At 41.0% G+C, this 144,179-nt stretch overlaps 1 protein-coding gene across 4 annotated transcripts; it reads right to left on the bottom strand.

Moving 5' to 3' along the window:
- Positions 1–31,677: 31,677 nt before the first annotated feature.
- Positions 31,678–143,513, bottom strand: ZSWIM6 (zinc finger SWIM-type containing 6). Of its 4 annotated transcripts, none has more exons than XM_075021411.1 (14): positions 142,999–143,513; positions 80,459–80,815; positions 70,832–70,980; positions 70,152–70,302; positions 55,720–55,899; positions 53,958–54,134; positions 53,527–53,673; positions 50,354–50,500; positions 48,381–48,641; positions 45,018–45,153; positions 41,894–42,051; positions 41,175–41,338; positions 36,631–36,712; positions 31,678–34,281 (listed from the first exon to the last, which is right to left on the bottom strand). In XM_075021411.1, exons 1-14 carry the CDS (start codon positions 143,510–143,512, stop codon positions 33,419–33,421), a joined length of 3,486 nt encoding a protein of 1,161 aa, XP_074877512.1. In that variant the 5' UTR covers position 143,513; the 3' UTR covers positions 31,678–33,418. The 4 variants fall into 4 exon arrangements, with proteins under 4 accessions (XP_074877512.1, XP_074877515.1, XP_074877514.1 ...); XM_075021414.1 differs by lacking the exon at positions 142,999–143,513 and adding an exon at positions 108,254–108,436; XM_075021413.1 differs by lacking the exon at positions 142,999–143,513 and adding an exon at positions 106,974–107,046.
- Between the last annotated feature and the right edge of the window lie 666 nt (positions 143,514–144,179).

The raw sequence follows: 144,179 nt of genomic DNA, 5'->3' as shown, positions 1-144,179 counted from the left end.
AGATCCTCCCATCCCCTTCAGTGCCAGCAATGCTTCCTACACCTCCAGCAGCCACCACCCAGCCCATTGTAATTTCTCATTCCTCATTTGGACAAAGAATGTCTTCACAAAAATAGCAAGAGGAAGCCTAGAAGGCTGACTGCATTTTTACACTGCTTTTCATTCCTGTTTTCAGCCTTTCCACCAGCACACAGCTCCCCTATCTCCTCTGCTGCATTAACATGCATTCCATTCCTCCCCACGTCCCCCACCCAAGCAGACCTTTGTTACCAAACTGATGACTATTACCACAGCTTGGAATTTATATTTTTACTGTGTAATCAAAGTCCATAAGCAACCTCATAGAAACCATTTAGCATATACTAGATCTAGGGAAAAGAGGTCTTTTTCCTATGCAGCAGAAAGAAAAATGCCAAAAATCTATACCTAGCCTCTCTGCCTCCTCAGATCTATATTTCAAATATGTATTTAAAAAAACCCAAACATCTGAAGAATGTCTGCCACTGAAGACATTAAGCCACATTCAGCTGGGAAGTTAAGTTCCCAAAAAGTTATGAGCCCAATAGGAGTGAACTAGCCCTAGAAAAGGTGAGGTTAGGATCTGACCCAGGCCGGCATTTCTCACCCATCCTGGGTCAGTGGATATAATCCTGCCTGCTCAGAGCAGAGCGGGAAGAGGGAGGGATGGTGGTCTTCACAATGGTAAAGCAAAGCTAAAGGCAAGGAATACTGACATCTGGAAACTTTTACAGATACTATAAAAATGAACCCAGGATCAACCCACTGAGGGCCACCTTCTGCACATACCTTTTTCTTGACAGTATCATTGAATCCTTCGAACAGCAGCCCATGAGGAGCAAGGCAGAGCCCTGCAGCACTGGGAGGACAAGGCACTGTCAGCAAGGAAACACAGGAAAGTCCCCTCTGCACCAGCTGCACCATCTTTCATCAGCCCTACGTGGAGCACCCAGGCTGTCGCTACCTGCCAGCAAACCCCAGGGTGTCTCTTGTTGCGTGCACCCTCCGGCGAGAAGCTACGTCGCGGTTTGCCATCAGCCACATCCCTAGCAGTGGCTGTACCCGAGGCAGAGTACTCGAGCTGTTGGCATCTACCCTTTCTGCGCTTGCAGGAAAGGGTGTCATGTCAGCATCACACCACGACACCTGCCACAGGGGCTTTGGGCAACGTGGGCGTGCGGGAATCAAATCAAACACAGAGGCTAGAGAGGCTTACATTTGTTGGTCAACGAGGCCTTTGCAGAGATGGACTGATGTTCAGCCTGAGTGCCCCAGAGGCACAGACATTCCCTGATGCCCGTTGGGAGCCATAGCCGGTCCTTCAGTGACAATGCACACACACCTTCACCATGTGTGAAAGCCAGGCTGGAAAGAGCTGGAGCTCTTTTGGCACCCGTGTCCACCCAGACAAGCGCAGCCATACTGAGCTGAGTCAGGGCTTCCCTCCAGCATCAGTTTCTCCCCCCGAGATGATGGTGGGTGCGTGCTAGTTGCCTCTTTGCTGAACAAGCCAGCAAAGCGGGCTCCTGGCAAGAAGCCCATCTCCCCGGTGACCCACCTTCTGCATGCTTGCTGTCATGGGGTAGCTAGACACCCAAGCTGTGGGCTTCGTGCCATTAGACATAGCTGTACGACTGTACGCAGCAGCGTGCCTCCTGCCATGTACCCTGAGGTGCCAAGTGGGGCCCTCATTAGTTTACAAGGGATTGCTGTTGCAAAACATGTCAGCATCAGCGCTCTCCCCAGCACAGTTTTCATTGCTTCTTTCTTGCTTTGATGTGTCTCGAAGCCTAACATGAAAAAAATCAAAGAACAAATTGTCACTCACTGTAAGAGCAGGAGGGCTTTTGGGCTGTCTAGTCTCCTCTGAATAGCATAGACTGCTATGTTTCCTCCAGATTTGTTTCAAGTCTGGACCGATACACCCAAGCTGACGGCGCCTGGTACCTAGAATGGGAGGTTTGCAGTGTCCACTGTGCCCTACGGCTGGGGACTGATCAGCTGAGCCGCTCCCTGCAGGAAGGCCACGCTCTCCAGCTGCTACCGCCGATCGAGTCATTCCTCTGCACCTGAATCGCAGCTCTTGTGACCAGCGTGAACCTGAGCTTGCAAGACAAACTGATCTTCCCAGGCACTGGACGAGCTGCTCCAAGTCCCACGGCAGCACCAGCCATTCCTGAGCCTTACATCTGTCATCCTGGAGCAAGTCTTTGTGTATGTGGCAAACGGTCACGATGCTGTAATTTCCTTTCTGGGCCCTTGTAGTTATTGTTGTACATGTCCTGTTTTTCATAATTATGTGATAGCTGGGTCAGTTGGAACCCCAGTAATCAACAGCAGAGCGGAATATAGCAGGTCTGACACAGAAGGAATCCAGTAATGAGATTTGTGCATTCAGGGTTTAATTGTTTAGCATTCTTTGTCCAGTGCTCATATGATTTTCTTCCGTTATACAATGGTTATCTTCATAGAATAGATTAGATTTCTATCAGACAAAAATGACTTAGTCTATAATTAACCACTAAAATGTATATATTATCTCCATATCCACATGTATACAGACACAACAAACGGCTTGACAAAAAGGATGCAAAGTGCACTGTGTTTTCCATTACATATGCCACTGAAAATACTACAGGAAAATGTATTCCCATGGTACTGTGAGTGAAATGAAAGACAATGGCACAGAAAAGAATAATGAACAAAAAACGCCTGCTGAGGTATGCTAAAACACAAAATGTAAGAGACTGATACCAGCCAAAACAAAATTCTGAAAGTAAAAACTTACAGAAAAATTTGGACAAAAACTTTACCCCACATATATATTTTTAGCATGAAAACCTGAAAAAAATGCACCATAAAAAAAAAGCCTGTTGTATACAAGGCCAACTAGAGCCCCCGTTGCTGTCATAATCGCAGAGCAGAGCAGTTGTGTACAAAAAAATATAGAGAGGACACCCCTGCATCCCATAGGGTCCAATGTCCAAATATCTGCCTGCTTATAATTACAGTGCTTGGGAAAAAAAATATGTTGCAGAATGAAAGAGGGGAAAAAAAAAATTTCACTGGATATTTTTCTCCTATTGTGTGTGGCTCATTTGAATGATAGTGTACTGTGGTTTGTAGCAGAAGAATTTGTGCCTGGAATAATGAATTGTCTCCTAGCATAAAATACCTATGCTCACCTTCAGCATCCATTGCGAAAAAGATGCTAAATATTGTAGTGATATACTGCAGCAGCAGAAAATTTCATATTAATTGTATCATGTAATACAAAAGGCCCTGTTGGCATTGTCTGTGACACTGCTGTAGAGCTACTGAGTTTTTCATTGTCAGTGTTGGTAACTTTTACTGAATTCAAATGTAAATACTATAAATAAATTCCAAATTAAAATATGCCAGGAAATCCTCTCTCCTTTAGAAAAAGAAAGCTGATATTTAAGTCTGAAACCAGCTGTTTTCTTCCTAAGATCTTCTCATAGGGTATACAAACAGCTTACCACAGACTAAGTTGAGATGTGAACAAACAGGTTACTGTTGACTGCTCTGGGTAGCCACCCATGGGGATGGTCTTACTCCAGGACAGATGTACACCACTGCCTCTCTCCCCCCTCAGGGAAAGAGTTGCTCCACATGCACCATGGGCGAGAGCATACTCACAGTCTGTAATCAAGAAACAGCTGACGTGGTCTATCTGCATGCCCAGAATTACTTCACAAGAACTTTGTGCTGGAACCGTATTCCAGGCAGAGATTTACCCTGGCGCCACAGGGGATTTAATTTCTCCTTTTGTTCCCTGTCTATTGCCCCTTCCCCCTGCCCTCCCCCTCATCAGTGTGCTGGTGATTCCCGTATGAGACTGTATCTTCTTTCTAATTCCCCAGTTTCAGACACACACAGAAGGTGAGCACAGTACTGGTGACATGAGGACCATGCTGTTGCAGGGGAGGAAGAGGTGGGAAGGAAAGGTGCTAACACTTCTTCCTGGATGAAGATGCGTGCCACCAGCCTTTCCCCTCACATGATCTATCATGCAAGGGCACCCCTAGTATATCGTTCAAAACAAAGTGTGCTTGCATCAACACACGTGCCTTCACAATCTACACAGAGTTAAGTTAAACCCAGTGTGACAATAGGTATCTAATATACTCAATATAGATTTTAAAAAGCAGAGGTGAAGATAAATCACTTAAAGCAGTCACATCCCTCCCTGACATTGTAGGGCTGTTCCTTACAGTTTAGAGCTGAAAAGCACCAAATTATGGGCTTCACACACATTCTTGGCATATTGTTATACTTTCACAGGCAGGAAATATTTTTCTAATCTTCATCTAAATTTACTCAAGCTGCTGTTCCCACACTGGTGATAACAAATCTTTGGAAACTAGTACTCTGCAATAACTGCTTTGCAGATTTCCCCCTCCAAACTGCAGGCCTGGATTGCGGTGACGGAAAGATCCCTCTTTAGAAGTGTGCCAGCACTGCAGGGACATTACTGTTGCAATCAGTGCCGAGACCGGCTGCTTGTGCAGACATACGTGGGCAAGGCAGTCAGACAGTAGTTTGACTTGGGTGTAGCCAGCAGGATGTTACAGCAACATGAAGCTCAACACAGGCAGAAAGCCTGACTGAGAGCATGGGTTAACGGTGAGGCTCACAGCTAACCTGGTTAGCATTCCTGGTTTTTGCAGTCACTCTGCTTGTTTCATCCAATCTGATCTGAATTGGTCAAAGATGGCACAGATATATTCAAAACTAGAATGTATTGAAGGAATGCCCTTAGGAAGGAGGAGAGCCTCTTCCAAATCTGACACTGATATTTTTCTGGTGAGAGAAAGGACAGTGATGAGAAAAATAGAGGAAAAAAAAGTTTTTATTGCTTCAGTTAAAAAAAACACCACAATGAAACATTGCAATTTTTCGGTGTTTCACTCTTGTTTTCCCTTCTTTCCAATATATCATAGCTATTTTGAACTAGAAGATAGAATACAGTTACAAATAAGAGAAAAATTTTCTTTGCAACTTTTGCCTTTTAGAAAACAGGTATTTCTCTGTTCTTTATATGCCTTGTTTTAATGTCTATTTGATTTTTAAAAAGCTTTTGAAAAGGGAAGTAGGCTTTTGGAGGGTTGATATTAAGGATTCCCTTTCTAGTCTCACACTTTCATGGTTGTTAACCCTGAGAGAATGACCTTCCAAGTTTCATTAATGGCTGTCCTTCAACAGGCTAAAGTGCGGGTAAAATTCTACTTAGCCTTAAACTCTGCCAGTCTCTCTCCATGTTAAAGGTACAAAGAAAGGATAGACCATGCCTTCATAATTTTCTCTAAATAAACTGGAATAACTTCAAAGTTTTGTTTGGGTTTTTTTCCCCTCAAGCTTAAAATTATTGATGTCCTCCAAAGAGGAACCTAATGTGGAGATGTTGCAAAAGAACACTTTTGTTTAGGAAACAAACTCTGGGCGTAGAGAGATGAGATATTTTTCTGCACTTTTCTAGAGGACTCATGGATCCTTTCTGGTTTTCTGTGGCTTTCTTGAAGATTGCTGTCGTAGTCTGTTCAGTCCCAGGCTGAGCTGCTCCAAGCAAGGACAATTGCCAGAGCTCCTCAGGATACCACATTTTCCAAGAGGACCTGCTGTCCTCAGTTTTAGTGACAAAGCAGCTGAGAATTGGCTCTCCAGAATTGGCCATGGGAGTTCTTGCTCAAATTCCTGGGACACCAATGCCCTAAGAGCCCTATGATTAAAGGCAGAAGTATAGGTTTATTCCAAAACACCAGGCTGCTCCCCTCAGACCCCTTTCTCCCTCCGTAATAATCCAAACTCCCTTCCCACAGCTGTAGCTCCTCAAACAAAATAGTACTGGCCAGAACTGTTTCACTAACGAACCCCAAAGATGAAGGTCACACCTACTGTATAATGCCAAATCAGAATACAATTTACAGACACAAAATCTTCATTAAGCCACTTGGCAGCCAGTTCTTCATTTTGACATGCCTTTTACAGGCATGGACGTAAAAGATGACATGATGACTGTAGAACTGCAGCCGGTGACAACACATGTTCAGATAACAGCCATGTTCTCTTGCAGCAGTAAAAAGTCAGAGGGTTGGGGGGGGGGGGGGGGGGCAGAAATCATCCAGCCTTTCCCATCCAGATTTGTGGTTCTAGTAAAAGCACAACCTGATCCAGATTTCTGAAGTGTTTTGAGTAAAACTTAACAGCTATACAGCCACAGTACTTTGGAACTCTGTAAGGACTAAAGTTAAAGAAAGTGTCATTCATGTTCCAACCCAACATCCCAAAAGTTTGATGGTTTGCACAAAGAGAACCTGGATGCTCCAAAACACTTATGATTTCAGATCATCAAAACCTCAGAAAAACAAAACATCATCAACCTGCCTCTTGTATTTTTCCAATAAAAATAAAAGTGTGTATCAATGCTGAATACCAGCAGATTGTGCAGACTGAAAAGGAAAACCATTAGGACAGACCTGGACTTCAGAGCTGTTTGGAAATAGTAACTCAGCAGGGTAGACAACAAGGGTTATAAATCCATTTACTACATCTTTTAGATCAATTTCTTTCTGACTTCTTGTACAACATTTCAAACCTGATGAAGCCGCAAGGCATTCTTCTCCTATGGTGCCTTTAGAATAAACCACTCAATCGTCAGAAAACATTGCGTATTTTCTTTCACAGACACAACTTGTGACTGATGTTTTAAGCACTATTAAAGCTAAGGAGCTGAATGCTGGAAATAAAACAGTAAGATCTTTCACAAGTTCCTTCCTTTCTCTTCATACTGTTGTTTTTGGCTTACTTTCAAATGAATGACTGATTCAATTTCTTGTTACTGTTCTTTCTCCCACTGTCAAATCTTAATTGCAAGCCAGCAACACATTGGCTGCATGGACAAAATTAAAATTGCAGTCAAAAATCAATAAAAGCATGTACAACATTTTACTACAATTTACTTACCTGTGTTTGGCTTTATGACAAGTTACGGTTTGGCAAATCATCTTACCATGGTCTAGTTTTTCTTCCTTAAATATAAATTCACTGTTATTCCCCACTGCCCTTCAGTAACATTCCTAAGGTTTTGCCTTGCATCAAGCAGGGACATTTTAAAAACAACAGGGAAATTTGCTACTACAGCTATGAGGTTTAGTCCCTCTCCTCTAGATCATAACGTGGGAAATAAAATTCCAAGAAGGTGTTATTTTTATCTCAGCAGTTCAGGGTTTTTTACCCATATGATTACTTCGATGGGTACCTTAAGGGAAGAAAGAGTTATCGTTCTGCTCTATTTAAATATGTGCTACAGCTCAGAATAAAACCACCAAATGTGTGTAAAGCTGTAACATCCCCAAGTTGATATAAATGAGTACCTATCTTGCCTGCAAGAATTGATTCAGCTTATAACCTATGTGTTGCCATTAATTCAAGGCTAATCTACAGACAAAGGTCTCAACACAAAAGTAATGTGAGGTGGGGATATAGGCTAGAGTCTGTGTACCCACAGCTCATCAGCCGTGGCTGGGGTCACCATGTGCTGCAGGCCCCAGACAGGTGCCATGCTGTTGGTGCCCAGCACCACAGCTGATTCTCAGCCAACCGAGGTCAGCTCCAGAGGCGTCAACATGGAAAATGAAAGTTACTCAGAAGGTGACTTTGCAGTGAAAGGGTAGCCTCCGGGTGAAGCTTACGTAGTCTGGCAACTTTTTCGTCACTTTGAATGATGCCTACCATCCACCACAGATTGCTGGACTTGGATTACTGTTGCTAGCACACAGTAAATTCATGTTACATAGACCCACAGGTTTTCTGAACAGCTGCTGCTGTTCTTCACTAGAGCTGGGTCAGCTTCTATTGAACAATGCATTTAATTTGGTCCCTCTTATTACATCTACACACAGATTTCAGTGTTTTCATTATTTAGAATTATTCACTGAATAATGCATGGTAACATCTTGCAGACTGTGTACGTACTTGTTAATGCTGTGCCACGGTTATTGCTTGCTCACTAGTTGGACCGTGTGATTGGTCACTGAAGCCAAACAGTATTTTTTCTCCCCAGACCAAGAAGCATTTTCTAGTTGCATGTTTTAAAAATGAGAACAATCAGTCAAATGCACTTTTTCACCAATACCTATAGCATTTCCAATTCCTTTGTACATTCCCAAGAGAATAAATTTTGTGTGTTCATGTGTGCAGTCAATAAAACGTGAAACAAAACTGCAAATGTAAATGAATAAGTAAAGTCAGCTCTTAGCCCAGCGGGCAGAATACTTAGCTAGGAAATGGGAAATCTGTATTCAGCTTCGTTCTCAGCCTGAAGGCATGCAGTCAGATACCCTCAGCTCCTGCAGGGCCATCCTTCCTCAGTTGAGTCCTCCAGGTAGGGACACACCTCACCCTTCATTTTGAAAGTTTCCCTTTCACCAGTCAAAATGTTGAATTTCCTGAAGCCAGAACACAGGGGAGAAAAGAAAAAGGAAAAAAAAACCCCACCAAAACACAAAACAAAAAACCCAAACAAACCTCAAGAAAATCTGATTTTGCAACCTTGTAGCCTGGCTGTTGGGAGAAGGTAGCCCTGACCCAAGGCCCTTTTCTGGAGAAACCCTCTAAAATGCAGCAAGGGCAATGACAGAAGGTAGCACTGGCACGGTGAAAAACATCTTCCAAGCAGCAAGGCCTGCTCACCCAGCACCAGGGTGGTCACTGTCCTCTGGGTCCTGAGGGGATGGGGAGCACCCCGGGGTACAGCTCTGATGCAGGCACCGGTGAGGAGCAGGAATGGAGAAGGACACCCAGCTTCGTGTCCCCTGCCGGTTGGCTCTGGGTTTCTGCCTAGCTGGTATTGGAAATTTGGGGGTTACCCTCTGGAGCTGTGTTACCCTTCCCATCGATTGCACAGGTCCTGTTTTGACCTCTGAACCACCCTGCTCGTGTTGGGCACCTGGAATTTTAGACAGTGCAAGGTCTACAAGGGAAGTCCGAAGCAGATGCTCTGAATCCGGCCCCTTGTTCCTAATTTCAACTATTTGTGTCCCACTAATCCTGGAAGTTATTCTGCTGTGTCACTCCTCACCACCAGAGAGGAGGTGCAGTACATTGCAGGGCCTCTGGAAGAGCTGACAAACTTCGCTTCCCTCCAGCTCTCTGTGTGCCGTGGCCCTGAGTGAATTGAAGGCACAGGGACAGGGCAGGAGACAGGGGAGGACCTCCGAGGCCAGGCCCAAGGAAAGGCATGAGATGGTCCTTCACATTTCCAATGAAAAAGGAAGGTTAACTTTTTAACAGATACTTTTTCAAAAGGAGGGGGAAGGTCTTCCAGAGCTGCCGTAGAAACAGAAGTGCCAGAGGTGAGGAAAGGCCAGGGAGAAGCTGTGAAGGTAGAAGGATTATAGGGAGGAGGGAGTATGAACAATATTTGATGGGTACATTTTTAATATAAAAGCAACCAGTGAAATGGGTCAAAAAACAAGCCCTGTGCAAGACCCTGTGTTTCTAATAAACGTTATTGATTTTGTAGGTGCCAGGTTTTTAGCCTCAAAAAATGGCAGTGGTTTCTGCACTATATCCTGTGCTTTGTTACCCAAAACATCCGATTGTAAGAGACAGTAACAGAGAGAGGGAAAGAGATTGAAAAACATGTTTGCATTTTTTCACCTAGTGTGCTTGACTCCTTTGAACTATAAGGTACAACATGGTGTAAGATTTTTGTGTCTTCAGTAACTGAACTCACACACATTTGCCATTGCCTGCCTTCACCTGGGGTGTCCATTGAACAAGAAATACTGAATGTGAGGACAACAATGTGCAGCAGAAGATGCTGTCAGAGGAGTGGAACTACACAGTGAATGGCCCTTGCAGCGAATCCACATCCCCAGAGATATCTCTGTATCTGCCTCTGTCATTTTGTGGGTTTGTTTTCACAGTGCCATCTTTGATTTGTGGCAGTTAGTCTTTCTTTCTGCCAGTCTGTCTTTCTCCATCCTTTTTTCCTGCTTCCTCTTGGTTTACGTCCTTCCTTCTGCACTTTGGGTTTCTGTTCTCCTATTGTCTTTCAGAAGAAAGGGAAGTCTTGTGTAGGGAAAGGCTTGATTTGTCTTATTTCCTCCTCCAAGATGATGGAATGAGTCAACCCTTGAGCATGCTGCCCCCCAGCCCTTGATCCTCCCTTACATCACAAGAGCCAGGAGAATAAGTTGGGTTTCCTTAGTTAAATACACACTCAACAACATAATTCAGATTCTACAATAACTGATATTTGTACAGAACCTAAGAGCTCAGTGTAACATAAGCATGGTAATAACTGATCCCCTTCTCCAGGGGTGTGTGATGGGTTGACCCCGGCTGGATGCCAGGTGCCCACCAAAGCCGTTCTATCACTCCCCCTCCTCGGCTGGACAGGGGAGAGAAAATATAACAAAGAGCTTGTGGGTCGAGATAAGGACAGGAGAGATCACTCACCCGTTACCCTCACGGGCAAAACAGACTCAGCTTGGGGAAAATTAACTCAATTTATTACAAATCAACCAGAGTAGGGTAATGAGAAATAAAACCAAATCTCAGAACACCTTCCTTCTGCACCTCCCTTCTTCCCGGGCACAACTTCACTCCCGGATTCTCTACCAAGCCCCCCTCAGCGGCACAGGGGGATGGGGGAATGGGGTTTATGGTCATTTCATCACAATGTTATTTTCCGCTGCTTCATCCTCCTCAGGGGGAGGACTCATCACACTCTTCCCCTGCTCCAGCGTGGGGTCCCACCCACGGGAGACAGTCCTCCACGAACTTCTCCAACGTGGGTCCTTCCCATGGGCTGCAGTTCTTCACGAACTGCTCCAGCATGGGTCCTTTCCATGGTGCGCAGTCCTTCAGGAGCACACTGCTCCAGCGTGGGTCCCCCACAGGGTCACAAGTCCTGCCAGAAAACCTGCTCCATGGGCTCCTCTCTCCACAGATCTGCAGGTCCTGCCAGGAGCCTGCCCCATCGTGGGGTTCCCACGGGGTGGCAGCCTCCTTCAGGAAACCACCTGCTCCGGCGTGGGGTCCCCCACGGGCTGCAGGTGGAGATCTGCTCCACCGTGGACCTCCCTGGGCTGCAGGAGGACAGCCTGCCTCACCAGGGTCTTCACCACGGGCTGCAGGGGAATGTCTGCTCCAGCGCCTGGAGCATCTCCTCCCCTTCCTTCTTCACTGACCTTGGTGTCTGCAGGATTGTTTCTCTTACATGGTCTCACTCCTCTCTCCGGCGGCTGTTTCCATCCATCCCAACTTTTTTCCTTCTTAAAAATGTTATCACAGAGGCATTACCACTATCGCTGATTGGCTCGGCCTTGGCTGGCGGCGGGTCCGTCTCAGAGCTGGCTGGTATAGGTACTCTCTCAAACACAGGGGAAGCTTCCAGCAGCTTCTTACAGAAGCCACCCCTGTAATCCCCCCCGCTACCAAAACCTTGTCACACAAAGCCAATACAGGGTGCCACTGAGCCAGGAGCCAGGGAAGGCAGTAGTCACCTCAGAGTGGCCAAAGTAGCCAAGGACCCAGCCCAGGCAAGCACCCCAGTAAAACCAGGGACCGAAGGGCAAAAGAAGCATTCCCGAATGTTCCTCATACTGCCATGGGGACAGGGGAAGAAATATCTTCTCTGGGGACTGGGAACAGTAGGACAGTCACAACTTCTGATGAGGCTACAGTGACCTTACAATGCATTTCAAGCTCTTTTTGACAACAGGCAGCCCGTATCCACCTTTAGCTGGAGGAATCCCACCCAGCTACCTCCCACCCTCCTAGGATGCTCAAATGCATTAGCTTGAATGTGTTCCTCCTGCTCTGCTGGCAGTGAAACATCTCATGCGTCAGCATGAAGGTGTGAGTGCCCATCAAGGCAATTAGATGGCCTAGATGCTCTCCTGCTCAGTGGGGGACGTCAGCATGGAGGAGCTGCTTGACCAGTGCAGCTTCCTGCCACATCTACTTTGTTTCATATCACTTAGGAAAGCCCTTGAACGTAGCCCCTGTAAACAGAGGTGCAGACGCACTTAAATTGCCACCTGCATGAGGTGGCACAACACAAGTGCACGCTAACATTCTTAAGTTCAGGTCCCTCAAGGCTTGCATTTGAAGACAGCTCCTTGTTTGTGCCTATTTTCCATCTGTAGCACAAAAACCACCAGCTATTGAGAAGCACAGCCAACAGCAATAGACACTGAAATTAATATAACTTGGAAAGTAAAGCAGCAGGCTCCAGCCTAATAACAATGCAACACTCTGCTGAAGGGCAGGCTTGGTTCACATGAGCCACCTTGGGTCATTTGCTCTGAGAATTAGTGCGGCCAGCAGCATTGCCGAGGTAATGAACATCACCTCTGAGAAAGAGCACCACACTCAGACCTTATGGGTAGCGGTGTAAAAAGGAACTCCGGTATTGTCATCCATACCAGGTCTGTGCTTAAGGCCACCTTGTCACACTTTGTGTCCCTACCACGTGTGGGTGGGCATTTGAGGACATCACCGCTCTGTAGATGACTCAAGCATTCTCCCTTTCTGAGGACTGGCAAAGTCAAATGCAACATCAAGTTAATTTTCCAGCCCTTGACTCAAAGCAGGCCTTTCCCTCAAGCTGTGTGAATAGTGGATTCATTGGGTTTGTTGGTGACACCAAGAACATATTTTTTGCTATGAGTCAACCTAAAGCAGTTTATTTGCTTTTTGGCAAGGGAGAATTCACAGTGGATTAAAATGCTTAATTTGACTCCAAAACACGATATTTAATTTCATTCTTTGGATGGAGAAGGACAACTGTGTCCTTTCTCAAAATTAGGAAAAAAGGCAGAGGAGGAGTTGAGAAAGATTCGGGTGGATGTCCTAACATAAAACAAAGTTGCTTTACGAATCATTTTGTTTCCCAATTTTAATTCAGTTCCCTATTCAGCATGAGAAGAAAATTACTCTTTCTGTGATTCATTCTCATATGAAATTCAAAGGGTTATAAAAAGTGCCTGATTTTGGAAGGTTTCCTATGATGCTAAATAGCTTTATAGCTCAGGTAAGTTGTTCAGTAAGAAAGCCCAGCTCCAGCAAAGACTTCTGACCATGGGCAAGGAGAGAAATCCTGGGGTGCAGGGTGGCCCAGCACAGCACGGTTTGCAACCTCAGAATAGTGTGTGCAATGCTGGTTGGGGGTGAGGAGGTGGAAAGAGAAGGAAAGAGTATGGACAAGTCTGAAGAAAAACAGGATGTGCAAGAAGCACCAGCAGAGTGAATCAGTGTGATTTCTGGTAACCATGAAGTTACAAGAGAGGCCAAGGGGCAACACCCAGACGCAAACTTCAAATTCCTAAAACCTTCAGGCAGGAGAGGGGTGGTGGGACTTGGGCAACAGATTTGGGGTTGAGTTGTTACCTCTAAACAGCATGGCCATTTGAAGAACCCATGAACCCTTTTCCTGCCTTGCTGTCTTGAGCGTCTGTATTTTCTCCCCCTTTAAGGAGAGACACTCAACCATATGAGTTTCTACATCTAATAAAAAGATGTGATTAGGCTAAAAAAGAAATAAATCTAAACCTGTTATAGCAAATGATTAACAATAATAAACACACTACTTTACTGCATTCCTTTTAACGGCATACACACAAGCAAGGAATGAGTACAGGATGCACCCCTGCTTGCCTCACTCCTGGATATGAGCTAAGAGCAGGAGCAGGGTTCACAGGTTTAGTGAAAACAACCAAGGTGCCTGAGACAGGCCTGAGGCTGGCTGGTCACTGAGGAACGTGCACCATGGCTGTCTAGACCGTAAATGGCATTGTAAACACTAGAATTACATCACTGGGGTGTTGGAAATGTGAGCACTTGGACAAAATTTCAGCTGGAAGCTGAATAGCTGCATCCATCTAGAGGAAGAGTGTTTCTATCTTCCAGTTCGTCAAAAGCTGCTTTAGCAACACAACACAGTGGGAAAAGGCCACTTGCTGACTAGGAAAGAAGTACCCTCTGAGCCTGCGGTAAGGATCTGGCCTTGTGTAGGACCTCAAGCAAATTACAGGGCAGAAACAGAGGATGGAGTCGAAGCTGGGGCTACAGAAGAATAGCAACACAGTAATGCCAAACAGTGCTGCTAGTCAGCCTGGGCAATTGCAATTCAGGCTGGGGGAGACTCCTTCCCTGCTAGCATGAACCAGAAGGAGTACAGCAGGTAGGTGGCTGAAACATGTTCACTCCTGTCCCTGGGCCTGCAGCGATATGAGCTGTTCCTCCAGAACATATTCCTAAATTCTGTCCTACCTCCTTGACTAAAGTCAAAGCCAGTTTCCCAAAGTTCTGTTTGCATCACCCTTGTTAAGAGATTCTGTGCATGTCATCATGATATAGATCTATGGCCTTAAGTGAAGAACAGCTGCAGAATATTTGATGTTGCAGTGTAAGTATAAGTTTTAGGTAATAAGAAATATTTCTTTTTCCTAGATGTTGACAATATTTCAGTAGAGTAAATAAGAAAATAGCCTGCAAACTAAAGATTAGAACAAAACGTGCCAAAAGCAGGTTCTCAAAAAATTGCCATGTTAGTAAATTATCCTTATTTCAAAGCAGTAAGGAGGAAACCACATCATCCCTCTGCCATTGGGTACAAAGAGTCCCTGTTTGGGATCAATGAATAGGCATGTGCAGCCAACCTTCTTGCAATTGCCTGCAGGTTATGAATTTGAAAGTTGGTGGAAAATTTCAGATTGAGCCTGGACATTCACTCGCATCTGGACTTTAATGTAACAGCCTAAAGGGAGTGTTGCTCTAAATTTTAAATCACACCGAACTTGATGAAGGGCTTGACATGATCTACAGGAAAAGGTCAGAAAAGCTGTAAATGTTTATTTCCATGAGATTAAACCAGTGCTTTCAATCCTGCTTTTACACTTCCATCTATGTATTCACTTACAGTCTCTGCAGAACCCTCCTAGTGCTTTTCTGTCCTAGGAAATCTTTGGCATACATGCACTGAAAGGTAATGTACGTGGCATACAGCTCTGCAAGGGATCAGGGTAGTGGAATCTGTGGGCAACTGCATCGCAATTGCTAACTCTGTTAGCTCGTCGGTAGAAAAACCAGCTGGGCCAGAAAGAGGAAGCTTGGGCTGATTCAGGAAGGCTAAGGGCTAGCCTGCTGACAGCAACATGTAATGAAAGGTACCTTCACTACTGAGACACTATGAAGAGTATAATGGACAACATAGCTTCATGTGGATCATGTAAGAGACTGTCCAAAGGGGACATGCAGCTGGGAAGTCATCACACTGCACTACAAATACCTATCATCTGAGGAGGAAAAAAAAAAAATCAAAGAAGAAAATGAGAATAGGCAAGACAGGCCAAATCATTATACCCTTCTCAAAGGAAAGAAACATCAGTAGGTGCTGAGGTACTTGTGAAGGGTGCCAGAGACTTCGGTGGCAATGGACAAAAGAGGAACATTTTTTCAACTGCTTGGGCTAGTTGGCTGCACGCATTGCAAAACACAGATGTGTCTGCCCTGCAGCACACTTCGGAAAAAATCACTAGGCATTCCTGATCTTCAGCTGTGTCTACTCCAGGCTATAAGCAGCATTGCCAAGCTGTGTTTGAACTCTGCTTAAATGGCTGACAATTTCTATGGCCAAACTGCCAGAGAACTCAGTGCTGTGTCCTGTGTGGGAATTTAGAACCTCTGGTCTAAAGCCAGCTGAAGTGTGCATCTTCATTCTTGAAGCTAGCTGCTAAAATTATCTGGTATAGGGGAAAAAAATAATGACAGGCGTGTGATGGTAAGGTCTAATATTATTAATGATATGTTTTTGCACATATGAAAATGAGACATCTAAAAAATAAATGAACTTTGTGTTTAAACGTCAGGAGGATACCACTTCAACTCACAAATGATGAGGTTAACCCTGGTCTGTTTGACACAACCATTTTATAACTGCATGGAGCTACTTGACACTGACATGTGGTTCTTGTTCTCCTGCCTTAGGATATCACTTACAGCACTATTCTATATTATTTGCTGTGTGCATTTTCTTGATGTTCAAATCACTGAACTGACTTGCACTGGTAACTTACCAGCTTTAGATTTTTCCCGTGCACAAAGTCTGATCTGCTTCCTTTTGTGTGTGTTTTGCTGATAAATTCACTTTTGTGGTAATTTAGAGGAAAAGCACTGTCCAAGGACAAAACACAAGAATTTAGATGAATTTCAGAGTTGTTACATAACATACAGCCACAAACTACCTCTTCAGCACCACTTATATTTGTCTGAGCCCAACTATATACAGTGGCTTGAGTGCTATTTAAAAGACCATAGCAAGCATACTTTGAGAGCATGTGCTTTCTAGTGTTTAGACCCATGACAGGTGAATTCTTGGTTTAGTTTTCTCTATACTCTCTTCCTCTTTTTTCCGTCCGTGCTCTAATGTATGGAATTCCCAGTCTACAAAGCAAAGCAAGTAACCTGCAATGCAGCAGGAGGAAGAACACAGTGAGTGTTCATGCCACAAATGTCAGGTTGTGTAGGATCGAGTCCAGGCATGAATGGCTGCATACATATCATTCATTAAAGCAATGCTGCCTCTCAGGAGTATTTGCTGATTTCCAGTTTAGGTAGTTACACTGCTGCTCATTTAGGCTTGCATGCAGAAATGAAGTTTATAGGTAATATTTGGAAAACAGTTACTCAAATTGGCTCACTACCTTTCCATAATGACTACTGCATATATTTAGTAACTACTATTTTAAGCTATCAAGTATTTTGTTCTATCTGGCCACTTTCTATGAAATGGTTCTGTTTGTACTGGCTACTGAAAGTGAATGATGGCAATATTGTCCCGGGTCAAAAGCAAACCTCATACAATGCCCATTGTGATCACTGTGAATTAATAGGGCTCTTCTGCTGTGACAACAAGTCCACAAAGATGAGGTGCGGTAGCTAATGCTATTCATCATTCGCGGCACCTCCAGTAAAAAGAGGTTGGGTGTAGGGTGTAAGAGAGTTTGAATGAGTTTTAAATAAAGGTAGAAGTTTTTAGTGTTATGATGCTGGACAAGACTAAAATCTCTTGACTTCAAAGAATGAATAGTTTCATAGCTCGAGCATTTCATGCCAAATGTTTGCCAGGATTTTTATCTCAGTCCAACTATTTACAGTGGTTCTAATGCTATGTAAAAGACTGTAGCAAGACATCCCCAGGGGTTTATATTACTATTTGGAATTATATTTCTTTCACTACTTCCAATAAATCATGAACTTCTTCAGATGTGTCAGAGGGCATTCCATTTCCTCAACTGCAAATGACAAATGATGAATAATACACATTACTGACTTTTTTCCCAGCCCAAATTCCTATCTAGCTCTCAAGTGACTCCAACTGTTGCATTTGATCTGTTTTGTGGATGTGTCCTGCACAATGACTATGAATCTCTCAGATTTCATGTATGAAGATCATTCTTTTTCAGTGCTACACATATGTACGCATTGTATTCAGCTCATTTACTGTAAGTGTGAATTTAGCAGTTCTTCCTTCCCACTTGAACATAGACAAATATGTAGAAATAAAGGAAATAAAGTATGGAAATAATTATTCATTGTTCTGATGAACTTAGGCACTGAAGTAATCACATGAGTAAGCATGTAGCATGTCTACTTTGTGCAGTCTGTGCTGGAGAGCATGACTTCACTCTTGCTATCCAAGCTAAACAAAGCTAGTGCAAATATGCCTTTAAAAGCTGCAATCACACATTCCAAAAAGTTAAAACCTATGTTTGTGGTAGCTATAAATGAAATATTTTTGCTCACTCTCCATATGAAAAGAACATCAATGGAGGAGGCGCTTGCTTTTTGGGAATGACTGGCTGGAATAACAGGAGACATACGTCAACAGAGTCAAAGAGAAGAGTTATTCATTCTCTTGCACTCAACAGTGACTATGATGCAAAAATGAGTTATGAAGCCAGTTAGACTACCCCAGTCCTAATACAAGTTTCAGCAGCCTGTGTTGGCTTTGGTCTTTCTGGGCACAGTTTACATCAGTTGTGAAATAGTGTAAGAAAGCACACCTACATGTTCTTCTAGCCACACAGCCCTGGGTGCCTCAGGAGCTGGCTTTGTCGACTTCCCGCTGTGGGAGAAATCTCTTGGGTGAAATCAACCTCCTTTTCCTGCAAGATCCTTGGCTGTTCTATCATGTATGGAGCGGGCATAACACCTGTGAGTGACAGAGACACCCCTTTGTGCCATCCTGGAAACTCTTATGAGCTGAATGTCATGCTGATGGTTCTCTATTTTAAAATAGGTACTCCTAAAATAACACCTAAGAACTGAACATGCTTCCGCAAAAAAGACATGAAATAACCCGCAGACATCCTCCAATCCATCATTACCTGGTTCAGTAGGTATCACTAAAGCCAACCTCTGCTTGCTGAGCACTTGTAGCACTACCCTTGCAGTGCTCTTTGGGGAAGAATAGAGGTACCTGTGAGGATAGCTATTGGGAACAGTCTCTTCTGCACATGACTTTAGCCAGAAAACTTTTGAATCAGGAATGACAATACATGTTTCAGGACAATAGATTTTAAAACATTTTAACCAATGGACAAGCTTCCTCAGATCCCCATAGGTTTCTTGTTTACAGTGTCATATTTAGTACTGAATACAACCAGCTTTATCTGTAAGAAATCTGCCAAAATAGCCTATGGTGAAGGAAAATTTCCTTTCCAGCCAGTCTCTCTAGGAGCCATGTTGAGGTGCTTTTCTCATATGTCACAAACTTTCTGCCACCTGGAAGGCACTTGTCAGCACTCAAGCCTGGGAAATTCCCAGAGCTTAAACCTGAACAAGTCACTGCCCTGGCTGGCTGCCTTCTGCTGTGTCCTGTAGATTACAGAGGGCTACTCTAGAAAAACAAAACAAAGCACTTGATTACTTTTTGCTAATTAAGAAGTCCCTACCAAGCAAACCATAGCATTTGATTTCCATAATTTTCAGAAAAGTCTGCTCGATACTAGCTGATTCCCACAGTCAGTTCTGGTATGAGCCAAGAGGAGCACACAGCCTGCTGTAGTTTAGGAAGAAGAGATTAAACTTCCTGGAAGAGAGATTGCTCTTTCTGGGAAGGTACACAGGAGAGGAAACACTGGTCAAGATCATCTGAAGAAACTACCTCAGCTAAGTAAGCCATATTTGAGGCAATTGACTTTCATATGATCCCATCAGGAACTGTTTAGAAGACCAACTAGTCACTCAGTACAGCTTCATCATTAAGCATCACTTAGTTTTGCCAAGTCCAGACTGTGTTTAAACTGAATTCCCAATCTGCATTTTAACAACAGACCTCAGAGGGGCACAGTCTGGGAACGTGGTTAGAGCACAGGTGGTTCCTATCAATATTACCCAAGTCATGCTGTAAACATGATGGGATACCAATGTTTTGTAACTATATCCATCATTACAGCACTTTCTACAGAGCAGATAAGATCAAAACAAAAGCTCGTTGACCCTCTTGCATTTAAAGATTCCATTATCTTTATTATAGAAATCCCTGAATGCAGCTTACTTCCCATTACATATTTAAGTCCATGTTGTCTCTGACACTCTTTAATTCTCTCAAGATCTGAAAGCACTCTTTCTCTATGTTTATTAATTTTACATGGTACTTTGAGACAAGATAATAATAGGATCCAATCCATCCACTGTCCCGCTGTTGGGGAACCAAAATGCACGGATGAGAAACCTAGTGCTAACAGCAATGGTATTCAAATAAAGCTGTTTTTATCCAGCTGTGTCAGAAAGCTAAACAGCCTGCTGCTCCTGATCCCTCCAATTTTGTTCTGCTCTATGGAAGATGGTAAACAATCCCACAAGTATTACCAACTTATAACTTAATTTTCCTTCCAACTACTGCATAAATCATGTTATTGCAATTTATATTAGATTGATTAGACAGGATATACTGCACAGCAGCAGCCATTCTCCCTTCTTGGAAAGGTACCAGGCTCAGGAAAGAAAGGAACTGCCAGGGAAGTGCCATATAGTTTTGAATGGAAGGATTCTTTCTGTGCTGATGCCCGTGCCTATGCTAGAGGCATAGGTGATGCAAGAAGACATAGGCCCATGCTGGGGTCTTTAGATATTAGCATAATACAAACATTTAACCTTGGCTGACAACTTCAACTCAGGAATTATTAATTATCACAGGAAGCCACAAAGCAGCTCATAATGAGTGATTTATTCAGGTAATACAGCCACTGCTGTATCTGTGATTAGTCTAATACAAACAGTAGGTTTCTCATCACTATTTGCAGTTCTGAAGTTCACTGAAGCAAACTCCCACCATACACAAAAGTACAGCCTTGTTTAAAGACTGAATTTGTTGCACAGGTTTTCCTTTTTGTTGCCACTGGAGTTACATGCTGTGGGTCCCCCTTGGGGGATTTTACTTAAGAATAGGACCCTAACCTGAGAAAGACACCTATCTCCAGGACAGACGCAGAAGAAAGACAGGTTAGAGGGAAAACTGAGTCTTTAGAAAAAAACCCTGACAGATAAGTTCCTGGAGCTTCCGGATACTGGATTAAATGTTCTGGTGTTTTTTTACAGAAGAAACCATGTTAGATCCACATGCACAAACTGCAGACTTCCAGGAAGCTGGTGCCTTTGCGGTGGCTGTGCAGGTTACTTCGCAGACTACGTGCTCTCGCCTAACATTTGCACGAAGGAATTCCTCATGCACATAGATGTGAAATTGTAACTGGAAATACTTCAGCTGAGCCCCTGCCTGGCTTGTTGAAAGGACAGAGCTGCCACCATCATGAGCGGAGGGCACCTGCGTTCATCCCACCCTGCGCTGTACTGCACCACCCTGCAGCTCATGTCTCTGACCTGAGGTTTTGAAGAAGATTACCTTGCTTCCCGCTCTGCCTGTCAACTGACACAGCACCTACCTCTCCCAAGCCTTCTGGCGCACACTGGAAATTAGGAAGCTTCTGGGAGGTTTGCAGGAGGAATTTGCTCAGGATACAAAAAGAATTGTGTGATACTGCACCTCCAGCAGAGGGGAGAGCAGTCAGTCATCTGCTTCTATCAGACTGTTTTCTATTGCCCCAATTGCAGTAACGACTGGTCACACTACCACTCAGAAGACACAAACCGTGCAAGCCACCTCATTTTCTCCACCACAGAGATTTTTCACCATCTTCCCATCAGCATCCAGTTGAGCATTTTACCCCAGAGCAACCTGCCCCCCTTTTTACTTCTCTGTGAAAGCATGGCCCCAGAGTCTGACCGTGCAACACTCCCTGCCTTGTCTTTGAGCCTCCTCAGACATACTACACAATTTTTCACCCTACGGGCAACATAGTTTCATCCCACATGGTTCACTTGGGGCAGGAGGTTGGAGCAGGCTGCTGGCACGCACCAGGAGACCCCATGCCAGGGGACATTTTATTCCATGGGGAACAACAATGAAACACAACAGCAGCAAAAAACAACCATAGAAAAAATGTGCTGTCGCTAGACCTCATGCAAGAGAAAGGAAAGATGGCAGTAGCGAGCCCTAGGAAAGGCTCCAGCAATGTCCAACTCAATAGCAGCGCTCCTGTGTTTAACACCCCCGTTCCCTGCTTGCGCTGCTTTCCAGGGCGAGGATGTTATCCCCAGGACCACAGCTCAAGTCCAAACCGTGTCACTGCACTCAGATCCACTTTGCCATCGTGAGCATGGCAGGCAAGCTTCACACCCCTGAGCAACCGCATGATGCTGCACCGCTGCCCCACTCCGGCCCCAAGCTGGCTGCCTCTTGCTAGCAACAGGGAAGGATCCCCTCCAAAAGCACTCACAAGAGCTTGAGTAAAATGGTTTAGTGACTATGCTAAATGCCGCAGCGTGCTTCTATCTACTATCATCTACAGGAAAGTCAGAAGCCTATTAAAATATGTAAGAAAATTATTAAGAATAACATTAACAACAAGAAGGTAGGTTTCTCCTGGGAGGAATTTTAACAAAAGCAGGAATTTGGTGGTTGCACCCAGTACACAAAAAACTAGAAGAGTTGCTCCATATTGGAATTTATTTCAGGGAATAAAAATTAGGGAAGAAGCTGGAATACCTTTATGCACTGTACCTCACGCACACAGGTAAAATTACATGTTCTGAAAAAAGGCTGTGGTTCCTGTATTGCAATCGGAAAAGCTTTTAGATATCAAACACATTTTTTGCTACATACTGGCACCATCTGAAGTGTTAGATATAATCCAGGGCTTCTTAGATGCCATTGAACATTCAGATGGTTTGAAGAACGGAAATGACAAGCTTCACTTCAGGCAGAACCCAGTATATCTTCTTCCAGAACAACAGATATATCTTTTAAAACCTCTATGGGATTTATTATGGTGCTGCCTATTAACATTAACATATTTAAGGATGTATCAGTGTTTCCATTGTAAACCCCTATTTTAAAGTGTTTTATAACTCAGCTGTAAACATAAGGCACTTGGCAGGGACAGACACAATTCATCTGTTTCTATACCAGGACTTTAAAAAGTGTGCACGCACTCACATACATATATAAAAGCAATTGTGGGGTCTTAGTCTTTAATGCGGTTTTGTAGCCCAAAATGACCTAAAATCAAAAGAATAATTTGTCTTCAGCCTCGGACATAGCTCTTTACTTTCACTGCTCTCCTGTTGTAGCCAGTCATAATTTGTTTTACAAACCTTAAAAGCAACTGCTGCTGTACCATACCCACTTCTCCTGAGGGTTATAACATTACTGCCATGGGAGTTTCACCTAAGGAGGGAGCCTCCTTCATCCTCCCTGTGCACATTTCTGCAGCAGGCCTATAATGAGCTATTTGGTAAACAAGAAGCAGTCTGCAAATGTCCTTTAGCAGGCTCTTACAAAGGCTATCTTTAAATAGGAGACATTTTTTAAACTTTAGGCTGCAAAGAGCTTTGATACATTTGCAAAATATCAGCAAGTGAAACAGAGCTGCCAAGAAGCAATTTGTTTAAAGTTTTATTTTTCACTCCTGTTCCGCTTTTTATTTTAAGCTGTTAAAAAGAAAACAAAGGAAATTAAATGGAAAGCTCCTCCATTTAAGAAAGCCTGGCTGTTCCCTCCTCAGCCTCCCTAGTGTAACTCCTCATGCCCGTTTCTGAATCTCTGAGGAGCACTGTCTCCCCCACGGGTCTCTCCAGGCAGAGCTGGACAGGCTCCTCCTGGGACCCACTGGTGGGTCTTTGCAGCGAGGGGTGGAAGCTGGAGTCACCCCCAGCAGCGCCAAGCAGATGCCCCCAAGGATGATGTACTTTGCGCAGGTGGCCCGGCTCCCACCAGCTGCTGAAGGAGCAGGCTGTGCCCTTCACTGTGCTTCTAAGTCCTCTTTTTACTGAAGTACTTTAAAGAAGCAAGGAGCACCGTCGACCTCACAGGGACTATTCATGCACAGAAACTCAGCCGTCTGCTCCTGTATCTTGCTAATCCAGAGACCTAAATCAGTAAGACTGTTCCAGACTTACATCTGGTCTTCATGTTAGGGATCCCAGAGGTCTGCTGTGGGAACTGCTACTCACCCAGTATATAGCATGAGAATTCGTGGAAAAACACCAAAAGCCAGATGCATTTACTCTTTTGGAATTACAGCTTCCAGAGACCTGTGTCGTGTGCTTTCTGTAGTGTTGAGAGGGCTCTGCAGTTGTGCTGCCAATCAGGAAATAAATGCAGCAAGCCGAAAACCACCACTGTTTGGAAAAGCCAGACATCAAGGACCCACCGAACAAGCCAAGGAATATTCTTTATAGGAGAATTCCAAAACTATATCATTTCTGAATTTAATCACAAATCCACAGTGTGGCAGTTCAATAAGCAGTTTAATTCCTCACAATTCTTACACACAGAAAATCACCAGAATTGCTGGCAAGTTGAAACATCTGCAGAAAGCCAAGAGCTGCACAAAAGAGCGTTCACTTCAAACAAAAGGCACAGAGGCAGCAGTCACTCAGGCTCATGCACAGGATGGGACGGGATGGGATGACCCAGCACAGGGAGGCTCTACGGAAGGTCTGTGATCTCTCTCAATTGCATGCCCTGCACAGGGCTCACCCTGCTGCCTTAAGCCTCACCATTGTTTGTCCAATAGAGAAGCAATTAGTACTGGGGAAAGAGGAAACAAGCAGTTTCTCAGGGCTACCTACACCCATGGTTTATCAAGACATATAGTTGTGGACAGAAACAAACATGATGCTTGGTTTTGTCCCCCTTGCTGTCCTCTGGCCTGGCCATAGCATGCCCTTGTAGAATGTACACACTGCTTGGAAAGACCGAAGCTGTGGATATCAGCCAGTGAGCCAGCCTGTTCATGTATTGGTCCTCAAATGTTTCACCCAGCTGCAAGACCTGAAGAAAAGCTTGGGCCTGGTTAACAGCCATGTTTGGGCTTGGACACCCCCCTTGTCCCCACACCATGAGGTCAGTCTACATATGCCTCCACTGAACATGCTCACCTGTAAGCACACACTTGAATAGCAGCAAAGACAAAACCAGTTGCTAAAGCTCAGGCTTCTGCTTAGAGCTGTCAGTGCAGCTGCACTTCTCGAGCACCAGTCCAAATGCTAGAAATGTCTTTCATTTTATTTCCCATCAGTAGAAAACAGAGACTCAGGATTGCTGCTGGTAACAGATAACCTAGATGTATTGTAAGTAAAACAGGGTGAGCAATGAGATAGCACAGGGAAATTGCCAATATGGCAGGCGTGCCAGAAATACATGTTATTCTCCAGTTCAGCAGGACAAACAGGTGCATAAACTAGCATTTTCACACTGGGCTAAATAGAGTTGGTGTCATTTTAGTGCATCCAATTATATCTCCTCCACACACCCCCAAACTGAACAGACCATCTGGGTACTAAACAACAGGCAACTAAAAGACCAAATCATCCTGTCTAGTTTGTCTGGACTTTTCTAGGAGTAGAGAACTTGTGCCTTGGCAATGTATATGCTTAGTGATGCACCCCAAACTCTTGTCAGTAATTACTGTTTTCCTGATTTGATTCTTTCTGATGAAAAACCAAATGTTGGAAAATCTTTGCCTTTTACAAAAAAAAAATTGCTTCTTGTTACCTTCTGGCTTTTATGGCCTGCATTTCCCATGCAAGGAAGTCAATACGCTCACAAAATGAATCACATCAAACTCTGAATACCATCGTATCACTTCCTCATGAGCTGTGGCCACTTCTTCCTCAAATAAAAACAACACACATGGTCCCTAATTATCTCTGAGAGGCAGGAACTGACCAGTGTAAGGCTCAAGGTTTCCAGACAAAACCAAATCAAACCTGGGCAAACTCTTATTTGCTATATTAAGGTAATGCAGCCCAGCATGAAGAACATAGTACAACACTTGTGAGTGGTGAAATGGAAAAAAGGAATTGCTGAGGTATGGAAAAAGTCCGTGATCATTCCAGATGGAGAATATAGTGACAGTTGGGAAAATGCAGGCTCTGAAACCAAAGCCACTGTGCTAGTGTAACAGTTAATCTTTCTCATATGGAATAGCCTTCCTTTAAAAGACTGAGAGCTTCAGAGAAGCTTGAAAACTCTGTGAGTACAATCTCCCTCTACCATCACCTCTCCATAAGGCAATGCTGAAGCTTCTTTTTCAGTATTTAGGTATCATCTCACAGTAAAACTTCTCAATATGCCTGTTAGGCTCCTTAGTTGCCTATTACATGATTTAGACACAGTATATGAAAGACGTCCTAAATGACTAAGTAGCAGCCAAGCAACACTGCTTACAACAGAGTATCAAAAGTCTTGTAGCACTTGGGTGTTTTTAATTTAGACCCTGGATTCTTGAGAATGGTTGGAGAAGCTCATTTTTCAGAACAAAACTCCTCAGACGTTGCAGAATGACAGTCTCCTCAAGGATGTAAAAATTGCAGTGTGCTGGAGAACAAAGTGTGAGTTGGGTCAGACATCTGTATTGACACAGAGGCATGGTGGAGCAAAGACATCCTGAGTAACTGGGCAGAGTTTTCCCATGGTTACTGCTGCATCCACACCATACCTGGGAATCAGCCATCAGGTGGCTAGAGAAAAAGGGCTTTTAAACTCAGGAAACAAAACACCTTCCAAAAATATCTCCTTAACCCCTCTCCCACCAAAACCAGCCAGAGGGGGGTGATGGTTGTCACAGCGCTGTCAGTAAGAGCTGCCTTTCACAGCTTCGTCTTGATAGTGCGGCAGGCAGAGTATGATCATAAAGAAATTCTTCAAGTACATTTGTTCCTTTCAGCAACAAGTTAGCAGGGCAATCATGTCTTCCACTTTGGTGGTTATTCTGGGCTATTTCTAGTTACCATACTGATCTATGAAACATGTTTAAAGTGTCAATTAGAGCCACAAAAGAAATCATGTTTTCTTCAGAAACCACGATTTCCACTCATTTAAGTGAACAACTGCTGTTAAGCATTATACAAATAGGATCTTGCTGGGAAAGCTTTTAATCTGATTTTCCCTGTTGCAACCTTAGTCTCCTGAATTGGTTTGGTTGTGCTGCTGAGGCTTCCTTAACATGTAGGCAAGATGGCCCAAGCAAGGCCAACCTTTGTCCCAGACCCCTTGTTTTCAGAGGGGACAGAGAGCTTCAGTGATAGCATTTGTAATGCATCTAATAAGAGATGAGTTGCAGTCTGCCTGACTCGTTTCCCTGCACATTGGAAAAAGCTAGGCGATAAAGAAAGCATTACAAATAGTCATTGTGCTGTTTAATGAGATTCAGGTCATCTGGAACTGGAGGCCACAAACCCGAAATGATTTTTCCTGCCCACTGACCGGGCAGAATTTGGCAGTACTTCTCTCACCACTGTTGTGCTTATAACTAACAGGCTTCCCAAAAGTGTCTGCCAAGATTAGCATTGATGTAATTCCAGCAAGTTCACCAGAGGAATATTTAGCTCTGTCCTTAATCACCCTCATCCTTTTTTTGACTTTCCAGAATCCTTCTATGAACAGTGATTTGCCTTTGCTTCCTGGGACACCAAACCAAGACTTCTCTGTGGTTGGACAAGCAATTCCAAGGTCAGAGTAGTGGAAAGGCAGACAGTGCTGGCTCTGCATGCCAGCTGTGGCTGCTGCCTTAGGTCTCAGCTTACCAGCCCCTACAGTAATTGTGACTGAACAGCTCACCCTTCTCATTCACTGCTCCACAGATACTTCCAACACCAAGGACCACGATCACCAAGCAATAGCTCCATTGCTCATTTTACATCACCAGACCACAAACACATCATCTTCCAGGTAGGCATTTTTCCAAATACAATGTTCTTGAAATTACATATACAAAAAAGACAAAGGCTAAAGAGGGAGAAAAGGAAAGTTTTAACAGTGAAATGCAGTTAGTACCAAACTTGTTAAAGACTACTCACTGGCTGGCTCCTGGGGCAGTGCATGATGGTGGTACTTCCTAGTCATAATCGCTCTCTACAACAAAAGCTATAGAAATCTGTGAACGTTGGTTTTAGGAGTAACTTGTGCTTTGTAACCAGAAAGGTTACAAGTTACAGGAGTAACTTGTGCTTTGTTTATAGAAATCTTTGATCCTATGACCTTGCATATGTCTGCAAACATAGCAGCTGATGTAGTTCTCTTTTTAAGGCAGGTTCTTTTTCTTGGAGCATACAATGCTCTACTTTCACTAACTTGAGAGATACTGATACTACCAGTAAGGACAGATCACAAACATTTCAGCTGAGAGCTATGTGCTATTCGGTGCTGAAAGCCCAGGGTGTTAGCCAAAGTAAGACTCTTGTCTTCCCACGTGTGGTAGGGAGTGTACACTTCTACAGGGGAGGAAAATCTAGCAACCTCTTCTCTCAAGTAAAGCTATCCCTGACACTTTGTCTCTCCAATTAAGAATCTTACAAAGCTTTTCATCTCATACTCAGTGTAGTTTGTAACATGGTGTAATAGCCCTAAATCTATACTACTGGTTGCACTGTCACAGGCAAGGGTTGCTTGGGCATAACACTTTGTGGTTTGTGCTCCTTGCTTCCCCACTTACCCTTGCAAAAGGTATACTTTGAAGGGGACAAGCACTTAAAAGGATCGAAAACGTTTGTCTACAAACACTTTATCTCCAGCGAGAACTGCAGAGCAAGAGAATTCCTGAGGGTATCATACTTCCCAATTCTGTAACGGTATCAGATATATTGCTATTTCTCCAAATTATATCCTGCATTAAAAGTGGATGAATTACCAGGACTTTTGCTTTTAAAGCAGAAATGGAAGGCTGGATGATTTTTCAGTTAAAATCCATATTCTAATCAAATTGAAGGCATCTCAGTGAAATAAATTTACTTCTAGGGTAAATCCACTCTGTGGAACTACAAATCTAAACTGGCACAACTCAGAAAGCAAAATTTCCCCTCCATGTAAGCAGCATCCCAGTTTTGATGCATTTATGTTACTTATATGAAAAACTTAATTGCTACTAGACAAACCTGAAAGAAAATTGTAGCTCCAACTAATTAGACAGAACATTAAAGCATTACTGAAAAGTGACTTTCACAGAGACTTTTGAAAGCTTGCAGCAGGCAACAATGGAAATACAGGTTTCCTGTAGAAGATCAATTTAATAATGCAAAGCACTCAGAATATCTTCTATCCTTAATAATACTAGGAAACCAACTTTACTTTTTGATAGATAAAAAAAAAAAAAAAGAGACCTCGAGAATTTCATCTCTACTGCAAGAACTGTTGCTTGGTCATCCAAAACACTGATTGCACCTATTAGGAGATGCACTGTCATGAAAGAGCTTCATCTGTCCTACTAGACAACCACGGTGAAATACAGTCCCAGTCTTCTCATTGCAGCTCTAGCCTCAGTGTATTACCTGCAATTTCTCTCAAACAATCTAACGAATTCCTTCTCATGCACATGCAATCCAGGTTTAGCTCTACTATCATAGCATTAAAAACAAAAGATTTTGAGAATAAGACATGAAGCACTCCAAGCAAAGTGGCCTTGGATTTCAGTTGCACCTTAAAGTCCGAGTCTCCCATGTGCACTTTTTAATCTTTTTCGTGCTGAGTTGTGCAGTTTTCTCTAATGGGAAAACTGGACATGGAAAAGAAGTGTTGAAACACTAAGAAGCTAAGTGAAAGTAATGTAATTTGGGTAACAAAAATATCTCTGGCTTTTGTTCTGGCAGAATCAATACAGGAAATCTGAAAACAAACTTAGGGACAATGTCAGTTTCTTGGGCTGCGCAACAGTCTCATAATACACAAATAATACCACATCTTTCAGGATTTCACTCAACTCACTGAAAGAACAAAGATTCAATGGTAGCCTACAATATGGAAGAATTGTGCTCTGTTCCCTTCACTACTGAAGAGCAATCCTGGATTTAAAAAAATTTCTCATTTAAAGGAGTGTTGAAAAGCACTCAAACACTTGGAGACAATGACAGTGGTGTTCCGTTGTATATCTCAAATATCTGGCTCTGAAGACAAGATAAGGAATTCAACACATTGTATTGTGACTAGGTTTCCTTATGCTTCAGAATTAATTTCAATATGTAGTTTTAGAAATTATAGAAATATTTGATCAGTTTTCACCAAGAGAGCCCTCAGGCTTTTTTATGGAATCCCATTTCTGGGTTCTTTCTACCTCCACAAAACATGATCAGTACATATTTAGACATGTTTGCTAGAGAGATTGGCCAAGCCTGTTCATCCTTAAGGGCTTTTAACATGGTGTGAACTGCAGTGCACAGCACCACTGCAGACACAGAAGAGATTTCACTCAGTCATGAAAACAAGCCAAATAAACTTCCATCAGTTCTGAAAGAAAAATAAGCCATTGTGCTCATCAAAAGCAGGTGGCAACCATCAGGACTGCATGTAATTCTAAAGTCTTGTCTTCAAATAGGCATCAGTTTTGCAATCTACATAATCCACAATATCCTTACTGCTGAATTATTTCTTAAGAGGCAACCCCCCTCCATGCAAAACCTATACAGAATGGAGTATCCCCCTTGTTCCTTACTGCCTATAGGAAAATTCAGTGGGACAATCTAGGACAAAGTAACGAAGCAAAAATGTAATGAGGATTCAATACTTGGAAGGGTTAGAAGTTGCAGAAGCTACAGAAGGTTAGTACTATTAGGTCAGGACAACTTAGCTGTTAGCAAGGCTTGGTAAAGATTTGTATTTTACATGACAAGTTGTACAAACATTCAGACCTTTTCGTCCTTAATCTTCCAGTGATGCAAGCCTGTTAGAACTCATGATTACACTGGCATCTCTGAAAGTTGTTTGCTGCACGTTAATTCTCTTTTCAGCTGAAGATACTAAAAAAAAACAAAGTGAAGGTGCTCAGATCATGTAGTCAAATATGGCATCATTTAACATTCCGAAGATGATAAAGATGCTGGTAAAGCAGAAAGCTGCTCTTCAATTTTCAACCATGCCATATCCCATTCTTCACCGAGGGCTAGAAAACTCACACAACTCTGACAGATCAAGGGCTCCAAAAAAGCAGAAATGTTGGCTGTCAGCTAGTAAGGAAGAACTCCATGCTGGGTGGAATGAGCTGCACGGCTCAACATACACACAATACTTTAGAAAAGCCAATCCAAGAACAGCAAGATCTGTCCTTGTATATATTGGTGTCACAATTTAAGTCCAGCCAGCAACTAAGCACCACACAGCCGCTCGCTCACTCGTCCCTCCTAGTGGGACAGGGAGGGGAACTGGAAAAAAAGTAAAACTCATGAGTTGGAGATAGGAAAGATTTAATAATGAAAGTAAAATTAAGTGTAATACTAACAATAATAATAATAAAATAATAATAGTAATGAAAAGGAATATAATAATAAAAAAACAAAACCCAAGGGAAAAAACCAAGCGATGCACAATGCAATTGCTCATCACCTGCTGACCGATGCCCAAACAGCAATCCATCCCTCCCAGCCAGCTCCCCCCAGTCTATATACCAAGCATGACATCCTATGGTATGGAATATCCCTTTGGCTAGTTCGAGTCAACTGTCCTGGCCATGCTCCCTCCCAGTTTCTTGTGCACCTGCTCAGTCAGCAGAGCATGGGAAGCTGAAAAATCCTTAATCCAGGACAAGCACTACTTAGCAACAACTAAAACATCAGTGCATTATCAACATTATTCTCACACTAAATCCAAAACACAGCGCTGTACCAGCTACTAAGAAAATTATCCCAGCAGAAGTCAGGACAATTGGTAACACATCTCAATTCTCATGGTCACCTAAACAATCCACTGAGTGGGAACATACCACGCCCCCACCCGCTACCATTCTGCCAGGGCAGTATGTCAAGGCTTACTGTTTGTTGTATAGACCACATCTCTTCAGTCACAGGCAGCATTTAGTCCCTCCTCCGATGCAAGGTTGTCTTCCACCAGAAACTGTGAACACTGCCATTCCTCAGCAGATTTTTGAGGAACAAAACATTTCTTCTCTGGGTTTGGTGGTCATATTGCTTACCATCATAACGCACCAAAGTTGCAAGCTGGGCATTTAACATCTATGAATTCTCTGTATGCAATTCAACTCTAGTAACAGACACCATAAAGGAGGCAGAATCAACTTTCAAAAAACTAATTTTAATCAAAACAAAAAAATTGTTGATCATTAACAAGTTTATAAAACAGTGATTTAGTTACATAAATAAATTGATATCAGTGTATCAAATCTTAATTACTTTCAACTTCATGAGCATGTTTACATGGGTGATGAAGTACAACCTTTTTACCTATTATAATAAATAAAATGGAGAGCATGAAATAGTTTTTCTAAACAAAAATACCTACAAACATACCTCTAGCATGTTCTCTAATGAAGGGAACAAGAGACACTGGACAACTTTTGCACCAAAACATAAAAACTGCTTTAAAAAGCACAAGGATACAGAACCATCAGCTAAAGTAAAGACACTATACTGTAACCAAAGTTGGTATTTAATAATATAATGAACAGTTTGGTAGTTAGATCTCCAGTTTGGTTATTTTAAAGCATTAAGACAAGGCAAGATAGAAGGCTGCTTTTGTTTGAGTAAATCTAGAGAAAATAAAATATATTAAAAAAACAAACTGAAAAGTAGAACAGTCATACCTACACAACTTTCTGTCCTGCACAAAGTCAAAATACCTATGCAGAATATATATATATAATATATATATATGTTATTTGTGCACAAAGGTTAGCTTATTATTAGCTCACTGCAAAGGCGTAATGTATCATGTCAATCATTTTGGAAAACATTTTGCGTTTTATGTCAAAAAGGATATTTCTTTAAGTCTTCTAGGCTAGGAGGCACAAACCCCAATTCTGGCATACTGTATTCTTAATGCTAAGGCTTGCTGCTCTGGCTGTGTATTTTTTGTTGTCCCTCTTTACTATAGTGCCTGTTACAAGCATGTGTGTATGTGTGTATACATATATATGTATACACGGGTTGTATAAATATATATATATAAAATTTTCCCCAATAGGTATCAGTCCAACCATGCAATCCAAAAGGTGGCTCTGCATAGATGCCCAGCATATAGTTCACCACCTGAGCCAACCCTGAAGCAAGGCGCACTTTAGTCCTTCTGATAGGTTTTCTTTTTTGTTTAAAACCAAGCTACTGCAGCTTCAAGTATTTTGCATTACATAGATTTTTTTATAAATTAGTTAATGTTATATTTTTCAATATTCAGACATATACTATAATATATATACAGTACAATAAATGCTCTCATTCTTTTTTTAATTTTTTTGATAAATCCCTGAGAATGTATGTTGACAGTCGCTAAGTTTCCACATGCACAAGCATTGTGTGCCATGCTTCTGGATGAACAGCACTGCAAAGCCACGTGGTCAGCCTTTTAACTATTAGTATTTCATTTGTTGGTTTGTTTAAATATGCTGAAATGTAAGGATGAGTTACAAAGGAGTAAAGCTGAATCCATTCGAGGTACTTATCACAGGATGGAGGTGTTTTGTTTGGTTTTTAAAGCCATTGCAATATATGTTTGTTTTTGAGGCTGTGAACGTATACAGAAAGAACAGGAGAGCAATGTGGGCTTTTGCCACTTGACAACATATACTCAGTGTAAACCAAACCTTTTTTAACCTCTCTCTCATACAAAACAGAAAAAAGGAAAAAAAAATTAAACACACAAACTTTCACAACATGACAGTTTAGTTTGCAAACTCAATATAACTATACACATATAATACCGGTGTGGCTCTGTTTCTTTAAGTTAAAAAGGATACAAAGGCAGGCTCAAGTAAAAACAAACCACCCCCCCACCCCCCAACCCACCATTCACACATTTTCATCAACCAAACCGCTCACGAACCAGCATCATCAGTTTCTTTTTGCCTTTGTAGATTTGTTTTAGGTTATCAATAAACTGTGTAAACTGGATGTGACCATCATGAGCCATTAAGAAGGTCTCTCGGGCCTTGCTGAGGAACTCTATAAACTCACTATAGTGTCGCGGGCTGATGTGAGTGAGACGTGAATGAGTTGTGTTAATGTAGGCTCCGATCGTGGCATCTAAGAGTTGCCGTAAAGGGGCTTTGTCCAGTGACATGAGCTTACCAGAGTTCCTCCTTCCATGAAGTCCCACCATGCCAGGAGTGGTCAAAGTACACCTACGCAAAATGTCTGACAGTACTGTTGCACATTTGACACTTTTGACCACCAGAGGTATTATAGCTGCTAGCTCATTTTTCCCAAGGGAGTGGCTGAGCGCACATGCCCACAGAACGTCATTAATGGCAGGGTGTGTGTCCTGATTGTAACTCAGGTTGAGATGCGTCATGGCCAAAGTGGCCAGCTTGTAGGCCCGCATGGGGTAACCACGGTGCTCCATGTATCGTGCTATAGTAAAAAGCTGCGAGTAGCTCATGCCGGTTGTAGCAGCATCTAGAACGATTTGGTAAGCAGTCTCAAAAGCTATGTGATCTTTTTCACATAAGGTCAGTGCAGAGAGGGCACAGTTTTGAGGATCCTTCATGGCACACTGTAGAGCAAGCGTCCTAGCACTGCCGGCCAACTTCTCCTGCTGATGACAGTCCAGATGCAGACGGACAATGGTGCTGTTGGACATCACTGTTGTAGCAACAATACTAGTGGCTTCTGTTGGAGTGAAAAGTGTAAACCAGTTTTGCATGATACTGTCCAGTGCATAAACACCTGGGGAGAAAAAGAAAGGATAAGCCACAACTGATAAAACCTAGCAGATTACAGACCTTCAGCAAGAGTTTACATTTCCAGCAAAGTCTAAGAGGTTGCTAGTACATCCAAGGGGATGCTCTTCAGCAAGAAGGGCTAAACCAGATAGCATGGATGGAAAAGGACATTAAAACAAAGGCTACTGTGCAAACTCTGTAGCAATCATCAAAATGCAGAAAATAATAAAAAAGCCTGCAAGATAAGCTTTAATCTCCTCGTGTGACAACTGAGCTGTTTTACTTGTTATTTAAGACAATCTGGATAACAAGTTCTGACTCATTTGGTCTTGTCACGTCACTCAAAAGCAGCCCTCACACTGAACACTTTTAAAAGGCCATTTTAACTTCTTTTCTCACTGTGCAACTCAAGGCACAGTGCATGCACAAAACAATATCAAGGTATGCTAAATGGCTTTCTTAATAGAACATCATGGCACACCTTAACAGAACACACTAAGCACACCTTAAAAAAAATCCTAACCCCCACCTCCTCCCAACAGGTTTTTCACATACATCTTGTGTCAAATTCATATGCACCTGAACATCAGGGTCCTTATTAGGGAAATACTCTGAGCAATATGAACTACTGACTATTACCTGAAACAAGTATTTTCCTTAGTATCACTTTATTCCTGGTGGGGGAGGTGTGTGTGTGTGTGTGTGCGCGTGCATGTGTGTCAGGGGAAAGAAGGGGGAAACAGTGACTAATGCGTTCCACAAATTGAACCTTAGAGCCAACTAGAGCACCTTATTATTGCTAGAGGCAGTTTACACACATCTGTGAGCCCACCTAAACCACACTCAGAGGTCCTCATTTTCTCTGTAGGACTCTGATGTTTCCTGTGTACCCCTTCACTCATATGCAACAATTCAGCATAGCCAGAGAATACCAGATCTTCATTTAAATAAACAGATTCCTTGCTTTACCATCTTGATTAAGTCTCAAGAGTACTTCACATGACATTATGGGTTCTTTATAGGATACTTCTATTAGTGTATGTAAACTAATTCAAAGTAGTATTAAACCCAGCATTTTTTTTGCCGATATGCAACTGCTCAAAATAATACCGAGGTGCTAATATCTGTAAGATAGCCTCAGCAATAATTATCTTAGCAAAGATAAAAAAGCAATAAAACAAGAGTATTGCACGAAAATTTGCAGACACAAACCACCTTCTGGCTGAGAGCATACAAAGGCAAGCTGTATTTTCCCATGCTACTGACAACATTAATTTCCCAGTTAAGCATAGAGCAAAGAATAAACTAATCCAGAGAATAAGCAGCAGCAATCCTCTGAAGTTCTGAAACTCAAGAAGCATGTATGCAATACAACCCAACTCAGATGTATGAAAAAGGAATAAATACAGCAGGGAAACATACCTTCTAGAAATACCTTTAGTGACAATTAAAACTGTTCCCTTATCAGAAGTACTTATATTGTCCCTATTACCACAGCTGTTGATTTATTTTTTTTTTTTTACAGCTACAGTTTTTAATGCACTCATTTTCACTTTCAGATTCTGTATCCTCATTTTGCAGATGGTAAACCGGAATACAGAAGTTAAGGGACATGTCCATCAAGACACACAGGAAATCTATGGCAAAGCCCAGAAATGAACAGAATGTCCTGCTGAGTGCACTATTCTACCACTGCTGTCCTCCTCAAGTACAAGGCTGGGTCTGCTTCCACCTTACATGGTTAACGATGGGTGCATTGGTATTCGGTTTGCTTTACAGTGCAGATGAGAGGGCTGCACATCATAGCCACACAACAAAGATGCATTACACTCTAAGCTTGGATTTACCCAGGGGCTTAAAAAACAACCCCTAACAATGAGAACCCCTTCATGAGATCCTGTCTGCCACACAGTCGAGGCATCCTCAGCACTTCATTCACCTTTTTTTCTGGTTCCTTTTCACACAGCTGACCAGGGAGCTCTCACCTGCTTTTCAGAGCCTCACCTGGCCTTTCAGAGCAAAGTTGTAGAACAATGCAGCAGCCCATGACCACAAGCCTTTTCTCTACTGCAGCCTGAAACCCAAACCCATCATGGAGGAGACAAGGGGAAATCTGGGGTATTTCCCATAGATTATGCACACCCCCACCTTCCAGGGGAAAGAAGTCACACTGCATTACTGAACTATTGTCTCACTTGGTCTGTGCCTAAAAAACCCTCTCATCATTACCATAATGTCTTCTCACCAAAGGAATTCTGTAGATCAACAAAAGTGAGAGACATTTGCAGAACCTGGGTGTTGACAAGCAAGATCAAGCCCTCTAAGATCAGCTGACAAGCATCTCAGTACATACCTACTTCTGTTGCACATGTTACCAACCACCTCACCATTTCCCGCCGTCGCCAATTCAGTGTTGACAGCGTCATTCGCATTACCTATTAAAACAACACAAACAAAATACAAATTAATCCTATTGCAAACCAAGGCAATATACCAACAACTAGGGATTTTAAAGTTACTCAAATACACTAAGGTTCAAAATGGCAGCCTCTTGCCCTCTCCACTGTTACGTCTTTTTTAGCTGATATGTCGAAAGATTTGAAAAATATGGCTCAGCTATCTTAGAATAGCATGCAGGGAGTAATTCCAACTGCAGATCCTTCAAGGCTAGAGAGAGACTGTTTTGTCTGTGACGAAGAAAAAACCCCACCCCATAAAAAAGCCCCTCCAACAACAAAAAAGCCCAATCAATTACAAATTATTCAAATTAAATTATACCATATCTCATCCCTCTATGCACAGTAGTCTTTAATGTGGAAACATGTCAACTCTTGTTGGGCAAACTAACCCCTTTAATTTTTCCCTCATCTGCATTTCTTTTCATTGACTTCAATAATATAGACAGGAGTTACTGTACTGTAATTCCACTGGCTGCTTATTCTGAAAAGATATATATATACAAATCCAGATATATCCAGGTATTATTAAGAAGTCCACAGTGATGATTTCTCTCTCTGAACAAGGAATCCCTGCAAAGAATTTCCATCATAAAACTATCAGAATCCTAGAAAAAGGACTCTAACCTTTGATTGTAGTGCCTGTATTTTACATCACTTGCAGTTATTGCCTATGTTGTTTCTTAAAACACGGGCAAATACGTTTATTCAGTAAACCAAACACAGCATGGGAATTGCATGTAGAGTTTGCTTCAGCTACCTGGACAGACCCCACAGATCTAAACGAAGCAAGCAAGCAAGCATTTTTCCCCTTAGAGTATCAGTGATCATACTATAATATTACTATTTGTAGCAATTAAATAAAGAGCATAATAGGTTAATCATAGAGCTCTCAGCGATAATCTTCACATATTAAACTCAACAAATGCACTCACAAAACAGCTTGGAGTCAGCAGCATTTGTAAGAGGGTTCTCAAGTCATATCCCCTCCCAATCCTAAGGTGACTTCAAAGTGGCATGCAGCCCTCTGTCACATTTGTTACTCCTGCCACCTCCTTTAGTCCTACACTACAGACAGGATAATTAAGAAGATGGAAAGATTGCCAAGGAGCACAAATGCACAGATGATTTTTAAGAAGTCTTGTTATAAGCAACCATGAGTGGTTCCAAGCTGGCCTCCAAACATTCCCACCTTGAGACCCTGGTGAGTGGTTGTACATCACCCAAAGTAACAGGATAAGGCCAGCTTTGTTGGCTTCTGATATTGTGGTATCATTTTAACTAAACAGTAATCTAAGTGCTAGACTGGAGAACAGCAATTTGAAAGAAAGCAAACTGATCTGTATGGAGCAACCCAAGCAATTTTACAATATGGAAATACAGCTACAGTAAATGATGGAATCAGCCTTTGCTTGAAGTCCTTCTGGAAGAAAAACATGCAGGCCCAAGACAAAATGCTTTGGAGTCCTATTATCTGTCCCATTCTGTCCATCAAAGGGAAGGTGTCTAGGTGACTTCCTGTACTGATGCACACAGAAATTGAAGGCTAACACTCTTCCAATATCCATGACAAATTTTCAGCTTCCCCCAAGCAGAGGTGAATCCAAGAGGAAATACAGGGTTATGGAGTGAATTCTGCTACTGGTGAGGGAGGGGAGGTAAAAAAACCAGCCAGTGTGAATGACGACTTTTTTGAAAGTCTTCCCTGATGACTTCCCTCACCATGGTGGTCTGTAAAAGGATCAGCATTCACAAGAGCCTTCAGCATGTGTAGTGGGCATAATAATAGTCCCAGTGCAGACAGCCCTAACCTGAGAGCAAAAAACAATACCATATCTAGTTTCTTGACATGGAAAAGTTTCTTGACAAACTATTCTGGAATTAGGTTCCTTTCCTTTGATTAAACTGACAAGCTGAGAACGGCAAGAGAGGGGCCCTTTACTGATGATAAAAAACCCAAGGATTTCAAATAAAGCATGTATTGATGTCCTGAACAAGGAGGAGCTGAAGTTAATTCATACTGTAGCACATGTAGCCAAAGAACTATTTCACTTCTGCTCAATACATTCTTCAGCTACTAATTCCTAAAAGGGAGTTCCACATCTGTCCAAGATCTATCCAAAATCTGTGCTATCAATTGAAGAGAGCTTCTCAACAAGTCAGGAAGTCTGAAAATGATGAGACGCCCCTGGGAATTACATAGCTCATCAGAAAGCCAAGCTCTCTTCCACACAAAAAAACCTTGACTTTGTCTTGATGGTTCTTTATGAGATTTTCTTATAGTGGAACAGAAGATCTCACCACCCATAAGAGATACAAGAAATGGCCAACCATTAGCTCCTGCACCAAGGTGAAACCCCTTCATCATGCACATTGGCAGGAGGTTTATTTATGTAACTATTTATTCATTCATTCATAGGTTTTGGGGGAAAGGACACCGCTTGCCAAATACACAGTGATCACCTGCATCAACTTGTTCAGCAGCTCTGCCAGCAGTACCTGTTTACATGTGTGTGGTAATACTTACTTGCACTGATGTAGCATACAACAGGCAAACAGAGGAACAGAAGCCCTTCCTGCACCTGCAGATCTTACAGTGTCTGTGCCAGTAAGGTTCTGAAGGACAGAATACACCTGAGATGCTCCATGCCCATTTGGCCTTGTTGATGACCTCTTTCCACAGACAGTTTAAAAGCCTTCCCTCTGCTGAGTCACGCAACACATGCTGCCATCGGAAATAGGGAGAAAGAACCCAGGGGTCTGTACATTACTCCCAAATCTAGAACAATGTAAGAGGCTTTCTATCAGAAATCCCAGTGACAGAATTGTGAAATTGTTGGTATTGTCTCCTCAGCCCAACCAGGCCAACTTGCCATTGCTGTAGCTGAGGCAGAACAGTGTACCCATGAGGACACTGCTGTTTAGTTTACCACGTGAGGTGAGAAAGAGTTTTCTAGGGCACAAAAATGTCATAAGTAGTCAGATACTAGATAGTGAATACAGACAATCTAATTGCATTAAGTCAGGGGGCAGGGAAGGGGGAAGCATGTGTAGGCCACTAGAGACAGTGCTGACAGGTTTTTGCAGGAAAAGCGTTACTGTAGAAATCTACACAGCTGTGAGTTACTACCAGAAAATTGCTATGCATCTTCCTTCTGGAAACTACCTTTAAGATTTTTAAAACATCCTCATAAGCTTGGGACAGGACAGTGGACAAGTTCTACACCAGTTTGTTCCAAACCCTGGGACTGAGGAGAAAGTATGGGTTCATGGTACTTCTTTCACTAGATCTCACTGAAGACATTCTGATTACACCATCAACCACAAAGTGGTATCCATGAATACAGTGATATCCAAAGTGTGCTGCTACCACTGAATGATACTTGCTGAATGCCTGAGGTGACACACAGGTCAGTCATATGGGTCTTCCTCTCTCAGGTAAACAAACATTTAAGGCAGAAACATACCAAGATGTGAAAAAAGAAGCAGATTTCCACAGCAACCTTGGAAATATGAAAGGCTAACAAAGCATACAGAATCTCAGCGTTCTGATTAAAGACTTCAGCTTCTAAACATCTAGAATAGGCAAATAGTACATTTCTTTGGCATGAGAAGGAACTGGGATAATATCCTTTCCCCAGAAGTCTTTGGAGCTTTGTTTACTGAAGCAAAGTAATAAATGGTTTTCTGATCTTTGCATGGTATTTTTTAAGAACTCCCTGAAGAGGGATGAAGAGATTTATTTTGGTTGAAATGAGCTGTGTAAACTCCAAAATTCATCAGTGTCAGGCAATATTACTCCAGATACCTAAAACTTAGCTGTCTCCTTTTAGCTTGCAAAGTTGCTCCTGAGAGCCTGAAAACTGATCTCAGGTTCTTGTACACTTCAAGCTGAGTCCGATGCATCTGACCGTCCCACTGCTTGTGGAGAATAGTATTTTGATGAAGGAAGTGAGAGGGGTCCTGTTAGCACAGTCTGCCTTAGAAATAGGTTGTTATGGTTAACCTTAGCTTTCTGTAGTAAGTCAACAAGCACTTACCAAATCTCATTTAAGGGAAAGGAAAGGAAGGAATGGTAAGAAACCCCTCAAGAGCATGCAGAAAATACAGTGCATTTCTGGTAAGCAGAATAATTTTGCTTTCAAGCCAGTCCTACATATACTCCTGAACCCATTGCACTGGTCTTCTCTCACCCTTGCACAGAAGAACGCCCTGCAGCCAGCTGCTCCCAGCTCTCTCTTCCACCTGAATGGCACAAAGGGGCTGCACAGACCCTTGGTGTGTGTTTACCAGTCCATTGAACTCTGTGTCAGAAAACAGAATCTAAAAACTCCAGACAGAGCTCAAAAAGGGTATGGTCCTCAGTGCTTAAAAGTTATACCCAGCAACAGTGGGTCAAATTCCCTTCTTCTATTGTAACAATAGTGAACAAGGGAAATACCTGAAGTCCCAACTCCAGAGAAACTTTCAGAAGAGTGATGTCTGGCAAGCTGTCCATGAGTGTTGCTATTTTAAATGCATCCTGGGCAAGTTTGAAGATGTGTGATGAGGAGTGGATATTTTTCTGGATGGATTCTAACACTGTTTCCAGCCTCCGAACATCACCTGCAAGGTGTAAAAAGAAACACCAAAATGGAACAAGCTCCCAAAACATCCAGTTTATTATAATTGAGCCTGAGCCATTGAGGCATTATAATTGAGCCTGCCCTTGCTATGCAATAGTATGATGTTTCAGTTATACACACTTTATTTTCAGAAACCTTCCATAATTAAATCACATCTGAATGAAAGATACGAGACAGCACAACCTCCTTTAGTGCCTGATGGTGTTAGTACAGTACGTGCCCAAAAGTCAGCCTGATGTGTGAATTTTAGAATCGATTTGTCCACTCCTAGGTCTCAGAGTCTACGTTGTGTGTCAGAAGAACAAAGAGCTGTCTCAACAGCCTCAAATCAAGCTCATATGGCTACCATCTAGCTAGCTTAACTACTTTGCTAGAAAATTAAGTGACAGGTTTAAGCCAGTTCAGTTTGTTGTACCCTTTTCAAGTTCCTGACAGACTGCAATGTGGATTCCTAAACACAAGTTTTATAACGTGTTTACTCCATGCAATATTAAAAGCATACATTTAGTTGAGTACATAACTGACAGCAACGTACCTTTGGCTGCTGTTAGCATGGTCGATGCCAGCTCACACTGCTGGGATTCAATGTGACTTAGGGTGAACCAGCGGGGATACCGGTTTGGAACAACTGATGCAATGTGGTGCGGGCGGGATATGTCTCCTGAAGGAGCTGTAGATTCCAATACTAGCAACCTGAAATAAGGAAGAAACCCTCTTTCGTTAAATCATTATTACATTAGGTTACTCATAAGTGAAACTAAAGCTGCAAAAACACTTAACCTTGTTTATGAATTGTGCCTTTTTGGTTACAAAAAAAAGCAAAGACTGGAAAATCACTTCTCTTCTTGGGGAATCTTAAAAGTCCATTTGCCAAACTCCCCTACATCAGTGGGCATCTGCAGGAATTCACAGGACAATGAAGCCACCCATTAGCCAAGGCAGCAGAGAGTTTCTGCACCATGTATAAAGCTGAAGCTTTTCTCCCTGCCTTGTTTCGGTCTTTGAACCACAGCCCTCAAGCAAGGAAAGTGGAGAAGTTCTCCACTGTACTGAGAACGTGTAACTACTTTTCAGTATTTGGAACATACTTTCTTCACTTACAAAAGTTCAAAGTAAGGGATAGGGATATTCAACAAGTCATTCAGATTTTGACCTTGCAATAAATTCAGACATGAATTTTGTCCAAAAAGGACATTTTACTGTTCAAATATGACTACTTTTTAAAGTCGTTAAGCTTTAGCCTACCAACATTTTATAATGTACCATAATCTGATGTTAGGGTCCCAAACAGCAGTGACAGAGGAAGTTTCTTTTAAAGTTACTTTTCAGATTCCATTTTCTAATCCTGAAGCAAAAATTTGAGTATGTCAATCTACAACAGCCTTATTCACCTTAGAAAATTCAAATTAATGTGTTTGTTGTTGACTACAACACAAGTAACTACTACGACAGACTCAACTGATGGCACTTGTATTACAAGTACACTAGATACTACATAAATGCCAATGCAAAAAGTAGGAATGAACAAAAATAGGCATTTTTATTAAATACAATTAAGCATAGTTTCAGGACATGAATGTTTAGTGAGACATCAAATGACAGTAATAAGACTGTCCAGAAGAAAAGCCTTTCAGGTGCTAAGCTTCTTGATCAGGGTTAAGATCTGAGTTCTGTTTCTAGCAGCTTTCATATGCAAGTGAATTTCTAGCAGGAAGTCATCTGGGAGGGCAATGGAAACTGGATCTCTTTTGTCAATAAAACTGCAATTACTGAATATTGAAAATCCAATGTGTTGTGATTTTCTGTGATAAAATATTTCTTATGGAATAAGCTCATTTAAACATAAGTTGCAATTTCTTGCACTTAAATAAATACCTAAGTTCTTTAAGTAACTGGAGTGCATGTCTTGTTTTTGCAGTAACATAATTTTAAGTTCCATCAGTTTTCTGTACCTTCCTGAAACATGTGAGAGTGTCCTTAAGAATTCCCTGAGAAAGGCTAATTTTGAATATATGGGGAGGTATCTAGAAGGCACATACAAATACAACACACCATGTAAATAACTAACAGCAGGTTATATTAACATTTTCAGATACATGTATGTGCGTGCTAATATAAAAAAAAAAGAGACTTCCCCGTTGTTTTGTATCAAGAGTAAAATCTCTTCCCTAGTACCAGTGAGACACCTCTTTATATAGGTTTATATACATAAAAATAAAACAATTATAAATTCTTCAGCTGATTTTTTCCAAGCATAGAGAGAGGGCGGGGGGAGAGATTGATTATCAGATGGTTTCAATAAACCATAAAAATCCCAACTACCTAAAGCAAAAAGGGATTATTAGGTTACGAGTAACAGTAAATTGACAAAGAGCATGGAAGAAAGACACTGTTTTGGGGAAATCTTTTGTTACTTTCAATTTCATTGCCAGCTTCTATGTTCTTTTGCTGTGAAAAGAAATGCTGTTGTGAATTGGTGACTTTCATGCAATTTTGGCAAGTTTAGGGAACATCAGAACAAGCACAAGCAGATTTAGCATTCTTCACTTCCTTGTTGTCGTCCCCCGCCCCCCCAAACATCAATTATTTAGCTAGGTTTTAGCAAAGCTACCTTGTGATTAAACATCACCATTAAAGTCTGGCTCCCAAAGCCTGGGTAAAATTCAGGCTTAACAAGGGATGAGCCAAACATTCAAGTTCAGATTCCAAGTGAGCAGTCAACTAGGTCACTGCAGAGCCACATTCTCCAAGGCTCTGCTGCCTATGTTTCAGTACTGCAAGCAGAAAAGTGTAGACAGAAGTAACCATCAACGATAGCACAACCCTATCCTCACAGACCTGAGGTGTATGCATGAAAGGCTTTATGGTCTCAGCTTCCATCGATTTCATACTGAGTGCTCCATACACTAAAATAACATTCAAGAAATGAAACGGCAACAGATGATTTTGAATACAGAGAGGTAAAATACTCCAGAGCTGCCATCATGGGTCATTGACCCAAGTAGACACTGAACACTCCGAGAAACGTCTTTTTCCTGATTACTGAAGACAAATGGATTGCAAGTAAGACACTTTGTTGTCATATGACATACTCCATTTAAATCCCAACATTCACCCAGATGTGGGCAAGACTGCTTTGTTATGAAGCACAAGAAAAAAGTTCTGGCTCAGACCACACCATGTGGTTTCAAATCTACCATTGAGAGTTAGTTTGTAAAGAAGGCCAGTGGAATAAATAGTCCTACCAAACAGGCTAAGCAGCAGATGATGCTGAGACTGCTGGTGAGATGCCTCTTCCCTCATTTCCTTGACAATACCATCACACACACACACACACAACCACATGGGCGAGAGAACACACGTGCTAAAGCTGTCATTGTTTAACACAAAACCACTTCCCCCAAGAGCGGGATTCTATTAGAATTTGTAATGGAGACTGCTGCTTTACAGTTGTAGATAAACACTAATTGTACATTTATAAATGATTACACTGTAGCTACTACAGACACCAATTGCTTTTACAGATGACAACCAAAATAATCTCTCCTCAAAGGGAAGAATGCTTCTTTTAGAAAAAATACTAGGTCTTGATTACCAAGCTTCCTCCCCTTTCCCCAACTGCTGCCTGTGCTCTTTCTAGACAACTCATGAATACATACCGCATGGCTCTCAGTGCAGTTTTGTATGCCAATTCAGCATCATGAGGTAGGAGAGAGGTGAAGAGATACTTGGCAAATGTGTGCATTGGAACGCTCTCTCGATGGATGACTTCGCCTAAACCACTATATGGTCCAGCTGCAGGAAAGAGAAAGAGAGTGTCAGTCTCTACATACTGCTAAAACCCAACTTCTGGACCTTTAAAAACATCCACTATACCTTCAGTTAGAATTGGTATTCAGAGACAGAGTTTGCTGTACAAAAGGTATTTATATTGCTGTTTTCTGTGAAATATATTACACATGTAATACATTGTATATATGTGATATAAGTATATTAAATACCATATATTCTTCGAGACAACAAGATAGACTGCAAATTTTATAGTACTAAGCACACTACCAGTGCATATACAAACAACAGAATGGCTCCAGTGCTCCATGGGGCTCATTCAGCAAGCCTATGGTATGCAAAAGTAGAAAGTGATAATCCTAGCTTTGCCTCCATGTAGGCACATGAATCCCTATGCACCCTGTTGGTGCATGACTGCTTTATAACAAATCCACCAGAAAACAAAAAACAAAACAAAACAAAAAGAGTGGTTACAGTGGAAAAATGCATATCTTTAATTGAAGTTACATGACCAATCACCACAGCAGCACCTGATCCCTATTAAAGTCTCACCTGACATTAGGCATTTAAATAACCCTTTGGTCTGCACTTGGTCTCCAGAGAAGACTAAGTCAGATCTTGCACCAAAGATGGTTTTATTAGTCCATTATAGCCATGATTTTAAAAATTGTATTTGTGGGAAAACTGTTCCCATTGTTGGGGCAACAGATTTCGCTCACACTCAGTGCAGCCAGCATAGTATTTCAACTTCGTAACTGCAGTGTCAGGATTGACAACAAGAAAAAAGTTAAATGCAACTATTTCCTTGCCAAGTTCTGAATGTTCACAGTGCATATGAATCCCATTTTTACATTTTCCCTGCAACCTTAAGAGTGTTATTGCTGTTAACAGGAAAACGGTGTCAAACAGTTTTTTACTTCAGCGACTACAGGTTCTGGCATTAAATGTTGCAAGATACAGAGTAAGAATCTTACATTAAGTATTATTGGACTATTATTGCACAGATAGCAGCCAGCAGTCCTAGAAGTTACTACTACTTCTTCTACTAGAGACTCCAAACCACCACACTTGGATGGACAGATGAAGCAGCACACTTCTCCACTGCAGAGTCACGTGTCATTTAAACTGTTCCAGCAGCAATTCAAACTAACGTGGCTGACTCTACACTGAAGAAGATGAGGAGAGCAGACAAGGAGAAATAGCCAAGCTGTTTCAGCAATATTTTCCTGACTGGTGCCTTAGCACAACATGCAAAGATAAAAATCACTAGGCATGAAAAAATTCTGAGCTTCATAGGTAGGCATTTCTGAAGACTGCAACTGATTAGAAAGGAAATGTCAACGAAGATTTGGTAGGTGACAGTGTGTCTCAATCATTTAAACTGAAGTCAAAAGCCATTCAAAACTAGCTGGCATTGCTTCAATGAAAGAAGCCATTTCATCTATGTTTGTCAGTTGGTGGTCCAGTCAAACTCAGTTAGGACACAAAGAATACATGACAAAGCATTTATATGAAAATATATTCTGCCATTAACTTAGCAGTCAAGCAAAAAATTAGAACAGTTCTTGCAAAACAGCCTTACATTCTGCTTTCCCACACACTGAAATGGTAGCTACATACAGCACACATTAATCTGCATTAACAGCACAGAAATCAGCTTAATATTGGATTAAGCTTTCTTTATTATATCTACAGGACTTTAACTATAAAAACACAATTGATATGATTAGCATCCTGAATCACTGCAGAGTTTTTCCTCCATGTGAGCTGGCAGTTTCTGCCTATCCTGGAGTAAACTGAAGCAACTGCAGGAAAGCCAGATTTCTCAGCACACAGTAATGCAAGACCATTGTTGCACACTGCTCACCACTGCAATTCTGTAGGTAGTTATATTAGTAGATTTCCTGCTATGATCACTTGTTTACTACACTAGGAAAACATTAAAAGAATTTCAGTGATCAAAGCAGTAAACTAGAATTATCAGAAAACACTTCAGAGAAATCCTGCCTTTTCCTCATTAAGTGTCCTTACCAGTAAATAGATGCAGGAAATTGATTTTATAATCCATAGGATCCCTGTATGGTGGTTAATAGCTGGATCCAGCGAGCAGCTGTTCTTGTCCAAAGGCCATAAAGCAGCAGTGCAGTCACACCATAAAGAAAACTCTCTCCATGCTATGGCTTCTCTGCAGTTTCAAATGGCACCATCAGTAGGTACCATAGTCTTTAATGATATGGGCAAACCCAGTGACTCAAAGCTGAGAGCCCTAAACAACATACTGCACCTCTTCCATTTAAAAAGGAAGTTTTAAAAGACAAATGTCTTAAAGCAAAACCTGACTGCTGTGTAAGAATCTTCACAACCCACTGTGAGCAGTACCACACTCTCCACCGTCCCTTGAGCAAGCACTCAAAACCTGGACCATGCCTTTGCCTAACTGGTTCCTCTAAAGTTTTTTCTTCCATTTAAGAAACCAATAACCAGAAAGACAACCTCAGAACCCATGAGACTACTCTCTGAACATGAGGCTTAAGTGCTACATGTTAAGCCTTTTTAAAAGCTAAGGCAAAAGTATGCACTTTTTTGTACAGATTTTATTGCAACACACTGGCTAATTCCCAAACACAAATTGTTTGTCTTGGTCAAAATTTAGTCACAAGAGCAGGCCTTAGGCTTCAGTATTTGGCCACATACTTCAATTTTCACATAAGATACAAACTTCAAAAGCAAGCCATTTTCCTAATTGCTACAAATAAAATGTTACATTTCTGTCACAGCAGTCCTAAGTGAATTTTCTGAGCTCTTCACTTGGGAACAGAGGTAAAAATCTTCATACATGTACAAAGCTGCCAGTCCCTCTTTCAGGATACAAGGAACACTTACGATTTTGCTACCTGAGAACTGATGATAATTGATGTTTATACTATTCAATGGTAAACCTGGGTTGTATAATCAGAATACCGAGATTATGACAAGCAACAAATCTAAAGAAGAAAATGTAAACAAAATTAAAACAAAAGGTTTATAGGTCAATAGATGCCTTATCTCTATAGTCATGTGATATATGAAATATCTTTGATTTTCACCAACAGATGGGAAACAAAATTTTGCTGGAGTTCTACATCAAAAAACCATCTGAAGTATGTAAGGCAGTTTCCACAGGAATAGAAGTTCTGTGTGCTTGTGTAAGCGAAGACAGTTTAAAGAAGCAGTTAGCATCTGTATTGAGCTACCTTCTAATAGGAAGACTGCTTGTTTTCGAAAAATCTTCACCAGACTATCATCCAATTCAATTTCCTGTAGCTTAGAAATGAGCTGCTCCTCATTTCGACAAACTTTCTCTTGTGCATACAAGCCATCTGGCATTATTCGTTGCTGTCCCAGCCCTATCAATGCTACTTCCACAGCCAGCGTTAAATAAGATTCCCCTTCTTCTAAGAACTTGTGTGCAGGCAGGTGCTGGTACTCCAGAGATTTGCATTGCCCCATGTTCTCTGTAAGGGATGACACAGAAAGAAAAACACATCAGCAAATCATTCTAACTCATAATCTGCCTACAATGTCACAAACAAATGCTTCCTCTCTTAGCATTACTTTTTTTTTTAAGTGTCTAAATTACTAGCACACCCTCGAAATCCAATGATTCAATCTAAAATAGCCCATCCAATTCCACATGGTAGAAATACACAGAATGATTAGGATTTAAATAACCCACTCAAGTAAAAACAAAAGTTTTCATTTTTAAAGTCCATGATCAGAGAAAGACAGTTTCTCCAGCTTTGTGTTAATGAGGCAAAAATTGGAAGATACATTTCAATATTTTTTCCCCCACCCATTTCTGTATCTCCTTAAAGCACTGATGTGTAAGAGGAAGGCAAAGGTGCTTATACACCTGCACAGATTTCAGCTAAAGCTATTAGGATTGTGCAAATACAATAGGCCTGGGAACTCCACAACGTTAAAGCATCCCATCTGGAAGTTTTGAGGCAAAGTCTCAAGAAGATTGCAGATGTGCATATAAAAGAGCTGCAGGTAGAGGGATGAATCCAGTTTCTGTCCACACAGGTGGTGGTAAGAGGCTACCGCAGAGGTGGAAAGAGACTGAGAACAAGGAATTAATCAGTCAAGCTCCTGGGAAGCAAATACTGAAATTAAAATGGGCATACACATCCTATCCTAAATTGTGTATCAATACTGCAACACTACTTTCCAATTCATATCATTTATAGACCACGTATGTGATCAATTTTATGTGTTTTGTCATCCGATTGAAGTATTATGTACACTTGTAGCTAAGTCATCCAATAACATCCTGGGCTGCACTAGGAATGTTGTCAGCAGGTCAAGGGAGGTAATCCTTTCCCTCTGCTCAGCACTGGTGAGGCCACACCTGGAGTGCCATGTCCAGCTGTGGGCTCCCCAGTACAGGGGCATACTGGAGCAGATCCAGTGTGGGTGACAAAGATGATTAAAGGACTGCAGCATCTCTCATGCAATGAGAGTGAGACAGGTGGGATTATTTAGCCTGGAAAGGAAAAGGCTCAGGAGGATCTTACCAAAATGTATAAATATCTGAGGGGAGAATGTAAAGAAGACAGTGCCAGACTCTTCTCAGTGGTATCCTATGACAGGACAAGAGGCAATGGGCACAAACTGAAATACAGGAAATTCCATCTGAGCATAAGAAAATACTTTTTTTTTACTGTGATAGTGGTTGAACACTTCAAGAGGTTGCCCAGAGGGGTTCTACAGTGTTCATTTTTGGAGTTATTCAAAACCCAGCTGGACACAAGTCCTGGACAACCTGCTCTAGGTGACCCTGCTCTGAGCAGAGCAGGTGGACTAGACGATCTCCAGAGGTGCCTTTCAACCTCAGCAATTCTGTGATCCTGTGATGTCCTGCAAATTTTCAGAAAGAAGATAGAGCCATGTATGTGGAGAGGGCTGCTGCTGTAAAGTCTTATTCAGTTTTACTTCAAGTGTGAAATACGGAATTCTATTCAAGAATGAGTAACTAGTAATTTTTGAAGTGCTTTCATATTTTACTTTAAACATTTTCTCTCCCTTGTGTTTTCTTAAGGAATGTAAATGTGACTTCTTATACTGTAAGAACACTGGCTTTGAAGCTGATTAAAAAAGGCAAGATAGAAAAATGCCTCTGGTAAATGAAGATGGATAGAAGATTGCTCCCTTTGCTTGGCCTTACCCGTGAAGTCTGAGAATCCATGGAAGCTCTCATCATCCACCCTGCAGGCTTCCATCAGGCTACTGAAGAGGGTGCCAATGGGGTCCAAAGGGTGTCCCACCCAACCTTCAAGATTCGTTATTGAGGTTACTCCTCTGTGGAGAAGTTCTGTGACAGAAAAGATGAAGGGAGGAGGTTGGGAAAGAGAGCACATGTTAGCCGCTCAAAACAATTACAAAAGTAAAACTGATTAAAATGCTCTCAGTACAGAATTCAAAGTATTTCCAGTAGCTTCCGCTTGGAAGGAAAAAATAGAATCTTTCAGGATGAATTCATTGCCCTTTGTGAATATGTTAGAACAGGAAAAAAATAAAAAGAACAGAGGCCAAACATTTTGAGCACTAGAAAAATGTATTATGGGCCAAAAATTCAACTGCAGTGTCTTCTGAAATTCTCTTATCCAATACCAGTAACTCTTCTGAAAAAGTCTGCTGAAAAATTACAGTAAAGACTTTTTTTGGTAAAATATTCAAAAGTTTCCTTACTCAGAAAGGCGTAGTACCATTTTTACATTTTAAGTAATCTGATGGCACTGAAACAAATGAAAATATTCTAAAATACATTCCAATTTAATAAATAAAATATGAGGTTATCCTGCATCTAAATATTTATTGAAGCAATAAACTCAGGACGACAGCTCCTTTAAAAAAAAAGTTCAAATGAGGTATACAAGAAAAAATTATCCTTTAAGTGGGTCAAATTATCCTTTAAGTGGGTCAAGTGCATTTTTTGTCATTCTAAAACTTCAGCCAACGAACACCTTCATGGATACTTCATTTTGTAGCCCTCACCCCTCATTCGGTTAGAGCATGAAAAAATTGTTTAGCACAGTGAATTGAAGGAAGTGTGATTATGGTAACAGATGTTACAGATTCCCCAAATCCCTTTTTTTACTAAGAGTCTTATGGCAACAGCTCCCCTTTGACTCCAACTCCCAACTTTTCTCCTCCTAGACACATACACACGACTGAACTATGAGAGATCAGACGCATTATGGGTGACCATTTAAAAACTCTATACAAGCTATTATGGATGCTCTGTTTCTCTGCCTGTTACACACTAACTCGTAGCTGCCTCTGCTCTCTGTTGTTCACAAAGTGCCATCTTTCTGAGTAACCTACGTATTATCATAAAGCTTTTAAATCCTGCTTCTTGCCTATTTAAATGTGTGGGGCTACAAAATGAAACACAGCCATACTGTCAGAAGGGGGGGGGGGGTTTAAAGAATCCACTGATATGTAGTATGAAAAACAAACTAGTAAATCACTGTCTTACTAACAAATAGCATGTACTAAAGATGACAGGCAGAAGCAAGTAATATTAACAAAAAGGATTAATCACAGTGACTTCTTACTGACTCACTTATGTTCCCTTTATTCTATTGTGCCTACTTATGAGCTTCCCTCGTGTCATGCCAAACAAAGGCTTCAGTCTTCCAGTCATATAGACATTTAATTTTAAATCACGCAAGTGGTTCCATGGACGTCAGATCAGTCACATGAATAAAAGCTAAGTAGAAGCATGTGGTGTTTGCTGAACTAAAACCTAAAGTGGGCTGTAGCTGCAGAATTCATCTGCTTATAAAGAAGACCAGCAAATTTTGCAGTATTAAGGTGTTTTTAAAAAAATCCACATGTAAGAAGAAAAAATAAAAAAGCAGCGAGCGACAACATAGAAATGACAAACTTTGTTTTAGGGTAGGATGGACTGCATTTCATACAATCCATTTTTTTATTTATAATAGCACAATATTAGTTGACAGCTACAGAAACTGCTCACAGGGCAAGGAACTTAACGGAAGTATTGAATGTCTAATACTGCACTAGCAACTGGGAATGAAAAGGACTAGTACTACAACCAGCACACTTGCAGCAGATCCTTCACACCTGCCAGTTGTAGGTACACACATACACACTGACATAGGCCCCTCACCACTTATCCCCCCAGTCTGAGAAGCTAGAAAAGCTGCAAAACTTTTAAGAGAATACTTGTTAAGAAAAGATACATTACATGATAAAAAAGACACAGCAAATTATCCTATGTAATAATACAAAGTGCTTTTAAGTTTTGTTCAAACCTAGGATCCACAATAGTGCTCAAAACCCCCTTCTTCCTTGGGTACTGTGGGGGAAAAAAAAGAAAAAAAAATAAAGGCACATAGGAACTACCAGCCAATTTTTTTTCAGTCAGGTGTCTACCTTGTTTTCTAAATACTCATTTCTGGGAAAATATCTGCACACTCACTTGAAAAATTTATACATATGACTTCACACTGGTATTTTTGCCTATAATACATGAGGATATATAGTTAAGAGTAGCAACGAAGATCTAAAAATTTGAATTAAGGGATTCTTGTAGTAGCTAAGAAAGTAATTCCAATTTTCCAGCATGCATTCTTTAACCAGAAAGCCATTCCCTTCATCCACTGCCTCTTCAAACTAACGACAAAGTTCAGTGCAGCATTATTTTGGGTAGCAAGGATCACTTGGCATAGAAACTGTATCTGAAGGAGAACATTCTTTCAAAAAAACAGGGGTAGTCCTCATCAGAGGATCGCAGAATATTTTATAAAAAACAGTGTTTCAAAAACAAACAAAAGCAATCCACCTTTATTCAGAAACACAAAAATTTTGAGCACTGTAAGAGACTCTTTTGGAACAAACTGCCAAATTTGATGAATTTTTGTATTGCAGACTTTGCCTCATCATTACCCTCAATGTCAACTTTAGGCTTACACCTGAGAAATATATAGTTCAGCTAAAATATACATCAGAGAAAATAATTATTTTAAACACCTCACATGCCAAATGCAAAGCTTTGTTTAAAAGCCTGTAAATTACACAGGCTGAGTATTTTCACTGTGTAACCAAAAAACCTGATTGGGATAAAGGCCCCATCAGACCATACATATTGCAGAAGACAGAACAGAGCCCTTGCTCTGCACAGCTCACAAGCCAGCTTACAGAAAACCTCTGACATCCACAATGTGACATTAACACTATGATCATTTGGACCAAAGAGCTAAAGTCACCTCTTTCACTTTAGTTTCAAAACTGGTCTTCTCATGAAAAGTTCCAGTCTGGTGTTACTGTCACCTCCAACGTCCTTTGCCCTTCTCTTTTCCCCACATTTACCTTTCTTCTGAGCCCGGAACATTTCCAGCTGTTTCTGCTGCTGCCTTCTTAATGTATTAACAATAGCTATTGCTAGCCTCAGTGCTTCTCGTGGGTATCCATGAGATCGTAATGCATCCACCCTCGCACAGGCTGTAGGAACATGTTCTAAAATGGAAAAAATAATTGAGGAATAGCAGTGCTTCCATGTCTGCAATGGCCTGTTTTGCTAGGCTACTCAAAAGGGCTTTTTTGTTTGTTTTTTTTTGTTTTGTTTTTAAAACTATGCAAGAGAGACTTAAAGGACTACTTCTGAGCCAGCATTTCAAGGAAGCCTCTGTTCTTTTTGCCAGGCTTTTCATTCATCTCCCCCACCACCCCCCCAAAATAATGCCATAGAAAATGAACAAAGCAGCAAGTCATGGAAACGTCTTTCCGGTTTAGCCACTTACCATGCCAGAGGGGCCACCCGTGAGAGTCAAAGAGCAAGTTTTCAGTGTCGTCATGGTAACAGTAGTTGGTGTACAGGTCACTGCTGATAATGTGCTGTAAGTGGCTGTCCTGCCAGTGCAGATCGCACGCCTCAATGGCTCGAGTGAACACCGTCCGATGTGGCCTATTCGATGAATCTGTCATTTTCACAAGTTCAGAAAGCTGCATCAGCTTTTACTCATTCATATGTGAATCAGTCATTCACAGTATTCTTGTCTTCTGCCTATTCACCAACCCCAACCGATGGCAGCCTGCCTTGCCCCCCTCTGCACCAAGCAGCCCGCAGATGACATTTCACATCCTATTATTAACCCAATAGCTCAGATGAAGTGTGTGCCATTCACTTTGCATTCAGACATATCTACAAACCAGCATGGCTGATGCTAACCAGGACTTTGCAGAGGGAACAGCTAGAGGTGAAAGACTTTCAACAGCACGTACAGAACTCCCCTGAAAACAAGCTAGAAAGTATACAGCACACAGCCACTCAAGCATCCTCAGCTTCTCTCCTACTCAGACCCAGAGCTGCCAGGATGAGGGGCAGATAAACATCACATTAAAATTTTTTAGTTATTCTCTTTGAGAAGTAACATTAACTTCGAGCACTTGTGTAATTTTTCTTTGTCATAAACATATACAAATACTGCAACGAAAGTGAGGTACTGAGGCCATGGGACTGACATAATCCTTACTGGACACCTTCCTGTGGCAAAATTGCTCTGTCGACATGGCACTATGTCTATGAACATTGAGATGCCATGTCAGTTACAACTAGCCTGCCTAGGCTGGGCTGAGCATCATGAGATACAGAAAGCAAAACACTTCTGTACGGAGTTACACGCTGAATGAAATTCTGTCCCTGGCTAGCTACAAGATTTAAAAATGAACCAAGTCTATTAACTTCAGAGGTAATCTTCCAAGAAAAAGAAACAAAGAAAAACCCATCTAAGTCCAAATCTGTCACCTCTCAAGCATTTAATTTATCACAACTGTATGAAATACGTGTCAAAATACTGAGGGTTTTGAGGATTATGAGAGTTTTTTCCCAGGTAAATATGCTGCATCTTCCCCAGTTACTAGCGATTGTTACTGAGCCATATTAGTTTGAAGAGGACTGGACAAGGCTTCTGTCACATTTGATAATCACTTTTTAGAGTAGAAAACATGATATCGAGTAAGAAGAGACCCCTCCTCCAAGACAGCAGTGTTGCCTCTGCACCCCCCACACACCTGGCAATGCAGACTGTACATACAGAGCACATCCCATAGATAGCCGCTTTAGTTTCTCACACACTCAAGTTTAATGCAGTTGCAACAGATCTCTCTTTAAATAGGTATCAAAGGCTTTGTAACTGCAAACAAAATAAAAACCCCAACACCAGAAGGAATACAAGATTATAGTCAAGCAAAGAAACAACAGGCTTTTATATTACACACTTCAAGGACATCCAATTTTCATGCAACATGTATTTAGAAGCACCAAGTGAAAAGTTAGGTCTTCTAACTGAACACAAATACTTCCTTTGAAAACATTGCAGCCCCAGCACAAAAACCCCCACCTATTTATCCTTTCTGCAAGGACAGCATTAGTCAAAAAAATTTTGGCTGGTCAATCCTCAACAAGTTACTTGTCCCAGGAAAGAATGCTGAATTCTGCAAGGCTAAGTATACAAGATAGAGGTTATACTATATGTTGCAGTCAGTGCATATGTTTAGGCTCACCTTGGTTAGCATTTGCACCCTGAGGCAAAGCATTGGTTAAATTGGGCAGCTCGTTTCCATGGTTTCCATCTTCCCAGGGACAAACATCCACACTGTTCCATTTTTTCAGCTGTTTTAGCCAACTGGCCTTCTGCTCCAACTTGCAGTGGGGATTTAAGACTATACACATCCACAGAGCACCTGATTTTAAAAAAATTGCTAAATTATGTTTTCTATTAAAAATGCAGCAGCCAATGACTAATTGCAAACTTCTATACTGTAACACTTTTTCTCCCCTCAAAGGCTACACTGCTTGCTTCCCAGCTATGCCTAACACCAGGCAGACTGAATTCCCAGCGCAGGATCTTGGAGCTGGCATGGCCCATCTGAAGCATTTGGAAGACGGTACCAAGCCAACCTTCTCAATTAAAAGGCATTAAGAGGTCTTTTGTATTAGAAAATCCAGTGCTCACAATGTATGGCTCAGACAGCAATATCAGTCAAAAGCAAACAAGAATTCACATAAAGTTACACCAGGAAATTACCCAAGTTTTTCTTCTAATTTTTGTACCAGGAGCGAATGTTGTTTACTATGAACAAGAACTATGTATCTTCCAGCTTCACATTACAGGAACCAAAGAAGTGCATTAGTAAGACATGTATTTTGTAAACATATACTTCCACACTCAGAACCCAGCAGAAGTACTGCTGATTGTGTAACTCATACCCAAACATATCTGGGTCTCAGAGATCCAGTAAACACTGCTTTTGTGCAGTCTAATAGGCGTAAGATATTTTTACTACAATTACTTCAGTAATTTGGTTACACTAAAAAATTTGTTTTACATTTTCTGTTTACAGAGCTTTAAGGGAAAGCTAATTTGCGCAGACATTTCACACATACCATCACTTTGGAACCTGCTCCCTGAGACTACATAGCAGGGCAGGCATAAAATGCATCAGGGTCTCTAGCAACCATTTTCAAATGGAACGATTTTTCTCTAAATCAGCTGTTTCTTCATCAGCGTGAACTTTGACAGAACCATGAAGACACCTGAAAGTACTGTGTAGCAACAGTTCATTTGCTCATTAAGAACATGCCTTATACACTACAAGAGATTCAGAGAATACACTTAAACTATGCAATCTTCATAACAGGCTGAAAAAAAAAAAAAGAAAAAAATGCAGCTGATTCTTCCAGGATAATAAAATTCTCACATTCAAGTATTATTTTGCTAACTGAGAATGCCAAATGGATACCCAGAGCACAGGCCATCGCATTACATTCATTCCTAAAGTAACTCGGCATGTTGGTATGCAACAGCACAGGAACCAGTGGAAACACAGCTTGATCCTTAAGGTTGCAAGTCCCCCGATACTCAGACCAACATGGAATGGGGAAGTAATATCAAAGAAATCCGAAAACCACAGCAGAGTCTGATATGGCACAGTGCAGAACACCAGAGACACAACTCTACTGCAGATTATTACTACATAGTAGTTAAATACAGTACAGCAAGTGTTTGGGGTTTGTTTTGTTGAGGTTTTTTTAAAGTGTCTGAAACTTGCCATGGGAGTAAATAAGGCCAATATTATTTTTAAAAACTTCTTTTGAAGTCAAATCATATGACTTTCTTTAGACACACTTGTCAACACACTTCACTCTCCAGAGTTAAATTACAACTGGTTCTTATTATCAAGCATCAATGCATTCAGCACTGCCCAAGACAGAACTACTGTATTTCTTGCAATCTGCATAACAAAACAGAAGATGGGGCATATTGGAAAGTCTCGAAGAATAGTTATGTTGGGCTTGCTTATTTATTTTCAAAATCAAACATCACTTGAGGTCACTAAGACAACACTGTACCTCAGCATCTAACAAAAAAAAAAAAAAACCACCAGTAATTTGTAACCAGATTCCCAGTGTTCTCAGACTGAAGCAAAAGCAAAGTGGAATACCTTAACTGCATTTGGTAAGTATTTCAATCATCCATCAAGGCAGAACACACACTAGTGATTACACCATGGCCCTACAAAATGGCCTTTTCTTTTTCCACGTCTCAGAAACACCACTAGAGGTAAAGGAATTCACTTGCCTTCTTCAGAAGCTCCACTATGCATGAGGTACATCTAAGAGACAGGAAAGGGAAGAGACATCCCGAAGTATCAAAATCCTTTAAAACTTCTTTGGTTTAAAGAAGGAAACTATGTCAAGCATAACTACATTGTTAGCAGCGATTGTCTCAGAAACCCAGGCTATTTTTATGCAAATGAAGCACAAGGACAAGTGTATTTCTAATAAACCCCACACAAAACACTTAAAATTTCAATAGAGCCCAACTGCACCCTGCTCCCAGTGACTTCAGGGCGAGCTGCATGCACGTCTGACATCTCTCCCAGCTTTCACAGCTGCCCCATTCCCTGCAGTAAGAGGAGTGTGAGACAAAACTCCCCCAAGAGAAGAGAAGGGAACAGAAAGAGCCTCGGGCTCAACTCCTGTAGTCCTACAAAGGCTACCATCTGGGAGAAGGATGCATAATGCCAATGACCCCACACTCTTCAGCCTATTTGTGTTTCTAGGTTTTCGGGGGGGGGTGGGGGGGGGGTGGGGCGCGTGTGATTTTTTCTTTTTTTTTCTTTTTTTCCCCTAGCATGTGTACCTTTGCCTGCATTCATATTTCTTCCTCCTTGCGCTTCCTAAGTGCCTTTCCCCTCCCCTGACATCTGCTCCATTCTGGCTTTTTCAATTCACTGATTCCTGTCCTGCTCCTAGCGCTGAAAAGTCTGAAGAAAATGTTCACTTGTGCCCAGATTTTTACCACATGCCAACTGGAAGGTGCCTGGAGGATATTCTTCCTATTTCTCTGATACTCTCAGTGGAAGCCCCCCTGAGCTGGCCCTTAAATGTCACCACCAACCTGAAGGCTTACACTGGCCTCAAACAAGAAATTGTCTATTTTCTGCCTAATGGTTCCCATACAGGGAAACTGCTGATCACGCTTACCTCTTACTACAGACAAAACTTCTGGAAAAAATGAAGGACAGCTACTTGTAATTTGTGAGGAATGTATCTAAATCCATTTCCAGTGACTTCAGCCTGGAAACTGCTGTTGGTCTATACTCAAAAGAAGTTCCCAAAATCAATTCCTGGCATTCTCAAGTTTACCTGTTTGACTAGATTTAATGATGTCACCAATGCCACCTTCAAGATGAACAAATGTCTCATTAAAGGAAAAAAAAAACCCAGACCAAACCAATAAAAATCCACAGAGAATGTGTTTGTGTTTACATACTCTGTTTCTCTTTCTAACACAGCTTGCTCTCTTCTTCCTGTCTCTCTTTCCTCAAGCACCAGGTATCTTTTCATATTGGTTCTCAACAGGCTGACATATCTTCCCCCTCCGCAAACTACATGCTACTAACCCAAAAGTAACGTTCTGCTTTGGGTCCCTTGACTGTGACCTACATCCTTCCAATACAAAACTCCTCACAGTACAGTGGCAACATTATCACAACCCAATACACAGAAATTTTTCCCGCAGAAGATAACTGGAAAAGAAGACCCACTGCAACTGTAATTTGGTATTAGTTTCACAAGGAACCATCATATTGCAGTGAGGAATTGCCTATTTTGGTTCAATACTAATCCTCTTGACCTGGAAAAAGCCAGCTTTGCTAAAACACACCTTTGGTTCAGACAGTCCTCCTTTTGAAAATGCACAGCTGTCATACATCTCTAGTGTGCCTCACACCACAAAAAAAACATAGGTTACATTACTGCTTTACGCAACGCACACCTTCCTCATACGTACAAGGGAACATCGGTACTTTGTGTTTCTCAGTAGATATGCATACCTTTGAATTCATGGGGCAGAAAGGGTCAGCACGCCTTTACACTGATCAGGATTTAAATACGCAAATTGAAACACATTAAGAAGTATTCAGTTCACTGTAAAAGTAGATGTTGTAATAATTACACATCCTGTGTATGCATGCATTCATGAAGCCAAAGGAAGTGCAAGGAATGTACACAGACTCTCCTGAGAGATGAAGCATTGCTCAGTTTTCACAAATCCCATTATATTTTACTCTTGCCCCAGTAAACAGGAAGCTGGTGATGGCAACAATTTTAGTGGGGGCCTAGGACACTGACCATGATTGAAGATCCAGCCTACAATTCTTCTGACTGTGATTACAGTCTTCCCAATAAATCTGCTTTTCCTAGAAATATTATGCTACCTTGTCAGGGTTGCTGTGTAGCTAAGCTTGGTTCAGTATTTCCTCATTTACAATACCTGTGTATCAATGGCTGAGACTTGGCCTTTGCTCTGGAATTTTACATTTAATATACTTAAGATCAATCCATTCATTTGCAAAATAAAAATATGGAAGTAACAGATGCACATCTACTGTGACATTTCTTTGCCCTTCCCATTAATGCACATCTTTCTCAAAAACTAAAACCCCATAAGCTACCAGGTTAGTAGCATTTGATCATTTCAAAGAAAATGGAGCCAGGTAGTCAAGATCATTCCCTTTGTGCAACAGACAAATCAGCTTCAGTAATTGCTGTATACTTGCCATGGTGCCCCATTTGAGCGTAACCAATTCTATTACAAAAGCATCATTTTCCAGCATTGGAAGTACCAGAATAGAAACAATACTAGGAGACAGAACCTATGACCCCTTTAAAGTAGACATGTCAGTGAAGAATTTTAAAGTGGTTTCTACCTGGACTTTCACTAGGACAGCCACTTGGAAACCTCAAAGGAGGTAATGCATGGTATTTATTCTTCTCAACAAGAAGGACAAGTGCCTTCAGAAGGACTGGCAAAGCCACCTCCCTCCTCCAGGCATGGAGAGATCTCCATTAGAACAAAGCATAATCAGAAGTCCCACTGGAGAATGCTCCAATTAAACAGTTGCTTTTATGGAATAGTGAAGATAGGCAAAGCACTTCAGTGCTGTTCTCTCCTCGATAACAACCCCAAGGAGAAGTACCTTCAGCATTCAGCTGGATCCCAGTTGCAATTTTATTCATAAAAAAAATCCATAATGCATTCTGGTTTCTCTGTGCAAGCTTCAGAAAAAAAAGGCTTTCTATGGGTGCTGTGTTTCTTGGAGGACAGAATGTTTCATTTTGCTCTAATTCGCTCTATTACTGAATTAAACTTTGATGTATTGGTCTTGACAAGTGCTTCATGCTGATTGCATTGTGTATGATAGTATAATCACTCCCTATGCATTTCACACTAGCGGGCTGATTAATGCAATAGATTACCTGCAGCACTGATGGCAAGAGGGAATCATTGCCCTTCTGCACACTAAACTCTGAATGTGCGTTAGAGGGAGTGGAGGTAACCCAGGGACAAAAAAAATTACTAATTCCTGAAGTTTCCCTTTCTCTCTTGCTGCATACTTCTGCTCCAAGGGTTAAAGGCACACGTGTATTTGGCTGAAAGGAAACGGATATTTATGTATTGAGATTCTATTCTAAGCTATCATCAACTACATGCTCTGATCTCTGTGAGTCAAGCAAAGAAAAACTGCTCTTGTCTTCCTATGTTTTCAACTTTTAGCACAAAGGAAAAAGGAACTAACCAAGCACTTCTGTCATTTCACATGCGCCCATTGTTCTGGGTTAAGCCTTTCTGAGTTTGTTTTAAAAACTACTGCATCTTTGCAGACACTCTGCCATTTGACCAAAGAGTTTCGTATAAGAACAGAAATTTGCCCGAAAGGTGCAATTTACAGTATCACAGCCTAAGAGTACACTCTCCCTAAGAGAGCACTTCGGATCTGTCACACGTATGTTAAATGCCCCTCTATGCACCTATATTACCCTATAACCTAATCACTGTAGCAAGGCACAGGCTATTAGTCTACAAAGCTAGAAGAAACAATAAAGCACCAGCAAATAAGTCTCACTGATGAACTTCCCTAATAGTCACAGAACTACTCATTCATTTGTTCACAATCAATCAATTGAAGGTAAAAGCATTAATAATACTAGCACAAATGGTACAAAAATACTCCTTTATGAGTACCTTAATATGATTCTTCACAATTTTGAGTAGTTGCCAATATTTACAGCTAGGTGATGAACACAAAGTATGCTCCTGCCCAAAACAGAAATCAGGCATTTTATCAAATATTTTAACTGGTAATACACTCTCAGCATTCACAGCCTATTTCCAGAAACTTTGACAATTTTCAGAAGAAAAGTTAATGTGACTAGTAACTATAAATACACTAACCTACCTCTATTTAAATTTATTGTCAAGATAATTCCTCTCAATTTTTTAGGAAGATGCGAAACTGGGAAGTTTGATATATTCATCAAACAAAACAAGATATTCATAAAATAAAGGGATGAAAAATACCTCTCATTTTTTTAAAAAGCAGAGCAAGTACAAACACTCCCTTGCATAGTGGGAAGTTCAGAAAAAGGTACGATTGCCACAACTATGCTCACAGAATGTAAATAACCCACTGTAACCGGCCAGAAGAACACATTCTGACTGCCTAGTCTGAATTCTTTCCTACTCTAAAATATCCTGAGTTACTTTCATCTTCCAGTCCAAAAGTGATTGTTGAGTTTTTACAAAAACAGCATACTTCAATTAAGATTTCTAATACAAGAATCTAGCACAGCTCCTGGTTAGTTGATCTACTATCTACTGCCTGGCTACCACAACTCAAAACTCTAACCTTATTTCTAGTTTTCTAGTTAAATTTGCCCAGCTCCAATTACAATTTTCAGCCACCTTTTGTTTGCTTGGCAGAAGTGTCTTCCCTATCCATTTTTTAGTCTATGTAGATATCTTAAATTATAAAAGGATTTCCTTTGTTTTGCTTTGACGGACCCAAGCAGGCTGAGATTCTTGCACCTCTCATTTTAAATTACTTTTCCAATTTTTCAGTTATTTTTCCAGTATGCATTCAAGACAGAAAACTAGAAAATATCACAAGGCTAGATTGCTGGACCATAGTAAAGCTCAGAGAAATCACTGAAGATTCAGTAACTCCTCTCCATAAATCTATTACTTCTCTCTAGCTCCAGTATTTACTAAAAGCGGTACTGGAAAATTAAATGGCAGCTTTATGTTACTGAAGTATTAAAGAGTAAGAGAAAGGAAAAAAAATAATGCTAAGTACCAGCTTGAGCTCATAGTAAAACTGCCCTTAATCCCAGCAGTCACGATTCCAGTTAGGGCCACAGTAAGTTTTGTACCAGCTCCAATATAGAACAATTTTTCAGGACACTTATAAGTAAATCAGTTCAAAAGCTTAGGAATAAAAACTTCAAAAACTGTTTTAATGTGGGTATTTCAAGAAATTTGGCTCCTGCAGTAAAAGTACTTTCCATCCAACTGAACTAAATGGAAACCCAAACTTTCTGTATGGTATTAAAAATAAGCCTCTCCAGCTATGCTTATTGACTAAAGTTAATTACTTTCACCATTATTCCTCAAATCTGATAAATGCCACAGGAAAGAATACCCTCTTTGAAAATAGCTCCCACTTACTGTCATACTCTGGCCTCATATAGCCTCATTTCATACACCATTATGGCACATGGCAATAATGAAGGAGGAAGGAAATAATCCTCAGGGAAGATGGACAGAACCTGTCCTTGCACAACTGCAGCCTGGCTTCATTCACCAGGGAAATGAAGGTGACAGCAACAACCAAGACACTCCAGGGCCATGACAGAAATTTCTTTAAGTTGTCATCCATAACTCAGGCCTTAGAGCAGCAAAACTGTCTTGTGATGCTAACTCAGAAGTACTGTTAATTTAGTGCCTCCAATAGCACAAATCATTCAAATACACTGACATATATTAACATCTTATTCTGTGAAAAGTAGGTGTAACCTTAAGCGCATGAACTGAAGGCACACATGTTTTATAACTGTATGGCAACTACACCATGGTAGCTAAGACTAAACAAAATGAAAGAAAGAGAAGTATTATCAGTTAAGCAAAGACAGCCTACTGGATGTGATATAGTTGAAGACAAAGTCCCACAAGGAAAGACCAAGGGAAATGGTGCAAAGTATGGTGCATCCCACCTCCTTTGAAACATAGGTCTTCCTACAGCTTTCACTTCAAGGCCAGAAATGTACTATGTGCAACTGATTAATCTAAACTTAGAAATTTGAAGTTAGCTTTATTTTCTACATGTGCAGGGCACTGGTACTCTCCTTAGCTTTAAGGCAGAACATAATGCAGTTAGAACTTGGGATAGTCAAAAAAATCATAGAAGTATGGATATAAACTTTGCACTCAAATTTGAAACTTGAGAGCCTTGCTGTACCATTTTTTAAATACCATAACATACAGGAAAAAGTGAATGTTTCTACTGCATGATCCTAAAAAGGGACTGCATGAAGTACCCAGCTCCAGAAAAATGGTATTAGAGCACAAAAACTGTAATGAATGCTTAACTTCAGTGATTCTTTTTCGTGGCAGCCCTGAAGTAGTCATCAAATCAGGCATCAGGAAGGAATTTCTCTAGGGGCATACTGGCAACAACCCTAGCTGCTTTTGTCCTTTTCCCCCCCCTCCACTTAAGTACTAAGCAGAGATAATCTGTTTAGAACAGCTGGCATGTCCCATTCACACAAATTTGTCTCTCCAATTACAAAGGGAAGGAATGCCACAGATAGAAATATAGATGGAGAACAGCTTCATTTAGTTAAGGTTAAAAGAATCTAACTTGGTATTTTCTAGAGAGGAATATAAAACTTTTATCAGAAAAATTCAGAGTGGGTTAAAAAAAAGCATTATTTAACACTCAATCATTAGTTTGCTCATGGCAAAATGGTAATTAAATCTCTCTTAATTAATCTATAATGATTCCTTGCCTAAACTCAACATTTAGAATTAAGTTTTAGAAGATGAGCAAAGTGTTACTAATAAAAATTTAGGCATGATCCTTCAGGAAATGTATTGCACTATTTCTCTACATGACATGGCTTTGTAAAATGGTATTTTAGTTTTAAATTTTAACACAAAAATGTTAACACTCTAATCCAGAAAGTGGCCAAAATATCAGCAAATGTGAACTCAAAGTAGACCATCAGGCTGTTCCAACATTTAAAAAGCAGCCCACAACAGGCCAAAGTCCTAACGAAAAACTACTAAGACTACCAGAACTGCTAAGGCAAAGACATGTTACTCTACTCAGGAAACACCTTTATGACAACAACCCATTCAGTATGTCTAACAGAAAGGATTCTAAGGATGTCACCCAGGAAAGCTTTATCCCATGAACAAGGCTCATGGCAATATCATTGAGAGGTTCCTATGCTTAAAAACCTTTAGACAACAAGTGGTTGAGGTAAACAGGTGAAGCTGATGCATTAAAATGTGGTGACTACCCAGCTGGAAGTACAGAATACCTTTTAAGTTCTCCTTAACATCATAAAATAAGATAACCAACAAAAGACCAGGATCAGCATAATGCAAACCCAGAACACATCTGCCAATTTTATGCACTGCCCTGTCTTGCAAGAGCTCTTTGGACACACCCTCTTCCCCATGACACAGCCATCATACTTTTGTTCCACAAGAAACTAATCCTCAACTTGAAAAAAATCAGCTCCCCTCCCCCTTGAATAGTTCTTATATTTAAGAATGGAGGAAATCCACTAGAAATGTTTGTTTTGAAACATGCAAATTATGTGAAGTTTCTTCACCATGAAGGCACACAAAAGCATATAAAGATAGTGAAAATGGAAGTTCACAAAAAAAAATCTGATCCTGTAATCTACGTGTTGACAAGCTGTTGGGCTCCATCACTCCACCAAGCAGTAGATACTTGTCTTAGATCCTTCTACTTGACTGCTTTCATCAGATTAAGCATCTGGGATTTAATTTAACAGTTTCAGCTTTATTAAGCTGTCACAAGAGCAGCCCCGCTTTGATAACAGTAGCTGCTCCAATTATGGCTTGGTTTAGGGTTGACAAGTATAATGATTCATTCGTGGCACATGAGAAGCAATAAAAGGTTGTTTTGCATTACAGCTTTAAAAATGTGGGCACTTTTTTCATTTAATTTGTCACTTAGCTTTTGCTAAGAGGACATTTAAATTGCAGTAAAAGGCAAATGGGGCTTTTAGTTTAAATGTAATCCCCATATTTAAATGATCTGTAATGGCACAGTGTTCGAGTGGGAACACTATTGTTTCACAGTGGGCCCTGATGGTGACATGTGACATTTGTATTCAGGTCCTGTATTATCCATGTGGCTAAAGGGCTTCCAATTTCATTTCACAGCCAGAAGCCTGCAGAAAACACCAATTAACTTGCAGATCCCATTTGCCGACAAAACTCAGCCTCTTCCTGATGTCTGGCATCTGGCAGTGCTCAACATTTAATTCCAAAGCAGAGCCTCGCAGCCATCATGATTCCTGGGCTGGGGCACAAAGTCAAATTTTCCCCCTTTTTTAAGGAAATCTTTTTGCTTTTGAACAGAACAAGCAACTTTTACTTAATTTTTCATGGATGAATATTAATGAATACTGCTATAGTAAGATTGCATGGTCCATTTCTTCCCTCTAGACTACAAAGAAGGTTAACTGACCTTTTCTTCAGAACAGAGATCTCAGCTCAACAGGCATCAGCAGATACTTACTGTGCATTTCCATATCCTCCCATTTTACCAATGCAATTTAATTTAAAAGGCAAACCAAGGTGCTTCAGATAATTAATCATTCTGATATACTGAAGTCTTCAACCATGGTCATCAAGAGTTAGACACCTAAAGATCAGCATGTGAAATTTATCTACTGAGACACCATTTAAACAGCATCAATGTGAAGAATTCCAACTCCACTCTAAACTCTAGGAAGTGCATTCATGTATTATTGTGGCAAGTTGGAAGTATTTACCAATGCATCACTGAAGTTGCATCTAAATTCTCTTAGTATGAGAAGTATATCAACAAGCCTTACAGCTTTGACCTGTAATCTTGATCTTTCCAATAGTACACCTTTAGAGTTCCATAAGCAGCATTTAGCTCAACCTATTCTTTGATGTACAACAGGGGAATTTGCTGAGCCTAATTGTTACATTCTTCCTCCTGAGAAGGACAACTAGCTAGTTATGTGTAAGGCTTTTTGTTAATTTCAGGCTTTTGAATCATAAATTGCTTATGGAATTAGGACTTTGTATTAGAAAATAGTCAGGTCCATACTTAGATGTGAAGTATTTGAGGTGGGGGGTGTCTTTTTTTTTTTTAAATCAGCACCTTCAAACATTCAAATCCAATCTGACTTCAGTAGAAGTCAACAATTTACCATAAACTTCAGCAGGAACTCTGATCAGAGCCCACTGTGTCCTTCCAGTACCCTTGCCGATGCTGGGCAGGAAGCATCAGTTAAGTTCTAGTGAAAAGGTCAAGTGACCCAGTCAAGGAGCAAAACTGAAGTTATTTAAGTATGCTTACAAACCTATGCCAAGATTGAACTGACAAAGTGGCCATATGCCTAGCAGTTGGCAGACAGCATACCAGGGCAAATAAGCAAGCCTTTATTAAGCAGAGTCTGTATTTACATACTTTTTATGCCTAAAATTTGCCATAAGTACTATGTTACATTGCCACCTCCCTGTGAAGTAAATGAGATCATAGATAAAACTTTTTTGAAAGACATACATATATGCCACTACCAAATTACTCTGAACAAATACAAAAAGTTAAGTATATAAAGGCCTGTCTCACTCTCTTCATCAATATTTTAGTTCTCTAACATCCTAGAAGATGACAAGATAGGAAGCCAACATCATTTTAGAACACAGTGATAACATCACCCCCTCAAACCCAATGTCTGAGTTATCCCTGCCAGTATTGGCACAGGGCCATCCGGCCAGGGCCATCCTGCTCTTCCTTCTGCAGCTTGCTATTGTAATTCTGGACTCCCTTAAAATCTCCTTCAACTTTTGCACGTTCACTTTTTTTTTTTTTTTGAGATGTACATGTCACCTGGAAAAAGGTACCTGTTTAATTTGAATGAAACTCAAGGCGAAATCCTAGCAGAAACACGGTAGCAGTTTGCAACTTTCACACAAGGTAGGAGTCAGGCTGGAGAGATTCATCCAATTAACAGCCATTTTGAGGGAACTTGCTAAGCACCAGTGGAAGGAATTCTACTGGTGTGGGGAAGAAACAGGACAGTTTAGCAACATAAACATAAGCTGGAGGTGGAAGAACCAAGTTCTACCCTTAGCCTACTGCATACCTGAAGTGATTGAAATGTATTTGCAATTGAAACCATAGTACACAATCAACATATTTTGATAATGTTAGAGGCAGCAGAGCAGTTCTGGACTGAAACAACAGTGTCTGCCTCAGATTGCAAATACAGCAGCTGAGGTAGTGGTGAGGCTGGAGGCTGCTCTGCAGCTTTTTGGGAGTGGCACGTATAATTCTGATTAAACAGAGGTAAACTAATCGATTCAATTAATCTAAAATATTGCTTATTCAATGCTGCAGGCAGAGAGGTTCCACCTCTACCTTTAGACAGGTGCTGTCAAGAAAATTATGTTAACGTGAAACTGATGAAACAAGAAGAGGAGCCACTAAGAAAATTTAACAAAACCTTTTATGTTTATTGGCAGTATGTGGTAAGACTGCTACAGGTAACAGATGGAGAACACATTTCTGCCTCTCCCACCACCTACCAGCTCAACCCACATAAGCAATGAAGCATGAGTCCCTCCAGTTTTCAGTATGGTGGGATACAATTTTGCTGCATACATGTCCAGGCAAGCCCTGCTTGGCAAAAACTGTTATTCCCCAACAAGCTAAGGCATCATAAAAATGACACACTAAAAGGGTTGTTACACTTGAAGACAAGAAGATGTATCTACACTCTGACAGAGCTTTACCTGCTGTGATATTAAGTCTTTCCACCACAGAGATCTATAATGTCAACTAGGTAGCTAGTGCTTTATTAGCCTAATGCTTCATTTAGAGTGAACATAATTTATGCTGAACAGGTTATATCCAGTCTTAGCCCCACCAGTCAACATGCAATCAATCATGGTCATCTTTAACAGTGGAAAACTTAAGTTTTGGGTTTGATGCTTCCTTTCTAAATGAAGCATGTTATTCTTGCTTGGATTTAATTTCATTTAGCTTGGTTTTGGACCATTAAAATATATCAAGAGCATTATGGTCTTTGGTTCTCTTCTCTGCAGCGTTTACATAATGTCCCATAGGGTATCTTCTGTAAAGTTTTTTGTTTGTTTGTTATTTAATATTTATTTAATTCTATGTTCCAAGCCACAAGTCAGGCATAGCAATATTGACCAGAACTCATCTCAAGACAAGACTCCTTTAAGTCTAGACTTGAAGTGTCATTCCAGATTGAGTGAGAGCACAGGTAACTACTCCAAGTTCCGTGAACCACAAGTTGATTCCGTTTAGGCCGTGTATCTTCAGCTTGCTTTGAAAAAGCCTCCAAGACAGCATCCAAAACCCTACTACAGCTAAGATATACATATTAATCCCTCCACTTACACACTCTGTGAATTATCTTTTAGAGAAACAAATTAGATTTACCACTGTATTTTAAATAATTCAGGTTGTCTTTTATCACTGCTACCTTCTACACACTTACACACCAACTGGCTTTTGTTCCAGTACCTTATACCTAGGAAAGGAATGCTTGTGGTTACTTAATGTTCTTTGCACTCACCTACCCACCTTTAAAATATTGGTGACATTTACATTCAAGTTGTTTTGAATTACCCCCCCTTACCACAGATCCCTATAGATTTTGAGAACTTCTGAAGCAGTAGTTCAAAACTAGATTAGCAAATTTCTGGAGCACTTCAGAGCAAGTGCCCTCAGACCCTACCAGTTTACATATACCTTTCCCATTTCAGCCTGTGTTCCTCTCTCCATTGTACAACTAAGTCATGTATCTGGTCGCAGCTGACCTTTCCCGTAAAGCAGTGTTAATTGTTTTAGCCCTCTGTTATTTGATCTCCTTTCCTGCTCAGTAATGGACTTCTACTTGCCTTTGTTGCTATCTTCTGATACTGCTAATGAATCTTCTATTTTGCCTTCTATTTCTCTCTAGTGGTGAATCAATTTCTTCCTTAACCTTTCCAGTTTAGCACTAGTGGCTTATATACTTATTCTCAGTTGTGTAGCTATGTTTCCACTTTTTGCTTTATTCATTTTAGATCCTCAGGTACTTACAACCTGTTGCAATTGTACTTGTTTCACGTCATGCTTCCTCTCCTCCAACTGCAATTGTCTCATACTGCAGATCAGAAATTCAATTTCACCCAACCTTAACTGAACATGTAAAACTGCAGAAAACTCTAACCTGCTTTACCTAGTACCACAATAAAGTTTCTCTCCACCCCAAATATGTAATTGTTTCTTCATTACACATGTGAACACCTAAATGATTTTGAAGTCTGTGCATTTACCCAGTTCATCCCAGAGCTGCCTATACTTGTCAGTCATTGCAGTTCCTTGTTGTCTCCAAAGCGACAGACGAGGGTCAGCCATGAACTGTTCTGTTATCAACGTCAACATGCGAGCTCCATTTGAATCTCTCATCTTTAGCATCTCTCGCACCTAGGAAACGAGTCTTTTAATACAAACTTGAAAATACAAAGATATCGCAGTACAGACAATATGCTGCAGTGTTAAATATTCCACTGCTGTTAAATTAGAAATGCAATTTATATATGTGATGTGAAATTTTTAAGTAGAAAAAAGTCTGCCTTCCCAATTTTAACTATTTTTTGTTTCAGTATCCCATTGCAATTCTTCAAAGACACTTCTTCCACAAGTAATCCACAGATGTATTACGCCAACTGCTGCAAGATTAATTTCTACAGGTTTCTCCAACATTTTGGGGGTGGGAAGGAAGAGAACAGCAAAGCTGCAGATGGTTGAAATGTTACTTCATATCCTTACACTGATCTCGAGAAACATCAGATTGCAGTCCATTGCTGTACAACTCATTATTAAGCTGCCATAATGTTCCCAAGGCTTTGTCTTGTTTTAGAACACCAGGACTTTGAGTAAGATGCGAACAAGTACAGACTGGCCTGGGGAATGGGGGAGAGAAAAAAGGGAAGGTTTAGAGTACTCGACACACCTTTGCAAAAAGCAAATTGAGCTGCTTCCCTGATCCATGGTATCCGCCCTGGGAGAGGAAGAGTTTAACCTGTTCTTGGACCTGTTCCTCATCCAAATGCCAGCAGTTCTCATCATCTATGCTAGCACCCGCTGTTGGGTCAGGAGCACCTGCAAACAGCAAGAAAAGAAATCATTATGTTCTATATAAAGCACAGAGGTTCATGGGTCCAATGCAGAGGACTACTGCAGAGGTTTTTGGATTTGTGTTTTGATCTGTTTTGGATGTCTTGGCTTTTATCTAAACAGTCTTTAAAAATAGACTTAGATCGCTCCTCAGTAGTCTTAAGCGCTTAAAAATTACAGCCTATGAAAAGGTATTTAAATAAATAGTATTTTATAACAAAACATTGAAATCAAGGTGAGGTTTCTTCCTCCCATCCCAGCAGCTATACTAGAATGCTTTTACAACGAAAATTAGACTTTGCATAGTATTTCTACAACTGTGATGTTAAAACGACTCTCCCCAAAACACCTGTGTAATTCCTGTACCTTCAGCTATCTTGCTCAGGTTTAAGTGACTGCTAGTGAGTGCTGCTATAGGTGAGCATGAGGAAAATCATCACCTCGATGCCTTTGAGCTGTGATGGCTCTGCAAAGCTAAACAAAGGGTAAAGAAAAATCCCCTAACAAATCTAAAGTCTTAAAGCACTAAAGGCATTTCCACTATAAGTAAGAGTTACAGCTGTGTATGACTGGTGCTTCCAAAGGAGCATTTTTACATAGGCAATGTCACCAGCACAGCTTCAGTTCAGAGCAACTCTACCTGAATTAGCCTAGAGTGAACTGAAGTGACTAGATTTACATCAAGCAGTGCTTTGGCCACAGGCTGCCCTAACTCAAATTTTGCAGTTGAGATCAGTGGTTTTCCACCAGTGGCCTCTTCTAAAGGCTGACAAAATTAACAAAAGCAAGTTCTTGCACCATCTAGCAATCTATATTTTTTTGAATAAGCCTGCACCTCCACTAGATACTTTTTAAAAGTTATTCAAACTGAAAAGGATGAAAAACACTTATCTAAACTGTCAGGGAAACAAAACAAAGTAGGGCATCACCATACCGGATGTAAGGTATTTTAAGCATGCCCAAGACTCGAGTTAACTTGACATTTTGATTTTGGGTTTGTCACAACTGCATAATCTCTATATCCGTTAGGTTTTGAAAAGATGTTAGAAACTGAATTGCGTTACACAATCTATCACTTAAATCCGAGTCCATGTCACCTCTGCAGCCAAAAAAAAGGATACTGGCAGGGAAGGAAAATTACATAGTCAGATTTGCAAAAACTTGCTTTTTCAAAGAAGGCCTGAGAACTTGAAAAGCAAAGATAGCTACAACTCTTCAGATGTATAGGAATTAAACATTGATTCTATTGATTCAAGCCTTCATTTCACAATTGCAGCTCTGCCATGTAGGTGAAGCTTTTAAGTGGTCACAGAGAATGCTGGAATCTTTATTCAATGAAAATACAACCAGAAGATGTAAAAGGTCAGAGAGATGTCTTGTCTACTAGTTGCTGAGAGAGTTTAAAAAAAAAAATCTTCCAGCTCAGCAACTTCTTCAACTGCCTCCAACTTCAGAGCCTACAGCTGGGAACAATGCACTGCAGAGTGTGTGTATATCTATACATACACATACATAGACACACATGCATACATATTTAGATTAATAAGAAATTGTGTCTTTGACAATGTGAATGAACTCTCCTGCCTTCCACAGGAACCATAAGCGTATCAGAAGACATGAATCAAGCTCAAGACAGTACAGAAACCAAGGAATGAAAAACCTCCTCTTCTGTGAGTGCTTCCATCTTCAGTATGTTAGTTTTAAGGGGCTTTCAACTCAGTCTTCTACATGAAACACATACTGGTAAGTCTTCAGTTGCAAAGAACAAGATAAAAAAGGAAATCAAGCCACTTGAGAACAAGCAGTGCAGCTGTTGCACAGACGCAGGTTTGCAGTATCACCTTGCAAATAGGTTAAATATTTCATTGCTCTAAAACACAACGAAAAGACCTGTGAAAAGCAACTACATATAAAAGCACCACTATACAGAACACACTTATATTTATCCCTCGCTTCAATGGAAATTTATCTTTAAATAATCTTGGTATGGCTACTTTTAAATTGAATTAAAAATAGCCCAAGATTCCTCAGCTAAGCTACCCTATTTAGGGAAAAAAACCCAAAATTCCTTCTGTAACTGTTTACATTTTATGAAAAGCTCATTGGTCAGTTTGTGCTAGAAGGTTAAATTTCAACACAGCTCCTGCAAATTCTTGAACAAAAGGGTTCCCTCACAGGAACAAGGGCAGCCACTGCCCCAGGACAGCAGCACTGACCCCACCAAGGCCTCTCCTCCCAGCACGATCCCAAATGTATCTTCCCAAGGGGCTCAACATCGCTATACTTAAACTAGCGTTATTTTCATGACAGTAGGCTAGAAGACTGTAAAAGCTGAAGACACCAAGCTGAGGGTCTGAACTCTATGATGCTGTTCAGCACAGTACTACAGATACATCCGACTCTGAGCATTTTTCCTTACAAGATCTTACATAGGCTACACTCAGTATGATCGAAGTTTTTAATTGGCATGTATAAAGAAATTTCAGTATACATTTAACTGGCACCAGCTACAGCTGTAATTCACTGATCTTTCAACACCATTGGCAGTCTCCAGCAATAGCCATGGACTAACAAGGCACGGAGACAGCATGCGCGATCAGGTATGAGTCCAAACCACCTTCCCACCACAGCAGCAGCCAGGCATCCTAGTGATGGCGCTGGGGAAACCTCTGCTTCCACTGCCCACGTCACTCTTGTTTCAGGGTCGAGACACAACCATCTCCATGTCTCTCAACCACGCGCTTTTCAAGATCACTACGTTCACTTACAGTAAGGTGAACACTGATTGGTCTAGCCTGTTTCCTCTCCCACTCAAACACGGATCAATCCTGGGCAACAGGCAGGATTTCTACACTGTCACTTTCCTTCTGAAGACATGGGACTGGGTGAGTAGACAAGAAACTACCTGAGCAAGCAACTAGAGGGACCTGGCTTAGGAGCTGCGAGACAAAGCCCTAGCAATAGCCAGCAGGAAGGCTCATGCTCAACACCAGGCAGAGCTGAAGGTTCAACCCAAAGGTGGTGGCTTCGCTCGGCCCAAACAGGCACCATGAAGCTTTGGCAGATGGACAGTTCGGCCGCAGAGAGGAACATGGGCAGCCCTGAATTTAATCTCTGCAGCGCAGTTTGGTGCCAAGACCAAATCCCATTCCCCACTTGTAAACTGGGGATAAGTATTACTTACGTGCTTTAGAGGGGTGTCATGAAGATAAATTAGTTCACATTTGAACTATGAAAGTGAGAAGCACTGTATAATCATACTAACTATTAAAACCTGTAATTAAAGTGTGTCAGTTTATAGACACTAACATATTAATCTCCCTCCCTCCAACCTCTGGCTCTAACTTCTATCATGACTGGTCTTTGAAATAGGTTTTACGTCATGTACTTACAGTTAAATACAATAAACAAAGTATTTATACTCAGTATGTAGATACAGCCATACATGCTTAATCACTCACTTTTACTAAAATTACTAAATTGCAATCTTAGCAATCAAAGCAGGAATATTGTCCACAACTGTTTGTAACACTGAACACCCAAATAAAATCTGAAAACAGAGTAACAGCGTTTTATATTTATGGACATAGCAGGCTACATGTTAAATATAATCAACTCCAAAGTTCTAAAAAGCAGACACATTTAAAAAAATAAACACATTGATCGTTTATATAGCAATTTTAAGAGCAACTGCTTTCAAAATGAGCAACCACATTCAAGAACTGATGGTGTATATGGAGAACTTAACCTCGAAAAGTAAGTACAAACGAAGCAAGAAGCACTGACTAAAATAGGCTAAGAACTGCCTATATTGGAAACTACTCGGGTGCAGATCAACAGTGAAAATTTGGTTAAAACAACAGGAAGTAGTCTTTAAGGCAAACTGCTTCCCTGATCCTTATTTCTGAAGTATCACAAGAGTTGTTTTAATCTTCAAATGAAACCATGCCAAATTACTCACCCATAGCCATACTAAACTTTTTTGTTTATAAAAATCTTATTAATTTAAGTATACAAATGAACTGTAGATCAGTTGAATTTTATTAGATGTCATCCCATGGCAGCATTAAGGAGAAGAAGACAGGGAAAAATGATTACAAATGATTACATGACTTACTGAGTACTATGCAAAGATTGAATGGGCCCAGCTAGAAATTAATACTGCTGTACACTGACTCGCAACAGAATAGTAATTGATTTTGTAAACTTAGTGTGCTCAGAATTATTCTAAACAATAATTATATAAAAGCAAAGATCAGAAAGTTAATGATTCAAAGATATTATTATGCCTTTGATTCCCCAAACAATTCAAAGTTTAGACATAAGTCACTTCATGTTGTACTTAATTTCAGAACTCTTGGGTGGAATATAACACCTGTTCAGCAGCGCACGGCAACTGCTGTGAAGCAGCTAGCACTAATAACAGAAAATATAAAGACAGGACAGGCTAGTCTAAGTTACTGAGGAAAGTTAATAAACCGCCAACAAGTTTTTAACTTCCAAAACATTCTTTACCTTCCATCTGCACATACAGCAAAATGCATAAACTTAACTGCTGACAATATCTAAACTCTCTTGCTAAAATCCAGGTGTCACAAACATTATATAGCAAGCAATAAGTTTCAAAGTCTACTTATGTGTGGCAGTTAGAAGAACTTTGTTATCAGTACAGACTAGCATGAAATTATTTTCATTTATTTTTACCTTCCATGTCTCAAAACAAAATCTCACTATTTATCTTCTATATAAGTTTTATTTATTGTTTAATGTACCCAAAAAAACCTTTCCTAAAAATATGAATTTCCTACATTATTTTTTCATGTTATTTTGGAGCTATTGATCTTTCATTTTATTTTATGTTGCGCTACTTCTACTTTGGTTTCTGAAATTTCTCTAGTATTGTCTAGTCTTGTTGTTACTTCCTTCCCAAATCTGTTCACTAAACAATTCTCGTACTAAGCATTGGTGCACTTCACTTTCATCCTTCTTGAAAGGAAACTCACCTGCCATTTCCTACATTCTTTTGCAACTAGTCCCTCAATCAATTTTGCCAGTTTAAGCAGGGCCATAAGGAAGATCCCATCATTGTTTTAATAATGTATCTTCTTTAACATTACATGTTCCCCCTTGTAGTAGATCAGCAATACACTGTATTCTGCTGTTCAGCTCTAGCCTACCCTCCAATTTTCCACTAAATTCCCATCATTTCAGTAAAATACACTAAGTTCATATTAACACATATTCACCTGTACCTCTGGATTGCCCTTTGGAAATTACAATATATAGGAACAACATTAGATATTCTGAAATTTTCTTTTAAAGCAATTTTTTTGATAGATGCTTCCTTCTTGGCTGCCTCCACCGGCACTCCTAATCTATGTTAGGGAGTAATGTTTGAAGAGGATGGTACCAAGATCTGCCTTGACAAATACAGGAATAACTACCTAGGTACCTCTGCTTCTAAGACAAATGTACTGAAACTGGTTTCTCCCAGGTCCTCCCTCTTAAATTTTAGTTCATCTGCATGTGGTTTTGTACTGGCAAGTGACTCATATTGTGAGTCAAATAATCGGAGAATGGGAGAAAGTCTGGAGAAATCTGTGTACTTCTCAAAGCAGAAATTGCAACAGCAGCACTAAACACTCGGGAAATAAACAGTACAGCTTAAAAGGTAAAAATGAAATTAGTTTGCTAGGCTGTCCTTACACCAATAAAAAGGCAGACCCTTTTTCACTGTGCACATAATAGCAAATCAATGCTAATATGAGATTAATATGCAATCAGACCTCCTCCCTATCCCACCTCCCCATCTTGCAGTTACTTTCTTATGTCCACATAAATTCTAAGGAACATAGTTTGACCTTCCAACCAATTTATTTAAGTGATTTTCATACCTAAGAAAAGACAGATCCAAGATGACAAGCCTGGCTGATAATCTGTCATCCTGACTGTTCTCTTCCTAGCCTTACACACCTGCCAGCTTCTTCTGCCACAATGGTACAAAAATTAACAGGGAGGAAAAAAGCCTCAGCTAAGCAGGATCCAAATCTACATCCAGCTTCCTGAGTCAGCATCCCAAATTAAACCAAATGTGAAGCCAACAGTTATGCAGCACAGACATCAGGATATCGGTATGAATACCTACAACTGTCTTCAGTAGAGAAGATTAGACCACACATCTCCAGCTTTGAAATCAGGAACACGAACTGCTGTAGCAGTGCCACATGAGAAAAATCAGAACACAAGTAGTCCTCTCAAATGTAAGAGGTGCTTTTGTGCTCTAAAAACATGCAAAACCCTCCTGTAATATAATCACCACCAAGTAAAAATTAGCATGGCAAATACAGAAGAGGATTCCCAATAAATCACTCTACCCTCCTGACGAAGTTAGTGAATAGACACCGCATTCCTGCGCTTCTAACAGCATCCACTTATTTCTTCCTGCAGTGAGGCTCAGTCATGAAGCAAGAAAGGGTATTGCAACACTTGTATCCACCAAGGAACTCAAAGCAATTTGTCATTTCAAAACAGGTCAGTGTAACTCACTTCACTAGTTCCCCCCGGTAACCTCCTGCACAAGGAAGGTGGCCAAAGGCACTCGTCGAATGCTAAGACAGAATTTTGAGCAAATGAACAACTATCCAATTCACCTTTTGTGAAAGAAAAGTACTGCAGAGTTGTTTCATCTCCCCAGCCAGCTTATAAGCAAGTCAACAGGACCACCGTGGTCAGAGATCTTCAAGGTCCCGGATCATTCTTATGTACAAATAAACAGTATTCAAGAGCTGATTTCTTCTGCCTATTGCTGGAAATATATGAAAACTAAAACTAGTACAGCCACTACAAGAGAAAAAAAAAATTTTAAAAAATTGAAGTTTTTATATAAAAAAACCCTGAAATCATAACAACCACTAGGCAACATTGAAAAGAATTCCCTCATCTAACTCCAGATTTAAGACTTCCCTTCTATCAAAGCTGTTTCTGGTGTTTCTGTGCTAGGTATCGTCTTACTTTTATAAGGAAGTTTTTATAAATTTTTCCTCTTACTTACCTGTGCCTTCAAGCACTATTTGATATAATTCCTCTTCAAACACTAGTTTAGTGAGGTTGAACTGTTCAAAGCAAGACAGGTCTACAAGACATTTTCGTATTACAAACTGAAAATCTGCAGCACAGGAGATACAGAGTGAATGGTGATCTTATGTTCACCAGCCTATGCTATTCGAACCAGAGATAGATTTCTCCTGGTTATTTTTCATAGATTTATTTTGGTTAACTTTATTGTTTTTAATTTAAGGAATTTGATTAAAGATCAAAATAAAAGAATTACAGTATGAATCCTAGAACGCCACTTACTTGCTACATAATCAGAGGAACTTTTTTCTTAAAAGACTCTTGTGAATTTTTAACACTGTAAACATACCAATAAAAAAAAAAAAATCAGACCACGGTTTTATGGTAGTCTGAGAAGAAAAGCAGGAGACTATAGCACCTCTTTTGTAACCCAGCTTTCTTTGCTAACAGCAGTTTATTTTCTTATGCTGCCTTGATTTTCTACTTCAGTTTTTGATATTTTATTAAGAACTACCAACAGTCAATAAAGACATACTGCAATCTCATTTACCAGGAAAACAGCAACACATGTAAGAAACATTTTAGTTTTGTGGATATTTTTAAACTACCCTACTCAAATTCATTGTGAAATTTCATGATTTATCATCAACTTAATTTTTTGTTTCCTATTCTTTTTGCTATTTGGGCTGTAATATAAACATTGAATCTCTCTCAAAAAAAATAAATACTAATGCATAATGAGATATTTTGACAACAAGAAAATAGCTGACAAAGTACAACATGTCTATGATTAGTATAATTACATACTTAATGGTGATCAAGTTTAAGCACATTCTGCAACTGCTTGTCGCTTCTCTTACAATAAGCATAGTAGCTAATACAGCCATATACAGCCATCACCTGTCCTTCCTTTCCCACCTCTGCCTTCCCCTTTTCTAATCACCCTTGAGTGAATCTTCTGTGCTACTTTGATACTCACCATAATTCTTCCTTGCCCTTAATTCCTTATGCTCAGGGTATCACCAACTCTCATGCAATACAAGCCTTCAGCTTACAACATCTGAGCATCTTCCTCTATTGCTTGATGTCCTGCATCTGCTTTACCTTCCCTTTCATTGTACCATCATCACCTGGCAGCTCTGCCAATCACCTTCTCATGTTCTATAACAACTAGAGCAACTACCTTGCCTCTGGCCACATCCCCCATAGCTCCCAAAGCCAAAAAAGAGCACTTCTCCTGAAACACACCATCTTGCAGCACTGCCAGACTGGGTTTGCCAGGGTCACCGGACTCTAAGGAGAAGGGCTACACTGCAGATGAGTCCTGTTATGAGAAAGACTCCCTTCTTTTGTTCTGCCTACTATCTAACAAACACATGGGTATTTTTCTTTCTCTAGTATTAAGCAGTTTGGTTGTGTTTGTATTGCAAATTCTTCGGAATAGCGGTCATCCCTCTGAAATATCTAACACAAGAACTGTTCCTGTCAATGACCAACCAAACAAAGAAGATATTTTTAGATATTTAGATAACTTACTCTTCCCCTCTAAGCTGCCCTTATGCTTACAGCTCTGGTCACCTTAGAGGACATTTCTATCAGGTGACCGTACAGGAACACACAACTCTAATAAACTAGCTGGGTCACCTCAAACCCACAATTACCCACTTTCAGTTCAGCAGAGTCCATAGAAAAGCCACCTCAGAAGCCTAAAGTCACACCCAGCACCCTCTAACAAACATGAAGATGTTCAATACAAGAACCTGAGAGCCACTAAACCATGTGCAGCAGAAGGAGCAGGAAAGATCAAGACTTTTGTTGATGCTGTAGGTTGCTGCAGCACTAACAGGAAAAAGGCATTGAAATACAGGTTCTGTATTTCTCCTGACTTCATGGAGAAAAGAAATCCCAAAGGATAATAAAACTGTATTTAATGAATGAAAAAAACAGTAACACCTACTTGCTTTTATGCTTTGCCATTAAAACAAAGTTATACAATCAAAATATCAGAAGATTAGTTAAAAGAACAGAATAACAAAAAGATGCTGTTGGTAAGAGAGCTCTTTTAAGCAATGTGGCTATACAAAGCACACCACTACTCAGTTTTTCATAGCTGGAAAACACAAGTGTGAAGCAGATCAGGCCCCACGTTAACAGTGCTGGAGACATCAAGCTCATTGCTTATGAATTCTTCTCTCTTTTCCAACATGTATTGCTTTCTAAACTTCTTAAAGCAAAGGTTCAGCAACAGAAACCTCTTTAGTAAACGCCATAGAATCACAGAATAATTCAGGCTGGAAGGGACCTCAGCAGGTCACACTCCTGAACGCCACAAAAAAGCTCAAAACCAAAGAGGGAATGAAGCAGAAGGAAGAACAAGCATCAAACTCACCATGAACTTGATTGATTTCTGAATTCTGAGAAAGAATTTCATCTGCTAATTTTTGAGCAGTTGGCAAAACTTCTGTGTGGTGCACTGTGATCAAATACTGTACAAATTTTTGAAGTTGGTCTCTGTTCATTTGAAAGAGTGTCTCTGAAATGGGAAGATGCAGTTTGACCTGATCTGGCTTGCGGATCCGGTATAAAGAGAGTGCCACAACATGCGCACAGTAAAATATGTCCTTGTTTCCACAGCTACAGGTCACTGAGGTAATCTTGCAACGATCAAAGCTGATAGCTACATTGCAAACAGTTTCTGGCTCCGATTGCATTGCAGGCTCTGTCACTGTGCCACTCAAGTGGAAACCTGTGCAGGGGGGAAAAAAGAGAACTTAGTAATGTAAGTAAAATACCACATCTAATTATCAATAACCTTTTGTTAATAAAGTCATCATCGATTTCTGAGAAATTATATACCCTAAAAAACTTGCTTTAATTACAAATATTATTAACCCTTTCTTTTGTATATACCCTTTTCATCTCCATTAAAATCAAAAGAGGAGTAAAAAGCTAGTTTACAAGCCCTCTTTGCCATTCCATCACAATAGTTATAAAAGTCTGATAGTAAGAAAACATTTATTTGATTAAATCATAGCTGCAGAAGCAGAGCTGCATCTGATTTAAGACCAATGTGAAACTCCCAGTACCTCAGCAAGTTGGCAGCGATTTTCCAAACCCCACACCAGGGAGCCTGCAGCACCTACCAGCAAATTTAACCATCTTTCAATAAGTAAGAGGGAAGTAGTGCACTCTAGTGGCATGAAGCCAGGTCTTAGTCTCAACTCTGCCACTGTCACTGACACAAGTCACTTAACCTCTTTGCTTTCACTTCTCCCACAGAGGTCATGTTAAAGCTCACCTCCACCCAAGCAATCCAGTCAGATTGCTATGTTTGCGTAACTCTTCAGAGATGGAAACTGCTGCCATTACCAATACACAGGATAACAGATTTTTAATACAGAACGAGACACGTGTGCATGGTTTCAGAAGTCCGTATTATAGTCCTGTTTCCCATTCAACATAATAAAGCACAAGGCAAAAGAGCTAGGTTTGCTTGTATTGTAAGAAGGTATGGTATACCATAAGAAATACATTGGTTTCAGCAAAGATGCCACTAGTTGACACAGCACCCTGTTAAAGCAAGGTCTCAAACTCTGAAAATCAGACCTAAACCCACCTCTGTTTGCTCAACGTGAAGGCCCAGGTTTGGCTCTCAATACTTTACCACTGAATAACAGAATTTGGGGGTTTCTTTTGGATTTTACGCAAGGATGACATTGATTTTGGCTCAAGCATTAAGTCAGAGGCATAGGTACAGGGCAATACAACTAAATTTCATGTGCTGTACAAGTATTAAACTTGAATGGACAGTGCATATAAAATCTGGGATGGACACTACAAGTAAGTTGTTGTATATTAACTATTTATAATGGAAATAATATAAAACCACACTCCCTCAAAGTTCAAAACTAATTTAGTATTCTTGAAACACCAGAAAAGTGTATTGTAGGAAGCTGTATCACATGAAAATTAGGTCGTGAAAAAGAAGAAACATGTACCTAGCTCTAGTCCAAAATGTTGTAGCTCCAATTGTTTTAAAAAGGGGCTTCAAGTTACAGGAAACAAAAGAGGAAAATCTCATTTTTTCCATTTGTTTACACTGTACATTTCAGAGCAGGTTGTGCAGTCAGCATCACTGTTTGGATTACATTCAGCTGCAGTACTCTGATACTCTACCCTGAAGAAGGTCATATGCACACACTAACCTCGACTTTGCAAGAGGATGTTTACCAGTTAAAGCAGCTAAGAGTCAAGGTTGAAGAGGCAGTAAGCTGTAAAGTGCACAGAGAGGAAGTGGGGTGAACGAACAAGGCTAGGTGTACATGGTACTCTTGCTCTTGTTTCCATGCAACTCCTGCACAGAGAAGGGGAATGGAATTGCCCCTTGCATCATGAGCTCCTCCCTCTGCCTTTCCCTTAGGTTTTATAAGTAGTCACAGCATGCTCCTGTAAGTGCCTTCTCCCAAAAAACAGAGGCTTTGTTAAAACTTAGCCAGCTCTATTTATTTCAGGTTAATTCCCAGTAAGTGAAAGTTGTATTGGTGGTCCCAAAGAAACTGCACAGGAGATTTTTCTTTTCAATATCACTTTCCTATGAATCATACCTAAAACTTTCTCTCATCCATGAGCTGAGGAAAAGCCTAACACCTGAACACTGAAATGGCCTGTTCCCACTCCCTCCTACTCTCAAGTAATTACCTGAACTCCTATTAATTCCAATAGGGAAAGGCCCAAAGATTCCCTATTAAACCAATTAAAAAAAAGCCTGACCAGCTAGTCCAACAACATTATCACTTGTAATTTGTCAGTATATAATTCAAGCATTCAAAAAAGTTAAAATCTTCCTGGAAAGATGAGTGTCTCCAGAAATACTTAAGAGTTAGCAGCAGGCCTGCCTTTAAGTCCCCACACAGTTCAGACACACACAGAGCTCATGGCTCCCTCTCCCTCTCCACTGAGATTTTTTTGAGAATTCATGTTACAAGCAGCAACATTCATAAACACAGATCCAGGTCTAAACAATGACAGCACTAATACAGTCAAGTTACCTAATCTCCCCTTCTTAAATTACATAGGATTTAAACAAAAACATCAGCTGCACTTGCAGGCTAAAATGTAGAAGCTCTGTATTAACTATGCCGCAGTGATGTACTATGCCTGGTAATTATGAAACACTATTTTCCTCCTCTTTTTCTGTTTGTGTTTTTTAAAGGAAGAAATTGTTCTTAGTAATTTTGACCTTTAAAAAGGTTTCAACACACCAGAGAAAACAATTCAGGAAATTTCAGCTCAGAAGCCCTGGTAGGGCTGTTATAATTTAACCTACCAGATATCAAATGCCATCTTCTTCACTGCCCACAATACTGCAGAGTACTCAATAGGGCTGTTCCCCTCCTGCAGACATAGCCTTAATCTTTAACCTAACCATCTAATATTCTCCAAATAACATATGAAAAGTTAGAAGCAGGTAAAAAATTGATGCACCATGCTTTGCCAGAAAGCTTTCAGCAGCAGTAATTTATAGGCTGCTGAGAAGACAGATGTTACGTGCTCCTGGAAGAAGGCAAGAGGAATCCCCCTACGTGGGGACTCGAAGATAATGACATTTCACTAACAGATCCGAAGGAGCAGAGAAAGTCTCTCCAGCTAAAAAGCTGCAAGCCCTCCACTCCAAGTAGGTATCTCCCTTCAAAAGGAAAACTCCTCTTTTACTCAAAGTTACAAACCTTTGCTGGAAATACTTATCCATTCCAAAAAAACCCCAAGAACACTAATGTTTCACTTTTAAACTACAAAGCTCATTCATTATCTAAAGACAACAAAAGAGTTGCAGGCAGAAAACCATGTGTTCACTACAGAATCTATTTATAGAGCAGGCTTGTTTCACCTTTTCCCTTCAGCTGCTGCAGTTTGAAATGTTTTACTGTTTTCAAACCAGCACGTGACCAGTAATTCAAGCTCTGCTGACATTTTCAATGCACAGAGGCTTTGCATTCTGCAAAAATGCGTTTAGAAAAGCAATTGGAGCATTAAGACAATGTATCAAATGATACACTCTTTTACAAAGTGATTTTGCTTCTATTGTGAACACTCACCTCACACACACCGCAAAGATTATTTAACAGCCAAAAAATAGCATTTTCAGCTGCCGTACTTTTGGTAGGGGACTGTGCCAAAGTGCCATCAGGAGAAAAGCATTAAAAAGTCAGTAAATTTTACAAAGCAATTTTTGCCAAAATCTGTTTGACAGCATGCGATCCATTAACTAAAAACATTCTGGGACTGTAAAGCTGCCTGATAAATGAAAATGAACATTACTACAAGGTAGTATCTGCCAGCTAAGTATATATGTTTGTCATTAAAAAATAAATACTTTGGAATAAACCAAAAGAAACTTCAAACTGTAAGGCTGTAAAGAGGACAAATGACAGTGGCATGCAGAGAAGCAGCAGCAGGTCGACTTTTAGTTACTCAAGTAAAAAATTTTGGAATAGTTAGTTCCACTAATCCAATGGGATAAGTAGTGAAGTTACTGCACTAAAGTATCATCAATGGCATCTCACAATATTAATTAATTTCTACTGTCACCCTGTGCTACAAAGCATCTTCTTCAATATACCCAAGTCCAAGGATACATTTTAAAAAGATACAGACCAAAATAAAACAAAAACTATCAGAACAACAAGCCATGTAAAATGCAGGGGAAGTAGGGGCGGAAATTATGCTGAGATTATATGGTGTTGTGGTTCAAGGAAATAAAACGTACAACACAACTTTTAAATTAACTATAAACAGTAATTCAATCTAAAATTTTAGACCATTGATTTCTTTTCTCTCAGTAATTTAGAACTCAAAATTCTAAGACATTCCTGTAGACATAGGGAAAAAAGGAAATTAAAGAAAAAACTCTCATTCAAGGGGAGCTGCATTCATTTGTGATTCAGTCAACAATACAACAAGCTATTATGGAGTGAACTTTACATGAAAAAAATAATTCTCTCTCAATAAACTTCTTAGCTGCGTATTCAAAAATACCAGTAACATGACATCAAAACAAACACACTACCAGCTTAAAAAATAGCGGGCTATTCTTATGAACATAGAGTAAGAGTACTTTATCAAAATGTATTAAAAATGCATACCTCCATTGTATATATTAAAAATATTACCTGTGCTGTCAAGAATTCCAGGGGTTAAAAAAAAACACTTTGAAGTTCACACTTGCAATTGAAAGCTTTGATTGAAATACAACCATACATCACCACTGGGTATTGCTTATCCTTTACAGAAAACATAAAAACGTCAGAACTGGATTCAGAAATACCCTAAAGCTTAAAAAACAGTGCTTTTGAATAGCTTTCTGCCACATACATTTTGAGAACACCATGCATGCCTCACCCACTATGCACAAGTTATCCTAAAATTAGGAAATATGCTACCAACCGTATTTGGAAAATGGATGTGTTCCTTAATGTTGATCCACTGACCCTTTTTCCATACATATGCTCCTAGTCAGGAAAATGCATGAGCTATTTTACATTCACAGAAGAAACAACCAGCAGATGAAGTTACTTATAGAGAAAAAATATTATGGAAGTGTTTGTTCTGGGAGCTGGGGAATCTTCAGCATGCAAGACCTATGCAGGTAATCTCCACCTACGTAGCTTTACCTTGGTAATCAGAATCATACCCTCTATCTTTAACAGTCATTTAAATTAATTCAGACTACTGTATTACTTGGCAAACACATAATCACTGTGTAAAGTGAAAAACACCTCTGTTTCATCTTGCCTACCAAACAACAAGAAATGCTTATGGAAAGTAGTTTCCAAAGATGCCCATTAGCTATTTTTTCATAACTTACATCAGTGGTTGCATTTTTTTTTCCCAAGACAAGCAAAAGTCTAAACCACGTTTACCTCATTCAAATTTTGTCTTTTAAGAAGTGGTTTTCCTTTAAGATGACAAAGTAGTATCCTACATTCAATTCTGTCTGAACTCTGGAACACTCTAACAACAGATCAACAACACACTTTGAAATTATTATTAAGTCAAAACCTTGCATGCCACCACTCAGCCTGAAGCTAATATTAACAGCCTATTTATAAACCAGAAAACATTTGATTTAAAATGGAAAATACTTACCCATAGTACCTTAAACATGCTGGTAGGTATTATACAAAGGTAATGACAAGTCGGGGGGAAAAAAAAAAGATTAATTAACAAGAGCAGCACATAAGATGTTTACTACATGTAATGAATGCACAGGGTATAGAAGAACTTATGTTTTGAGACCACTGCCACTGAGAATAAAATTGGCATTACCACTGCACCCAAACACTAACAGAGGATCCATCACAAACAACCGCCTGGATTCCATGACTCCCTTTCATAAAAACAACAGTCAGGATTTGGTATTTCAGGACTTTTGCAAGCAAGAGAGAAAGTAGAAGTAGCATTAAATAAATCCCTGCATACACTCCACTGACAACTTGGAAGTTCACTACTACTGGCACACGTCCAAGAAAATGCATGCTGTAACGGTGACAGCACTAGCAACTTGAATAGCAAGATTTATCTGTCCCAACACTGTGAATTCAACAGTCGCATTTGGAAAAAAAAAATCTTCCAGGACCTCCTTCAGCAGACCAAACAGTCAAGTCTGAGAACTGTTCAACTCATTACATTCATTAGACAAAGGCCTCCACTCATCCCTCAAGCCAAGCTTGATCACATCTCTGCTGCTCAAGAGCAGCCACCACTTATCACTGTGGTCCAAGGAGAGGTTATGGATGACTGTACAGGATACATCCATGCAGAATACTCTTCCCTAAAGAGAAGGAAAGCCTGTTCAAACAGCAAATAACACAGCAAAATGCCTTCTCTGCCCAACAGACATGTAAGATCTGGACTGTTTTAAGACAGATGCAGACTGCAGCAGCTCATGCTGTCTGGAGGTGGAGGCATTGAACAAAACATACACCCCATGAGCATGGCCACAAGGGTCCCTCAAGGTTTCACCACTATCCCTGTGGTAAACAACTTGCAATCCACCCCACAGGAACCCCATATGAACTACAGAATGACATTCTCACTAGCACTGCTCACAGCCTCGGATCACATCTCTGCAAGACCTGAAAGTCATTCCAACTCATTTAATATGGACATAAGCAACCCATTTTACGTGTTTGTAGCATTAGCTTTGTAGGCAAACCAAAGCAGCAAAACCTTAGTGTAAATAAGAGGTATGTTAAAAAATGCCTTCCAGACAGCAGTAACATAGAACTCTACCTCTAGCACAGTGATGCTCAAACTGTTATCTAGGATGCTACGGCAAACGACGCTAATGGCTTACAAAGCAGAAGCAGAGCAGAAGCAGACAAGTCTCTTCAACTGAAGCCTTAACATAGTGCTGAGCATTCACTGGAAGCGTGAATGCTGACTGATTCCTGTCAGGTCAAGAAGGCTAGCAATCCATGGCTACAGGCCACCCTCTATCAGATATACAATCCAAGCCTTTTTGTTGGTTTTGGGTTTGGGGCATGGTTTTTTGTTTGTGGTGGGTTTTGTTTGTTTGTTTTTTAAAAAAGGACATCCTTTTAAAATAAACTTTGCTCCTCTACACTGAGTTTAACAGCTCCTCTCTCAGCACAATATATCATAAGAGCACTAGTAACCAAAACAAAAAAAGAGATCTCAATGTAAGCCTGCAATCCCTGAAGCTGACAGGTAGAAAGGTACAGTTTACTGTGAGGCAGCAGCAGACAGGACATTTATTTTTCTATATGACAATTTTTCTAATAACATACCCCACAGAGATCATGTGACAGCTATTAAAAAAATATTCAAGAATGTTGAAAAGAATGTCGAAGAAATCAGAAGCTTTGCAGAATGTGGGCAAATTAACATTTTATGATTTATAATGCATGGAATATAGTAAGCCTCAAACTTTTGAGGGAGACTTAATATGGCTACCTGAGCTGACGGAAACTGGCTGGATCCATCATACAGCAGCTCACTGCAGCAAAAGCATGAAGTGGGAGTCATCAAAACTACACTGGTGCTGAAGAGAAACTGGAAGTAAATTCAAAATGAAGGGTAAGGAAAAAAAGGGTAATTAATACTGAAGAAAGTTGCTAGAAGTAGAGTTACTCCAAAATAATTGAGCTTTTAACTAAGCAGACTGCCCTGACCGTCTAGCTAATGTACACTAAAATGTTTACAGGCGAATTGTAATAGAATATAAATGTAGGCCAGTGTCAGGCTCAAGTTTACATTCAGTCATAACAAAGGCTGGAAACAAGAGGTTAAGACAGATTACTAAACCACATTTAAATTTTGATAAACAAACCTTCACTCTGCTGGTGAACTTCACAGGCCCTTGTTTGTTGCAAAAGGAACAGATTCAGACAGCAGATGTGCAAACAGTCTGCAAGGGTCTGCATCCCGGGAACAAGGGAGCTGAAGAACAAGGACTGATTACCACTAGTCTTCAGAGGTTCAGTAGAAAGACATTTGTTGCTAGCTTTTGAGGAGGAATTTGCTCTACTATGGCAAGCAGAAGCTAGCATCCCTCCTGCAGGAAGCAGGCAGCAGAGATCCACCACACAGCCCAGGGTATCTATCTCCCAAGGTGATGCCATTTCAGCTTTTACTGCTACCTATTTTTTGCACCACATTTGCAGGGAGAAGTTATGCTTACTTGCTACAGCACAAGTATAAATACCACAAGTGGGAAAGTGACTGCAAATGAGGAAGAGCAACAAAACCAAACAAACTCAGATCAAACCTCCTGCTTTTATTAAAATATCCTTAAAGCAATACAACATGAAATAGGCTGCTTTTACACTGATGAAAGTGTTTACAGGCTACCAGTTGTTTTAAGCAACTTAGAAGATGCCCTGTCTGTCAAACAGATAGAATATGGTCATTTTTTGAAGTTACAATTTACACTTATTGCTAAAAGAAGAATTTTTCTGTATTACATGTCTACAGTTAAAGGCTTGCCTTCAACTAAGAATCATCTGTCTCCACCAAAAGGAAGTAACGGTAAAGTAAAAAGAAGTAACAGAAGTAAATCATCTGAGACTGAAGAAAACCTCCAGCAAGACCTGCTCATTTTTAAGGGAGGGAAAGAGAGGAAAAACCCAATCTAACCAAAATTTTTTGTTGTTGTTTCAAAATTTCCCTCTGCCAGGCCAACCACATCTCTGCTCTTTTCATACTCTTTACTGCTGGTACCACGTCTTTTGCTTCTGTCACACAGCTTTACTTCATCATCTTAAGTTAGGGTTCATCTTCACCTTAATTTATACAGTGCCTCTGTGAGGCTCCAACATTGCTTGACTTTTACAAATAAAGCATGATTAGCAGCAGTTGTCTACATGGCTTTTCAAAGACAAACTGAATTCAACTAACATAGGCCACAGAATAGCACAGAGCTTCATCAGAAGATGGGTGAAGGCAAGAAGGAAAAACCTTTAAAAATTACATCCTGCTTGACTCATAACACTGCTTTATCATCAGGAAAAACTGCTTTCTCATCCTCTTGATAAGTGTTTAATCAAACTCCCACTGTATTTTTTAATGGGAAGTGGATAAAAATCCTAAAAAGGAAGACAGCAGCAATCACTGATATAAACTTGGGAAAAGATTTTTTAAAAGATTAGAAAATGACTACTTCCTGAAAAGAGCGTGTCTGGATTTCCACAGCCATACTTAAAAGTTTGGGAAAACCCAGCACAGGATGTCTGAAACAGAAGGCATCCTGCAGTAAAAGGTATTTAGGTCATTCCAACAACACAAAGCTTTTAACTGATTGAGTAATTTAAGATCATGCTCAAACAGTTAAAGTTTAAGCTATGCAAAAGCACAAGCCAATATAATTTTGAAACTAACTGACCTTCCACCAGGAAATGTTATACTTGGCCTAAAAAAGGAAACTGGCACTCCTATTGCCATTACTAGCTGTGGTATAAATCATTCTTTTGTTTAAAAAGGGAGAAAAAGAAGAGATCAATGCTGCACTTGTGCCAAATGAAAAATGGCATTAAAACTCCCAGAAAGTGAGACAGACGTTTTCTTTATGGCCATGATTCCATTCTTCCACTTGTATACTAAATATTCACAAAGTCTTAATTCTTAGCATTTACAAAATGTTTTGACTGCCTTAATTTTTTAACAAATGTTTCTGTATTACTGCAAGAGTTGGAATGTTCACTGACCTGTTTTATTCGTAATCAAAATGGAAGTAAAAAAATGTGGTTTTCTCTTTTAAGTGTAGAAACAACAGTCACTACGTAGGACTTTGGGAGGGGCTCAGTTCACATTGGACAGTAAATTTTACAAGATAAATGTTTTCAGCAACTTCCTCTGGTCACCAGAGCATTACAAGGGATTCCAGCAAAAATAACGAAGTACAACATAGTATTTCCTGACAAAGCAGCAGAGAAAAAGCCACTAAAACCATAGTGTTGAAAGAGTTCCAGGATGAAAGTCTAAAACCCACCAATATCACAAGTGAGTCACCCTTGCATGGCTGAAGCTAACACTGGGGTAAGTGTCTTTTTTATAACTGTCCAGGGTCAACTGCAGTGGAGTCCCAAATGCAGACTGGAAACCCAAGGAAATATTCTAATAAAAGTGTTTAGAAAAGGTCATGCAAAGTTCACTTATATTATACATCAGAATATCCTTGATAACACTGGCACATAGTCTAAACCCACACAAGTGGACATACTGTATGAAATCAGGTTGCGGTTCACAGTTTTTCCACAATGTTCGTAGATCCTAATTCACTTCTCTCTGTTCCAATTATTACTCAACAAAATCAGATCAATATACAGTACTCATGGCTAGCACACCCCATCGTCAAAACTGGCAGATAAGACTTGCCATACTAGTACTCGTCCACATAGACATGCATCACCTCTTTCCAGACATGCCATGCAGAATGAACAGACTTCATGTAAGAAAAATGGATTTCCAAAGGCACAGACAATTTTGAGTGCAAGTTGCTCACATATCTTTTCATATTTATAAAATACAAATATCTGTTAGTTCAAACAAAAAAATTATGTATGTTCCCAGGCCCTAATTTCTTGGCATCTCTGAATTCTGGGAGCTGCATGCACAGCAAGCACTTGAAATAAGTAAGGGTAAGCGTGTGTGGGTGGGGGATCCTGGTGTACACTCTTCTACTCAGCCAATGCTAGCACATTCAGAGCACACAGCTGCTCTTCAAACAATGCAGGTAAGATTAATACGCCATTTTCTTAGAGGTAATTTAGGAGCCCACCCCCTCCTCTAAAGCCACACACCAATTCCCCTTGAATGAGCAAGGTATACCATCCTTCCCTGCCAGAGCCAAGAAATTCTTAGGAATATTTACCTCTAACCTGCAGTACCCAAGAGTTTAACAAGCTACAGTTAGATTCTAACTGTTAATCAGATTCTAGACAGTATGTTAGTATATAATGTGTTATCCAAGCCTCTATTAACATGCATAGGGTTGAACAATAAAATGCAACATGACATTTTCTTTTTTTAAAATCATCCCTCACCCACAAAATCAAAACTTTCCAGACAACAATACAGAGATAGTGAAAAGTTTGGAAAGGCAGGGGGAAGAAGGAAAAAACAGAACTGCACAATCAAGGAAGCAAAACTTCCAGGATAAACTAAAGAAAACAATCAATCTAAGGAAGTAGGACAAATTATACAGCTAAACACAATCTAATTTGTCATTTAGATTTATTAAGCAAGCTACAGGAACTCAGCATGCTGTGGTTTGGCCTCCAGACCAGGTTTTACAGTACATAAGCTATCAGACTGAGGGCCCCAACAAAAAACTCCTCTGGTAACATACAAAATTTCTAACTTTCACTGACAAGCCAAGGAACACCCTACAACTATCTTTTGACAGAGGAAAAGGAAACAATTACAAAACCACCATCATTTATTTCACTCTTACAGTGCACTGCGTGAGACACAAAAACAAGGAGACAGAAAACAAAAACCTCAAGGATGGCAAGTCTCTCCACCTACCAGTGAGCCAAGCAACAAGCTGCTTCCATGCAGTAATGAAGTAACTCTCTCCCTTCCAGATCCCTGCATTTTCTTGCCATTTATTTTTGGGCTTCAGCTTCTGATAATCTATCTATACTACAACTACTAGCACTTGTGATAAACTAGTAGGTGGTGTACTTGTGGAAGTGTGGTTAATGCCTTGTTTTCTTAGCTTTGGTTGCCTACTGAAACAGTCAAGGGTTAGGCTTGCTGATGAACATGAAACCCAGCCCACGAGACTAAGTACATTGCTGACTAATTCTGTAACTCAAGGTTGCTTGTCGATTTTACTTACCTCAAACTAGACATTGGTCTTGTAGCAGTACTAGATCTCCTTTTTGATACAGGTCTTATGCCTACAGGGCTACTTTTTGCGACAAGAAAAGGTTCTCTGTCTATGCTCTGAACTTTTATCATAACCTGCATAAACCATTCCAAGGAAGACCATTCCAAGTTCTTGAAGAAAAAACAGATGTTTACACAAACTCTGAAACAGATGCAGGTAAAGATGGAGGGTGCCCTTTGCTGGCAGAAACACTGAACAGGAACTATGCCTCTAACATTAGTTGTTGATACTACTAATGGTTAAAGACTGTTTTCTGGTTTAGATTAAATTAAGATTAAATTCAGCAACATACTGGACTATTATATCATAACCTTGTCACGTACCTGAGGTTGTGTTGTCACAGTGCACTTAAATAGCAAGACAGAGACAAGATTACATATGAATTAGCTTTCACTGTTGCCCAAGATACTCAGATCAAGAGACCTGATAGTATTTGAAGTAGTTCTCTATATCACAATAAGAAAGGCAGACACAGAACAGAGTTAAGTTCTGTATCTAGCCTCTGTTACAAAGAACTGTGAACTGAAAACTGGGCCTTTAACACTGTCAATATCCCAGGTCTCATCAAAATAAACAGAAATACTTCAAAGTCAGAGCCCTTACATAGACAACTAGTGATTTGTTTTCTTTATACTTTAAACAGTTCAAAAGAAATTTAAAGTACCCAGAAAGAATGCCCTCAATCTTGTCCCCTGCAACAACATCCCCATCCCTTTCCGCAAATCTCCAGCTGGGTACTATGCCAGAGTTGTCCACTTCTTAAAATTAAGATGACGCCTCCCCAGAATCCATCCACACCCTCTTCAGACAAATGGGAAGGAAAAGAACTGTTTAACTAGCATCATGCTTCCAGAAGGTTAACTATGATTTAGGTTATTTTTATCTACTGAGAAATGGTTTAAATAGATCATTCACTACACAGTAGTAGACTATGTACCAAGGATTACTATTCCCCACATCTGGTTCTTCCTGTTTAGTCAAACAGGAGGCTTCCTCCTCTGATAAGGAGTGAGACAGATATCAGGAGCTGCAAACATTATCAGCCATTTCCTTTGAAATCTGCCTTTCCTTTCTGCAGTCTGAATCTTGGGATGAGAGTGTGACAGATGCTGATATGATACATCCTGCCCTTCTTAAATTCTCCACGCAAGTCTTAGAAGTTCAGATTCACAGACCTAGCTTGATCCTAACAAGCAATTACGATGTTTTAAGATTAAATGAGGTCACTTTCCTACATAAACAATGGAACAACAGACCAACTGTTTTCAAAATACTTTAAAAACACAGAATAGTATCAATAATGAACATGGAATATCTGAACCTTGTTGTCCGCTGCTTACTCTGCAGGAAAACCCTGTTCCTCAGCAAGAGGACTCCTAGTTCTCATCTCACAAGACAATGCCCATGAGATGTGCATGTGCCAGATTCAGTTGCTAACGGAATATTCCAATCTGTAACATACATTAATTGGATCAACAAGCGTCCTCAAATGCTCTGAAAGATGGATGAGGGAAAACACTGCTCACCTTTTCAGTGCCAATTCTCACATATGCTTTTGCTTGGTTTTGTTTCATCTGTTGGTTGCACAAAACCAAAAAAAAGTAAAAACCAAGACATCCACTACCTCAGAAGAGGCACCAAAACCTACCACCATCTCATCCCTGCAATGTACACTTCACATGCCTGCTTGTCCATTTGCAGGAATAATTTCTCAGTTTGAAAACAACGTAAAAGATGAGCACCCCTCTTCATGAATTTACCCACAAGAGCTCAGAAAAGTTGCTCCATTAAAGCACATCTGAGCACATCCTGCTGGTTTTGGCTGCTGGAATGCTATACCCTTCTCTGATCCCCTTTGGTCTCTCATGGACTATAGAGCTGAAATTAGCTATTCATTACATGTGAAGGAGTCTCACATAGAGCAGCACCCTGCTGCTAAAGACTGCTACTTTACATGGCAATTTCACAACTACAGCATCTGCTACCTTACTAATATGTATATTTAATGCTGCTGCATAATGTGCAGAATTATATGCTGTTCATTGCCTGTTTGTTCAGATATTATGTACTCTTAAGTAGCATTATTCCCTTGGAAAAACACTGTACTTTTTATTAGGCCTTCTCCCTGGCGTTCTTTGTAAGAGAGCCCCAAATGAGCAGCTCAGACTACTCCAGACCAAAAAAACCCAGGACTCAGGGTGAGATAACCAAACATGACAAGCTTCTGGCCTACAACTACTAATATAATTTAGTTTATTTCCTGGGTCTTACTGCCCAGTCTACAGTTTTACCTTGTTTTGATACAAAGGGAAGAGGAAATGGAATCATATCTTGAACAACTGGTAGGAAACCTACTCCAGGCTACTCTTGCCACTGGAAATGTGAATACTTGTATTAGAGCAGTGGCCTTTGACACAGGTTTTATGCTTTCTACTAGAGGACACTCGAAGCAGTAATATTAAGTTCTATTACATACAGTTATTAATTATTTTGTTCACAACAGCAAACTACCTCAAAGGAAAAAAAAAAATCAAAGTTTTAAACTAGAGAAAATAGGGGTTTGGAAACAAGTGTTGGACCAGCATATGTAAGACATTTCACGTCCTTCAGGAAAGTCTTCATTATGTTACTATGCCAAATGTCTTCTTAAGTCAGTGTCATCAGTCCTCCCCACATCTAACTCAGGGAAAACTGATTATGAACATGGTTATTCCAGGTGACAGAATGATTGGCCATCTAGTCTAGAAGGCAGTGAGCACTGGCATGTAAGGTTCCCAGCTCAGATTTTGACTTGAATTATGTACTTCCAAAGCAGCCCAAGTAAAGGTAATGAATCTACTCTGCATTACTGAAGTGATGCCCTCTGAGAAACACTACTTTAAACCTGCTTTGGAGCAATCAATAATCTGTTCTCTGTTGGAGGGCAAATGTAACGCAAGGCAAAGGAGATTCCAATATACTTAGCTAAAACAAGCTTTATCTCAATTAGACACTCAGGATTATGCAGGCAGATGTTTGCTCTAGAATTAGTTTTCAGATCACTTTGACGTTAGGAAGATTTGGGGGCTATGACAACACTGAAGTACCCCAACGGGCTGCTTTAGGATGTTAGGAACAAAATCCCAACCAGTCCATTCTCCTTGTTCCAAGCTACAAATAGAACCACAGAAGAGAAACAAGTTGGCAGGGACAACCCTTGTTGGCCAGACAGAGCCTCAATAGTCTTATCTGCTATAAGCATGGGATAGTCAAATAGCTGTTGTTTCAATATGAAAGGATGCCCAAGGCTTTCCTATCCCTCCTTTATTTACGCAGTACACAAGCCTCCTTCCTGAGGACCAAAGGACTCCAGTGGACTGGCCTTTCTGCTCACCCAACACACACACAGACTGCTCTGATGTGCCCCCAACACTGCCCCGAGAATTTCGTAAAGCACAGCATCACCGCATTGCCAGACAGCTTACAGAAATCAGCAGGCTGAAACAGGTTGCTGCCTGCTATGCATCACTGATCAGGGTACGGACTGCAGAAGCTGAGAAGACTGTACCAGGGAGGAACTGCAAGAAGGAAAGATCAACATCCTGCTCCTTACACACATATGCATGCACACACAAAAGAGTTTGCATGCAATCAGAACAACAGGAAGATTGTTAGTTAATGTTCTCCAGTTTGGATCTGCATAAGATGTTCTATAAAGCAACAAGAATAATTTTTTAATCTTTTTTTTGTGCTGTTATGGGAATATACAAAGTTTCTCTTTTTAAAGCAGTAAACTATTCAAACAACACATCAACACCTCTCAAGATGAGGCAATGGTGACCCCATCAGTAAGGAAGGACTGTCACAACTATTGTGAGCATGAGCAGACTCATTTCTCAAATGTATTATGCCAGATTCAGAACAAACAATTTTTTTCACCACAGGCATGTTTAACAAAGACAACATCTTGTAGTCCACATGAAGAGAAACAATCTGAATACCAAAATCATGAAGCAGAAACAAGACTCTTCTAAAAAAAGGCTAATATATTTTTATTTTTTTATTCATCTACAAAAAAATTCATGAAGTAGGAAATGGAATTTATATTCTGGTTTCTCAGATTTAATATGCTTTTAAAATACCCCTGCCAGAGATAAAACTGGTCAGAAAAAAAGAACTTATTTTCTTTTTAAGAGTAAGTATGTCACAGTCCACACATTTTGTTTTGAAAGGTGATGTTTGCTTTTTGCATGAAGGCAATGCAAACTCCAAACCTTCTAGACCATGAAAAACAAAAGACAGCTGAAGAAACCACCTTTTTAAAGCAGGGTAATACATCACTTCTGGAAAAAACTAAACCAAAAAAAAATGTCCAGTTGTCCAGGATATTGAGAGAAGTAACTTTTGTATTTTCTCTTCAGCCTGTCTTCCAAATAAGTGAACACTGGAAAAGCCACATGCATTATTTCTATTTCAGGTAAGTTTCAGTTATTTTGTTTTTGATCTATCACTGCAACCTTATTGTTCACCACATTTGGATAGGAAATTTTTCTACGAACTCATTTTTTATAGTCAAAGTGTTTCTGATGACATTTGTAGGCTCTACTGCTGTAATGAAATGGTGGTTTAGTAAGAAAAGGAGTAACTACTTTAAAGATGTTCTACTATCTGACCAGCCCCAAACAAATAGTACTTGTAGTTATTTTTTCAGAGTTAATATTGAAATCAGGAGTAGAACTTACTTAAAACAAAGTACTTAACCATTTTTTTTTTCTTCCTTAATTACCTGTTAAGCAAGAAAAAAGCCTTAATAAAAAGAGAACATTTGTTTGGATTCAGAGCTCCTGGCCAGGAGTTCTCCAGTAAGAAAACCCCTTTCTTGAAAGCACAGAAAACTTCCCTTCTTACTGTTCTTTAAGGGTAATGAAGAGGCAGAAAATGACTGTGATCTCACCAAGTACCTGTGCCACCAAAGACCTAATGAAGTTTGTTTTGCTTTGTTTTCCCCAGGACTCCAAAGGCCCTACAGTAAGGAAGTTGCTCATTCCAACAACACTTCGATGCTGCACACCACTGACCCACTCCACCACCACTTCAAAGGGCAGAGCAAAAGCTTCTGACACACCAGAAGCAGTTAGCTAATGCTTGCAGCACTAGTGTATTATTTAGATTCCTAATCCACAAAAATCATCTGCACTGGTGGTTGGGGGTGGAAAGAATCCATTTCTCCCTTTATTACGGATTGCACAGGGTCATGTTGAAGAAAGGCAGTGAAGGCACAGTGTGACAGCAGAGTGGGCTAAGCTACAGCAAGGCTGACAGCTATCCTGGAGGAATGCCTGGATGACACCCAGCCTCTCCCAGCCCCAGAGGAGAGTCAGGCTGCAGTTGCCAAAAACTGCTTCCTATTTGCAGCACCATGAAAAGCAGACGTTTCTATGTAAAAAGCTTGCACATGACAAGGATGTCCAACACCAGCAAAAGGTGAACTCCAAACAAAGAAAGCAAAAGAGCCCACACTGCTGCTCACGGAGGAGCGAGCAGCACAATCTGTGAGTAATGCCTGCTCCAAGGAAGAACAGTGCATGAGAAACAGGCAGTCTAGACAGGATGGGGCGGGGGGGGGGGGGGGGGGGGGGGAGCTCTCCGGGTTGTTTGCTTCAACCGTTTCACAATGCACTTTTCCAACATCAAAACTGGGGGAGAGACGGGAAGAGGCAGGCAGCCTTGCAGAAACACCCACCCCATTTTTTAATAAAGAAGTCTGCCAGCATTTATTGATGATACTTACTTCATGTCTTAGAAAAAGTTATTTTGCTGCCTAATACCTCAAGGATCATATTTTCCCATACCTGTGTCACCAAGAGCTGGATCCAATTCACTATCTCCCACTAAATTTGACAGTGGCTAAGCTAATGCGAAGAATCCTCGAGCCTAGTCTACAGGCTACTGTTAGAAACTAGGCAAAACCACTAAGCTGACTATTTCAACGCACCATGGTAAACAATTACCCCACTGATTAAAAATGTAAAAAGAAGAACAGAGTACTCTGGGCACCCACATCCTGCAAGAAAACTATTAACCTTCTTCCCTCAACAGCAGTTCTCCAGTCATACAGCAGCTAGCCAACTGTACCAAGTTTGAACCTTTCAAGTAGGAGAATGGAATGGAGTAAGGTTGAGGAAAGGACCTATTAAAGAAATTAAGCTTTCATGAAACCAGAAATTATTTGAAACATAGTATTTAACAGTTGTTTAAAATATGCATAACTACGTTTGGAATAGTTATCCTGATGAAGAACAGGAACACAGCTGTTTATGTGTAAGTAAATACAGTCTGACAGCAATTTGGATCATCTATCAGAGAAAAAAAATGAACTGGAAGTTTAATAAGCATTATTTGTATTCTACGTAATAGCCTATTTGTTCTTTCAAGCCACTGCAGTGATAACACATTCAAAGTCTTCCACTGTGTACTACATCTAAGGTACCTAGGCAAAGCACATTGCAGTTGGATGCTTCCCAAACCATATCGCTCAAGTTTTTAAATATTACTGCCATCTGGCTACTAGGCTTTGTTTACCAAAACAGTAGCTGTGCACACATTTCTACAGCAGCTATAGCCAAAAAAATTAAGTAATGCCATTTGGTTAAGTTACAATTCACATTAAAAAATTGAAAACTCTAAAACTACTTTGCCAAACCAGTTACAATTGTACCTAGAAAAATTAAATATATAGCTTTGCGTTTTGCTTTCTTTCCCATTTCAGTGCTTTAATGTTCTTCAACTCATTTCTCATCTACACTGGCACAGGAAAGAAGCAACAGTGACTGAAGAATGTGTCGAGAGCAAAATTAAGTAGTCTTTCTAGGATTATCTGTAATTCTCTTCTGGATAAGCACTGGTGCTATAGAAGTACAACGTGGAAATGCTATTATGCTAGTACCTCAGGTTGTTCTTAGGGTGCATATCAAATCATACGACCCTCTCAAAGAGACCCCGAAACCAAGCTGCTCAGAGGCTGAAAGCTCTGGTAAATTCCAGGGACTCTTCCCAGTGTCTGGACCACACTAAACAAAATAAATATTTCAATTATGACTAATCTGAAACAATGCACAATGAAAGCTGGGGAAGTCTTGGGAGCAGCGGGAATATTTAAATTGGAAAAGAGCCTGTGGGGGTTTTTCCTATTCCTAATTACAGTACATTGTATTAATCAAGCCTGGAAACCACAAACCCAAGGCTCTTTGTGACCGAGTTGTCATGGCAGCGCAAAACACACCGAAGGCCAAACAGATGAAGAAGCATTTTCAGCAGCTTACTGTGTGGATATCTTATAGGTGTACAGCATATAGAGGATTCCAATCTTTAAAAAAAGGCTGCAGACTTGCAAAGGAGATAAACCATGGCTAGATAAAAGCCAGTGATACTGTAATTACAGCAGAAGTTTTTTTAAAGTTCTTCTGTGCTTAAAACCTCACCTAAAGCTCCATTCAGATACTTAGTCATTTCAGTACTCAAATAACCAAACATAAAAGAATCTAGCAGTTGCTTAAAATATGTACAACTAGAATTAAAATAGTTGTACCAATTTAAAGCAAAAGCACATGTGTTTGTGTGCAAGAAAATACAGTCTGACAGCAATTTGGATCAACTACCAGAATCAACTGCAAACTTAATAAGCTATGGGATAATTAACAAGTGGTGTTCGTACTTATGTCAGTATGTTGAGCTATGTGCTGTTGGCCCAAGTTTTCCACCAGCAACTCTGTATGAGTTTGGTACATGCATATGCATTCCTTGTGGCAGTCACAGCTCATTCCTACATCTGAATGAAGACTGCAGGCTTAGAAAGCTCTTTACTGTCCAGAACAGCTCTGCAGGCTGATTTTGCAGACACTGTAGTAGAAAAGAAGGGTCTCTTTGTTCTCATCCAGAGAACAGAATCGTCCCCCCTACAGTTTGTTCATGTGTTGATGTTTTCGGAAGAATTCGGTATTTCTGGCAGCAATAATTCAGCTTTTACTTTTGTTTCTCCTCTCTCCAGCGTCAGATAACCCCAGTCCCTGTAAGAAGTGGTATGTTCTGGTCTACCATGACTGACAGAGGTACAGCATCTGGCCAAGTTTTAGCCTCAGCTGACTTGAGTGCTTTATAAAACATTTCAGGCTAGAAGAACAGCTTCCTCTTGTTGGGATCAAAGCAAAAAGAAAATTTTAAAGAACAAAAGGTATATACACTTCATCCATAAGCACTCAAAAAACCCAACACCACACAATTATGTGAGAAAATCATGCAATACACATAGAAACCTGCGTGTTCAAAGTAAAATACCCTCATGAATGGATCCTGAAGTGTCAGAAGAGTTAGCATTAGGGGTTATATATGAACCATCTACTAGGCCAAAGAGAGAAACCAAGAAGGTAAGCATTTTCTCTTCTTCCTGTTTTATACAAAACAGCTTTGAGAAAATAATTTAAAAAGAAAAGCTGAAAGAACCACATTAGGTTTCCTCAAATATTTTCATAATACACTGCATTTTTCATCCCTAAGATAAAATAAACCCTAACACAAAAGAGTCAGGTAACCAAGTATTAATGAACAGTAATAACGTGATCCTGAGATTTTATGGTACTGCTCAGCTGCTGAATATTTGAATATGACCAGTGCTGCCTCCTCCCACCCAGGTGGGAAACTTATGGCAGGATTGTGTTTTAGATAAAGCTGATACAGATTATACAGGAGAACATGCCAGGCACATCTCTGAACAGGTAAGTAATGTTAAAAATAGTGAACAATTAAAGGATGTCTTTCTAGAGTCTGAACAAATTCAAGAATTAGATATTCCTTTTTTGGATGCAGATCAATGAGTGAGTACAGACAAAAAAAATATCAATAGGACAAAAATAGACAGGATACAAGAACAGCAACACCAGATTACTACTCTAACTCTACTTATATCCTAGAGAAAAAGTTTACTACTGTGGTGGTTGCTTCAGAAACATGTCACTCTTGAAAGAGATTTATTTCAGATGCTACAAGCACAGCTGGCAGGGAAGAATGGTACTCAAGTACCAAATTTAGTTAAACTTCTTTTGGGGAAGAGGTAGAAAAAAAAGAATGCATTACCTTGTATAAAGACATATTTGTTTTTTATACTGGCTTATATCTTCCACCCTGACCTTTTATGTGTTTATCTCATAAATCTGATAATGACAGAGAGTTGGCACTGAAGCACTAAGTGGTTTTGCCATTGGTACAGCATATACTTACACAGTTTCAGTCTCAACAAAACCGCTAGTAGCTAGAAGATTTATATTTAGTTTTTAAATCTGACCTCCAAGGTGTATACAGCAATCTAAACACTTAAATGAAAGGTTTCAAAAAGTGGTGGTGGTGGTTTTATTTCTCTCCTCCCCCCTTTCCTCCTACTCTTCAGTTTTGTCACAAGAAGAAATCCCCTTTTAATCCTCCCCTCAGCTTCTGACCCACACCTAACTGCTTTTCCAGTGCTAAGTAATACCAGCTGGGGTAGCTACAGATGAAAGCATTATTCACTTGCCCTGGGCTTCAGGAGCTGAAGCCTATGGTTCAATTTGCACAGGTTGTCTAGATTCCATCACTATCTCTCCAATGATGCATACACATCTAAATTCAAATGTAGCACAGGCCAAAGTTTAATTTAATGTTGTTGAGAAGAGGGAGGCAGAATTGTTTTGAAATTCTCCCTGAAAAGCAGCCTGTTGTATTAGAACAAAGCAGCTTGTTTCTATCGTTCCTTTGTTTGACAAGTTTGGGCTGGTTAGAAAGGTCGTTTATGCCTCAAAGCATCAAATTAACATTTGAGGACATGAATTTTAAAAATGGCTATTTGCTTCTGCTCTCTGAATTGCTAATGATTTTTTTCTTGAAAAAAAAAGAAAAAAAGAAAGAGAAAAAGACATAGACAGACCCCAAAAAGAAAAAGAGCCTTTTCCTCAGGCAAACTAGGCATTGATTTTATGTCCATGTCAGCACAAGCTGACTATATCTTAATTAAACCTCACAAATTAAGCAGGTAGTTGAAATGGTGTCAAATGAAAATACTGTTTAATTACTGAAGAAATACTTTTTGGCATGTCATATACAACCTTCTCCCTCCCCTCCACGTACACAAGCTCCAATACTCACAATGTGAAATCCCCAGTCACAGCAACAGCTTCCAAGCATGCTTTGCACTGACTTGCAATCATTAGCACAATACTGCTCATCTTGCTAGTTCTCATTTTAATAAACTACATCTCCACTCATAACACAAAGACAATTATTTATAAGTGTTGGTGTTTTTAAAAGAAATAAACAAAGCCTATGTGCTTTTAAACTACATAGCAGTTAAGTATTTGGGACCAGGTTCTCTAACACTAGGCCTTCCACTCTCCACCTCCGAAAGCACCCATGGTTCTCATCAACTCTTCACAACTAGCATCAGCTAAACTACGGAACTGCATTTCTTAAGGTGAAGACCTTACAAGCTTACAAAACATTCACAAACCCATAAATATTCCTCAAAAACAAATCAAGCTGAACTCAAATTATTCCAAAGAGGTACACTTTGAGCAAAAGCTCATACCTTCATTTGCTTACACACACACACTGGTTTTTAATGCTTCATCCAATGGGAAATTTCTATTTATGGACAACAAGCCACATTCACCATAAAAAAAAAAGGCAAAAACAAAAACAGCAAAAAACTTAAGAACTGTCCAAACCTTTCAGCCAATTAGAAACTCCTCTGCTCTTTCACAGTCAGAACTGTTTCAGACTCAGCAACCCCAACAGCTCAGGTATCTAACAGATATGTAACAATTCACTACCAGCCAGGGTAAGACTCAAACTCAGACAATGTTCACCTAAAAATCAACTAGATAGCATACACTCTGGGACACAGTCATCTGTAGCAGCAAAAGTACTGCCTAGATGTTGCTAGGCACTAGTTCATAATAAATGCAATTGTAAATTGCTAGTACAAAAACAGCTGTTGTTTTGAAGGCAACAAAAAATTTCAGACAACAGATCCTTACACAGGCAAGTGAAGTCAAAATTTTCTTCGTGTTTCCACCTGTAGATGTAAAAAAGTGTTTCACTGCTTTATGCCAAAACAGGGACAAGAACAGTGAGCAAAGAAAAAAAACAAACCTGCACAAATCTGCTTATAAAAATGCTGCTTTGTCACTTTCCTGTAATTGTTATTTGTGTTATTTGTTGAAACATCAATGCACGGAAAAGAAAAGAGTTTTAGTACAGAGTTACCCCAGAAGTTACTTCTGAACACAGAGGAATTATTCTTTTAGAGTGTGCTGTTATCAGCATGAAAAGCCAGATACTGTACTTTTACATTATCACAGCTAATAAGTTTTTAATAAACTCTTATTAAAACCACCACATAATTCTAGACAGCCAGGAGCAACTATGTCAAAACTTGTATCCTTCTCCTTATTACTTTTAAATTCAGTTAGCTTTACAACAACATGTCAATTATAAGGATCTGTGCAGCAACCATCACTTCAAAGAGCATACTTTGAAATACCCTCAGGACACATTTCCAAAATTTCATGAAATCAGCCAAAACCAAGCCTGTACTCTTCCAGTCTGCTCTTACAGATACAACAAATCTCAAAGCACTGGAAAAATGCAGCTGACCCTGTATCTCAATGTCCTATTACAGATCTCTGTGACTTAAGTACCACCCTATGTTGCAAGAATTTGTCAGCTAGTTCAAAAGAGCTCTGTAATACATTTCAAGGCTAGAACAGTGTTATACCATGTTTCATAGAAAACAGTCATCCGTACTTGAGCCACAAGAAGAAGTTAACAACAAAGAGGACACAAAATCTCTTCGACCAAATTCTAGCTAAGCAGGATCCAGCTTTTCCTAACTCTGGGCCTTGTACTAGCACAGGCCAACCACATCCAAACCACAGCAACTGGTGTCTTGCTTTTGGTATGCAGACAAAAGATACACTCAGCACAATGAGCTGTGCCATTTACATCTTAAAGTTAATAAAATGCAGTTTATATTTGCAGAATAAGGTAAAAGAGCAGACTACAGTCAAATCAAAATCAAAATTCAAATAAAGATAGAAGATTCAAATCAAGGTTCCAATCAATCAAAAAGTTACAAGAGTTCAAAGTTAACAAAAAACTTTTTATGGGGACTGAAAAGACATTTTAACAGAAGTTTAAGAAAAGGCTCCATTCACTCATTTAGCTACAGACTCATGTGGATACAGTTATTTTACTGTTATTAGAAGCATTAAGAGAAAAATTTAAATAGCTGTTACAACAGTCAAGCCAGCCACCCTCAGTCAAATCTACACTGTGCAGAAGAGCTCTGAGCCATGCACTGCGTTTGGTGTGGGGTTCCCAGAGACACTACAGCCAATTCATCCTCGCTGCTGCTCAGCTGAGACTCCTGCAGCCCCAAAGGATCTCCTGGCAAAGGGCACCAATTACACTGTCACTATGGCTCACATCCTGGTGTAGGGACAATATGGGATGCTGGGCAGACAGACTTGAAGCGAAAGCTGCCAAGTGTCTGCGGAAAGAGAGATGGAAAAGGAAGTGATATGCAGCAAATGGGATGGGACAGGAAGGTTGTTTATTTGTCCGCCCTACCATGTCCAAATCCCACCAAGGGAAGTGTCAAGCAAGAGAGATTTTCATTCTCCTGATTCACCAAACCAGAGGGAACAGAGCAAAAAAAATCCAACAAACCACCAACAAAAAACCTTTGCCTTTTTAAAGCTAATAGGGCATTTCCATCTCCACCCCATGAAACAGAAAGAAACACTAAGAAACAGCTGCAAGGGACATGACACAGGACACTTGCTAAATTTTCACATTCACGTTCTGCAAAGTTCTACTCAGAATCACTAGAAATGCCTTTTGCTGCACTGAAAAACAAATTATTTTTGGCTACTCATAGTAGTCAGGAAACTAGTTTTGTTGAGTGTTATTGTCTTACCTAATCAAATAGCTGCCTAATTTTTTATTCCTAATTTATCCACCAGCTGTGAGAGTGCTCTGTTCTCAGCTCTCTGGCTGCAGGAGTTCACCAGATGAGCAGTCCCCAAAGATAGACCTGGTGGGGGGAAAGGAGGGGAAGAAAAAGTGGTGTCTTAATCACAACCCTTGCTAAAGTAGTTTGTGTAGAAGTGCTGTGTGAAGTTGCCCTTTAGTTAACACCTCTAGAAAAAAAAAGGGAGGCAAGGACATGTTGTGTTTCAAATTTCTTTAACTACTAAAACTCAAGATGAGGATGCAAATTTAGCCCAAGTACCCCTTTGCCCAAATAACGGATACAGGAAAAAAAACAACATGGCACTTAATACTCTGTCAAGGAAAGGAGGATCACCCAGGGAAAGCAGCTAGTACACACAACAGCATTTATCAGGAGTTTGATTTCTTTGACTATTACTCTCTGCCCATTAGCAGAGGGACACAACACCTGTAATTGCAAAGTGGTTCCTACTACATTGTTTTAGCTTTTTCAGAAGCATTTTGCTGTTTTGTTCCTGCATATTTACAATGACATTGTACTGAATTGCTAATACTGCATCAGTACAGATGGACAAGACCTGTACAAGACAGGACCATCAGCCAGTACAGCACAAAGGGAAAACAACATGTCATTTGGGTACCGGTACTGCAGCACTGCTCTACACTTCTGTCCTTTTCAGAATTACAGTAAATACTATGCTGCACAGCACTTCTTAGTGGATACGTTATTGGGTACATTTCCTTTTAGTTTACAGGGGAAGAGCCTCTCTGTCTCCAAACTGCTTCTAGGTTTCTTTCATTATGAGTCACAATGATGAGGGACTTCGAGGTACAAGAACAAATGCACTGCACCTTGAAAAACCAAGCCCTGAAAAGAAGAAGTGAAACAGCAAATAGGAGGTACACTATCTACCATAACACCCATGAAAACCAACTATACAACCAAGGCTGCTTCTACCATGTTAATTCCTAGATTTAACAGTAATAAAAAAAATGCACACCTACAAAGACATTTCAGCAAAATCCACAACCCTGAAGTTTAATCCATCTCCACACATCAAATTAAACCTCTGACAATGAACTTCAATGAGTCTCTCATGGCTCAAACCCTGTTTACACTATTTCTATTCAACACACAGCAATATTTAAGAAGCTTGAAAGCTCCAAACTCCTGTTTTATATGGTCTATGCTGCATTTAACTAGACTTAGTCATTTTATAGCTCAAAAGGAAATCCCAGATTGTGCTCGCTGGAACGAGAGGTATAAAACTAGTCTGATTCACAGCGGCAACCCGGAGGCTTCCTCGTAGTCACACTACTGTATTACTACTGCCCGGATGCCCCAGACAGAACTTGAGGCACCACTGTGGTATGCACTGTCCGGCAGCAGTCATGAAATTTAGTAATAATCTCCAACAGACAAGACAGGAAAAGGATAGTGGAGAAAGCAACACACACAAGCAGAGTGACTCACTCAGAGTCATGCAGCACCTCAGTAGTACAGAAGAAATTCACTTCTTCTGACTCCTAAAGCCCCAACCACTGACTAGGTTATGCCTCAAACAAATTTTAAAAGGTATTTTCCATACTAGTACATCTGGTCTTTTTTTGGCTCCGCTTAAGACTAGGCCCCAATACCATCTGACAATTTCATGAACTAGACCTGCCTTGCACAAATGTTTTTTAAAAGTTTCAAAATTTGTTATCTCCAGTCTGATGACTGTTCTCATTTGTCTTCATTATTAGGAACAGGTAACAATACTGACACCACCTACATCTGCAATACCATTCACAGGATACGAAGTGGGAGAGCAAAGAGAAATGGGCTTCTCTTGAGGTTTTTTTCCATCTCCCCTCTCCTTCATAGAGCCATTAGTAAATTGGTTCCTTTGTGTGTATATATATATATTTAAACTCCAAATGGAGTCCTGCAACCTGTATCTCTAGTTTTCAACAGGATTAAGCTGTCGAATACAAGACTTAGTGACAAGTACACACTGACCAGAGACCTGTGATGACAAACACTGCCCCAGAAGTTGTGCAGACTTACTAGTGAAGACGAGAAGCAACAAGACTTGTTATAGTAGGAAAGGTAGCCCCCAAAAAAATGAATTAAAAAAGCCAAGGGAGCAGCTTCAAACAGTAGCCTGGACCTGCTTAGCAAGTATCTAGGCAGCCCAGAAGCTTCTGCAACCAACAGTTCTCCCAAAAGCCTTTAAAAGAAAAAACATTTAAGTAGTGCTCCATTTACCTATATTGCCAGTAAGGCTGATGGTGAAACATGCTTTCTATCTCTTGTCCTCAGCCTGCACATTTTCCAGATAGGATTTTTTTTTTATTTGTTTCGTAATAACCAAGAACCATAGATCCACGCTGAATCTGATTATGGAGCTGAAGAGAACACCACCCGGAAAGCAATCAAATCCAAAACCAGGCTAATTTCACTAATTTTTAACTGAAAGCTTAACACCTTGCCACCCTCAAAATACTTTTCTACACAAGTTTTCCCCTCATTTACGAAAAAAGGGGCTGTGATGGCACCGTGGTGTCCTTACAGCTACCGTGCCGACAGGCCAGGCCGGGAAGGAGCTCTGATGGCGGAAGACACACACCGCCTCCCCAAACCCACCAACCCTGAAATCCTGAAAGGTGAAGGCGACCTTTTGCGTCCTCCTCACGGGCTCAGCTGCAGCACTGAAAACGCAATACACGAGCAGAACTTGCGCCGTCGGGGTGGGGGGACGCGGCACTTACTGTTTCTCAGTTAAACGGCAACTTGGCCTCTACAGCGTAGGCCCCGGTCTGACGGCGCAAGACAAAGAAGGGGAGGGAAGCGGCGGGGAGGCGGTAGGACGCCGGCGGGGCGAAGCGGGCATTTTGGGGCGATGAAGAGGGCCCTTCAGGGAGAAGAGGGCGCTGGCAGGCGCGGCGGGCCGAGCAGGCCCGCGTCCCCGTCCCCGCCCCCCCCCGCCAGCCCGCCTGGCCCTCAGCTGAACCGCCCGCCCTGACGTCAGCTGGCGGCGGCAGCAGCATTCCTCAACAGTGCAGACAAACCCACGGGTGGGAAGCTTACAAAGCCCTCAGCTGTAGTGAAGAAAGCAACGGCTTGGCCGGGAGCCAGACTACTGAGCTCAGCATTTTGTAATGCACTTCCTTTTTACTTAACAGCTTGCATAATACCTCGGCCCCTTCCACCTTTAACCCCTTGTTCGCCCGCCCCCCCCCCCCCCCCCCCCCCGAAATCGGGTCTAGGGCTGCGGGGCCTTCTCCCCGGCCGGCGACTCTCCGTCAGAAACGGCGGAAAGCGAACGGCAGCGGCTGCAGCGACCGGCGGGTTACCGTCACCGAACACGGCCTGTCAGAGGAGGAGGAACTCGCCCCCAGCGCCGCAAAGCGGGCGCGCTTCGGGCAGTAACGAACCTTCATCTCCGCTGGGTCTACCCGAGCCCGCCTGTTGACAGGCAGACACAGGGACCGCGTTTACAGCGGCTCTGACTTTAAACCAGATTTTTATGGACGATCCTTCCACACGAATCCCGAAGGTGCCACTGGTCACACAGCCCAGCCCGTGCACTGACCGCTGCCGGTGCTGGGCTCCAGCCCAGGGCGAACGCGGCCGCCGCGGCCCTTGCCACGCCGAGCTGGCCGTCCGAGTGAAGAAAAGGCTCAAAACAAGCAGACCGAGAACCAGAGGTGGGAGGAGGCCAAGAATAGCTGCGGTGACAGCCTGCTACATCTGCTATGCAAATGATTTCCAATAATCTCTACAAATCTGAAGAACATCAGGGAGACTTTCTGAAGGGCACGTAACCTTAGTTTCCACGTTTCATTCACATAACCCTGCCACTCTTGAGACCACACGGTTCCTATTCTAAAGCTGTGAAGACGGCACAGTGTAGTAAATTCCTTCCCACCATGCCACCCACACCGTTTTGTGACTCTCTGAGGATGACGGCGACCCATTTTTAGACTTCTGCACCCAGACTGCAGCTCTCTTTCAGCCACAGACCTGCCACTTGCTCAAACTCTCCTCCTCCAAACACACACCAGTTGTTTTGCAACTAATATCAAGAGCAACAACAAGCACTAAAGAACACTTCACTATCCCCAAACCTCTTTTTCAGAAAGTTTTTAAAAGTGACATTAAACCCAAGAGCTCAAACTAGTTGAACAATGTCAAATGCAAGTGTCACCAACAGCATACAACAAATTCCCAGATAAAGTACACTCACGCTCTGCCATTTTGTAACGTTCTCTCATCACAGATCCCTATTGTACACCATCAAGTTTAGCTCTGGTTTTCTGAGCACATGCCATACAAAAATACTTTTCTAGAACATACAGAGTTTTTACCCTTTTATACGTGAACATCCACCCAATACATGCTGTCTCATCCAGCAAGGGGCACTCACTTTTAAGTAGTGACCACCCTAAGAAATATTTGTTTAAAATTCTTTCATTTTGACTGTCAGCATCAATCACCTCAGTACCACAACAGTACAGGTATTGCAAACTTGAATCAAGTAATCTGAGAAATGTCACAGTAAAATTAGATAATTTTTAATTCAGCTAGCAAGTAGATTGCTGGCAATGTGCAACTCTCGTCACAGAAAATTCTTTACAAAAAGCAGGAAAGCATTTTACAGACATCTAGTTTTGATCAGCTGTTTCCAGATCCCCACTACCATTTATAACACAAGTAATCATATTCCTGTAACCATGTCAGATACCCACATACAAAGAAAAAAAATAATCCACGTAATTCCTGAAAAGGGGCAAGTGCAGTGTTGGCAAGGTCCCATAAGTTTACAGTTATGTTTTTTAAATTACAAACTACATTTCCTAAAATGGATGTTTGTGTTTTTAATCAGAAAAACAAGTTCTGATTTTTTAAGTTCTCCACTTAGAAAAAAACAAAACGGGGAGATAGCCATCTCATCTAGCATTCCTCAGAACAGGACATTGCTCAGGGACAGTTAAAGCAAAACAAAAACTTTTACTTCTGAACCATAGGTTGGTTTGGAGTTTGTTTTGTTTGTTTGTTTTTTTCACACCACATTTTAATTTGAAAGAGATCATGGTATCAACCTGTGCTCCTAAATTGAATGAGCAGGTAGGATGGGACAAAAGAAAGGATGTCTCTTCCGTCACACTCCCTCCATGCCACCTATGCAGTCTAAAGCATGGTTTCAAGTGAAGTCCTTTTTCCAGTCTTCTGTAACCACCACTGTTAGGAAGCACAGTAGCTTCAGTTGTAAAGACTCTCCAGATGTTAAGCTTTACAATGTTGTAAGACTGCCAACACGTGGCACATACAATTTTTACTGATAGCATAAAGGATTTCAAATATTAACAAATACCTAACATTTCTGTAAGTCCTTTCACATTAAGTTTTATAAATCTTGCACAGATTACATGTGGTGGGAAGCTGGACAAATTGAGGCATTAACTACAACAAGTAAAAGCATTTTATCTGAATGCATAACTGACACCAGTATCTAAATGCATGGAATGAATCAGTTCAATGCCTTCAAAGCACCAGGGCGCTTATTTGAAAAAGTTCCCCACAGCTACTATAACCACCACAACATATATATTTTAAGGCAAGTTTTTGATTGGTATATACAGCAACACAAAAAAAAAAAAAATCAAGCACACTAGGGTATGACTTAGTATTTGCTGTGGGGGCTGTAACTTTTAGTTTTCTTGACATGTACAAATTTGGTCTCTGCTTTAAACATGAGCTCTGAATTTCTTTTACATGTAATAGATAATTGAGTTGGAAAGGATCTGTTGCTATATCTGATGTATTCTATCATTACAGTGTACGATTCGCAGATTTATAAAGACATTAATCTTCCTGAAATACTCCTAACAACGCCAATTCCACAAACTGACTAAAGTGTTCCACTGGGTAACAGACAACAGCATTAAAGGGATTTTCACTTATTGAGCTTCCACCTTCCCACTTTTAGGTTTTCATTTGTCGTACTTGTGTAAACTATTAAAAATAGCTCCCCATAAGCCTCCCCTGTTTCTTCATTCCAGTAATGCCCCTAAATCACCTTTGCTGACAGAACACAAGTTAAGAAAAATTTAGTATATCTCCTTTTTAGACACTATAGAGTGTTACAAAATTATAATTAACAATTACTTCCCGATGTAGAAGTGGAGAGGCATTTTAAATTTAGATTTAACTTTCTGCCATGTTTATAACACTTCCTCAGGGCGATTCCAGGTAGGGCTCTCATTTGAGAACAATGTCCTTTTACGCTATCACCATCACAAGTATATCAGTAGTCCTCAGAAGAAAAAGTCATCAGCACAGAAGCCAACCACATCGTGTGCTGTTTCTAGCTCCTCTTAAGGATCTGAAAACAGGAGAATGTCTGATGGTCTACAGGCATTATGATCCTGGCAGCATTTACTATCACCAGGTTTGTGTTTCACTACTAGCTTACCATTTGAAAAAGCTGAACATCTTGATGCTAGCATGGGCAGCTGCTGCTATCTTCAAAAGTCTTCCTAGAATAATCCCATTCTTAAATTTCTCAGGGTTTCTACTTGTTGGGCTTCTCATTTAAAACAGTGAAGTTTTATTGGTCTGGTTTTTGGCCTTTGGATTATTTTTAAGCTTCTCTTTTTAGCTGCAGAGGACAGTTTTAGAACTGCAAACCCCTAAAGCATTAGAAGAGGCAAATAACTATGGAATTTCAAAATTATCTCCTAGTGTCTTTTATTATTACTTTTTAAGCCTTTTGATTCAGAAGTTATTCATGATTGTTGAACACTTCGGTTGACAATTATGCAACACTATAATTATGTACCTATTTAGCCTGTGAAACCACTTGTTCACATCTTTGTTCTCATTCACTCTTCCCCTTCCCATTTTTTTTGCTTTTGCATCATAATTTAAGAATAAACTTTTCAGAGCTAGGACTGACTGGTAATGTGAGTTTACACAGGATCTAGCACAAACAGGACAAAATATACACCATGCAGCAGAGTACAGGTGGGTAAGGGCAGAGGCAACAGGGAAGTACTGGGGTGGCAGTGTACACAAGCACTAAAGAAGTCCTTCAGTCATCTACAGACATCTCCTCTACCAAATCAACCAAAGATGATGACTTTATAAACTCTAAACAAATCATTCGTTCTAAGGTGGATAAGTATGATTATAAAAAGCTTCTAAACATTAATAGTATGAAAGAGAAAATCCAGAGAGGAAAAACTTCTCTTAACACATGAAGAAGGAAGTAAAGGGAAGCAAAAGGACAGTTCAGTATAAAGATCACACAGTTAAAATTTCCATTTCAAGAGAAAAGCTAAGGTGGCTCCTATAACCAATAAGCATCTTTGTTATTGCAGTTAAATACAAATTACGAGCCTTGCAACTCTTTTTAAAGACAAACTCCAGTGCTAAACTGCACCCTTTTTAAAGTTGGCAACTCTTCACAAGTTCTATTTAAGAACAAACTGAACTCTTACATTTCATTTATGCAGATTAAGACATGGTTTTCTCCTGTGAGCACTGCACTTCAAAAGATCTTGTTGGTCATCTCTCCAAACTCGTATTTCATTCATAAGACACCTAAAAAAAGGGAGTTTCAAATGGCCTTAACTTGTTACTTACCTACCTCTATAGTTTGTACTGCAATGGATACTTAAGTGCACAGACACTGACCGGTTTCAAGCAGCTGTTACTACCTTGCATTGTGGTGTATCAATGAAGCTTTGAGCATCAGGCTATTTCATGAACTCTACAGCAAAGACCTAAGGAACAACAGATGCTGAAGAGGGAACAACTCTCCTTCCATCTTCTCAGCCAAACTGGATATATTTCAGGAAGCATACATTCCTGTTTTTTCAACCAGCAAAAGACAGAAGTAGCAAGAAGCTTGCCCACTGAGGCTGTTACATGGTCTTTACATGCAAAACTAGATCAGATAAACCAAATCCTTGAAAAAGCCACCTGGGGGAAAGGGACACTTTGCTGTCAGGTATTTTTCTTCCTCCTCTTAGTTTGGGGGTGGCAGGGGATGGTTATTGTTTCCTCCTTCCATCTTGTTTTTTGGAAAAAATTCTTCAGCAGCCAGGCCTAATGTAAATTAAGAGCTAGCTAGGAGAGACTAGGAAGCCAGATACAAAGGGGACTCCCCACTTCTCCTCAGACAAAGATTTGCTGCCTTAGCATAAGCACAGATTAGTAGAAAGAAGGTAATGGAGTATTCCATTAAAGGCTTATGATTAAGATTGGGAAATCCATAGCCCCTCAGGCTAACATACCTACAGGCATGACCTCATCTGTGTTACTTTCAGCATCAGGGAAGCAGCAGAAGCTGCAGAGGATGGCACCAGCCACTGACACTCATTTTTGCCCCCTACTCTAAGCTCTCAAGTTTCACCAAAACTCCTCTCTGTGGTCTTATATCCTGAACTGAATCAAGGAATGGACCCAAATAGGAGAAGGCGGGGGGGGACGACAAACCACCATCTTTCACTGGGTAAATTCCCTGACCCACATCACCACACCAGGCCACACACAAAACGAAAACCCCACTTCTGCTGGCACAAGTAAAGGAGTAAGGCTGCTGACAGTGACTCCAGCTCATAGTGACATTGCAAGAAATGCATGTGAAACCACAGCCTAAATCATACTTAAGTATGCATTGAGTTCCTCCACTGGCCACAGCACATAGTAAAATGTACTTGCAAATGTTTAAGCCATCTTAGGAATCATTTTAATGAGTTTTCACTAGTTTAAAATGTAAATTTCAAAGTAAAACTGACTAAATAAAAAATGCAACAGCTTCCACATGAAGACAGGAGGTGGGGAAAAAAACAAGCAAACACCACACACACCAATAACATTTGTTCTCTCCCCATTGCACTTTCAAATTGTAAAAATCCCAGAACCTACATGTCAGTTAAGATGCTGACCTGACAAAAACATCAGTCCCTGAACTTTTTATTATCACTACTACTTTAGCTAACAAGCCACCACAGCGTAAACACTCACGCAGCAGTCTGAAACTTTCACAAGCACCCTGAATACACAAAACTGTACCCCATGCAATTTCAAGTAAAAGATACTAAGTTCCAACCTCTATGTTTCATTATGACATGGTTCAGGGTATGTATTGCTAGTTACACTTCCAGAACAATTTTGCAAACCTCTAACAAGGATTAAACCTGTTTTCTTGAAATATCAAGCTCCTACAAGAGGCCCAAACCCTGCTAATACAGCATACTGGAGTTTACTATGGTGTCTTCCAGCCCTTACAGATGTTCTAGTTAAAACTACAAACTTTCTTGTACCTTCTGCCTAGGTATAACGTTCATAATAAAATGCAATAATCTTCAATGAAGCATCATCAGCTAATTAGAATTTCAACTCTAGCAACTGAAGGAGTGTCATCTTCACAGGGTTCAAAACAAAACGTAAAAATACAATGGCAGTATCTTAGGATGCTCCAGCAGTACAGTGCTTACAATCTTGTATCGGACAACAGAAATTATCATACAAAGAAGGAACTTCAGATACATAACATAAACATAACTTATAAGCTGCTAGCCAATTATCTGTTCAAAACAGACTCTTTGGAGGAATCACCCATTCTTACTGACATTTTAATGGATCAGAAAAAAATTGGAAACATTCCTGCCTTGCACGAACACAGAAAAGCCAGTTAAAACTGTGGTATTGCTGAGACAAAACACAAAATGAACAAACCAGATTGCCAGGTGCATTGAAATATTGCAGTGTAACTGCTATACAGCAAAATTAAGAGGCATTAGTGACTCAAATCTACCCCAACAAATGCCAAAGAAGTGGGTAATATTTACTATCCAAGAAAACCTACCATTACAGAAAAAAAAAAAAGGACACACAAGTAAAACGCCAAACTTGCAGGATGTTTAAACATCATAGCAACAACACCGCCTACAGTGATAATGTTCACAGTTAGTAACAAAGCCTCCAGGCTCTAATTCTATTTACAGAACACTGGGGGTGTAGGCAGGGTTCATTATGATGCATTAAAAGATTTTGTCCCCAAGTTAAGGATAGGATGTAAAAAATAGGATGGACTGTCCTAGCTAAGGACAACAGTACTGAGGTCCCACGGAGTCTGATCCACACTGCCTTTGTAAAGGGGCAGCCTCTCTGAGAAGATGAGGGTGAAGGTCAAAGCGGATTAGCAGCCACCTAACATCTTAGTAGCCTCCTGGAAGCTTCCTGACAGACAAAACGACAGAAACTGGCTTTGCAAAGTTGAGACCAACCCAACCCTGCGTTAAGTCATCTTCTCCAAAGATCTTCAGGGAAGAAAATGGTCCCCAGGGAGTACCTGTTTCCTCAGAATGGCCAGCTTCGTTGCAGAAAAGTCTCCTAAGTTTTAATACAAAGAATTTAGCAACCATGATATACAAACAACATTTACACAGAATTTCCTTCTCATTGCTCCTAAACTACTGCATTTCTCAAGAACTAACTCATAATCAAAATTCTCTACTTCAAACCCTTTTATTTCATAGCTGTTCCTTCAGGGAATGCAACTTTTAAAAATTATCTTTACAAAGAGCAGCCTTTCAAGTCTTTTAATTAGGTGGTGGTGGTTACCTCTGATTTTATCTGAAAACCTAATACCATACTTAGTCACCATGCAAGGGCATAAATTATAAGATGTAAGCCAAAGCTATGCCAAAACTCATACTGAGAATTCACTCCATGTCTTGTGTTCCAGGGAAGCTGGCTTTTGATGGAAGGGACAACCTTAATAATTACTGTAGAAGGTGAAGACATGAACAAGTTTACAGGTGAAACCAAAGTATTTAACTGCTGTCACAGATTTGGTTGCAGCACCAAGCTAGAAAATACTTTTCTAAATTACATTATCTTCTCCCTCCAAGATGGTTCTGGCCAGAACAAGAGCATCGCTTCCCTTTCTGTCAGATGACATGGGCTAGGTAGAATCTACTGAGGTACTTCCAAGCCAGTCTCTCCTGTTGCTTCACTGGCCCTGCACAGAATGAGAGGACTGGGAAAAAATACAACTTCATCCTAGCTGCCTCATAAGACATGGTCTCATCCCTGGACAAAACAGTAACTTCTTAACCTAGAGACACTGAAGAAAAGACAGGGTCTCTGCTGTGGCAAAACAGAAGCACATCAACTCAAAGCCTGAACCTCACAGAGCTCTATTTTGTGTTCCAAAAATTTTAGGAAAGACAGGGATTATCCCAACCTGCCACTCTTAATTACTGAGAAAAGGCTCTGAAGCACAAACAGCTAGAGCCAACAGACTGTGGTTTGCCTGCTGAGATCCTCTGCTGCTGAGAACTCTTCTTGTCACTGTCATCGTGACAAAACAGATCAGAAAACTGAATAAAGTGTGCAGAACTTCTAAATAAGATCCCCAACACTCCAATGTCATCTCAGTCATACTGCTCTCCAGTGACAGTTACAGTGAACTGTAGAGGCAGAGGACCCAAACAGAAGGAGCCAAGATGCATTTTATTAGTTGGCAATTTCTCTGTCAGGAAAAAACAACAAAACCTAAACCAAAACAAAAACCCTACCCACATATTTGCACCAACAGTCCTGCCAAACCAAGTTGCTTAGACCCAAATAACTTTGTCTTCTGGACTGAAAGACATTTGCCTCATTTAGTTAGGTATTTAAATTCAAACCCATTAACATGCTCTTCAGTCCCTAAATTCCATCACTATGTCACTTCATTGTGGACTTGTGAAACTCTGAATTCTCCCTGATTAAGTCTGCCTTGGAAGAATCTAATTTACTCTAGCTCCCTTGTACTCAGACAGACATTTTCTTACCAACTTCAATGACTGGACTGAAATAATTTTAAACAAGATGCAAGGCAAACTTTTAGTGGGGATGGGATTAGTGAAATGAATACTTTGCTAGGCATGTTCATGGCATGGAGGGAACATGAATAAGCAAAGGATACTTGTCACTAGTGTTATGAATCCTCCAGCTGTACTTGAGGTACTTTCCTGTGTATGGCATAATCCTAAACTTTTTAATTTTTTACCTAGTCACACATCTTCAGTGATCCATTACACAATATATGAACTTATCTCTAATTACCATGAAATCTTCTGTATCACATTCAAGGTCAACACCATGTCTTTTCCTGTAACTTAAAAGTTTTTAACTTCCTCTTAAAAGCAACAGTAGTATTTCTGCAATGCATTCTAAACAAAACACTTTGAGTCAGCCATATAATCTCTGCCATGACCTTTTCCTGCATGTTTATCTCCACCTGCTGCAAGATGTCCTCAAGAGTGTGTAGGAAGGCTACAGCTTTACAAATTCCAAGTCAGCTTAGGTCCACCTAAATGAATACACCCAACAAGAAGCTACTATTTGACAATTAGGTTGTGGCTATGACTTCATCTTTACACATCCAGTGGTAAATGGCTGAAAATGCTTGAGGTTTTCCACCAAGTGTTCAAAGACATAAGCAGATCTTCACTGTTGCAGGGGGTGGGAAGGAGTAGAAAATTTTGCCTTAACTCCCCCAAAGGAAGACCATTTTAGAACATGAGATTTTTGCCAAGGAAACAACATATTAGAATTCTACTGAGACAGGGTCAAACTCATAAACTGAAGTTAAGTCAAAGACACATTGCTTACTTGTTTCCAGAGGATTTTATTCCTTCCTTTTTGTTTTATTTGGGAGGAATTATCTGCAAACATCTATAAAGCTGTATCATTACTGCACCTCAAATTTTCCTGAGTGAGGGCGACAACTTTGACTGAAAGGTCGTATCTCTATCTGCACCTATTTTATCACCTACTTTCCAGTCTTCAATCCATACACCAAGCAGCCTTCTGTCTAAACCACAGCCTACCTGTATTTCTCAAGTGTAATAAAAAAAAGAGAACGAGTTATTACAATGACAACAAAAACAACAGCAGACCCTATATGTAAGCTTTAGGAAAGAAACTTGTTTTAAAATGTGGTAATCTTTTTTTTTTTTTTTAAATCCTTCCTGCACTACCTCTCTTCTGCAAATACAAGTGGCTTCTCAAACACCATGAAAGGGAGAGCAGAGAGGAGCACAGATCAGTTGTCTACCATGCCATTTGAAAGCTAGCTTCTGAGTTGAAGTGCAAACAGAAAACCCAACTTCTCTTTAGGGAAGAGGAAAAAAGTCATCAGTACACACTTGCTACTTAATTACCCCTTCACCTGCATGATAATGCTTATTTTGTAAGTACACAGAAAATTCAGAGGCTGTGGAAACAGAGCCTCTTAAACCACTTTTAAAAAAGACCTACTGTTAAAAGAACATCAAATAATTTCACTTCTCAAATGTAATTTTGCAGCTATTTTTCTTGCCTGTCACTTTCTCTAACTGTGATAAACTGAACCTATAAAAACATAATGCTTATTAAGGACAAATAATCCTTGTCCTGAAAACTGCTTTGCTTTCACAGCATTCTCTGCTCTACATTAAAACATTCTTTGCCATTTGACCAGAAAGTAGCCACTCAGATATATTTTGCAACTATAACTTTTGGTTTTAACTACCATGTAGTTTTAAGAGATGCATCATAAGATTTATTTACATTCTTCAAGAGTCAGAAAGAGCTATCTTGACATTTGTTGGTGAAAGGGAGATCGGGAGAGAAAAGAAAGGGCAAGGTACAGATCCTGGCAGCCTTCTCCACCTACACTGTTTCCATTTCAGCTGAGGCTAGTAATAAAGCCAGAACATTAAGCTACTATAGAGCTCTCTGATGACCTCCTATTAAAAGCACCTATTAAGCACTGCAGCAGTTTTCTACTGTATGTGGAATAGAAGATACAATAACCAAAATTTCTCCAGGAGATATCCTCAATTACTCTTAACCCATGCTTTGCTCTATTCAAGATAACCTGGGGGAATTGGAAAAGGAGGGGAGAAGGGCAATCCAGGTAAACCTTACATTAGTACCCTTATGCCCCAAGAGACCTGTCTGAAAACCAAAGCAGCAGCAGGTCACCTGCAACCAAGTTCTATTAAGCAGAAATCCAAGCAAATCTTAGAAACAACTATAACTAACACTAGTTAGCAAACAATATGCCAAGAGAGCAGAAAATACACAATTCATGAATTCTGCAGGTCCTCCCAAATAAAAGCAGCACCAATTCCAATTTCCATCCACTAACAGACTGGTGTTAAAGCTGGTGTTACATATTCAAGCTTGAAAACTATTCCCTCTTAGAGTTAAGAATTAAATTGTTCCAATTACACATGCAGGGCAAATGAGGAGTTCTGATTGCTTTTTAAGCAAGTGTTTTTATTTCACTGTTGTTTGGGGTTAACGGTAGTCTGAAACTAGAAAAAGTTAAATTGCTCTCTTTTGATTGATAGTTGAAAAATAATTAGAGCCTTCAAAATGCTTAAAATCTTCGCTTACATCAGGAAAAAATATCTATACAACAAGAACAAAGAAAATACCAACCTCACAAACAAGTGCTAGCGCTCATTCATTAACAAGCTTGGAAGGATACTCATAAGTAATTTGTATTCCACTTTCAGCCAGAATCACCATTAACTACTCTGAACTTCCAGACTGAAAAAAGCAAATTGTTTCCACTGAGTCCTACTCCACCAAGAACTACAGTTTGAAGAAAGTGAGTGGAACCTGCACTTCTAAATAGAGCAGAAATTTTTTTAGACCTTCAGCACATGACCACTGTCTACAACTATCTCCATGGTATCTGCACCCTGGATTAAGAGCACGGCTAGCCATTTTACATAGCTTTTCTTCCTGCTCCAACAGTTACCCCCTTCCCAAGCAGAAGCTGAGTAAATATGAGGAGTAAAGTGATTGAAGATTTTTTTAACTCCCCCCTACCCCCAAAGTGATGCATACTGTGCTTGAAATAAAGACCAAAAATGTTTCCTAAAGGTACAATGGGACTGAGTGCAAGACTACTCAGCCCCAGCAGTCATTTGCTGTAAGCTAAACTGCACCTGCACAACATCACTGAGCTTACTGAATGAGACCCAAACTCTAATGTGCCAGTCCATCCCATGGGCAGCAGAAAGGCATCTACCACAGGCTCAGATCCACAACCCACTGTCTTAGTTACAATTTCTTTGTGTGAAGCCTCTCATCCCAAGAATAAATCAAGTTCTGATGCGTTACCTGCTATGCAAGCCTCTGGTCACTGATGTTCAGCTCTGCAGTAACACAAGCTGTATCTGCACCACTGCACAGAAAATGTAACATTCTCTCCCATCAACAGCCTATAAAAGAAATTTTGTTTAGGTGGCCAGGTATTTGTATTGTGCTGTAGCCCAACCAACTGGAAAGCAGCTTTGCAGAAAAGAACCTGGGGCTCTTCATGGACACCAAGTTCAACAGGAGCCCTTGCAGCAAAGGCAGCAATGGCATTCTGGGCTGCAGGAGGAGGAGCGCTGCCAGCAGGTCAAGGGAGGCGATCCTCCCCCTCTGCTCAGCACTGGGGAGGCCACACCTGGAGTGCTGTGTCTGGCACTGGGCTCCCCAGTGCAGGACAGACATGGGCATACTGGAGAGAGTCCTGCAAAGGGCCACAAAGGTGATGCAGGGGCTGGAGCACCTCACACAATAGAAGAGGCTGAGAGAGCTGAGACTGTTCAGTCTGGAGAAGAGCAGGCTCGGGGGATCTCATCCATTTGTACAAGTATCTGAAGGGAGAGTGTAAAGAAGATGGAGCCAGGCTCTTGCCAGTGGTGCCCTGTGACAGGACAAAGTAAAACACAGGAGGTTCCTCCTGAACATAAGGAAACACTTTTTTACTGTGAAAGTGACTTCCTTAGCAGTCCTCCAGGCCATGGCTTTAAACTAGGCAGGTATCTCGGGAAGAAGTCAGATAAAATAGTTGATTCCTAAAGAGCTTGCATTTATTGCCCTATCAGTTTGACAAGCATGCCTGTCAATATTCTTCAGTCTGGACTGAGAGGTCAAAATCCCAGAAAAAGAACTAGTTTTCTCCCTGGATTAACTCTGCCAAAAAATCCAGACTAAAGAGTTTCAATTCTCAGCTAGTCAAAAAAAAGAAGAAAAAAAACAAACAACAACAACAAAACACACTATCACCACACAACCCACAGAGACAATAGGCCTAAGCTGTCCTGATAACTGTCCAAAAATTCTAAAGATTTCAGCTGCCAGCAAACACAATCAAAAGTGGTTAATGCCTGCCAAAAGATTTGAAAAGCTCAAAAGGGGCAGTGTTGTTTTTGTTTAAGAACCTCTTGTTAAAGCTCATTCTTGATGGAGCAGTTATTTCTTGAAAGAAACCAGTGAGGACCTGTTTTTGTTGTGTTTTTTTTTAAAAGACATTTTAGTGCCAACAAATACAAACATGCACCAAGTGATTAGCTGCATAACTGCTGTTGAGCTATACACTTGTCCACAGACTTGGGTGTAAAGCACTCTACAAATCTGACTCCACAACCATTTCCGCTTTCAGTGAAAATTAGGTTTAAGTTCTGCAATCACTTAATCGGCTTTCAGTAGGTTCCACATTAGCAGTATATGCCTCACAGCACATGAAATTCATGTGAACTCATTTTAAGGCCTGTCAACACTGCCAGAGTACATGTTCTTCAACTGCAGATGTAGCCAAAGCTACCTTAGCACCAGGAATGTCCAATGACATACTGTGCAGACACATGTTGTAGTATAACCCAGCCTCATCTTTCTACAGAGGCAATCAGGTTCTAAACCAGCAAAGAGAAAGTACACTGTAACTTTTATAAGCCTTACTGCATACAGCTCTTTACAATATGAACCACACTTCAAGAACTGCAGATGTCCCTTGAAAAAGGTTTAAGACTTTTTATACAAAGTTTCAAAAACACAACCCATAATAAATACAATAAGAAAAAGAACTGATATAAGTATCAAACCACAAAAGAACACAAGCAAGCTTTCAAATGACATAAGAAAAAACTATAGCAATGAGGGTCATGTACAAGACACTTCATCCCACTATTCATTTGCAACAGATAAACACAATACAAAACAGAGAGGAGAGGGAGACGGGGCCAGAAGGGCAGGAAAGGGAACATGTTGATACCAGTATCTAGCCAATGGAAACCTGTTCTATATAATCCAAAAGGTGCCTTGAGTAGGTGACAAAGAGCTTGCCACAAGCAATACTAAAAAAAGAAAGAGTGTCAAGTCTACAATAGAGATAGGTCATTTTGGCTTGGTGGGGCAAACAGAGTGATTGCCATTCATCATCTGTGTCAGAGTCACTTCAGCTTTACCTCCAATAGAGAAGAACATTTTGAATAGCATAATTCACTGTATTGTTTAGTGTTGAGCACACTGTGTTTTGATAACCCTATACATAATAAATCAGTGAACTGTTCTAAACAGTTTTCAAATATCCACTATGCCCTTTAAGAAAAGAATCCTAAAATCTGACAGATCTCTTGCTCTTTACAGGCAATACAGTCGAATAATTGCAAAACAGAGTGATTTAAAAACCGGTGTAAAGAGCTTAGAAAAAAGGTGGCTGTAACCAATTTTAAATTGTTTTCTATTGTTCAGTGAACACATTGCATCTTATCCTCTGTAAAAGCAGCCTGAGCACTCAAGTCTGCTGTAACTAAGCTCAATGCCTACTACACGAAGACGTGGAACTCGGAACCACAATATTTTTTAAGATTTCACGACAGGCACAGAACTGAACAAGATAAAAAAATATACTTCAACTAATACAGTATAATAAATAATATAAAAATATTTGTTTTCAATATTCAGTATCAGGTAAAGCTCCTAATGAAATGTTAAACATGGAAACGTTATTTTGTCTGAGATCACGTAACTCAGCTAGGTTTAAACCTCTTTCCTCCAGGAAGCCTCCTGAAGTGTTCAGTAGCACACGTTTTAAAAGAGGCAGCATGTTGTATTAGAAAATGCTCTTCAAATGAAAGAAGAAAGTAGCTTCTGTTGTTCTTTGACTGGTAGATTTGTAACAGTTTATAGGCCAAAGTACAAAAACATGTTTGCCAGTTATGAAGGTTGTAATAAAACCTTTTTTTTGTTTTGCTCTTCAAGGCAAAAGAACTTACTCTCAGCAAATGAACAAGCTGAGCTGTACAACACTGCCTTGCTCCACTTGTGCAAGAGCTTACTTTCTATATGTCATTTAGCCTGTGCAGTGCAGTTGGGTTGCTTTCTTGTTATCGCGCTGTCGCACTCAAGTTGCTCTTCTTTGTGCCTGGAGAATTTGATTTGATTTCTGCCAGCACAGCCCTCCCACAACCGAGTCACACACATTAGCAGCGGCAACCCTTCAAAGCAGAACACGCATTTCTCCTTAAGAAAGTTCTCTCCGAGCATGGCTGCCGAGTTACAGGGTTAAATGGCAGAATAAACAAACACCTCGAGTTAAAGCAGTCACAGAGCTAGATCAAGGCTCTGTGGTAATGGTTTAGATACAAACTAAAACTAAGGGGGAGATGAGTAGCATTCCTTTAAGGTTATCTAAGTAACAACACATATGCAAAGTAAGAGGTACTATGGCTGTGGAAGGAGCAAGCACATCAAGATACTGGTTTACAAACATCAGGGGTTGCTTATTTTGAATTAGTATTTCCGTAACACTCCCACATAATGCTGAATTTAGGAAAACCTAAGAGCTCCAAGACCTACAGGGTTTATTTATTTAATCTAGTTTAACCCCAGCAACCCTCCCATTCCTCACAAGACAAATCACACCACTTGCACAAGCACTTCCTTCCCTCTATTTTAACGGAATTACTCTGTGCACTACAGCATTTTTTGCAATCCAAAAAGCAGCACACAAAAGCATACAGTTTTATTTGCCAAATACTAACATCCTTAAAGACAATAAGATAAAAATAAATCCTTGCACTTCAGTAACACCACAATTGGGGGAATTAAGTTTCCAGATATGTTTCCGATTTGCACTCAGGCCACCAGCTGCCTTTACACTTGTGCTTCTGGAGAAAAAAGCCTTTCCCCCCTACTAAAGGTCTTTGTTCTACTCAGAGGCCAGCTCACCTTACCCCTGAAAGCCTGAGCTTTTGTCAGCTGTTCACACAATAAACAGCTGTGGATGTATGGAAAACCTATTCCCACTAGCAGAAAATGAAAGCTAGCAAGTAATTTCTGTGTTTACAATAGAAGAAAGTGTCCTAAACACATAAGCATTTCAGTATATTCCAAGAGATTTTTTTCCCCCTCCCTATCACATCTATTTTGTATAAGCCTGCAAAATTAGTCTGTGTACACAGCATCACAAACATAATTAACGTCAGAGTGCAAAAAAATAGGCTGTCCCCCTGCTAACTGCTAATGTGAAATGCAACAACATTAGCAAGACAAGCAGCAGAGTCATCACCAACACATAGGGTTAACGAAGGTTTTCCTACAGGACCTGTTTCTGCTTTAAGTGAAACGCTAGGTGGGCCAATATAAATCTATCAGGGTAGATGTATATCAACTCTGAATGCTGTCAACAGAATACATGTTTATTCTACCTTTGAGGCATGCTCAAAAACTTCATAACTTTCAGTGAACTGGTTAAAAGTCAGACTCTCTTCACCTGATATGTTTTTCTCTCTAAAATAACTTGCTAATTATGGTACAGTTCTCAGTTTGATACTTTATTTCAGGTATAAACTTCAAATGATGACCAAGATACAGCACACATTTTATTCTGTCTTCTGAGGAAATACATTTTTTCCTAAGTGACCAGGTTGAGTGAAACTATTCCAACTTTCAGCTGAGGTTTCTCCTTTGTGTTCTGTTCACTTTATCCATATGAATCAAATTAAAGCAAGCTTAATCAAGATGTGCCAAATAGTATTCAGAATAACCAGAATGCAAAAAGTTAAGAAGTTTTCAATCATCAGGAATGTACTTCAAGTTTTTAGCAATTAAGAGCTGAAGGATTTCAAAAGGTTCACAACCATTGCATGTAATGAGGTCAATGTCACATTCTGCTTACAAATAGGTAGTTTAAATCTCAACTGCCTCTTCAAAATAAACAGCATGGGGTTCACCTTTGCCTTTGTCTTTCCTTCTCATCACTACTACAGGGGAGGGGGGAGGAAGAGAAGGAAATTAACTGAAACCATCATGAAGCTCAATGAGAAGTACAGTGTGGGCCTGTAATTCACCATAATTCATCATTCAGCATAGGTTTTTCCTTGTTTTAAGGATGTCGGTATTTCCAAAACTAACACACTGCTTTTGTCAATTTACTAAGCATTCACAATAGCCTAGAGTCAAGAATAGCCACTCCTACCTAAAAGCAAGTTTCATATACAATTCGAGTGAACAGTGTCCTGAGGCCTCCCAATAGCCAAAGTTTCAATCATTATGCACAAAACATCTTCTATCTGCTTTATTACCTGGTGCAGTGCTATTCTTGGGAAGATACTATTAAAGGGCACCTCTTAAAAGACTCAGACTAGTCAATTTTGTGCCTGTTGTTTATGCCCAAGTATTGTGAGCTAAAACAGACCCAGTACTTGTATCCTGAATCTGTTACAGATTCAACTTGATGGAAGTCTATCAAATCACTGCACATGCTCTCAAGTTCTTGTGGGATACTTTTAGCAGAAATTGTGTGGTAAAAGTAATTCCATGAGTCCCAGCTCCTAGTTTGCACACAATTTTATCTTTAAAGATCGATACATTTAAAGAGACTACTAGATGAACTAAACCTGCCATCTGTACAGCGTAACTGACAGGAACTCTGGCCTGAATTCAAATAGCACCAAAGTGGATAAAACTACATGAACAATTTGTAGTAGTAGTAGTTATCTGAATCCAGTATGGCCTCTTCCTCATATCTTCAAAATTTAAAATCTAAAAGTTGTCTTGGACTTCTCTACTAGGTCAAAAAACCTTGTATAACTTCACACCTACCACAGCAACAAAAACTATGCAAAGGCACAGCTGGTGGCACATTCATCGCTCCACAGGAATTGCCCTGTGGACAGTCTCCCAACAGTGACTGGAAAGTAATCCACAGGACTTTACCCTTTGGTGAAAAGCGGTCAGCTGTCTTTCAGGAAGGTGCAAGATAAAGGTCTGAAGAGAGGAAATTACAGCAAGCAGCTGACGTGCAGCAGCTTCTGGCCATGCACCCACAGGCAGCATTCTCACCTCCAGCTGGTGTGAAGGTATTTACATAATGCTTCTGGAGGGCTTTGGCAAGGATGGCAAGTGCAAGTCAGGATTCCTGAACCAGTTCTGCAAAATTCTGAACTTGTGAGCAAATCTGTATGCAAAGAGCTAGGTACGTTCTTTGGGGTTTTGTTAGTAGACTGTTTTTCACTCAACCCCAGAGTTGTGATGAGAACATTCACTCTGAGCTGTCTGTTCCATTAAGAAACATCAATCCCAGTAAGTTTTAAATTTGGCAGGTTTGAGGAAGCTCACTCAACTGTACTGCACAAAAGTCCCAGGTTTTTAACCCTCTTTTAAGTGCCTTTCCAATTAAAAAATGCTTTTTCACTGAGGCAAAAAAGTCTTCCCCAAATTAAAGACAAAACATACTCAGTTATGAATAAAATGGGACTTAAAATTCTTTTTCTAGCCTAACCTGAATCTGTGTCACAATCTTGGATTTGTGCAAATACAGTAATTAAAGTACACACATCCACCTATAGCAGATGAAATAAGAATTTCGTGAAGATAAAGGAAGCCTACAAGCACTGCTCCTCTCCTCTTCCCCCACTCAGGTCCCATAAGCCCTCATCCTCCCTGGGATAATACTTACACTGAGTGTAACCTACCCAAGCTTCAAAATTGAACACTTGTTTTATTTCACTGTGTTTAAAGAACCTCTTGCATTACTCATGGGGATTGTTCTTCTTCCTATTTGTTAGCTTCATGTGAGCAACAGCACTGTGTATAGCTCAATACCCTGTTCTGAATAGCCAGTTTCCCCTGATTGTATTTGTCTTCCAACAGCAAAGAGGAAGTAGGGGTAAAGGTGGAGGGGTTAAAAGGAAAACAGCCATGAAACCACAATAATTGGCACAAAAATTGAAGGACTGATATACCTCACTGTTCTTCATTCTCCTAAGTGGACAAGAGTTCAAGCTGGTACTTCTTTCACAAACCTGGCTTGCAGAAATTATGGTCAACTTACAAAGTATCACATTAAACACCTGTGATCAGCCTAAAACACCATTTGAAAGCAGCCATGTAACTTTGTAAGACTGTTAGCAGTGCAGCAAGGGAGCAGGAAAGATACCAGACTAAGTAACTTCACCTTCCTCAAATAAGAAATACTTAGTTTAGGAGCCTGGATAAATATGTAAAATAAACACCACCTGCAGAGGTTAGGAAAGAACTAGACACTTCAATTAGGGTTGGAGATCATGTAGGCTCCCTTCCAGCAGGAGACAACCAAGAGAGGTAAAGTACCCTGCTTAAGCTCTGTACAACTTAAACACCCTCTGTACAACTTAAGGAACATTAGGACCTGGTCTAGAGAAAAAAGTCTTATAAGGGGCAGCTGATGGAGCTGGGGTTGTTTAGCCTGGAGAAAAGGAGGCTGAGGGGAGACCTTATCGCTCTCTACAGCTACCTGAAAGGAGATTGTAGTGAGGTGGGTGCTGGTCTCTTCTCCCAAGTAACAAGTGATAGGATGAGAGGAAATGGTCTCAAGTTGTGCCAGGGGAGGTTTAGATTGGAAATTAGGAAAAAATTCTTCACTGAAAGGGTTGTCAAGCATTGGACCAGGCTACCCAGGGAAGTGGTTGAGTGACCATCCCTGGAGGTATTTCAAAGATCTGTAGATGTAGCACCTAGGGACATGGTTTAGTGGTGGACTTGGCAGTGCTAGGTTAACAGTTGGGCTCAATGATCTTAAAGGCCTTTTCCAAACTAAACAATTCTATGATTCTATGACCTGGTCTCTTGCTCATGTGTGCCTTAAAGAGTCTCTCAGCCACAACTGTCTAGGCAGAGCTATAGGAGGGCTCTAGGAAGTGAGCAACCCAGATCAATCCTCCTGCACCGAAGCAGGCTACTGGTGAAAGCAAGCCAGTAATAAGCTTTACTCTCCACCAGTGCAAGCAGTTGAGAAAGCCAAAGCATCCTCTCCCAGACAGGCCCACATAAAGCCCCATGAAATCTCTCTTTATGGTAAATGGAAGCCATTTCTGCCCTGAAAATTCACTCATCTGCACTGTGAAGTGTGCAACAGAGCTTTCAATGCACTTCTTCCCTCCATCATTTATGGGCAAGCTTAGTTCTTCATTAGTTAAGTCCATCTGGAGTAGATCAGACATTGGCTTTATCTGAGTCCTGAAAACAGATCATTTCAGTAAATATGCCTCACTTAGCTGAGCAGCTGTCTGTCATTTAGCTTCCACACTAAGCAAGTTACACAAAAGCACCAACATTCTGCTCAATTGCTGTTCTACTTGGGGAAGCAGTAATGATACTGGCACCCCACAAAGCTATTTTAGACTCTCAGTGAGGTCCATATCAGAAGTACTCAGCTTACAAGCAATAAGGGTTTTTTCCACCCCTACATGCCAGCCCTACAAACTCAGCTTGAGATCTGCAAGTCATGCTCATCGTTTCCTTCTCAGACATTACTACCAGTAATAAAGACCATGCAAGACAACAGAAGTCTCTGCTATACCACCACGACCCTGCAGCCTCCAGTGAGACTGCTGAATGGCAGCAGATCAAAGTCCAAGAAGCAAAGAGGAGACTCCAGCTTATTCTTAGCTACGTTGGCTCAGCAGGCCTAACCAGATAAAAAGTTGTGAATACTTACTTTAGCAAATGAAGGCAACAGATACGAATGAAAATAAACACAGAACACATTATTTGGTCACCACACAACTGCATAATAAGCAGAAAAATTGCCTCAAATGTCTGTGCTATACGTAAGTATGCTGAAGCTCAGCACCATCTCAGAAGACAAGGAAAGATATGAACTTTGAAGGCAAAAAGCACCTTTTGCAACAGCTACGCAGATATAGAGATGTGAACATGTACAATTGGAGTAAATAGTTCAGTATTTCCTTCCCCTTTCCTGTACTTTCAAAGTAGACATTTGTCTGGCTTTGTTTTAACCACTGGTGGAGTGTGGGAGGGGTACTCATCACTTGACCAAGGTTTTGTAACACAGAAAAACACTGTGGATGAGACATATGGAAGGCAACTCACTGATACAGGCCTAACACACAACCTGGGCTCAGGGAAGGCCCGTGCTGCTGTCTCTGGAACAAACAGGCCACCTTTTGCCACAGGTAAATTCCCAAGCACAGCAGCCATCTCCCTTCCACAGGCAGCAAAGTCTGACTTAGCCAGTCTAAGTGTGGCTGACACAGAAAGGAGCCCTGCCCTTCTCAGTACCCCTGCTCTTGCAATTTCCTCTCCCTTGAATCAACAGTAGCATTTTCTTGGCCAATAAACCAGGTAAAACTCACTCAGCAAGATCTGAATTCATAAGCAGGCCACTTCTCTGGCTCACCATGCAGCTCCACAAACCCTGGCACACGCTGCAAGTTTGAGGAGAACTGCAGCATCCCTTTGACAGCAGCCTGCATTTAAGCCAGCCTAAAGCAACCATGTAACTTCAGAGTGAATAACACAGTGGTCTTCACAGTGGGTGAAGTTTGCAAATGACAATCAGAAAAAACCTTTCCAAAACACAAGTTTATAAGCACAGCAACGCACATTTTCTGTTCTAAGAGTTACACAATGAGGCACAGAGCAGTAAATGAGTCAGAGCACAGCAAATGAGTCAGTTATTTCATTTACCATATTCATGACTAGAGTATTTCACAATGGAAAACATTTATTTTGATAGGCCTGTTTCATAGTCTGTCCTTGGAGGAGTTCACTGAGTGACAAGAGGGAGCAAGTCTGCTGGAATGGACTCTTGGAGAAGGACTCCCACTCTCACATCCACACTGTGCTGCTGTACCAGCAGCTTTCCTCGGGGCAGCAGGCTTTGTCAACCAGGAATGTGCCCGCTCCCTAGAAGAAGGGAGGGGCAAGAGTGATAATGCTGCTAAATTGTAACTGGAAGTATAGTTTCAACTTCTCTCGGAGTAAAGGTTTACAGCCTTTGGCATTTATAATCTTTGTCGAGCAACCTAAGGTTACCAGCCTTAGAAAGAAGATAGACATCAGGCTTGTATTTTAGCTTTCAAGCCCTATTTACAAAGGCCATAGACTACTGGTCTCAGCCTTTAATCAGCAAACCACGTTTACAACACAGCCCAGGTTTTGTAGGCCAGTTTGAGAGCCTCTAACAGCCGACACACAGGGCCTCCATTAGCTCGAGCTGTGCATCACTGCACCAGCATGCCCACGTCAGGGCTAACGCGCTGTAACCACCACGCTGGGCACTACTGTTGGTCACCTACAGCACATATTACTAACAAACCTCACAACAGCCCCCTGCTCACAAATACATCCATTCCTGTGGGAAAGCAAGCTGACCGAAGGCCCAGCAGTGCTCTCGTCTGTGGAAGAGGAGCTGCTCGGTGCCAACAGCAGGGTGTGAGGACACCGAGCTCTGCAGGGGACAAGCCCGTCAAAGGTCCCTCCAGCCCGTGCTGAATGTGCTGCTGGCGACTTGCCCTACTTGCACCCAGCTACTGATGGAAGACTAAAATTGCAGGCTGCCTCCGCAGCAGTCCCACATCTAGCCCACCCTGCAAACATACCCTTCCCACTCTACTTCTGGCATTTCAAACCAGCATCAGCTGCAATAGAGGCGGACCTGCTCTGACTTTGTCTTCTTCACTCACACCATACTCCGCCATCCCCAGGCTCAGGACATTCATTTCCACACCAAGGCTGAATACAGTGCTATCCCTGCCAGGCTGCGTGGCCTAAAACACAGCTACAGATAGCCCCCCCATGCCTACCAATCAAGCTACATGGATGCTAGGCTAACATACAAACTTCTTTCTGCACTCCTATGCTGCTGACTCTCCCACCTCATTCACCCATTAACTTTTGCCTGAGGTGCCTGTGTTGTATCACACCACCACCTGTCCCACATCACCACCTTCTCGCTCCCACAGCCAAGTCACTGAGTACGCCAAGGCCCTTGTCTGGAATGTGGTTCTGCCATTGGGCCTTTGCTGGTTCCAGTGCAGTGCATCACACTGGGATGGCTCTCGCTAAGGGCCGCAGTGGAGATCTTTTCTGGATGTGTTTTGGGATTTGGATTCCTTTACCTTTCAGCACTTCTATAAATCAATGACTCCTCTCCCAGAACTTTAGACCTTTACTGGCTTTTGTGGTTCCCCTTTCACTTCCTAAAATCACAGCTTAGCGTCCCATTGCACAGTCATCCTCCTCTGCTTCCTCCTTCCAGTAGTCATTTCTCAACACTTTATCTTTACTTCGTAACTTCCTTTTGTTATTCAAGGAGGGAGGGGAAGATGGACTTCATAACAGGCAGGATTCACTGAAGTGCATGCCCATGATTCACATCTCTTTCCATTCATCCAGTCTAGCATTTCACTAGCTATCATTTCACACTGAATGATCAGGAAGTAAGGCTTTGATCTTGCTGCCGTATTGCTCCTATCAGGCTTACTCTACATGCTGGGAATATTTAGTTTTGTGACCACATCAGCACCCTTCCCTGTCTCCCCATGCACATGCAAGTCCTGCCTTTTAAATCCAACAAAACTTTGCATCTCATAGCTACCGAGACTACAAAGCTCTCATTTGTTCTATATTTCCAATCCTTACCATTTATCTTCTACCCCTATCAGCATCAGGTTTGTCTTCCACACGGCCTCTTATCCACAGGATAAACGTCTAGTCCTTCTGATCACCAGTGTAGCAACTCAAGACAGCTCTCTTCCTCTTTGCCATTCCTACTTCCTACCTTTGTCTAAAAAAGTGGCTAATAAAGCTGTGCACCACTCTTCACCAGATTCCTGTCTTTCATCACTGCACCCCCCCATCCTTATTCCCAGGTCAGCACAACATATAGGCTGGGGCAGGGGGGCGGGGAGAGCAAAATTATCTCTGTTGTTCACAAGTCTGAGTACCACAAATATTCACCACTGTGGGAAAAAAAGATAAGAAAACACATCTCCTCTTTTTGCAATATACAATGCTTTAAAATTAAGCCATTTATTGCCTGTCGAGAAGAATTAAACCACAATTTGACTATGGCTTACAGTAAAAGAAATTCAGTTAAATTCTATGATCTTATCAATGCATATTTAACTCTATGAATAAATCTGTTTCAAATAGTTGTATAAAATGAAGTCCATGGTTTTGTTTTACCACTATAACGGCAGAGCCTCCACCATGACTCAACAGAAATAGCTTCTGCTTCTGATGAAGCACAATGACAAATAACCTTTAAATAAATAGGTCAGTGCTTTCTGAAAAACAAAGCATTTCCTTTGTGCATCAGATACATCTTATTTATAAAATTTAAATTGGGATGTAAGGTTGAAAAGAGAGAGAGAACACCCACTTCAAAACTTTAAATACATTTTTAAATTTCAAAAGGTACAGTACAGCTAAGTTACAGCTTGCCAACCTGCTTTCCATTTTGAAAGCTTTGTTTCATTTTGTAGGAAAGAATCTATCAGCTTCCATGCCTTCTCTAATACCCATATAAAGTAGACCATATAGTGGAACAGTCATTCAGACTATATCCTCCTTAAATACACCTCTTCAGGGATCTACTGAGGTCTTTGACCTCTGCCTTATCTCAGGCATCACCATTTCCCCACTTCTCTTCCTAGCCTCTCATCTCTAATGGGTCAACTTAGCATTTTACTACCTCTTCTCCTCAAGTACATCTTATTCAGTGATTCAAACTCTTGTTTACTCCTAAACATTTCTCCACTCCTGCCACCAAACAGCCACTTACATTTATGTTCTACATAACTACCTAGAAATCAAACCTGTAAATTATTGCCAGGATACATGACAATGTAAAGCTTGATCACTGAAAACTGCCAGTGAAACTAAGTGGTATGCTGCTTCTAAAATTTTTAAGAAGCACTAATCAAGTTATTCTCAGACTGCCACTGCATCTGATACATCAAGTCCCGTTCCTAGTCAACCCCTACCATTCATGCATTAGTAGCACGTTTAGCTGAAGTCAACTCTAATTCATGCATTTAGATTTGACCAGGAAAGCTGGATGATGGCACTCTCACATATGATGGCTTGCAATAACAAAAAGCTAAAAACAGCTACATATTCTACATCATCCTCATCCCTCTGCTCTAGAAGAAGCAAAATTGAGGTTTCATGCTGCTGTGTAATATAGCTACACTAAATCCAGTCACAGACACAGAATATAATGGACTTGATATTTTATCCCCAAGACACTAATTGTAGTCGGTTTGCAAGGTTTCAGTTTACAACCTAAATCAATGGAGGAACTGAGACTCATTTTGCATGTACAACAGCAGCAGCACAGCCAGTTGTCCCAGTTGTCATTGGTCATAACACAGTATTTCAGAATAAAAGCACTCCAGGTTTCCTTTCTTTAGCTAATATATTAAACAATTCATTTAGACTATCGATTTTCCCCTGTTCTTGAACTTTTAAAATCAGCAGACTCAGCAGAATTGTCTTGAAGAAGCACAAGCCATGCTTAATGTGGTCACTGAGGCCAGCTTTCTAAGTATGCAAACGAGTGTTTTACTAAGACTACTTTTCACACTCCCAAAGCAGTGCATTGTATTCCACAAACAGGAGAAGCAACATAAGTGCTTCATTGAGGCAACTGCTGTGCAAGTAATCAATAGCTTACTGTAAGGTTCTCCACTCAACTTCACTGATTCGCTCATGTTTTCCAGAAGATTCCAGGAAGATTATCTGTGGATGTATTTGTTAATGAATTCTTAACACAGACATTTTATCTGCCATCCTTTCATTGCCGAAGCTGCAGCTAAGTGGCAAAAATGACCAACCACCAAGCATATGAAACCCTGAAGGCCACACTACCTGCATTCATTTGTACTTTCCATAAACATATTATCAGTCACATCATTAATCACTGAATATGGATTAGTGCTCTATGAACTTTAGGCCAGTCAAAATATCAAAGCTGAATGTGGAAATTAAATACTAATAATAAAGCTCACCAACTGCCCTTGACAAGAATAAGCTAGAAGCTGATTTGATGAAATTAGTTTGTGCTGCCACTATGCCTTGCACACATAGCTAGCTGAACACGGCTCTGCAAAGACAAGGTAGGCCACTAGTATAAAATAAGAAAGAGTCAAACTTTAAAGCGTAAGGAGACAAATCCGAGAGAGCCAGTGCTAGTAAAAGCCTTTAACCCAAACCGTTGCTTTTAACACAGGTTTAAATATACAAAAATAATTAGAATACATGTAACGCTTGATCCTCTATTACAGATTGTAAATTTGTCTTACACTTTATAAAAAAGTTTATCCAATTTTAAGTGCCTGAATGGTCGAATGTTCTTTATTTCATTAGTCAGTATAAATTAAACATTATAGTCAGCTGCACAATTCCTGCACTGTATTTGCATTACTACCGGCTGTCAGTAACTAGTTAGCAGTTAAACTTGGCATGCGTACAACAAAGTGCCTCACTTCTTAGAAGTCATACAGCTATGCAACATTTGATTTTCCCAGCCTTTAAAACGATCATTTGAATGCAATTAACTTTTGTCAGAAAAAAAAAAGACACAATAAAGATATATATTAACGCCTACCCCTGTGAAATTTCTTCCTATTATGCCATTTTCCCCCACTTATTTTTCCAAGAATCCCATAATGTATTAAAGGTCTGACACCAATTAACAATGAAAGATGACTTATGTAAACAGGCAGATTATTAAATAAAGCAGGACAAAAAGGTAAGTCACCTGAATTTTCAGCACATTAATTCAGTAAATGAGCTTCTGATTTATCTGATCAGCTAGCTCTACTACTGTGAATTTAAACTTACTGACAGGTTTTACTGCATCCTTCCAATTAACGTCAGACCTTCTCAGCCATTGCCCATGCATTTCCAAAGCAAAAATTTCCTGATATTTCAAGACTGTCAAATGCACTCACTTGCAACAAAGAGTAGAAGGTTAGAGTAAAAAATAATAATAATAAAAAAAGATTAAGCTTTCCTTTTTAAAGTGTGTGATGGTGCGCATCACAATTACCTTAAAATATACTTTTAAACGCTGTTAAAGATTCCCCTCTTTCACAATATTTTTTCCATTTTTCAGAAGAGTTTAATAAAGTGTTGGTAAAAAGCCCATGTTAGGAGATACTTCAGTCTATACTGAAATGTGTCAAACCAGAAAAAGTCTTTTGTATGACCGCTCAAGCTCCTACAACAGGCCTTTTATCAGTTCTGACTTAACCACAAAGGAATTCTCTGCACTGTAGTTACTATTAGAAGGCTACATTCCTCTGGTCTGCTTGCACATTTGCAGAATTAAGTCAGAAAAACTATTTTAAGATAGTGACTTACATCACAAGTTTTCTAGATGTCCTGGTCTTCAATAGCAGGGCCAAGGCAACAAAGCCTGGATGCGTATTGCTACTTTGTCAGAGGACAGCAGGGTAACATACCGCAAGGGCATCACATAAATCATGGTAATTGGCATGTAGCTAGAAGGAGAATGCAAACCAGCATACAGTACCAGCCAACATCTCTAGTGATCCAGGTCACAGAAGGTCATGAAGCCATGTCAAGGGCTGCATACATATCCAGCCGAGAGAAGCATTTTACATAGGTAGTCTTAGATAGTAAACCAAGAGGAAAAACTGGAAGTTCAAGGAGACAGATCTCCCAGAACAACAAGTGCAGTTGTTGGACAGTACTCAAGTATTCACATGCTGTCAGGCTGACTGCATTCCAGGCAATCAGAATTCACATTAAATCTGTACCCTTGTTGCACATGAAAGCTTTTTAAAATTTCAAATTAGTTCCTGTCACACACAGCATATTCATAAATTAGGATAGCTTTTGTCAGTTAAAATAGTGTGGTCCTTTTTTTCTCTTTTTATTTTTCTTAAAGATGCAGTAAATTGTCCCACCTAATCCCCAAAGAAAAACAGCTAAAGAGAAAGCAACTTAAGGGATGTCAGCTGCATTCTTATACTACCATAACTTTCTACGCATATTTTGTTTACACTACTACAAAACTTCACACTTTGTCTTGACAAAACCAGATTACCTAGACACCAGGTAACATTAAAATTGAACCCGTGCAGACATATCTTACAGTGTGCCATCTAATATACTTTATCCTTCACCAGTAAAAACTACTGTACGTGATAATATACTTCCTTTCACTCGAATTAGATTATATTTTTTAAATTAGACCTTTACCAGAGTCTTATGTAAGGGTTCAATTTTGATAGATTCATTTAAAAAAAAAAAAGCGATACAGCAAAACACAGCAACTAGCTACTGATTTTTAAAGGAAACCAGTTTGTCCAATGCTGACTTTTAAATAGTTCCAGGCTACCCTCACACACAGAGTTTGCTTCTAACTAATTGATCTTCTCTGAAAGTTAGAGTACAGGGAGAGAGAGAGCACATGCAGGCATCAGTTGCTGGCATGACAACTGGCTCAAATTCAAGAATTACTACATACCAAAACATCTGATCACATACAGAGATGGAATCACTTTCTAAAACAGAAAGCAAGATTTGAAAATGAAAATTGTTTTCTTAGAAGTGAGGAAAGCCTTGAAGTTAGGGGAAAAATGAAACATGAGAAACATTAAAACTGACCTAAAACAAACAATGAAAAATTTTAGGTCAACCCAATAAAAAACTTCTATAGAAAAGAAGATTCCTTGTTTTAAAAACTGTGATTGAAAGTAATTTACAATTCATTTTCTCCTTAAAAAACAAGTAAATTCTAGAGTAGTATTGACACTGTCCTATTACATTCATCCTACTATTCATAACTACATAGAAAGATAGCATAAAAGTTTTATTTTCATATCTTGAAATCACTCTAAAATGCTTACTTTCTCCTGAAATCTAGATTAGATATTTTCAGAAAGACTGAAAAGAGGCAGGAGCCAAATTTACAAAAAGTTTTCCACATTTAGTGATCTGGTCTTGAAAGAAGGCTTTTTTCCTTCTTTTCTCTCCCTTTTTATTTTTCTTTTAGGGTTTCCCAAGAAATTATTCAAGGTCAAGGATAGTACATCAGAGCACACACACTGAAAATAGCTTGCACATTCCCTAATTAATGCATTGCATTCCAAATCTAACAAGGAAACTGGAATGCATTCACATGTCTCCCTTTCAGGAAGAAATATTTTAAAATTAGTTTACTTGTTTCTGTTCTAGAACTTGGAAATTTTGCTAGCTAAGTCTTAAAGCAAACCAAAATTGGAATCAATTAAGATATTTTTGCAACACTAGTAGTCTTGGAACTAAGTCAAAAAAAGTCCAGCAAAAAGTCAGACATCATTTGTTTACTCCCCTACCACAATATTGTATTAACAAAATCTGGATTACTAGTTTTAGTCATACATTCCTAACCAAACTCCAACTCCAGGCTGACTGTGGAGGAAACCATGCTTGTTCCTTTGGCATGTCAGCAGATAAACTTCTCAAACAGGCAGAGTTTAACACAACCTTTTCCCATTGGAAAAAGGTCACTACACATACCAGGACAATTTGGTATCATAGGACACCAAGAATTTAATGCAAAACACAGTGCTTCCATCTCCACAAATGACAGCCTTCATTTTGTCATGCAAGCTAGTATTACTTGCATTTAAATAATATTTTTTACTAAATCCCTATGTCCTACAGGTTTCATCAACAACTAGATATATATCGCATGCATCAGTGGAGATCATCATGTCTATTAAAAGGCACATTTCAACTCACAGCAGAAAAACATTTGCGCCAGCTTTGCTAATGACATAGTTGGTGTGGTTTTATCAACGGAAAGGTGTTTCACATTACACTGTTGGTGCTCAAACAACTAAACCTTGAAAGAAGAGAAATGACATTTGTTTTACTTGCTCCACAATTTCACATTAGTTTGAATAAAGATGGCTAGAAAGAACAAAAAACTAACTAGAATCATCTTCCATTAAAAGGATCTAAAATTTGCCAACTACAATGCACATTTCACCAAAATTACATGCAGCAGCTACCAACGTAAGTCTTGTAAAGCCTCCTATTCTTCCTGGTGAAAAAATGGCTTCTCTTGGTTTTGAAAGCAATCACCAACTTTTAGGTCATATTTGAAAAGGAAAAAAAAAAAAGGGGGAGGAATAATCAGCTGTAATAGTAGAGGATAGCACCTCTTAGTCAGAAGATAAATACTTCTCATTAAAAGAAAATTGGGGGGAAAAAAAAAATTCACAAGTCTTTACCTTCATTTAAGAATCAATGAAAGAAACATCCAGGGGGCTCCAACCATTATTTTACACTTCAGAAATTTTAATTTGTTTTCGTCTAAAAAGTATTTTGGTTGCAACCCCTTATCACATATCACCAAGGGGCCTCAGAAAAACAAGTCTGCAGCTCCACATTGATGATGCCATTTTGCTGAACCTCTTTCACAGACAAGGCAGTTTCCTAGCTCACAATATTAACATTAAATTCTAGAGCTGTGATAAGTGCCAGTCAATTAATTCTTTACATTATTTTCCTTCCCTAGGAGTCTCTTCCCTCCAACTCACTCCCTTGCCATTCATACCTAAGAGGCATGTCTACCGTAATTACAAAGCCTCATACTGCCGTGGAAAGGACTGTAACGCCTTAAACGAAGATCTGTATGAGCAAGCAGGGTCTATACAACACAGACAAACCGGCCTCAAATTACAGACAGACAAGGATACTCTAGAAGTACATATATGACATATCAAAAAACCACTTCAAGTACTTCTAATGTGGATGCAGCTACAGCAGTAAAACCGACCTTTACAGCACTACCGTGAAGGCAGTCTCCGTCTTTCCCCAAGCAAGAAGAGTCATACCAGCAGAGACACAGGGCTTGGGTTTTTTTTCCTTCTCCTGCATTAAGGGCTCTTGCCAGGTCAACTATGTTATTGAGGGATCACACCTCTTCCTAACCTTGACAGCCAAAGCTGTGATGACAATACAGTACTGTATACTAATTCAGGACAAACCTCAGAAACCAAATATACACTTCGCCATCTAAAGCTGTCTGCTTGCTCCTGGCATCTTCACAAATTTGGCCAAATGAAACACAGTCAATTTCTAATTTTCCTTCCAGATTGTTGTATTTACTCACATAGTGCTTTCATGTTTAGACTGCAATTTTTACTAAAAATACTTGGTTTGAAATAAATGAAAAACTTGTATGGTAGAAAAGCTCTGTTTTATGCAGTTGGAAAGGTTTGCTTTAGGAGCCCACATTCTGTATTTTTAAATAAACTGAAAAAAATCCTTCATGTCTAATTGAAACATATCAAAAAGCTATAAACACATCAATAAATTAGATGCAAATGGAATTTTGAAGCCAACTTCTCTGGAGAAAAATCTTTCAAAATTAAGAGATGCTAATTATTGTGCTAGGACAATATCATTCAACTTCAAAACAGGCTAACAGACAACTTTACTGCTTGATTATTAAGAACATTATTTGTGCATATTGCTAATGTGTCATCTTCCTTTAAGGTTTTCTTTCCATCACACGCATGAGTTGGGGGGGATGAAGCAGGATCACATGAAGATTTTTAGCAGAGCACAGACACAAGATTTTTTAAATTCTCCCACTTGAAATGAGTTGCCATGATAAAATTGTCTGAATGTTTATTCAGGGCTAGACTAAAAAAAAAAGTAACATTCAGAAGCAAAGGGTTCCATTTAACTACCACTGAACTGAAATTTATTCATCTCCCTCAGAATCAAATCCCGCATTCCCTGTTTATAGTAATACTTAGGGTTACAAGTAAGGCTGTTAGAATTGATATGTAATAAAATCTACTTTGTCCAATAATGGCACTTTTCCATAGTACAACAGTAAACATTTACAGAGTTTCCATTACTCATACTGCAAAGAACATACATTCACATTTATATGGTCACTAAACATGCACTTACATAAACTCAAAGTTTTCCTCAATGCTACATATTCAGCTGTATTATATGGAACCAATTCCATTCTCCACCCAATATAACTCACTCCAGTTGAATTGGCTTTAACAGTTGCACCTTTCTGCTTCACAAGGAGTATCTTGCCGGCAAGAGCTGGCCCTAATGACACAGCTACCTACCCAAATTACACAAGAACTTTCCTACAGCAGGACCCAGCCTACCCAAGTGCTCCACGACTCCCTCGCCAGGCAAGCCAAAGGCCTCTGTCAAAACAACTGACATGTTTCGTATCACCAGTTTCCACTACTATTTTTGTGCAGCGTTCCAAAGGAGGCTCACATAAGGTTGGGGGGGAAAAAAAAATGCAAAGCAAATGTATTTACAGCAGTAGGTATAGCATTTGTTTGGAATGCGTTTAAGGGCTCCAGAAGCAGCAGTCAACACTTCAGTTGTATTTATGCATATTTTCTTTCTTCACATTGACCCTTGCCAACATTACTCAATGCCCCCCCCCCCCCTTGAAGCCATACAAAAAGTTACTTTTTTTTCTTTCACAACTACTCACTGAGGCCTATTCCACTGCTGAAAGCAAGCGAAGCAAAGCCCACGCTGGGTGTCTGTCTCCTGGAGAAGATTGCATCTTTTATTTATCACCCCTTGGCTTTATTTTCACAGTGAATTCCTGGCTTAAATGTAATCAGCCAAGAAACCCTCCCTATGTGCACTCCTGTCATTCCTCATCGCCTGCAAACAGAATCAAGTGCAAGCAAAAGGGAAAAAAAAAAATATAATAATCTCAGCACTGCCAACCAAACTAAAAAAGCCCTACTTCTGGTTTTGCCAGTCCTGACGAACCACAGATGCGCCTCAGACCTTTGGAAAGAGAAAGCCAAAAGATGAAACTTATAAGAAAGTTAATTAGATTAAAAAAAAAAAAATTGAAGTCCCCCTTAGGCAGAAGGGAAGGGCACTGAGCCTAGAAGCAGGGACACGGCTTCCCTTTGGAAAAAAAAAAAAAAAAACGATGGCACGTTTGTAAGATGCCTGCCAAGTCAATCCCGCAGCGGGCAGGACCGAGGTTTTGGGGGAGGGTGGAGGAGGGGATCCCGGCGTCCCCCCACACACCCCCCGAACCACCACCGCCAACAAAAGGCGAGCAGCAGCCTCTTTTGTCTGGCTTCCCCTTTTCGGGGGAGGAGGAGGAGGGGAAGCCACAGAAAACTGGGGGGGGGGGGAAGAGAACACAAATAAACATGAAAATGAGAACAAAGTGGCCGGGTCGCACAAAGAGCATCACTCAGCGGGAGGGGGGGGGCGGCTGTCTGCCGGGGGCGGCTTCCCCCCCCATGGCGGGGGGAAGCCACCCCCGGCAGACAGCCCCCCAAAAGTGGGGGGTACCCACCTCTGCAGCCCTTTAAACACAGGCAGGGAGGAGTGAAGCAGGGGCACCCGCAGCGGGTGAAGAGCAGCGGCAGGCGGCGGGGCTTGGGGGGGGGGGAGGAAGGGGGGGGGGGTATTGTTCCTGGAGGAGGAAGAGCAGAGCTTCCCCCCCCCCTTGTCACGAAGCGGCTCATCCCAAAGCAACCCCCACAACCCCCCCTACCCCCTCAGGCGGGGCGGATCGCGCCCCCTCCCTCCGGCTCGCCGCCGCTGCCCTAGAAATGCCTTTGTTCGCGGATTCCCCCCCCCCCCCGCCGCACACCCGCTGCCGGGGTCTCGCACCGCATTTATGTCTTTATTTTGGACGGCGGCGCGTCCCGCCCCCCGCTCCTTCCCCCGCCGGCCGCCCTTCTGCTGATTCATTTCCACCGGCGGTCCCCCCCGGGATGGCGGGGGGATGGGGGGGGCGGCATCTCCTCGCTATTGTGGCTCGGGGTAAGGCGATGACCCGGATTACCGGGGGTGGGCGCTGGGAGGGGGCAGAGCTAAACGGGATTACACGGGCTGGATTACCGGGAGAGAGCACGGCGCGGTGCGGGGGGGTGGGTGGTTAAAGGGACAGGCGGGGGGGGCGGCCGGCCCGGCGGCGGGGCCCGCGGCCGTGTCACGGAGCGAGGGAGTTACTCTGTGCCCCGGGCGCTCGGGGGAGGAGAGCGGCGGAGGAAGTTGCCCGGCCCGCATTACGGCCAGGGAGCCGAGGGCTCCCACGGGCCGGGCCGTGGCGGGCGGGGGGCAGCTCCCCGCCCGCGCTGCCGGACACCCGCCCCAAGCCACCCCCCGCCCCCCCCGGCCCCGCTAGGGGCTGTCGGGGGAGGCTCCGGCCGCCGGGGCCGCGGCGAGCGGGCAGGCGGCCGACGGCTGCCCGGATGGCAGACGGGTAACACGCAGTGGAGGGGCGGGGGGGGGGGGGGGGGGGGAACCGGTGGCGGGGGAGGCCGGCGGCGCCCTGCCCCGGTGGCGGCGGCGGCGGCGGCCCGGCTCCGGAGCGCGGCCCCGGCCGGTGACTCACCGACTTGCAGGACGTTATCGACGCAGCCGCCGTCGAGCAGAGCGATGCCCCTGCGGAAGGGCAGGCGGTTCTCGTCGGCGGCCGCGGCGGCGTCCGCGGCCCCGCCAGGCGCGGTGGCGGCCCCCCCGGGGGCGGCGGCGGGGTCCTCGGCGCCGGTGTTGAAGGAGGAGTACATGCAGATCTCCCTCTCGCTGCGGGGGAAGGACCAGTAGACGATCCTGCGCTGCACCGGCTCCGGAATCCGCTCGAACCGCTCCTCCACCCGCTGGAAGGGCCACTTCTCCGCCACCTTGCGAGCCGCGATGTCCAGCAGGGACTCGGGGCTCTGGGTCTTGCCGAGCGGCAGCAGCCCCAGGGCGGCGGCGGCGGCGGCTGCGGAGGAGGGTCCGGCGCAGAGCGCCCCGCTGCCGGGTCCGGCGCCGCCCGCCCGCTGGCCCGGCCTGCACCCCGAGCCATAGCCCGGTCTGCAGCAGAGGCGCTTGGCGGGGGGAGGGAGCTGACCGCGCTCCGCCATGATCGCGCCGCTTCTAAGCAGACAGCGGAAGTGCCTGTACCCTATAAACGGCTCCAGGAAGGCAACGAACGGCCGCGAGCCCCCGCGGGACACACCCCCTCTGCCCTTATTTGGCGGCGGGGGCGGTGCCGGGCGCTCAGCCAACGGCGGGGGGGCGGGGCGCTGCCTTATGCAAATCAGCGTCACAAACGTAAATAGAACGGCCCGAGGAAGGCTCGTTCCGCGCGCTGGCGGGGGGTGGGCGGTGGAGGGGGTGGCGCGCGCTCCTGCCGCCACCCCGCCCCCCCCCCACACCCCCTCCTGCTGATGTCACGCGCGCAAGCCTGGGCGCGCCCCGCGCGCGTGGTGGGAAAAGGGGGCGTGGCCGGCGGCGCCCCTCTCTGCCACCATATAGGGAATGGAATGCGGGGGCGGGGCCGCCGCGGCCTCAACCCGGTCACCTCTGCTGGGAAAGCCGGCAGGGCGGGGGGAACCGCGCCTCGCGGCCGGGAAATACGGTAACGGCTGCGGCGGCCGCCCTCGGTGGCGGAAAGGCGGGGGCCGGCACGCCTCCGGCGCCTCGCCCGCTGGAGGGGGCGCGGGGCGGGCGCCCGCCTTTCGCCGGGGCTCCGCGGGAGCTGAGAGCTGCGGCGGGGGAGTCTCGGAGGGCAGGGCGGGGGTGCCACGC

This window comes from Buteo buteo, chromosome Z (genome assembly GCF_964188355.1).
Source record: "Buteo buteo chromosome Z, bButBut1.hap1.1, whole genome shotgun sequence".
In the NCBI taxonomy this organism is placed as follows: domain Eukaryota; kingdom Metazoa; phylum Chordata; class Aves; order Accipitriformes; family Accipitridae; genus Buteo; species Buteo buteo.
This window is presented reverse-complemented; position numbering and strand designations above follow the sequence as displayed.

Bases quoted from the DNA above. Each gene is read 5' to 3' on its own strand.
- ZSWIM6 (XM_075021411.1), bottom strand. From the start codon at position 143,512: ATGGCGGAGCGCGGTCAGCTCCCTCCCCCCGCCAAGCGCCTCTGCTGC. The intron at 80,816-142,998 runs GTGAGTCACCGG...CCCCCTGCACAG, and splicing joins CGATAACGTCCTGCAAGTCG to GTTTCCACTTGAGTGGCACA. The intron at 70,303-70,831 runs GTGTGTCGAGTA...CTCGTTTCCTAG, and splicing joins TCAATTTGCTTTTTGCAAAG to GTGCGAGAGATGCTAAAGAT.